Source organism: Salmo salar, chromosome ssa03, assembly GCF_905237065.1.
Source record: "Salmo salar chromosome ssa03, Ssal_v3.1, whole genome shotgun sequence".
NCBI classification, from domain to species: Eukaryota; Metazoa; Chordata; class Actinopteri; order Salmoniformes; family Salmonidae; genus Salmo; species Salmo salar.
The window spans coordinates 98,530,475-98,653,037 of record NC_059444.1 but is presented as its reverse complement, the minus strand read 5'-3'; the positions used below and the strand labels follow the sequence as shown (position 1 = coordinate 98,653,037).

At 42.8% G+C, this 122,563-nt stretch overlaps 1 protein-coding gene and 2 long non-coding RNA genes across 4 annotated transcripts; all 3 read right to left on the bottom strand.

Moving 5' to 3' along the window:
• Positions 1-41,129: 41,129 nt before the first annotated feature.
• Positions 41,130-79,210, bottom strand: LOC123741768 (neoverrucotoxin subunit alpha-like). Its single transcript, XM_045715952.1, has 5 exons — positions 78,478-79,210; positions 76,642-76,815; positions 46,013-46,186; positions 43,780-43,826; positions 41,130-41,799 (listed from the first exon to the last, which is right to left on the bottom strand). The coding sequence occupies exons 1-5, from the start codon at positions 78,984-78,986 to the stop codon at positions 41,270-41,272; spliced, it is 1,434 nt and encodes a 477-aa protein (XP_045571908.1). The 5' UTR covers positions 78,987-79,210; the 3' UTR covers positions 41,130-41,269.
• A 683-nt stretch (positions 79,211-79,893) lies between these two features.
• LOC123741769 (uncharacterized) lies at positions 79,894-80,885 on the bottom strand. 2 transcript variants are annotated; one of them, XR_006769356.1, is made up of 2 exons: positions 80,848-80,885; positions 79,894-80,260 (listed from the first exon to the last, which is right to left on the bottom strand). It is a non-coding gene; the product is annotated as an uncharacterized lncRNA (long non-coding RNA). The 2 variants fall into 2 exon arrangements; XR_006769357.1 differs by having other exon boundaries at positions 79,894-80,266; positions 80,848-80,882.
• A 350-nt stretch (positions 80,886-81,235) lies between these two features.
• On the bottom strand, positions 81,236-88,448 carry LOC106595088 (uncharacterized). The gene is made up of 3 exons (XR_006769435.1): positions 87,900-88,448; positions 81,561-81,677; positions 81,236-81,289 (listed from the first exon to the last, which is right to left on the bottom strand). It is a non-coding gene; the product is annotated as an uncharacterized lncRNA (long non-coding RNA).
• Positions 88,449-122,563: the final 34,115 nt, after the last annotated feature.

The following is a 122,563-nucleotide window of genomic DNA, read 5'->3' as shown; positions in this document are numbered from 1 at the left end:
TGATCTAGGATCAGGTCCCCCCTCTCCATGTAATCTGATTCATTACGATCTAGGATCAGGTCCCCCCTCTCCATGTAATCTGATTCATTATGATCTAGGATCAGGTCCCCCCCTCTCCATGTAATCTGATTCATTATGATCTAGGATCAGGTTCCCCCTCTCCATGTAATCTGATTCATTATGATCTAGGATCAGGTCCGTCCTCTCCATGTAATCTGATTCATTATGATCTAGGATCAGGTCCCCCCTCTCCATGTAATCTAATTCATGATGATCTAGGATAAGGTCCCTCCTCTCCATGTAATCTGATTCATTATGATCTAGGATCAGGTTCCCCCTCTCCATGTAATCTGATTCATTATGATCTAGGATCAGGTCCCCCACTCCATGTAATCTAATACATTATGATCTAAAATACTTAACTGATCCTAGATCAGCTGTCCTACTCTTTATGAATACTGTCACAGAATCAATTAGTATCATTCATTGAACTGCTTTGCCATGAACAGATCTGTGAGGTCTTAACTTAAAGGTTCTATATTGACCTTATGGTCATTTTAATGGGGTTGAACATCCATCCCATCAGATTGTGTAAAGGATTTTATGAGTTCAGAAAAACAGTGACTTGGAAGCATCTCTCTGACCTCACCCTGCTGAAACACACTCAAGTAAAGACCACATAGCTACAGTTATATGCTTTTCTGTTTTTATACACTTTTACAGCCAATGTATGGACTGGTATCCATATGAATCAGTACAATATACAAACTAGTAAGCCACCTCCCAATAAGGGGTCAGCAATATCAAGCATGCAGCACTAAACAGACAGACATCTCAGGCAACAAAATCTCACACTCAATACCTGCAAATATTTACAAAAAGTATTGTAGCAGATTTTATTTTGACTTCATGAGAAAAGACCCACATTTTTGGGTGAAATTAACAGAAGCCTTTGCAACAACAATCTAAAATAAGTTTTGCTAGCGTTATGAATATACAGTGTCTTTATTAATATATATGTTTTAATTGTAGTTGTATGCCTATATGTACAGTTTTTTTTAACACTTGTTAACAACCACACACTTTTAATGGGGGTGGCAGGTAGCCTAGTTGTTAGAGTATTGGGCTAGTAACTGAAATGTTGCTGCATCGAATCTCCAAGCTGACAAGGTAAAATTCGGTTGTTCTGCCCCTGAACAAGGCAGGTTACCCACTGTTCCCCGGTAGGCCATCACAGGGGCGGAAATGCCGGGGGGGACGGGGGGACACAACCCCCCCCATCCTGGGAAAAATATGATTTGTCCCCCCCAATATATCACTGAAACATAACTATGTAATTTAAATAATATTAATAATATGCAATGAAAGCAATTGTGCTGATTATAGACACTTAATAGCTTGTTTTTAAGTTTCAAAAGATTGCGACCCCCCCCCACCCTTTGCCTCACAATGGTTTGATCCACTGCCAGTTCCTTAGCTTGCGAGGTAACGTAGAGGTCGTATCTACTGTCTGAAAGGCACTCAATACACGTAACTGACGTGAGGTTAATCCAGTCAATCGCGCACACACACTAGCTGAATATGCAGAGCTAGCACGCAAATATTAACTATTAAGCTAGCTAGTACCTATTCCATGTATGTGGCGTCGTCAAAGATGGAATCTTTGCTATCGTCAATTTATTCCAAGATCAGCATGCATGTAAGTTAGTGCTTCAAAGTCCCTGTGATAAGGTTAGCGATAAACTGAACAGAACTTCACTCTCTTCTACCATTGTTTTAAATATATTTAATGGTCTCGTTGCAAAAGCTAAATTGTCGCAAGGGAACTTTTATTTATATATTTTATTTCACCTTTATTTAACCTGGGTAGCAAAGATTATAGCAAACACCACTGAATTGGTGCTCGCTAGCTTTGCAAATTCAGCTATTGTTAGAAGCCAGCCAATATGAAACAAACGATTAAAATTACAAAAGGTTGCAGCATATGTTGTGTAAATGGTGAACTCATACAGCTGTCAACTCTTGTCACTGCAATCCGTTTCACATTTGCTAGCTACCTTTTAGATCGAAGCCCATATAGAATGATAGAAGATAAGATGATAGAAGCCCATCTCCTACTGTAAATAACCTACATACTGTGTGTGTGTAGCCAACCAGGTAGAAAAATGGCAGAAAAATGGCAGAAAAAGACGGACATCAGAGTATTTTTCAGTACACCAAAACGCAAAGTAAGAACCCTCGTAGCCTAATATCTCAAAGACTAGTTGATAAAATGTTCATAAGAAAGAAATGAAATTCTAATGGAAATGTTTCACAATGATGTCATTAGGCAGAGCAGGCAACAGATGGCACACAGACAGCAGAGTTGGGGACAGATATGCAGGGACAGACTGGCAGAGACAGGGAGTCTCAGGTAAGTTTGTTGAGTCTTTGTTTGGCAACATTATGAAAGGTTCTCAATTTTTTAACTTGTAAAATAGGAACATAATTGGAAAATGCCATGGATATCCCCACTCTCAACTTAAACTGGTGACTGAACTAAGATTTGTTAAAGGCAATGGTATTGCTGTTGTGATTAGTTGTGTAGTTTTGGGTACCGGTAGTTAGGAGTACGGCAAACACCTTATTTCTTTGGTTCCTCAATATACATTTACCATATTAAACGTAGGCTATGTGTTACAGCACTACTTTTGGTGTCCCCCTCAGGAATTGCTCTTGAGAAAATGTAATGTAATTGTCCCCTCCAAAGTTGATATCAGATTTTCGCCCCTGGGCCATCATTGTAAATAAGAATTTGTTCTTAACTGACTTGCCTAGTTAAATAAAGGTTAAATAAAATAAAATAAAAATGTATTCTCATATAGTTCTATGCTCACTCTACCTAGCTGTGTATAATGTTATAACTCTTCTGTCTGTATTCTGCCTCTAAATGTTGTCTATCAAATATATTCACATTTTATTTATTTACATTTTATTTGCCACATGCACCGAATACCACAGTTGTAGACCTTACAGTGAAATGCTTACTTACAAGCTCTTAACCAAGAAGTTTTAAGAAAAATAGGTGTTAAATAAAAAACACATAAGAAAAAAATAGACATAAAAAGTAACAAAAATTAAACAGCAGCAGTAAAATAACAATAGTTGAGGCTATATACACATACATACAAATATACATAAACCGCCACCCCTTGTCTTACCAGAGATCGGTGTACTATCGAAAAAGCGTAAAACCTGCCAGCTGTATGTTATTCACCATGTAAAATTATGTGTACAGATGTAGGATCTTATTTTGATCACTCCTACTGCAGAAGAACGTTCCTGCAATGCAGGAAATGTAAAACTTGTAGTGTATTTGAGGATTAAAAAGGCTTCTGAAGTTTGTAATTTCCACTTAGAGATATCAGACTTAAGTATCAACCCCTACAAAAATGTCCATTAATTATAATCCCCATGATAATTCACATTTCTTGTTGCTGCAGGAATATTTTCCTGCTGTAGTAAACTGACTCAAATTAAGATCCTACATCTGTACGTGCAAATGTACTTGGTGAATAAAGGTGATTGTGATTCTACAAAGGTTGAGTCTCTAGATTCCCTTGCTGCTCTGGAAAAATAATGAAATGGTTGTCATGGTGATTTAAACAGGGACCTGGTTATCTCCCAACTCTGATGTCATTTGTTACATTTCACCCTGTTGATAAAGGCAGCTACAAGGATGAACCCAGAAGAAAACTCTAAATCAACACTTACTGATATTATCCTGGAAATCCTTTCACTCATATTATTGTGTCTCTTCGTTTAACAGGTAGTCTATGATATTAATATTGTAGCAAACAGCAGGGCAGAGCAGTGAACCCAGGTCGCTGGTGAACAAGGAAAACACCCTATGCATCACAGCGATAGGGTTAACCCAGTATCAGCATCAATAGGGTTAACCCAGTATCAGTATAAACAGGGTTAACCCAGTATCAGCATCAATAGGGTTAACCCAGTATCAGTATCAATAGTGTTAACCCAGTATCAGCATCAATAGGGTTAACCCAGTATCAGTATCAATAGGGTTAACCCAGTATCAGTATCAATAGGGTTAACCCAGTATCAGTATCAATAGGGTTAACCCAGTATCAGTATAAATAGTGTTAACCCAGTATCAGTATCAATAGTGTTAACCCAGTATCAGTATAAATAGGTTAACCCAGTATCAGTATAGATAGTGTTAACCCAGTATCAGTATAAACAGGGTTAACCCAGTATCAGTATAAACAGGGTTAACCCAGTATCAGTATAAATAGTGTTAACCCAGTATCAGTATCAATAGGGTTAACCCAGTATCAGTATTAATAGGGTTAACCCAGTATCAGTATAAACAGGGTTAACCCAGTATCAGTATAAATAGTGTTAACCCAGTATCAGTATAAATAGTGTTAACCCAGTATCAGTATAAATACTGTTTACCCAGTATCAGTATAAACAGGGTTAACCCAGTATCAGTATAAACAGGGTTAACCCAGTATCAGTATAAATAGTGTTAACCCAGTATCAGTATAAACAGGGTTAACCCAGTATCAGCATCAATAGTGTTAACCCAGTATCAGTATAAACAGGGTTAACCCAGTATCAGTATAAACAGGGTTAACCCAGTATCAGTATAAACAGGGTTAAACCAGTATCAGTATAAACAGGGTTAACCCAGTATCAGTATTAATAGTGTTAACCCAGTATCAGTATAAACAGGGTTAACCCAGTATCAGTATAAACAGGGTTAACCCAGTATCAGTATAAACAGGGTTAAACCAGTATCAGTATAAACAGGGTTAACCCAGTATCAGTATTAATAGTGTTAACCCAGTATCAGTATAAACAGGGTTAACCCAGTATCAGTATAAACAGGGTTAACCCAGTATCAGTATAAACAGGGTTAACCCAGTATCAGTATAAACAGGGTTAACCCAGTATCAGTATAAACAGGGTTAACCCAGTATCCGTATGAATAGGGTTAACCCAGTATCAGTATAAATAGGGTTAACCCAGTATCAGTATTAACAGGGTTAACCCAGTATCAGTATAAACAGGGTTAACCCAGTATCAGTATAAACAGGGTTAAACCAGTATCAGTATTAACAGGGTTAACCCAGTATCAGTATTAACAGGGTTAACCCAGTATCAGTATAAACAGGGTTAACCCAGTATCAGTATAAACAGGGTTAACCCAGTATCAGTATAAACAGGGTTAACCCAGTATCAGTATAAACAGGGTTAACCCAGTATCAGTATAAACAGGGTTAACCCAGTATCAGTATAAACAGGGTTAACCCAGTATCAGTATTAACAGGGTTAACCCAGTATCAGTATTAATAGGGTTAACCCAGTATCAGTATAAACAGGGTTAACCCAGTATCAGTATAAACAGGGTTAACCCAGTATCAGTATAAACAGGGTTAACCCAGTATCAGTATAAACAGGGTTAACCCGGTATCAGCATTAATAGTGTTAACCCAGTATCAGTATAAACAGGGTTAACCCAGTATCAGTATAAACAGGGTTAACCCAGTATCAGTATAAACAGGGTTAACCCAGTATCAGTATAAACAGGGTTAACCCAGTATCAGTATAAACAGGGTTAACCCAGTATCAGTATAAACAGGGTTAACCCAGTATCAGTATAAACAGGGTTAACCCAGTATCAGTATAAACAGGGTTAACCCAGTATCAGTATAAACAGGGTTAACCCAGTATCAGTATAAATAGGGTTAACCCAGTATCAGTATTAATAGGGTTAACCCAGTATCAGTATAAATAGGGTTAACCCAGTATCAGTATAAACAGGGTTAACCCAGTATCAGTATAAACAGGGTTAACCCAGTATCAGTATAAACAGGGTTAACCCAGTATTAGTATAAACAGGGTTAACCCAGTATCAGTATAAACAGGGTTATCCCTATAGCTGCAATGGGAATTGTAACCTGGCTCACACTGCCCTCTATAAAAGCAAGTCCCTCCCTAGTGCTTCAACTACTCAGAACCCTCACACATCTGAGCCATGCATTCTGATGGCCTCACAGACACCATACCACTTCTGACACCAATGTAGCAAACAGCTGGGCAGGGAAGCGAACCCAGGTTGCACGTGTAAAAGGCCAACAACCTACGCATCACTCCATTGGCACCAATTGTGTAACTTGGTTGGAATTGTGACGTGGCTCATATAGCGAGGATCACTACGCTATAGAGGAACTATGATACAATTACATTATCATATGAAATGTAGAGAATCACTACACTATAGAGGAACTATGATACAATTACATTATCATATGAAATGTAGAGGATCACTACACTATAGAGGAACTATGATACAATTACATTATCATATGAAATGTAGAGAATCACTACACTATAGAGGAACTATGATACAATTACATTATCATATGAAATGTAGAGGATCACTACACTATAGAGGAACTATGATACAATTACATTATCATATGAAATGTAGAGGATCACTACACTATAGAGGAACTATGATACAATTACATTATCATATGAAATGTAGAGAATCACTACACTATAGAGGAACTATGATACAATTACATTATCATATGAAATGTAGAGAATCACTACACTATAGAGGAACTATGATACAATTACATTATCATATGAAATGTAGAGAATCACTACACTATAGTGGAACTATGATACAATTACATTATCATATGAAATGTAGAGGATCACTACACTATAGTGGAACTATGATACAATTACATTATCATATGAAATGTAGAGGATAACTACACTATAGTGGAACTATGATACAACTACATTATCATATGACATGTTAAATGTAGAACTATAATATCTGAATATTGATATATTGAATTTGACGTGACCATGTCCAGTCAGCTCCATTTTGTCTGATTAAACTGACACCAACCTGTCTCAGTAGTAGTAGACTGTTAGGAGTGTTTTACTGTCATTCACTATACTAACATTACACCAACCTGTCTCAGTAGTAGTAGACTGTTAGGAGTGTTTTACTGTCATTCACTATACTAACATCACACCAACCTGTCTCAGTAGTAGTAGACTGTTAGGAGTGTTTTACTGTCATTCACTATACTAACATCACACCAACCTGTCTCAGTAGTAGTAGACTGTTAGGAGTGTTTTACTGTCATTCACTATACTAACATTACACCAACCTGTCTCAGTAGTAGTAGACTGTTAGGAGTGTTTTACTGTCATTCTCTATACTAACATTACACCATACATTTAATTTATCTACACACTTTACAATAATCCCTGACAGGATTGTCACCTTGTAGCCTGAATTCACAACCAGAACATGTCAAGTCATTGAGATATTTTCTGTTCTGCTGAGAGAGCAGCTTTCTGATGACTAGCACTCTGTATATTCTGATGGATGAGGCCTGAGATGGAATGTGAAGATAACTGAAGCTGGCTAGCTTTAGAAAACCAGAATATCTAGCTTGCATATTAGTGTACCACCAGGCTATGTTCAGGTTTCAGCATCAGGTATAAACAGCCGAGTTGTTGGCTACAAACTGGGTTGTATTCATTAGTTTACTCCACAGCCAACAGTTCTAAAATGATGCATAAACAGTTTACTCCAAACACTGTACAATGTGACCTAAACGGTTTCTGTTGCCAAACGTTTTGCTACGGTCGGCACTAATGAATACACACAACCTGTTTTGAGGAAGTGTAAGTTATTGTTTGGCTTTCCACAAAATGTTTTAAAAATGTTTTGAGAAGACTTGTCTATAGACCTATGATCCAGTACACTCTTAGAATAAAGGGTTCCAAACAGGTCCTCCGTCTGTCCCCATAGGAGATTATTTGGGGTTCCAGGTAGAACCCTTCTGGCTTCAGTGTAAAACCCTCTGTGGAAAGGGTTCTTCATGGAACCCAAAAGGGTTCTACCTAGTACCAAAATATGTTCTACAAAGGGTTATCCTATGGGGACAGCCAAACAACCCTTTTAGATTCTAGATAGTGTAGGAGCGATCACCCTGGGGCACACAGATGGGCACAGAACAAATTCACCCCACACATCTAATTTATATCAAAAACATTTTAAGGAGAGTAGGACTATTATAACACTGTCCACCAAAAATATCATCAACTATATGAATACACATAACAATATCATCAACTATATTAATACACATAACAATATCATCAACTATATTAATACACATAACAATATCATCAACTATATTAATACACATTACAATATCATCAACTATATGAATACACATAACAATATCATCAACTATATGAATACACATAATATCATCAAATATATTAATACACATAACAATATCATCAACTATATGAATACACAATAATCATCTTACCTTTTATCTCTCTCTCAATAGAAACAGAGTCTGGAATGATCATTCGTCTTAAATTCTTTCTTGCTCTCTCTTACCTCCTTACAGCTCTTACAATGTGCAGCTCCTCTCTCTCCCCAGGGGTAGCAGCTCCTCTCTCCCCAGGGGTAGCAGCTCTTCTCTCCCCAGGGGTAGTAGCTCCTCTCTCCCCAGGGGTAGCAGCTCCTCTCTCCCCAGGGGTAGCAGCTCCTCTCTCCCCAGGGGTAGAAGCTCCTCTCTCCCCAGGGGTAGCAGCTCCTCTCTTCCCAGGGGTAGCAGCTCCTCTCTCCCCAGGGGTAGCAGCTCCTCTCTCCCTAGGGGTAGCAGCTCCTCTCTCCCCAGGGGTAGCAGCTCCCCAGGGGTAGCAGCTCCTCTCTCCCTAGGGGTAGCAGCTCCTCTCTCTCCAGGGGTAGAAGCTCCTCTCTCCCCAGGGGTAGCAGCTCCTCTCTCCCCAGGGGTAGCAGCTCCTCTCTCTCCAGGGGTAGCAGCTCCTCTCTCCCCAGGGGTAGCAGCTCCTCTCTCCCCAGGGATTTGAAGACATTGGGAGCTACTTTTGAACACATACATCTACAGTGTATTGCCAACAACTTCAAACATTGACTCTGACCTGTCCAAAAAGCCAATCTGATTAAATTACCCCTCAATCCCTTCTTTCTTTTTTTCTCTCTCTCTAAAGTCACACTTTTTTGATAGTACTTTTAAAAGTGGCAATATTTTGTGAATAAAGTGGCAATATTTTGATAATATACTCAACATTATATTTTTAGAATGAAGTCTGTTATGAATGTAGGGGATGTGTTTAATAAGTGCATGTCTTCCTGACTACCTGTTGCTGTACCACTGTTGAAATGCCTCAGTTAGATGTCCTGGTGAAACTATAATAAAGTCTGTTATATTTCTAGATGAATGTAGGGGATGTGTTTAATAAGTGCATGTCTCCCTGACTACCTGTTACTGTACCACTGTTGAAATGACTCAGTTAGATGTCCTGGTGAAACTACCCTTTAGAATTGGCTTTAATAAGGTTTGTATCAATCACAACTAAAGTTGCCAAATAACTGTTTCAAATGACCACTTTTATACTCAACATAGACACTTCATATGAACACTCACTCTGGAATGAGAAAAGTATCCTTTCAATTTTATTCAGCTAAATTCAATTATATTTTTCTTACTAATAATCATGTAATATAAAATAATGGCACAGGACTTATAAGCATAGGCCCATCTAGTCTACTAAATGAACAAGCCTACAGTCTATATCATAGCCAGATAACACACAGTATCTAGTCTACTAAATGAACAAGCCTACAGTCTACGACATGGATCATAGCCAGATAACATACAGTATCTAGTCTACTAAATGAACAAGCCTACAGTCTATATCATAGCCAGATAACATACAGTATCTAGTCTACTAAATGAACAAGCCTACAGTCTATAACATGGAGCATAGCCAGATAACATACAGTATCTAGTCTACTAAATGAACAAGCCTACAGTCTATATCACAGCCAGATAACATACAGTATCTAGTCTACTAAATGAACAAGCCTACATGGCATTTTTTTTTGCATTTACCTCCCTTATCTCACATCATTTGCTCACATTGTATATAGTCTTATTTTTTTTCTTCTACTGCATCATTGATTGTATGTTGTTTTACTCCATGTGTAACTCTGTGTTTTTGTATGTTGTCGAACTGCTTTGCTTTATCTTGGCCAGGTCGCAATTGTAAATGAGAACTTGTTCTCAACTTGCCTACCTGGTTAAATAAAGGTGAAATAAATAAAATAAAAATAAATAAATAAACATCCTATGACATGGACCATAGCCAGATAACATACAGTAGGTCAACTCATATTCTGTTCTTCTGAAATACATGTTTCTTTAGATCTGCCTAAAATAAATTATTGATTCATTGTGTTGGTGAATAATACATTTAGACTTGTTAAATGTACATGTTCCAAAGGTGCTCATCAGTGGTTTGTATATGGCATGTATACAGCTGAAGCCTGAAGTTGATAAACGTGTTTATGTTAATTAACAGTAATTTACCTTGAGACCAGCAGTCTTTTGCATGACAATAAACGTCTGACAATAAATCATGACCTCCACAGCTCTAGGACTGTGTCTGGGTCTCCTACATCATGACTCCACAGCTCTAGGTCTGTGTCTGGGTCTCCTACATCATGACTCCACAGCTCTAGGACTGTGTTTGGGTCTCCTACATCATGACTCCACAGCTCTAGGACTGTATCTGGGTCTCCTACATCATGACTCCACAGCTCTAGGTCTGTGTCTGGGTCTCCTACATCATGACAGCTCTAGGCCTGTATCTGGGTCTCCTACATCATGACTCCACAGCTCTAGGTCTGTGTCTGGGTCTCCTACATCATGACAGCTCTAGGTCTGTGTCTGGGTCTCCTACATCGTGACTCCACAGCTCTAGGACTGTATCTGGGTCTCCTACATCATGACTCCACAGCTCTAGGTCTGTGTCTGGGTCTCCTACATCGTGACTCCACAGCTCTAGGTCTGTGTCTGGGTCTCCTACATCATGACTCCACAGCTCTAGGCCTGTGTTTGGGTCTCCTACATCATGACTCCACAGCTCTAGGTCTGTGTCCAGGTCTCCTACATCATGACTCCACAGCTCTAGGTCTGTGTCTGGGTCTACTACATCATGACTCCACAGCTCTAGGACTGTATCTGGGTCTCCTACATCATGACTCCACAGCTCTAGGACTGTATCTGGGTCTCCTACATCATGACTCCACAGCTCTAGGTCTGTGTCTGGGTCTCCTACATCATGACTCCACAGCTCTAGGTCTGTATCTGGGTCTCCTACATCATGACTCCACAGCTCTAGGTCTGTGTCTGGGTCTCCTACATCATGACTCCACAGCTCTAGGCCTGTATCTGGGTCTCCTACATCATGACTCCACAGCTCTAGGACTGTATCTGGGTCTCCTACATCATGACTCCACAGCTCTAGGTCTGTGTCTGGGTCTCCTACATCATGACAGCTCTAGGTCTGTGTCTGGGTCTCCTACATCATGACTCCACAGCTCTAGGTCTGTGTCTGGGTCTCCTACATCATGACTCCACAGCTCTAGGTCTGTGTCTGTGTCTCCTACATCATGACTCCACAGCTCTAGGTCTGTATCCAGGTCTCCTACATCATGACTCCACAGCTCTAGGTCTGTGTCTGGGTCTACTACATCATGACTCCACAGCTCTAGGTCTGTGTCTGGGTCTCCTACATCATGACTCCACAGCTCTAGGACTGTATCTGGGTCTCCTACATCATGACTCCACAGCTCTAGGACTGTATCTGGGTCTCCTACATCATGACTCCACAGCTCTAGGTCTGTGTCTGGGTCTCCTACATCATGACTCCACAGCTCTAGGACTGTATCTGGGTCTCCTACATCATGACTCCACAGCTCTAGGTCTGTGTCTGGGTCTCCTACATCATGACTCCACAGCTCTAGGTCTGTGTCTGGGTCTCCTACATCATGACTCCACAGCTCTAGGTCTGTGTCTGGGTCTCCTACATCATGACTCCACAGCTCTAGGTCTGTGTCTGGGTCTCCTACATCATGACTCCACAGCTCTAGGACTGTATCTGGGTCTCCTACATCATGACAGCTCTAGGTCTGTATCTGGGTCTCCTACATCATGACTCCACAGCTCTAGGTCTGTGTCTGGGTCTCCTACATCATGACTCCACAGCTCTAGGTCTGTGTCTGGGTCTCCTACATCATGACTCCACAGCTCTAGGCCTGTATCTGGGTCTCCTACATCATGACTCCACAGCTCTAAGTCTGTGTCTGGGTCTCCTACATCATGACTCCACAGCTCTAGGTCTGTGTCTGGGTCTCCTACATCATGACTCCACAGCTCTAGGCCTGTATCTGGGTCTCCTACATCATGACTCCACAGCTCTAGGTCTGTGTCTGGGTCTCCTACATCATGACTCCACAGCTCTAGGTCTGTGTCTGGGTCTCCTACATCATGACTCCACAGCTCTAGGTCTGTGTCTGGGTCTCCTACATCATGACTCCACAGCTCTAGGTCTGTATCTGGGTCTCCTACATCATGACTCCACAGCTCTAGGTCTGTGTCTGGGTCTCCTACATCATGACTCCACAGCTCTAGGACTGTATCTGGGTCTCCTACATCATGACTCCACAGCTCTAGGACTGTATCTGGGTCTCCTACATCATGACTCCACAGCTCTAGGACTGTATCTGGGTCTCCTACATCATGACTCCACAGCTCTAGGTCTGTGTCTGGGTCTCCTACATCATGACTCCACAGCTCTAGGACTGTATCTGGGTCTCCTACATCATGACTCCACAGCTCTAGGTCTGTGTCTGGGTCTCCTACATCATGACTCCACAGCTCTAGGTCTGTGTCTGGGTCTCCTACATCATGACTCCACAGCTCTAGGTCTGTGTCTGGGTCTCCTACATCATGACTCCACAGCTCTAGGTCTGTGTCTGGGTCTCCTACATCATGACTCCACAGCTCTAGGACTGTATCTGGGTCTCCTACATCATGACAGCTCTAGGTCTGTATCTGGGTCTCCTACATCATGACTCCACAGCTCTAGGTCTGTGTCTGGGTCTCCTACATCATGACTCCACAGCTCTAGGTCTGTGTCTGGGTCTCCTACATCATGACTCCACAGCTCTAGGCCTGTATCTGGGTCTCCTACATCATGACTCCACAGCTCTAAGTCTGTGTCTGGGTCTCCTACATCATGACTCCACAGCTCTAGGTCTGTGTCTGGGTCTCCTACATCATGACTCCACAGCTCTAGGCCTGTATCTGGGTCTCCTACATCATGACTCCACAGCTCTAGGTCTGTGTCTGGGTCTCCTACATCATGACTCCACAGCTCTAGGTCTGTGTCTGGGTCTCCTACATCATGACTCCACAGCTCTAGGTCTGTGTCTGGGTCTCCTACATCATGACTCCACAGCTCTAGGTCTGTATCTGGGTCTCCTACATCATGACTCCACAGCTCTAGGTCTGTGTCTGGGTCTCCTACATCATGACTCCACAGCTCTAGGACTGTATCTGGGTCTCCTACATCATGACTCCACAGCTCTAAGTCTGTGTCTGGGTCTCCTACATCATGACTCCACAGCTCTAGGTCTGTGTCTGGGTTTCCTAAATCATCCTCTTCCCTCCATGTCCTCCTGGCTGCTGCTGTTCTAAGTGCTCCACTGACCTGCTGTTGTCATCTGTCCTCCTTGGCTCATCTGAGATGTTTAGATTACATCATATTTGAGGACACATACTTTAAGGGCCTATGTATTTTTCATGTTTTATTCACCTACAATCTTTTCCCCTCCCTTTCTGGCTGCCCTGCCCCCTTCCCTACTCAGATCAAGTTTGTTTATTATATACACATGATAGACACTGTGTGTACAAAACATTAGGAATACCTGTTTATTCCATGACATAGACTAACCAAGTGAATCCAGGTGAAAGCTATGATCCCTTATTGATGTCACCTAGGGCTGTGTCGGTCATGACATTTTGTTACCCTGATAACTGTCAGTCTCATGGTAATTTACCCTTAATTAACATCAAAACATTAACCATCTCCTGGATTCCACACACAGCCTACAAGCCACTGATGCAGACCTTTAGAACATCTACATTTTAAAAAGTCTAATAAATCCATGTAATATAGCCTACACCTTCACAATAAATCCATTATTTATTTTAGACATGTCTAATTAGCCTCTTCAGCGTCTGATCCCGTTAGCGGGATCAAAATCCAGCGAAAAATCATATCGCCAATTAGCATTAAAAAAAATCATAATTTAAAAAAAAATATATATATATATATATATTTTTTTATAGATACACCTCTCCTGAATCGACCCACGTCGTCCGATTTCAAAAAGGTTTTACAGGAAAAGCAAATCATTAGATTATATTAGATGAGTCCATCGTAAAAAGCAGCTTCATAGCCATTTTCCGACCAACCACTTGCATCACATATAATCAAAAAACAGCTAAATGCAGCACTAACCTTTTACAAACTTCATCAGATGGCACCCCTAGGACATCATGTTATACAATGCATGCATTCTTTTGTTCAATAAAGGTCATATTTATATATAAAAACAGCATTTTACATCTCTGTCTGAGGTTGACTACATAATTTCCCCTCAAAAGCGTCCCGGTAAACAATGCTACATTTCCCTAAATTACTATCCTATAACGATTTTTTAAATGTATATTGTCAATCTAACATTTATAGATGAATATCTCTTGAGAACACCCGTCATACCAGATTTTAAATTAACTTTACTGGGTAATCACACTTTGCGATAAAAGGAGATGCGATACTCAGAAAATTAGCTAATATACAGAGCTCGGCGCCATCTTGGAAAGAATCGCATGTCACATCTTATCTTGTATAATATTGTCAATAATCGCCTACCTTTAGTTGTCTTCATCAGAAAGCATCCCAGGTCCACAACAGATGTATTTTCGGTCAAAAAGTCCATACTTCACGTTCCATTAGCCTGATGTTGGTAGCGGGTCCTATGGCTCTCTCCAAGCTCAGGGCTGAAGTTCAGAATAAATGCAATGCTCGCGCATGTAGGTTCGTTCAAACATGTCAAACGTTGTATAAAATAAATCTTCAGGGCCTCTAACACCAAGAGAGCCAATAAGATTCGAGGGGGATGATGTCATGGCCTTTAAAACCGTATCCAAAGGTGGGGGCAGACATGGCCGCCGGGCGTCATAATGGTGATGGCCCATCCCCTGTGACCAATTTCAAACTCGTGTCATTCACTGAGTTTTGACTCTATAAGGCTCAAACCACTGTGAAAGGACTGGCGACATCTAGTGGAAGCAATAGGAAGTGCTCACTGAACCATGGTTAACGGTGTGATTAATAAGGAAAGATGAGAAGTCGAGTCCACAATTCAGAATTCCACTTCCTGTTTCAATCGGTCTCGGGGTTTTGACTGCCATTTGAGTTCTGTTATACTCACAGACACCATTCAAACAGTTTTAGAAACTTTAGAGTGTTTTCTATCCATATATAATAAGTATATGCATGCCCTATCTTCTGAGTTTGATTAGTAGGCCGTTGAAAATGGGAACGAATTTTTTTCAAAATGCGCTGTGGCGCCCCCTATCCTACGGTATCCTCAAGAGGCTAAAGAAACTGATGATATGATATGAAGAAAATCTATTTCAGAAGAACACACTAATAATCCAGGCTGTATCCCAAGCGGCTGTAATTGGGAGTCCCATAGGCCGGCGCACAATTGGCCCAGTGTCATCCAGGTTTGGCTGGGGTAGTGTAACGGTCGTCGTGTGGAGTGGACCAAAATGCAGCAGGGACGTGAATGCTCATTTTAAACTTTATTGAACACTACACAAAAACAAGAAAACGAACGAACGACAAACAGTCTTGCAGGCTAACCCTAGCAGTGCAAAAACAACTTCCCACAAAACACAAGTGAAAAACAGGCTACCTAAGTATGACTCTCAATCAGCAACAACGATGTACAGCTGTTCCTGATTGAGAGCCATACCAGGCCAACAAAGAAATACACAACACAGAAAACCCATAGAAATACAAAACATAGAACATTACCCAAAACCCCGGAACACATAAATCAAACACCCCTCTTACATAATACATAGACTAACAAAAACCCGAACCACATAAAACAAACACCCCCTGCCACGTCCTGACCAAACTACAATAACAAATAACCCCTTTACTGGTCAGGACGTGACAGTACCCCCCAAAGGATGCAGACCCCGAAGGCACCTCGCACAAAAAACACAAAAAATAACCCCAAAACAAAAAAAGAATCCCAAACTAAAGAGAGGGAAGGGAGGGTGGCCACCGTCACCGACGGTTCCTGTGCTACACCCCCCCTCCCAACCCACCTACAATGGAGGTGGCTCAAGCTCCGGCCTTACTCCCCCACCTAACCTGTTCACCCCCGCTAAATAATTCATTATTACCCTTCCCGAAGTATCTGGGCTATGGCGCATCGCTGAAGGCCTCAGGCTGATGCGCGTTGCTGGAGACCTCGGGCTGATGCACGTCGCTGGAGACCTTGGGCTGAAGGGCGACTTTGGCTGCGCCGGTTCCGGACTGTAGGCCGTCTCACTCGGTTCGGACTGCACACTGTTGCCGGATACTCTGGACGGGTACTGTTGCCGGGTACTCTGGACGGAGCACTGTTGCTGGACACTCTGGACTGGGCACTGTCGTCGGACACTCTGGACTGGGCACTGTCGTCGGACACTCTGGACTGGGCACTGTCGTCGGACACTCTGGACTGGGCTGACGCACTGGAAGCCTGGTGCGTGGTGCTGGTACTGGATGTGCCAGACTGGAAACACGCACCTCAGGGCTAGTGCGAGGAGCAGGAACAGGACGAGTTGGACTGGGCTGACGCACTGGAAGCCTAGTGTGTGGGGCTGGTACTGGAGGTACCAGACTGGAGACATGCACCCCAAGGCTAGAGCAAGGAATGGAAACAGGACGTACTGGACTGGGATGACGCAATGGAAGCCTGGTGCGTGGTGCTGGCTTTGGAGGCACCAGACTGGAGACACGCACCTCAGGGCTAGTGCAAGGAGAGGGAACAGGGTGCACTGGGCCATGGGTAAGCACTGGAGGTCTGGAGCGCACCTCCTGCACAACCCATCCTGGCTGGATGGTAATAGCAGCCCTGTACAAGGAGAGTGCTGGCACAGGGCGAACTGGGCTGTGCAGAGGCCTGATGGTTGCCGTGCGTAGAGCAGGCGTAGGGTAGCCTGGACCTCTGGAGGCGCACCGGTGGCCAGATGTGCTGCGCAGGCATCCTCCTTCCAGGCTGGATGCCCACTCTAGCACGGCACTTGCGAGGTGCTGGGATCGCTCGCACCGGACTGTGCGTGCGCATGGGCGAGATCGTGCACACTTCCGCATATACCGACGCTCTCCACTCCATACGCTCCCCATAATAAGCAAGGGGAGTTGGCTTAGGTCTACCGCCTGACCTAGCCAAACTACCTGTGTGCCCCCCCAAAACATTTCTTGGGGCTGCCTCTCGACCTCCACCTGCTTCCCATATAGGCTATTACAATGGTCCAGTAGTTGCTCTCACGTCCAGTCTATCCTCGCCTCTAATACCTCCAGCGACCAGGATGACATCACCTCCCGAGCTCACTGCTTGCTCCACTCCAGCTCCTTATAGTCCACCTGCTGCTCCTTCCTTCGCTGCTTGGTCCTTTGGTGGTGGGAAGTTCTGTAACGGTCGTCGTGTGGAGTGGACCAAAATGCAGCAGGGACGTGAATGCTCATTTTAAACTTTATTGAACACTACACAAAAACAAGAAAACGAACGAACGACAAACAGTCTTGCAGGCTAACCCTAGCAGTGCAAAAACAACTTCACACAAAACACAGGTGAAAAACAGGCTACCTAAGTATGACTCTCAATCAGCAACAACGATGTACAGCTGTTCCTGATTGAGAGCCATACCAGGCCAACAAAGAAATACACAACACAGAAAACCCATAGAAATACAAAACATAGAACATTACCCCAAACCCCGGAACACAAAAATCAAACACCCCTCTTACATAATACATAGACTATCAAAAACCCGAATCACATAAAACAAACACCCCCTGCCACGTCCTGACCAAACTACAATAACAAATAACCCCTTTACTGGTCAGGACGTGATAGGTAGGCCATCATTGTTAATAAGAATGTGTTCTTAACTGGTTTGCCTAGTTAAATAAAGGTTAAATTTAAAAAAGTTGAAACGTATAAAAGATTCTTACAAGAACCTTTTCATCTTTAGAGTTCCTCTGGGAACCTTTCCTAATCAATGGGTTCATAATTTAACCTTTCCTAATCATTGGGTTCATAATTTAACCTTTCCTAATCATTGGGTTCATAATTTAACCTTTCCTAATCAATGGATTCATATTAGGTTCCAGGAGGAACCTTTCAATATGCTGATGCCCTCTTATTATCAATAGCTTCCGCATGACTACTACCACCCACATCGACATTCCCTTCTAGGACAGACTGGTAGCTACACAACAACACTTCATCTGCTGGCCCCTCTTATTATCAATAGCTTCTGTTTAAAAATAAAGAAGTGGAGTGTCCAAGCTTTTGACTGGTATTGTATGTGTGGAATTATTTTTTATTTAGAATGGTCCACAACAAAACCATGTCATCCATAGCCTGCACTGGAATAGTGAATGGAGGTTAGGGGCCCTACGTTTTATTAAGCAAGCATAGGCAGCATGTCCATAAGGTTTGGGAAGCTAAGCTTTCCCTACAGTAAATTTGATAAAATTGCCAAAATTATATAGCCTAATAATTAGCCTACTCCTGTGTATGTCTGTCGTCGGAAGAAGACCAAGGTGCAGCGGAGTTAGTGTTCATAATTTAATTCAGAAAGAACACTATATAACTACAAAACAAGAAACAACCAACAGCTAAACAGTACTGACAGCTAACACACTGAACAGAAACAATTACCCACAAACCCCAACGGAAAAACATGCACTTATGTGTGACTCCCAATCAAAAGCAACGAACTTCAGCTGTGCCTGATTTGGGAGCCACACACGGCCCAAAACAAAGAAATACAAACACATAGAAACAAAACATAGAATTCCCACCCAATGTAACACCCTGGCCTAACCAAAATAAAGAACAAAACACCCCTCTCTATAGCCAGGGCATTACATCCTGTCTGTTCAGAAAGAAAGAAAATAATTTAAAATATGTTACACATTTTTTGGGGGGGAGCCACAGAGGGTCATTTGCTTCTTTAAAAGAAAATACGTTGTGGATTGTTGTTTCAAATGTCATTGCCTCTTTAAGAAGAAAAGGTTATTCAAGGAACATTTTTGAGTTGACACTGTGGGGAACCTTCCTGAAATGTATTGTTCCTTGAGCATCCTTTTTGAGTTGCCACTGTCGGGAACCTTCCTGAAATGTAGGAATTCCCTGAGGAACCTTTTTTGGAGGTATGGGTTCATTTTTTAACCCTTTTATTACTAATAATATGAAGCAATAATAATAATAATATTAATAATGTTAGTAATAATCCATATAATAACACAAAACATTCATTTAAGAAGATTTATTTGGGCTAAAGTGAACAAAAATATAAACTCCATGTTTCTTGAGAGGAAATAAAAGGCTCAGAAATTGTTTATACGCACAAAAAACGTATTTCTCTTAAATTTGTTATGCAAATTTGTTTACATTTCTTTTAGTGACCATTTATCATTTGCGAAGATAATCTAGCCACCTGACAAGTGTTGCATATCAAGAAGCTGATTAAACAGCATGATCATTACACAGGTGTACCTTGTGCTGGGGACAATTAAAGGCCAACCTAAAAAGTGCAGTTTCATCATGCAACACAATGCCACAGATGTCTAATGTTTTGAGGGAGCATGCAATTGGCTTGCTGATTGTAGGAATGTCCACCAGAGACCACGTGTAACCATACCAGCCCAGGACCTCCAGATCCGGCTTCTTCACCTGCGGGATGATCTGAGACCAGTCATCCAGACAGCTGATGAAGCTGTGGGTTTGAACAGCCTAACAATGTCTGCTTCTGAATAGAGTTCCCCATGGTGGCAGTGGGGTTATGGTATGGGCAGACATAAGCTACGGACAATGATCACAATTGCATTTTATCGATGGCAATTTCAATGTACAGAAATACCGTGATGAGATCCCATTGTCGTGCCATTTATCCGCTGCCATCACCTCATGTTTCTGCATGATAATGAACGGCTCGATGTCGCAAGGATCTGAACACAATTCCTGGAAGCTGAAAATGTCCAAGTTCTTTCATTGCCTGCATACTTGTCACCCATTGGGCATGTTGGAATGCTCGGGATTGACGTGTACGACAGCGGGTTCCAGTTCCCGCCAATATCCAGCAAGTTCACACTGGCATTGAAGAGGAGTGGGACAACATTCCACAGGCCACAATCAACAGCCTGACAAACTCTGGTGATCACACCAGATACTGACTGGTTCTCTGATCCATGTCCCTACTTTTTTTTAAAGGTATCTGTGACCAACAGATGCATATCTGTATTCCCAGTCATTTGAAATCTGTAGATTACGGCCTAATGAATTTATTTAAATTATATATAATATATTACATATAATATATATATTGCATATAGCATATTTTAGTAGGCTATATGTAAAGACCTAATTAATCAAGAATAGTCTGGCAGGTGAGAATTTTATCAAGTGATTGTCAAATTGTGAATGAGAGACTGATGATGTGTGTGTAGCCTTTGCAAGTAAAATATCAGAGCTCATGCATTTAATGCCACAATAAATTGAGTTGGGATAAATTGCAAACAAATAAAATGAAATAAATGTTTTTTGGGTGGTCAAAATCTGTGAAAAAAATCCTTTATTATTCCTGTATGAGTGGAGAAAAGTACCACTTGGCACTAATGTTGAGGGCCTTTTGACTGCAGCAACCTCCCAGTCGATGGATTATTGGGCAGCATTCTGCACTCTAAGAAGAAAAGGTTCCTTGAGGAACCTTTTTGAAAATGTTGGGGTTCCTCGAGAAACCTTATTGAAAAACATTATTTGAAAAAGCTTTTTCAGTTATAGGTATTGTTTTAACCTCTAGGGGACCCCTTCCCGTTCTTATCCACAGCCAGTGGAAAATCAGAGCGCCAAATTCAAAACAGCTAAAATCTCATAATTCCATTTTCTCAAACAATCAACTATTTTACAACTAATACACCATTTTAAAGATAAGCTTCTCGTAAATCCAACCACATTGTCCGATTTCAAAAAGGCTTTAAGGCGAAAGCAAAACATTAGATTATGTTAGGAGAGTACATAGACACAAATAATCACACAGCCATTTTCCAAGCAAATAGATGCATCACAAAAACCCAAAACACAGCTAAATGAAGCACTAACCTTTGATGATCTTCATCAGATGACACTCATAGGACTTCATGTTACACAATAAATGTATGTTTTGCTCAATAAAGTTCATATTTATATCCAAAAACAGCATTTTATATTGGCGCGTAATGTTGAGAAATGTTTTCCCTCCAAACCTTCCAGTGAATCAGCACAATGAGCACACATATTACAGAAATACTCATCAAAATGTTTGATCAATATAGAAGTGTTATGCACAGAATTATAGATACACTTCTCCTAAATGTAATCGCATTGTCAGATTTCAAAAAAGGTTCACGGTGAAAGCACAATTTGCAATAATCTGAGTACAGCCCAGATGACACTAACAACTAGCAAACAGAAACCCGCCATTTTGGAGTCAATAAAACTAAGAAATGACATTATAAATATTCACTTACCTTTGATTATCTTCATCAGAAGGCACTCCCAGGTACCCCAGCTCCACAATAAATGTTCGATAAAGTTCATATTTATGTCCAAATAATCCATTTTGTTCGCGCGTTAGGTTCACTATCCAAATCCACAACGCGCATGCTTACTTAGTCCAGACGAAAAGTCAAAAAAGTTATACTAAAGTTTGTAGAAACATGTCAAACGATGTATAGAATCAATCTTTAGGTTGCTTTTATCATATATCTTGAATAAAATTCCAACCGGACCTATACGTTCTCTTTAGCAGTGAATATGAACTCAGCTCGCTCCCAAGTCATTGCGCGTGACTGAGCCCATGCCTTATAATGGGACACCTGCTTCCTAGGGCTGTTATTTCCATCAAATTCACCACAGAATCCTCAAACATCGTTCTAAAGACTGCTGACATCTAGTGGAAGATTTAGGAAGTGCAAAATGAACCCTAACTCACTGTATATGGTCAAGGCAATCACTTGAAAAAAACTACAACCACAGACTTTCCACTTCCTGCTTGGAATTGTCTCAGGTTTTTCGCCTGCCATATGAGTTCTGTTATACTCACAGACACCATTCAAACAGTTTTAGAAACGTCAGAGTGTTTTCTATCCAAACTAATAATATGCATATTCTAGTTTCTGGGCCAGAGTAGTAACCTGTTCAAATTGGGTACATTTTTCATCCGGCCGTGAAAATACTGCCCACAAAACCAACATTTGTTATTGAAGTAGCAGTCCTGGGAGTGCATTCTGACGAAGACAACAAAAGGTAATCAAACTTTTATAATAGTAAACCTGATATTGGTGAGTGCTAAACTTGCCGGGTGTCTAAATAGCTAGCCCGTGATGCCTGGGCTATGTACTTAGAATATTGCAAAATGTGCTTTCACCAAAAGCTATTTTAAAATCGGATATATCGAGTGCATAGAGGAGGTCTGTATCTATAATTCTTAAAATAATTGTTGTGCTTTTTGTGAACGTTTATCGTGAGTAATTTAGTAAAATGTTAGCGAATTCCCCGGAAGCTCTGTTTACATATGAATCTTAATGTTAATATATTATAACATGAATGAAAATGACATATATGGATGTTGCCAAAAAAAATATTGGTAAATGTTGAATTAATATGGAAATGACTAAAAGTAACTCCACTACATGTAACTGTTATGCTAGTTCTGAACGTCACATGCTAATGTAAAAAGCTGGTTTTTGATATAAATATGAACTTGATTGAACAAAACATGCATGTATTGTATAACATAATGTCCTAGGGTTGTCATCTGATGAAGATCATCAAAGGTGAGTGCTGCATTTAGCTGTCTTCTGGGTTTTGGTGACATTATATGCTAGCTTGAAAAATGGGTGTCTGATTATTTCTGGCTTGGTATACGATGACGCAGCAGATGGTGAGATATGGACCAATTCCGAGCTCCGATCAGTGGGATGGCGAATGCGGGCCTCCAGGCCAGGAAGATGGCGCCGTCTCTTTCAATAACGAGGAGCCAATGTTTGATGAAACAATTTTCAACATTTAGATTCACTGTTCCTTTAATGAAAATGATGATGAAAATCCTAAACAGAAGTGTCATAATTGGAAATAGGCCTAGGACAGTAATGGAGGAGTAGGAGGAATATTCATGTATTGGTCTTGTTTAAATCCTTGTATCACAATTAATTTCCATATAGCGTGTGATCATCATGGTGAATTAGTGAATCATTTAAGGGTGGAATTGATAAGAGAATTATCCAATAAAGGTAAATTAATCAATAAACCATGATGAATTATTAGTCATACAGCAGGTTTAATGAATAATCAATGTAATGATCAATGTAGGGATCGATAAGTCTGATTAGTTCCGGAAGGTCCAGGAACCACTGGAGAGGGAAAGAAATGTGTGTATGCAATTAGTATAGAGAGATAGAGAAGCAGATGGTCAAGGGAGTAAAACTTCAGCCTGTTCCTAACCTTGAAGGAAAGGAACAGGCTGAGCCAGAAGGTGATAAACAGTGTGAGAAGTTTATGGGGGTTGCAGGTCATCAACAGATTGTGTGTAAATGCATGTGCGTAAGCAAGAACTATATAATGACTGTTTTGTTATCCTGACGGCAGAACGTTCTCATGAATAAAGCTACAGAAACCTTTTGCAGAAAGCTGAGTCCTTGCCTAATTATTTTAACCCATTGTCTTACAAACCTTGGGCATTAGTCAAGGCGAATTGATTATTGATTATTATCATCAAGATATAAAATTCCTTTAACAACCATCAATCTGTTACTCTGCAGTCTGTGGAGTGCAGTCTGGAAGAGACTGCTGGTGGGGGACCATCAATCTGTTACTCTGCAGTCTGTGGAGTGCAGTCTGGAAGAGACTGCTGGTGGGGGACCATCGATGGAGGATGCTGTTCTTCCTCTCCATCGTCTTCAGTTTTCTGTCATCAGAAAGGTTCTAAATACTTTGACCAGGGAGATCAATTATATTAATTGATCTAACAATTACACTGTTAAAAACTGAGGAAGTACCTCTCGATTTGCACAAGCTGAAAAACAGCTGTTCCATCTCCACTTTCCTGTTGTGCCTTGAAAATAAAACATGGATTAGAGAAGGCATACAATAATGATGCCGACAAATAACTTTGTTTAGTCATTTGAAATGAATTACATACATTGCAATTGTATGTTGCTGGAGCATTGCAACATATTGCTTCTCCCAGCACAGAGCAGGTTTTTGCCTCTCAAGGGTGACACTGACATTCCTGCCCCAATCCCTAATGGTGTCCAGTGTTGTTCCTACAACATAACAACAATGACAGATGTGACAACATTTCTAATCATTACTGAAATTCTATGCTTAGATTATTGATACAATGGTTTACCTGGAAGAGACTGCAATTTCTGCCATTTCCCTTTCTGCCTCTGTTGCAACTTCTGTTGCTGGTGAAAACCTCTGTGGCAGAGAGTCTACTACAACAAAACAACAGGAAATGTTAGGAACATGACTAGAGTCAACCAGCATCAAGTAAATTAAGAACAATTCGAAGTGTACTAACGTTGCCTCTGGCGTATATTTTTCCCATGGTGGAGAAGTGCATCAGTCAGGAGGTCAATAAGATGGGACGGTGACCTTCCCAAAGCGCCTCAGATACTACCACAGCCTCTCCATCTGCTGACCCCATCTACCAGTCCAGCACCTTCCACATATCGGGTGTTGAATTTCATCTAGAAGTATAAAATCATGTCATACCATGGTAAAAGGGTTATTTGGTTAAACCTTATAAAATATGAATAAACACCTACTGACAATATTAATGATCCTGTTCAAGTACCTGACATGGCAAGTCATGTCCATCAGCATGAAAAACTGGAACAACCAATCTGGTCCCATGATTCAATTCAGGAAAGTTTCTCTAAAAAGTTATGGACAAAATGTTCATGTTAAAACTGTTTTTGGAGAAAACTGCTTTTCAAATGTTCAAGTCAATGAGATCTTGAATAAAAAAGGTTAATTACTTCACATGTGGCTGAATCTGGCATCAATGTCCTCCATGAAGATGAGATCGATGTTCTGGCTTCATCTGGCTTAATCTAGTACAGTACGGGTATAATGTACTGAGCTGTTGATAACTAATAATATCTAGTACAGTACAGGTATAACGTACTGAGCTGTTGATAACTAATAATATCTAGTACAGTACAGGTATAACATACTGAGCTGTTGATAACTAATAATATCTAGTACAGTACAGGTATAACGTACTGAGCTGTTGATAACTAATAATATCTAGTACAGTACAGGTATAACATACTGAGCTGTTGATAACTAATAATATCTAGTACAGTACAGGTATAATGTACTGAGCTGTTGATAACTAATAATATCTAGTACAGTACAGGTATAACATACTGAGCTGTTGATAACTAATAATATCTAGTACAGTACAGGTATAACGTACTGAGCTGTTGATAACTAATAATATCTACTACAGTACAGGTATAACATACTGAGCTGTTGTTAACTAATAATATCTAGTACAGTACAGGTATAATGTACTGAGCTGTTGATAACTAATAATATCTAGTACAGTACAGGTATAACATACTGAGCTGTTGATAACTAATAATATCTAGTACAGTACAGGTATAACATACTGAGCTGTTGATAACTAATAATATCTAGTACAGTACAGGTATAATGTACTGAGCTGTTGATAACTAATAATATCTAGTACAGTACAGGTATAACATGCTGAGCTGTTGATAACTAATAATATCTAGTACAGTACAGGTATAACATACTGAGCTGTTGATAACTAATAATATCTAGTACAGTACAGGTATAACGTACTGAGCTGTTGATAACTAATAATATCTAGTACAGTACAGGTATAATGTACTGAGCTGTTAACTAATAATATCTAGTACAGTACAGGTATAATGTACTGAGCTGTTGATAACTAATAATATCTAGTACAGTACAGGTATAACATACTGAGCTGTTGATAACTAATAATATCTAGTACAGTACAGGTATAATGTACTGAGCTGTTGATAACTAATAATATCTAGTACAGTACAGGTATAACATACTGAGCTGTTGATAACTAATAATATCTAGTACAGTACAGGTATAATGTACTGAGCTGTTGATAACTAATAATATCTAGTACAGTACAGGTATAACATGCTGAGCTGTTGATAACTAATAATATCTAGTACAGTACAGGTATAACATACTGAGCTGTTGATAACTAATAATATCTAGTACAGTACAGGTATAACATACTGAGCTGTTGATAACTAATAATATCTAGTACAGTACAGGTATAACATACTGAGCTGTTGATAACTAATAATATCTAGTACAGTACAGGTATAACATACTGAGCTGTTGATAACTAATAATATCTAGTACAGTACAGGTATAACATACTGAGCTGTTGATAACTAATAATATCTAGTACAGTACAGGTATAACATACTGAGCTGTTGATAACTAATAATATCTAGTACAGTACAGGTATAACATACTGAGCTGTTGATAACTAATAATATCTAGTACAGTACAGGTATAACATACTGAGCTGTTGATAACTAATAATATCTAGTACAGTACAGGTATAACATACTGAGCTGTTGATAACTAATAATATCTAGTACAGTACAGGTATAACATACTGAGCTGTTGATAACTAATAATATCTAGTACAGTACAGGTATAACATACTGAGCTGTTGATAACTAATAATATCTAGTACAGTACAGGTATAATGTACTGAGCTGTTGATAACTAATAATATCTAGTACAGTACAGGTATAATGTACTGAGCTGTTGATAACTAATAATATCTAGTACAGTACAGGTATAATGTACTGAGCTGTTAACTAATAATATCTAGTACAGTACAGGTATAATGTACTGAGCTGTTGATAACTAATAATATCTAGTACAGTACAGGTATAACATACTGAGCTGTTGATAACTAATAATATCTAGTACAGTACAGGTATAATGTACTGAGCTGTTGATAACTAATAATATCTAGTACAGTACAGGTATAACATACTGAGCTGTTGATAACTAATAATATCTAGTACAGTACAGGTATAATGTACTGAGCTGTTGATAACTAATAATATCTAGTACAGTACAGGTATAACATGCTGAGCTGTTGATAACTAATAATATCTAGTACAGTACAGGTATAACATACTGAGCTGTTGATAACTAATAATATCTAGTACAGTACAGGTATAACATACTGAGCTGTTGATAACTAATAATATCTAGTACAGTACAGGTATAACATACTGAGCTGTTGATAACTAATAATATCTAGTACAGTACAGGTATAACATACTGAGCTGTTGATAACTAATAATATCTAGTACAGTACAGGTATAACATACTGAGCTGTTGATAACTAATAATATCTAGTACAGTACAGGTATAACATACTGAGCTGTTGATAACTAATAATATCTAGTACAGTACAGGTATAACATACTGAGCTGTTGATAACTAATAATATCTAGTACAGTACAGGTATAACATACTGAGCTGTTGATAACTAATAATATCTAGTACAGTACAGGTATAACATACTGAGCTGTTGATAACTAATAATATCTAGTACAGTACAGGTATAACATACTGAGCTGTTGATAACTAATAATATCTAGTACAGTACAGGTATAACATACTGAGCTGTTGATAACTAATAATATCTAGTACAGTACAGGTATAACGTACTGAGCTGTTGATAACTAATAATATCTAGTACAGTACAGGTATAATGTACTGAGCTGTTGATAACTAATAATATCTAGTACAGTACAGGTATAATGTACTGAGCTGTTGATAACTAATAATATCTAGTACAGTACAGGTATAATGTACTGAGCTGTTAACTAATAATATCTAGTACAGTACAGGTATAATGTACTGAGCTGTTGATAACTAATAATATCTAGTACAGTACAGGTATAACATACTGAGCTGTTGATAACTAATAATATCTAGTACAGTACAGGTATAATGTACTGAGCTGTTGATAACTAATAATATCTAGTACAGTACAGGTATAACATACTGAGCTGTTGATAACTAATAATATCTAGTACAGTACAGGTATAATGTACTGAGCTGTTGATAACTAATAATATCTAGTACAGTACAGGTATAACATGCTGAGCTGTTGATAACTAATAATATCTAGTACAGTACAGGTATAACATACTGAGCTGTTGATAACTAATAATATCTAGTACAGTACAGGTATAACATACTGAGCTGTTGATAACTAATAATATCTAGTACAGTACAGGTATAACATACTGAGCTGTTGATAACTAATAATATCTAGTACAGTACAGGTATAACATACTGAGCTGTTGATAACTAATAATATCTAGTACAGTACAGGTATAACATACTGAGCTGTTGATAACTAATAATATCTAGTACAGTACAGGTATAACATACTGAGCTGTTGATAACTAATAATATCTAGTACAGTACAGGTATAACATACTGAGCTGTTGATAACTAATAATATCTAGTACAGTACAGGTATAACATACTGAGCTGTTGATAACTAATAATATCTAGTACAGTACAGGTATAACATACTGAGCTGTTGATAACTAATAATATCTAGTACAGTACAGGTATAACATACTGAGCTGTTGATAACTAATAATATCTAGTACAGTACAGGTATAATGTACTGAGCTGTTGATAACTAATAATATCTAGTACAGTACAGGTATAATGTACTGAGCTGTTGATAACTAATAATATCTAGTACAGTACAGGTATTATGTACTGAGCTGTTGATAACTAATAATATCTAGTACAGTACAGGTATAATGTACTGAGCTGTTGATAACTAATAATATCTAGTACAGTACAGGTATAACATACTGAGCTGTTGATAACTAATAATATCTAGTACAGTACAGGTATAATGTACTGAGCTGTTGATAACTAATAATATCTAGTACAGTACAGGTATAACATACTGAGCTGTTGATAACTAATAATATCTAGTACAGTACAGGTATTATGTACTGAGCTGTTGATAACTAATAATATCTAGTACAGTACAGGTATAACATACTGAGCTGTTGATAACTAATAATATCTAGTACAGTACAGGTATAACATACTGAGCTGTTGATAACTAATAATATCTAGTACAGTACAGGTATAATGTACTGAGCTGTTGCCTGAAGCAGATCACACAGTGGTACCAGGTTCAGTGTCTAAATGGATGTTGTATGAGACAACCAACAATATTACATTCAACATACACAATACCAACATACCGTCTCCAACCATCAGACCACTGAGTCAACCAATAATATTACATTCAACATACACAATACCAACATACCGTCTCCAACCATCAGACCACTGAGTCAAACAATAATATTACATTCAACATACACAATACCAACATACCGTCTCCAACCATCAGACCACTGAGTCAACCAATAATATTACATTCAACATACACAATACCAACATACCGTCTCCATCCATCAGACCACTGAGTCAAACAATAATATTACATTCAACATACACAATACCAACATACCGTCTCCAACCATCAGACCACTGAGTCAACCAATAATATTACATTCAACATACACAATACCAACATACCGTCTCCAACCATCAGACCACTGAGTCAACCAATAATATTACATTCAACATACACAATACCAACATACCGTCTCCAACCATCAGACCACTGAGTCAAACAATAATATTACATTCAACATACACAATACCAACATACCGTCTCCAACCATCAGACCACTGAGTCAACCAATAATATAACATTCAACATACACAATACCAACATACCGTCTCCAACCATCAGACCACTGAGTCAACCAATAATATTACATTCAACATACACAATACCAACATACCGTCTCCAACCATCAGACCACTGAGTCAAACAATATTACATTCAAAATACACAATACCAACATACCGTCTCCATCCATCAGACCACTGAGTCAACCAATAATATTACATTCAACATACACAATACCAACATACCGTCTCCAACCATCAGACCACTGAGTCAACCAATAATATTACATTCAACATACACAATACCAACATACCGTCTCCAACCATCAGACCACTGAGTCAACCAATAATATTACATTCAACATACACAATACCAACATACCGTCTCCAACCATCAGACCACTGAGTCAAACAATAATATTACATTCAACATACACAATACCAACATACTGTCTCCAACCATCAGACCACTGAGTCAAACAATATTACATTCAAAATACACAATACCAACATACCGTCTCCATCCATCAGACCACTGAGTCAAACAATATTACATTCAACATACACAATACCAACATACCGTCTCCAACCATCAGACCACTGAGTCAACCAATAATATAACATTCAACATACACAATACCAATATACCGTCTCCATCCATCAGACCACTGAGTCAACCAATAATATTACATTCAACATACACAATACCAACATACCGTCTCCAACCATCAGACCACTGAGTCAAACAATAATATTACATTCAACATACACAATACCAACATACCGTCTCCAACCATCAGACCACTGAGTCAAACAATAATATAACATTCAACATACACAATACCAATATACCGTCTCCATCCATCAGACCACTGAGTCAACCAATAATATTACATTCAACATACACAATACCAACATACCGTCTCCAACCATCAGACCACTGAGTCAACCAGATGAAGTGGAGGGACAACTGCATCATTTAAATATGAATTAGTGGCCAGGTTTGATATCATGAGTTCAAATCATTCTAGATGTTGTTCACATTCCCTTCCAGTTGTGCTTAAGGTAACAATGGAAGGTATCCTTAAAATGCAGCGCATATTACATTCAGGCATTACCCCTGTCAGTGATATGGGCTTACAAACGAATCCATCCACATCAGCTTGGTTTGTAAAGTACTTTTCCCCATGTTTTGGTGGCTCATAACCTGGTCCAGATCACTTTTTCCAGGAAAACCAAAATGTCCATCCACTGCTACCACCACTGTTCCATTGTCCTGTAAAGAGATGTCTAATATACCTGGATACAACTTTATAGTTGTTAGACTCCAGGAAGAGTAGCTGCTGCTACCACCACTGTTCCATTGTCCTGTAAAGAGGTGTCTAATATACCTGTGTCGTGTCTTTGGTCTACCATTAAACTGAAGACATGTTTATCAATTAACTCCCTGTAATTATTATCACGCGATTAAACTGATTAATCGTTTAATTGTAATTAACTAGGAGATCGGGGCACCAAGGAGAATATTCAGATTACAAAGCTATAATTTTCCTAATATAACTTTCCTGTATTATAATATTATATTGTATTATAGTATAGGCCTATTATCTTCTGGTTTAAATGGTGTATTTTACCTCGTGTTCAGTCTCATTCCAAACGTCGTAAATTGTTGTATCTGCACGAACCCAGTCTTTACTAAAATCATCCATACATCAATTGTCTTAAAATCATTTATTTACTACACTAAGTAATTAACAGAAAACATACAAACAGTAATTATCGTCACAAAGGATTGGTAGAGGAATGTGCCCTTGTGGGCTAAACAGGCAGGTCGGCCTGTTGAACAATGGATCATAAAAGGTCAGCTGTGGCACACAGAGTTCATTAATATTAACAATTGTCAATTGAAGGCTCGCTCATTCGGGAACAATTGCAATCAATATGTTTTACGCTCATGTGTCGTCGAGATCCTTGTTCGAGCATCGTTCTGATGGAGAGTCTCTCTCTCGGTTAGAATGGATCTTTCAAAGCGACATTCATTAACATGTTATGGCTAGGGGGCAGTATTTTCACGGCTGGATAAAAAACGTACCCGATTTAATCTGGTTACTACTCCTGCCCAGTAACTAGAATATGCATATAATTATTGGCTTTGGATAGAAACACTCCAAAGTTTCTAAAACTTTCCTTTACAGGAAGTGGCCTGTCTGACCATTTCTTGAACTTCTTTGCCATCTCATTCAATTACAAAGGATCTCTGCTCTAACGTGACACTTCCTACGTCTTCCATAGGCTCTCAGAGACCGGGAAAAAACAGAATGTCGTCATCCCAGCCCCAGGCTGAAACACATTATTGCCTTTCTCAAGTGGGGATCCCAATAAACAAATAAAATGAAATACTAATGACAGGCAGAAATATGGCCTCAGATAAATAAGAGACGGACATCTTCACCTTTCCTGACAAGCTCTGGGATAGGTTTTGTTTTAGCCTCAACACTAATACATTTCACTTCTGCTTTTAGTGTCAACTTGAATTAGAGTGTGGCTGTGGAAGACTGGTCCCTTGATGATGTCTGCAAGTGTCTGAGTACCAATGATTCCATCAAATCATTCGAAGGTTCACAATCTTTCTGAAGAATGCCAACTCTATTCAACTGTCCACTTTGCAACGAGCATCCTTTCTCTGTGTCCAGACTACTCACACATATTGTCCTCTATCACCAGCATGAACCACATGTTGTAATTACCTGTGGAGTTAATGGGTGTGGGAAAACAAATAGATGTTTCAGCGTCTATCAGTCACACATCTACCAAAACCACACAGAGCTTTTCACCTCTATTGGGCTAGGTGGGACGCTTGCGTCCCACCTACTACGTAACAGCCACTGGCAGCCTGTGGCGCGATTTTCAAAACGTTAAAAATCCTATTACTTCAATTTCTCAAACATATGACTATTTTACAGCTATTTAAAGACAAGACTCTCGTTAACCTGTTAGGGCTAGGGGGCAGTATTGACACGGCTGGATAAAAAACATACCCGATTTAATCTGGTTACCACTCCTACCCAGTAAGTAGAATATGCATATACTTATTACATATGGATAGAAAACACCCTAAATTTTCTAAAACTGTTTGAATGGTGTCTGTGAGTATAACAGAACTCAAATGGCAGGTCAAAACCTGAGAGATTCCTTTACAGGAAGTGGCCTGTCTGACCATTTCTTGAACTTCTTTTCCATCTCTATCATTTACTAAGGATCTCTGCTCTAACGTGACACTTCCCACGTCGTCCATAGGCGCTCAGAGCCCGGGAAAAAACAGAATGTCGTCATTCCAGCCCCAGGCTGAAACACATTATCGCCTTTCTCAAGTGGCCGATCAAGGGACACTGGGCTTATGCGCGTGACCCCGACCGCCCCGCCTTTGGGATTTTTTCCTCTGTTTGCCGAAAAGGAGATTCCCTGTCGGAATATTATCGCTTTTCTACGAGAAAAATGTCGTAAAAATTGATTTTAAACAGCGGTTGACATGCTTCGAAGTACGGTAATGGAATATTTAGAATTTTATTGTCACGAATTGCGCCATGCGCGCGACACTTCTTTACTATTTCGGATAGTGTCTGGAACGCACGAACAAAACGCCGCTATTCGGATATAACGATGGATTATTTTGGACCAAACCAACATTTGTTATTGAAGTAGCAGTCCTGGGTGTGCATTCTGACGAAGACAACAAAAGGTAATCAAACTTTTATAATAGTAAATATGATTATGGTGAGTGCTAAACTTGCCGGGTGTCTAAATAGCGAGCCCGTGATGCCTGGGCTATGTACTTAGAATATTGCAAAATGTGCTTTCACCAAAAGCTATTTTAAAATCGGACAGTGTGGTTAGATTAACGAGAGTCTTGTCTTTAAATGGCTGTAAAATAGTCATATGTTTGAGAAATTGAAGTAATAGGATTTTTAAGGTTTTGAAAATCGCGCCACAGGCTGGCAGTGGCTGTTACGTAGGTGGGATGCAAGCGTCCCACCTAGCCCATAGAGGTTAATCTAACCACACTGTCCGATTTCAAAAGGCTTTACAACGAAAGCAAAACATTAGATTATGTCAGCAGAGTACCAAGCCAGAAATAATCAGACACCCATTTTTCAAGCCAGCATATAATGTCACCAAAACCCAGAAGACAGCTAAATGCAGCACTCACCTTTGATGATCTTCATCAGATGACAACCCTAGGACATTATGTTATACAATACATGCATGTTTTGTTCAATCAAGTTCATATTTATATCAAAAACCAGCTTTTTACATTAGCATGTGACGTTCAGAACTAGCATACCCCCGCAAACTTCCGGGGAATTCGCTAACATTTTACTAAATTACTCACGATAAACGTTCACAAAAAGCATAACAATTATTTTAAGAATTATAGATACAGACCTCCTCTATGCACTCGATATGTCCGATTTTAAAATAGCTTTTTGGTGAAAGCACATTTTGCAATATTCTAAGTACATAGCCCAGGCATCACGGGCTCGCTATTTAGACACCCGGCAAGTTTAGCACTCACCATAATCATATTTACTATTATAAAAGTTTGATTACCTTTTGTTGTCTTCGTCAGAATGCACACCCAGGACTGCTACTTCAATAACAAATGTTGGTTTGGTCCAAAATAATCCATCGTTATATCCGAATAGCGGCGTTTTGTTCGATGCGTTCCAGACACTATCCGAAATAGTAAAGAAGTGTCGCGCGCATGGCGCAATTCGTGACAATAAAATTCTAAATATTCCATTACCGTACTTCGAAGCATGTCAACCGCTGTTTAAAATCAATTTTTACGACATTTTTCTCGTAGAAAAGCGATAATATTCCGACAGGGAATCTCCTTTTCGGCAAACAGAGGAAAAAATCCCAAAGGCGGGGGCGGTCGGGTCACGCGCCTAAGCCCAGTGTCCCTTGATCGGCCACTTGAGAAAGGCGATAATGTGTTTCAGCCTGGGGCTGGAATGACGACATTCTGTTTTTTCCCGGGCTCTGAGCGCCTATGGACGACGTGGGAAGTGTCACGTTAGAGCAGAGATCCTTAGTAAATGATAGAGATGGAAAAGAAGTTCAAGAAATGGTCAGACAGGCCACTTCCTGTAAAGGAATCTCTCAGGTTTTGACCTGCCATTTGAGTTCTGTTATACTCACAGACACCATTCAAACAGTTTTAGAAAATTTAGGGTGTTTTCTATCCATATGTAATAAGTATATGCATATTCTAGTTACTGGGTAGGAGTGGTAACCAGATTAAATCGGGTATGTTTTTTATCCAGCTGTGTCAATACTGCCCCCTAGCCCTAACAGGTTAAGAGACAACTTAGATGAGAATTGTCCTCATGATGAATTTGAGACTGGGACTGATCCCATTGAAGATGACATGAGTGATGTAGAGAGTCTGCCAGAGGCTGAATATGTTCAAGCCACAGAGATCAACACTGAGCAGCTAATTGAAGGTCTCAAAAACAGTATCTGTCTTTTTATTTAGAAAATCAGGAAAGAACACTGCATCCCAGCTACGGTACAGAATAACATTGTTGAGGACCTCAGAACCATTTTGGATGCATTTATCCACAGGCCCCTCAGGTTTCATCTGACAAATAAATATGGTTGAACATGACAATCTCAGGGACTTCTTAACAACTCTGCAGTACTTGAGGAATGCATTAGATGCATAAGCTGTGAGTGGATGCTGGAGCATTACTGTGTGAAAGAATTGGACATGGTCAGGACAACTGAAGTACCACTGAGCAACAAAGAAGGTTATAAAACAAGGTCATTTCAATACAGCTACATAGCCCCGGGCTATATGAATATAAAGACATGAGACAAAACAATCATAATGAATCAGATTACGTGGAGAGGGGGACCTGATCTTAGATCATAATGAATCAGATTATATGGAGAGAGGGGGACCTGATCTTAGATCATAATGAATCAGATTATATGGAGAGGGGGGACCTGATTCTAGATCATAATGAATCAGATTACATGGAGAGGAGGACCTGATCCTAGATCATAATGAATCAGATTACATGGAGAGGAGGGACTTGATCCTAGATCATAATGAAGAGGGGATATATATAATATAGCCTACTATATTTAATATTCCATAAACTATTGTTATTTTTAACAGTTTTATTAATTCATTCTAATTAATTTAATAATTATGACACACCCCTCACTATTGTGATTGGTTGCACTAATTGCACTGTTTGTCTACATAACCTGGTTCAAGTATTCATGACATCACCCTGAAGAAGACACAGTGATGCTGAAACGTTGGTAAATACCCAATAAATTAGTGGGAGTTTATATATGGAGTGTGGGACTCTCTTTATTTATTTAGATAGTTTATAACTCTTATGTATGTGCCATCTTTCTGTGCTTTTCAGGCAGCCTGGCAACTAACTGAAAAAACAGAGTCAAGACAAAAACACCAGAAAGAGACCCAAGAAGACTTGGACGCAGCATCAGAGGACAGAGAAGGATGTTCAGAACTCACTCAGTCTGGTAAGTTGGTGAGGGTAGACTTTGAGGCTGCTTACCTGACAGCTTCAAAGGACAGAGAGGGATGTTCAGAACTCACTCAGTCTGGTAAGTTGGTGAGGGTAGACTATGAGACTGCTTACCTGACAGGATCAGAGGACAGAGAGGGATGTTCAGAACTCACTCAGTCCAGGAAGTTGATGAGGGTAGACTATGATGCTGCTTACCTGACAGGATCAGAGGACAGAGAGGGATGTTCAGAACTCACTCAGTCTGGTTAGTTGGTGAGGGTAGACTATGAGACTGCTTACCTGACACGGAGGAAGTCTTTCCTTTTCATCTCCTCTCCCTTACAATCCCTATGCCCCCCCTCTCCTCTCCCCTACCTTCCCTATGCCGCCCCCTCCCCTAATGTGTTGGACCATGATGTTTATTTGTTTGAATCCTTTCTTTGTTTGTGGTTAGGTTAGAAGAGAATGACTCCTCAACCCAAGAGGTCCTGGAGCAGCTGTGATTAGGTTAGAAGAGAATGACTCCTCAACCCAAGAGGTCCTGGAGCAGCTGTGATTAGGTTAGAAGAGAATGACTCCTCAACCCAAGAGGTCCTGGAGCAGCTGTGATTAGGTTAGAAGAGAATGACTCCTCAACCCAAGAGGTCCTGGAGCAGCTGTGATTAGGTTAGAAGAGAATGACTCCTCAACCCAAGAGGCCCTGGAGCAGCTGTGATTAGGTTAGAAGAGAATGACTCCTCAACCCAAGAGGTCCTGGAGCAGCTGTGATTAGGTTAGAAGAGAATGACTCCTCAACCCAAGAGGTCCTGGAGCAGCTGTGATTAGATTAGAAGAGAATGACTCCTCAACCCAAGAGGCTCTGGAGCAGCTGTGATTAGGTTAGAAGAGAATGACTCCTCAACCCAAGAGGTCCTGGAGCAGCTGTGATTAGGTTAGAAGAGAATGACTCCTCAACCCAAGAGGCCCTGGAGCAGCTGTGATTAGATTAGAAGAGAATGACTCCTCAACCCAAGAGGCCCTGGAGCAGCTGTGATTAGATTAGAAGAGAATGACTCCTCAACCCAAGAGGTCCTGGAGCAGCTGTGATTATGTTAGAAGAGAATGACTCCTCAACCCAAGAGGCCCTGGAGCAGCTGTGATTAGGTTAGAAGAGAATGACTCCTCAACCTAAGAGGCCCTGGAGCAGCTGTGAGAGAGTATCAGTGTGGAACATTTGGGAACATTTAAAGAAGGTTCCCGGAATAGAGGATTGTCTGTTACGTAAAGGGTCATTAATGATACCCTCCTAATATTGAGTTACGCCTGGTCAGTTTGTCATGGACAGAAAGGTGTCCTTAATGTTTTGTACACTTAGTGTAAACTGCACAATAATTATACATTTATGGATTTTTTTTATGTAACCTATTGTTTTCTCTATATTCAACCTGCCATCTACCCACCTGGGGACTGAGGGTTATGAGAGAACCCCCACAACACTAGCTTCTCTTATACAACCTGCCACCTACCCACCTGGGGACTGAGGGGTATGAGAGAACCCCCACATCACTAGCTTCTCTTTATACAACCTGCCATCTACCCACCTGGGGACTGAGGGGTATGAGAGAACCCCCGCATCACTAGCTTCTCTTTATTCAACCTGCCATCTACCCACCTGGGGACTGAGGGTTATGGGAGAACCCCCACAACACTAGCTTCTCTTTATACAACCTGCCATCTACCCACCTGGGGTCTGAGGGTTATGAGAGAACCCCCACATCACTAGCTTCTCTTATACAACCTGCCACCTACCCACCTGGGGACTGAGGGGTATGAGAGAACCCCCGCATCACTAGCTTCTCTTATACAACCTGCCACCTACCCACCTGGGGACTGAGGGGTATGAGAGAACCCCCACATCACTAGCTTCTCTTTATACAACCTGCCATCTACCCACCTGGGGACTGAGGGGTATGAGAGAACCCCCGCATCACTAGCTTCTCTTTATACAACCTGCCATCTACCCACCTGGGGACTGAGGGTTATGAGAGAAACCCCACATCACTAGCTTCTCTTTATTCAACCTGCCATCTACCCACCTGGGGACTGAGGGTTATGGGAGAACCCCCACAACACTAGCTTCTCTTTATACAACCTGCCATCTACCCACCTGGGGTCTGAGGGTTATGAGAGAACCCCCACATCACTAGCTTCTCTTTATACAACCTGCCATCTACCCACCTGGGGACTGAGGGTTATGAGAGAACCCCCACATCACTAGCTTCTCTTTAAACAACCTGCCATCTACCCACCTGGGGTCTGAGGGTTATGAGAGAACCCCCACATCACTAGCTTCTCTTTATACAACCTGCCATCTACCCACCTGGGGACTGAGGGTTATGAGAGAACCCCCACATCACTAGCTTCTCTTTATTCAACCTGCCATCTACCCACCTGGGGACTGGGGGTTATGAGTGAACCCCCACATCACTAACTTGCATGTTCTGCAGCCTTGTAAAGATAAGGAGGGGATGACTGGGAGGCAGGTTGGCATATATTTATATTTTCTTATTCCAGTCCTTTACTGAGATTTGTGTGTAGGTATTTTTTTCTGGAATTGTTAGATATTACCTGTTAGATATTGTTGCACTGTCGAAACTAGAAGCACAAGCATTTCGCTACACTCGCATTAACATTTGTTAACCATGTGTATGTGACCAATAAAATTTGATTTGATTAGTCAAATCTAGAGGAAATCACACAGTTCTGCCTCCAGGTCAAGATTCATGACAAACGTCAACCTGCAACTGGGAGAGGCAATGTAAAATCAATAACGAAATTGTTTTCACAAATAACATAGTTTTCTTGTTTCAAGTCTGTTTTATTATGAAAAGTAAAATATATCCTTTTATACTTGTACAACTATGGAGCGTATGTCCATATATAATTATACAATTAGTTATTCAACATAAAAGACAACAAATGATCACATTGGTATTTTAACAGTGTTATTGTAAGAGTTTAAATGTTTAAACAGAGGATACAACTAAAACAGGTTAAAACAAGTGCAGTATGTTCTGAGAATGTTACTTTAATGTCAACTCATAACATCACACTATAACTTCATGGGAGTCTTGTGGAAAGACTGCATGTTGTTTTGGGTGGATTGAGTGACGTTTAAAATTTGCAGAATATTCCTGCAATATTTTCACCTCTTGTCAGACGCCAACAGCCTAGTCGGCTGCAGACATTCATAAGGAGTTCAAGTAGTTTATTTCCCATTTGCAGGTATAAAAAGTAATACATAAATTGAAATTCCTTGTTGGAGCTCTCTCACATATAGGACAGTACATACCAGAGGAGGCTGCTGAGGGGAGGACAGCTCATAATAATGTCTGGAACAGAGTGAATGAAATGGAACACATGGAAACCACATGTTGGATACCATTAAACTAATTCGCCTCCAGCCATTACAAACCTGTCCTCCCAAATTAAGGTCCCACCAACCTCCTGTGGTACATACACAAATAAAATCTCATAAAATCACACAGTGTGTGTGTGTGTGTCAGAGTGTGTGTCCTGTGTGTGTCCGCTGTGTGTGAGTGTGTGTGTGTCCAGTGTATGTGTGTCCAGTGTGTGTGTGTCAGTGTGTGTCCCCGCTGTGTGTGTGTGTGAGTGTGTGTGTTTGTGTGTCCAGTGTGTGTCCTGTGTGTGTCCCCGCTGTGTGTGTGTGTGTTTGTGTGTGTGTGTCAGTGTGTGATTGTCCAGTGTGTGTGTGTGTCCAGTGTGTGTGTGTCAGTGTGTAAGTGTCAGTGTGTGTGTGTCGTGTGTGTGCGTGTCAGTGTGTGTGTGTGTCAGTGTTTGAGTGTGTCAGTGTTTGTGTGTGTCCAGTGTGTCCAGTGTGTCAGTGTGTGTGTGCCCAGTGTGTGTGTGTGTGTGTCGTGTGTGTGTCCGCTGTGTGTGTGTGTGTCCAGTGTGTGTGTCCAGTGTGTATGTGTGTGTCCAGTGTGTGTGTCAGTGGGGGTGTGTCAGTATGTGTGTGTGTGTGTGTGTGGCCAGTGTGTGTGTGAGAGTGCCAGTGTGTGTGTGTCCAGCGTGTGTCCGTCCAGTTTTTGTGTGTGTCCTGTGTGTGTGTGTGCCCTGTGTGTGTGTGTCCTGTGTGTGTGTCCAGAGTGTGTGTGTGTATGTGTGTGTGTGTGTCCAGAGTGTGTGTGTGTCCAGTGTGTGTGTGTGTGTGTGTGTGTGTGTGTGTGTGTGTGTGTGTGTGTGTGTGTGTGTGTGTGTGTGTGTTGTGTTCCTGTGTTTGTGTGTCGGTGTGTTCAGTGTGTGTGTGTGTGTGTGTATGTGTGTGTCCTGTGTTTGTGTGTCCAGTGTTTGTATGTGTCTATTCTGTGTGTCCAGTGTGTGTGTGTGTGTGTGTGTGTGTGTGTGTGTGTGTGTGTGTGTGTGTGTGTGTGTGTGTGTGTGTGTGTGTGTGTGTGTGTGTGTGTGTGTGTGTGTGTGTATGTGTGTGTCCTGTGTTTGTGTGTCCAGTGTTTGTATGTGTCTATTCTGTGTGTCCAGTGTGTGTGTGTGTGTGTGTGTGTGTGTGTGTCTGTCAGGTTATTATTTACAGTGACACTGAGGAGTCTTCATCATAATGAACCCTAAACCCTGGATAGAGGGGCTCAGTGAATGTGGTGTAGAATGTGTACAGGTGGGTCAGTGTGTCAGAGGATGCTCTATAGAAGGACAGAGTGCCGGCTGGCCAGTCCAGATACACTCCTACTCTGTGGGAGCTGGAGGAGGGGACGTCTACTATAGTGAGATTATTATTGTACCAGGCAGTGTAACTGTTGTCATAGCAGAACAGACTCCAGGACTTGTCATTGTATCCAAGACAACAGTCATCACCCCTTCCTCTCCTGTTGATTCCTTTGTATGTCACTCCAATATCAGCCCCTCTCCCACTCCACTCTACCTCCCAGTAACAGCGCCCAGTCAGACCCTCTCTACACAGCACCTGCTCACAGTCCTCAAATCTCTCTGGGTGATCAGGAAACGGCTGCTTCTCTCTCCTACATGTCACCTTTCTGTTCTCCTCAGACAGAGAGATGAGTCTGTTTACTGTGTTTAGGTCGAGTGTGAGATCACAGATATCTGATGGATGAAACCAGACACAATATTAGAAATCATCATCATTCACATTAGAATGTTAAACCTGTTGGGGCTAGGGGGCAGTATTTTCACGGCCGGATATAAAAATGTACCCGATTTAAACTGGTTACTACTCTTGCCCAGAAACGAGAATATGCATATTATTAGTAGATTTGGATAGAAAACACTCTAAATTTTCTAAAACTGTTTGAATGGTGTCTGTGAGTATAACAAAACCCATATGGCAGCCAAAAATCTGAGAAGATTCCATACAGGAAGTGCCCTGTCTGACAATTTCTGGTCCTTCTAGGTTATCTCTATCAAAAATACAGTATCTCTGCTGTTACGTGACAATTTCTAAGGCTTCCATTGGCTGTCTGAAGGCGCCAGAAAGTGGATTGGGGCGTCTGCTGTCTCTGGGCAGATAACTGCAGCAGATTTTGTGAGTGGTCAGGCTGGGGACAGTGACACTGGATAGGCACGTTCATGAGAATTCTCAATTTTTTCTTTCAGCCTTTGAATGAAAACAACGTCGCCCGGTTGGAATATTATCGCTATTTTAAGAGAAAAATCGCGTAAAAATTGATTTTAAACTGCGTTTGACATGCTTCGAAGTACGGTAATGGAATATTTTGATTTTTTTTGTCACGATATGCGCCGGCGCATCACCCTTCGGATAGTGTCTTGAACGCAAGAACAAACGCAGCTATTTGGATATAACTATGGATTCTTTGGAACCAAACCAACATTTGTTGTTGAAGTAGAAGTCCTGGGAGTGCATTCTGACGAAGAACAGCAAAGGTAATCCAATTTTTCTTATAGTAAATCTGAGTTTGGTGAGTGCCAAACTTGGTGGGTGTCAAAATAGCTAGCCATGATGGCCGGGCTAACTACTCAAAATATTGCAAAATGTGTTTTCACCGAAAAGCTATTTTAAAATCTGACACCGCGATTGCATAAAGGAGTTCTGTATCTATAATTCTTAAAATAATTGTTATGTTTTTTGTGAACGTTTATCGTGAGTAATTTAGTAAATTCACCGGAAATTTCGGTGGGTATGCTAGTTCTGAACGTCACATGCTAATGTAAAAAGCTGGTTTTTGATATAAATATGAACTTGATTGAACAAAACATGCATGTATTGTACAACATAATGTCCTAGGAGTGTCATCTGATGAAGATCATCAAAGGTTAGTGCTGCATTTAGCTGTGGTTTTGTTTTTTGTGACATTATATTTTAGCTTGAAAAATGGGTGTGTGATTATTTCTGGCTGGGTACTCTCCTGTCATAATCTAATGTTTTGCTTTCGTTGTAAAGCCTTTTTGAAATCGGACAATGTGGTTAGATAAAGGAGAGTCTTGTCTTTAAAATGGTGTAAAATAGTCATATGTTTGAAAAATGGAAGTTTTGGGATTTTTGAGGAGCTTGTAATTCGCGCCACGCCCTATCATTGGATATTGGAGCGGTGTTCCGCTAGCGGAACATCTAGATGTGAGGTTAACGAGAGTTTTGTCTTTCAAATGGTGTAAAATAGTCATATGTTTGAGAAATCAAAGTTAGAGATTTCTTTGGTATTTGTATTTCGCTCCACTCGATTCCACTGGCTGTTGACTAGGTGGGACGCTCACGTCCCACATAGCCCAGGGAAGTTAAGGGGGTTATAAGTTTTTGCATTTATTTTCATATGTTCCAAATTTGACCCCTGTGTCTTGACTTGATGTGCATTTGCAATATGACAATTTACTGTGGAGCGCGCTCGCCATCTTTTGGATTTTTGCTGTGTGACACTTGGCATTTGCCATAAGACATTTGCAATAAGCTTTGAATGATCTGCCTTCCATTTGAGTGGTATTGGATATCGTGTATATGTTTCGTACGGTGCCAATATGTTCCCATTAATTTTTGTCCATTTCAGGGGGGTCTTCCCTTACTTGAATTAAGACTTATTCTTAGTCATATTCCTCACAGCAGTAAACACTCACATTTTCTAAGCCCAGGTTTCATTGTGTTCTCTCCACCATGTTCCACACTGTAGCGGGAAGCAGAAGAACAGACAGTCATTGAGGGATACACCTGAACACACACACACACACACACACTGGTCACACACACACTGGACAAATACACAAACATACTTGTGTGTGTGTGTGTGTGTGTGTGTGTGTGTGTGTGTCTGTCCAGTTTGTTTGTGTGTGTGTCATTTGTGTTTTTGTATTTGTGTTTTTGTATGTTTGTGTATTTGTCCAGTGTGTGTGACCAGTGTGTTTGTGTCCAGTGTGTGTGTTTGTGTGTGTGTGTTTGTTTGAGTAGGTTTCCACACACAGACACACACACACACACACACACACACACACACACACACACACACACACACTGGACAAACACACACACACACACACACACACTGGACACAGACACCGGACACACACACACAGGTCACACACACACACACACACACACACACACACACACACACACACACACACACACACACACACACACACACACACACACACACACACAACAGGACACACACACACACACATGACACACACTCACACAAAGGACACACACATACACACAGACTGGAAACACCTGCACACACACACTGGACAAACACACTGGACACACACACACACACACACACACACACACACACACTGGACAAACACATACACTAGACACACACACACAAACACACACAGGACACACACGCACTGGACACACACAGACTGGACACACACTCACACACAGGACACACAGACACACAGACTGGAAACACCCGCACACACACACACACACACACACACTGGACAAACACACTGGTCACACACACACAGGACAAATACACAAACATACTTGTGTGTGTGTGTGTGTGTGTGTGTGTGTGTGTGTGTGTGTGTGTGTCTGTCCAGTTTGTTTGTGTGTGTGTCATTTGTGTTTTTGTATTAGTGTTTTTGTATGTTTGTGTATTTGTCCAGTGTGTGTGACCAGTGTGTTTGTGTCAGTGTGTGGTTTTGTGTGTGTGTTTGTTTGAGTAGGTTTCACACACACACACACACACACACACACACACACACACACACACACACACACACACACTGGACAAACACACAAACACACACACACACACTGGACACAGACACCGGACACACACACACAGGACTCACACACACACACACACACACACACACACACACACACACACACACACACACACACACACAGGACACACACACACACACAGGACACACACACACACAAAGGACACACACATACACACAGACTGGAAACACCTGCACACACACACTGGACACACACACTGGACACACACACACACACACACACACACACACACACTGGACAAACACATACACTAGACACACACACACAAACACACACAGGACACACACACACTGGACACACACAGACTGGACACACACTCACACACAGGACACACAGACACACAGACTGGAAACACCCGCACACACACACACACACACACTGGACAAACACACTGGACACACACACACAGGACACACACAGGACACACACACAGAGGGCACACATACACACAGGACACACACACACAGGACATACACACAAAGGACACACACAAAGTGGACACACACACAGGACACACACACACACACACACACAGGACACACACACACAGGACACACACAAACAGGAGACACACAAAGGACACACACACACTGGACACACACAGATACACGACACACACTCAGGACACACACACACACACACACAGGACACACAAAAACAGGAGACACACACACACAGGACACACACACACAGGACACACACACACCGGACACACACACAGCACACACACACACTGGACACACACACATAAATAACACACACACACAGGACAGACACACACACACAGGACACACACACACTGGACACACACACATAAATAACACACACACAGGACACACACACACACACAGGACAGACACACACACACACACTGGACAGACACACACACACACTGGACAGACACACACACACTGGACAGACTCACAGAACTCAAACACACACTGGAAAAACACATACAGGACACTCACACACAGGACACTCTCTCACACACAGTAACATTTGTCCAAGTGATGGTCAGAATATTTGTCTTAACTCGCCTGATAAGTCAAACATGTCTGATATGACCATTGACATAAACCCTCTACATACTTGAGTTTTTCCAGTCTGCAGTGTGGATCCTCCAGTTCAGCAGAGAGCAGTCTGACTCCTGAGTCTCCTGGGTGATTGTAGCTCAGGTCCAGGTCTCTCAGGTGTGAGGGGTTTGACCTCAGAGCTGAGACCAGAGAAGCACAGCCTTCCTCTGTGACTAGACAGCCTGACAGCCTGCAAAGAGTCAAATCATATTAAAACCACACTGCTATTCTTTGGTGGTGAAAATAGTGGCAGTATATTTTTTCAACATTTTCTGAAATATCAGTGTCCTGAAACCTGCCATATCTATTCATAAATTAATATATCATTATTAGAAATGACAAACTATTGAAGTATTGCTTGTAGAGAGAAAAATATATAGTACAAATATTTGAGTAGACTGACCAGACCAGTTTAAAAAGCAGTATCAGTCAAAAGACAGACATTGAGGTATCAGATTTAGATTGTATGGAGTATACAGTCCATACCATATCTATTTTGACAGTGAAGCTAACATTTTAAATGTGGCTCTATACTCCAACATTTTGGATTTTAAATAAAATGTTTCATATGAGGTGACAGTATATAATGTCACCTTTTTTATTTGAAGGTATTTTCATACATAACTGTTTTACGTTTTGAAATAAAAGCACTTTTCGTGTCTAGTCCCTCTATTTGAAGAAGTCATACGTATTCTGACCAATTTACTCATACTGTATTTAAATAGTCAAAAGTTGAGTATTTGGATGTAAACTTGTTGATTGCAATTGCAGTTTGTTTTGGTTGTGTTTTGGGTTATGTTTTACCCAATAGTAACTGAATGGTGGATGATGACTGGAGTAACTTTCTTTCTTTGTGAGTAGATAACATGTTTCTAAACCCTACTAAATTTATCCTGATGATGGCATGATAAAGAAAAATCATGAATGAGCCATGAATTATGATGAGTGAGAAAGTTACAAAGGCTACAACAAAACATGCTAACCTCTCACCATTACCAATAACAGAGGCTAATCAAATCAAATCATATTTATTTATATAGCCCTTCGTACATCCGCTGATATCTCAAAGTGCTGTACAGAAACCCACCCTAAAACCCCAAACAGCAAGCAATGCATGTGAAAGAAGCACGGTAGCTAGGAAAAACTCCCTAGGAAAAACTCCCTAGAAAGGCCAAAAACCTAGAAAGAAACCTAGAGAGGAACCAGGCTATGAGGGGTGGCCAGTCCTCTTCTGGCTGTGCAGGGTGGATATTATAACAGAACATGGTCAAGATGTTAAAATGTTCATAAATGACCAGCATGGTCAAATAATAATAATCATAGTAGTTGTCGAGGGTGCAACAAGCACGTCCGGTGAACAGGTCAGGGTTCCATAGCCGCAGGCAGAACAGTTGAAACTGGAGCAGCAGCACGGCCAGGTGGACTGGGGACTGCAAGGAGTCATCATACCAGGTAGTCCTGAGGCATGGTCCTAGGGCTCAGGTCCTCCGAGAGAAAGACAGAAAGAGAGAATTAGAGAGAGCATATTTAAATTCACACAGGACACCGGATAAGACAAGAGAAATACTCCAGATGTAACAGACTGACCCTAGCCCCCGACACATAAACTACTGCAGCATAAATACTGGAGGCTGAGACAGGAGGGATCAGAAGACGCTGTGGCCCCATCCGATGATACGCCCGGACAGGGCCAAACAGGCAGGATATAACCCCACCCACTTTGCCAAAGCACAGCCCCCACACCACTAGAGGGATGTCTCCAACCACCAACTTACCGTCCTAAGACAAGGCCGAGTATAGCCCACAACGATCTCCGCCATGGCACAACCCAAGGGGGGGCGCCAACCCAGACAGGAAGACCACGTCAGTGACTCAACCCACTCAAGTGACGCACCCCTCCCATGGACGGCATGGAAGAACACCAGTAAGCCAGTGACTCAGCCCCTGTAAAAGGGTTAGAGGCAGAGAATCCCAGTGGAAAGAGGGGAACCGGCAAGGCAGAGACAGCAAGGGCGGTTCGTTGCTCCAGCCTTTCCGTTCATCTTCACACTCCTGGGCCAGACTATACGTAATCATAGGACCTACTGAAGAGATAAGTCTTCAGTAAAGACTTAAAGGTTGAGACTGAGTCTGCGTCTCTCACATTGGTAGGCAGACCATTCCATAAAAATGGAGCTCTATAGGAGAAAGCCCTACCTCCAGCCGTTTGCTTAGAAATTCTAGGGACAATTAGGAGGCCTGCGTCTTGTGACCGTAGCGTACGTGTAGGTATGTACGGCAGGACCAAATCGGAAAGATAGGTAGGAGCAAGCCCATGTAATGCTTTGTAGGTTAGCAGTAAAACCTTCAAATCAGCCCTTGCCTTAACAGGAAGCCAGTGTAGGGAGGCTAGCACTGGAGTAATATGATCAATTTTTTGGGTTCTAGTCAGGATTCTAGCAGCCGTATTTAGCACTAACTGAAGTTTGTTTAGTGCTTTATCCGGGTAGCCGGAAAGTATAGCATTGCAGTAGTCCAGCCTAGAAGTAACAAAAGCATGGATACATTTTTCTGCGTCATTTTTGGACAGAAAGTTTCTGATTTTTGCAAAGTTACATAGATGGAAAAAAGCTGTCCTTGAAACAGTCTTGATATGTTCTTCAAAAGAGAGATCAGGGTCCAGAGTAACGCCGAGGTCCTTCACAGTTTTATTTGAGACGACTGTACAACCATCCAGATTAATTGTCAGATTCAACAGAAGATCTCTTTGTTTCTTGGGACCTAGAACAAGCATCTCTGTTTTGTCCGAGTTTAAAAGTAGAACGTTTGCAGCCATCCACTTCTTTATGTCTGAAACACAGGCTTCTAGCGAGGGCAATTTTGGGGCTTCACCATGTTTCATTGAAATGTACAGCTGTGTGTCGTCCGCATAGCAGTGAAATTCAACATTATGTTTTCGAATGACATCCCCAAGAGGTAAAATATATAGTGAAAACAATAGTGGTCCTAAAACGGAACCTTGAGGAACACCAAAATTTACAATTGATTTGTCAGAGGACAAACCATTCACAGAGACAAACTGATATCTTTCCGACAGATAAGATCTAAACCAGGCCAGAACTTGTCCATGTAGACCAATTTGGGTTTCCATTCTCTCCAAAAGAATGTGGTGATCGATGGTATCAAAAGCGGCACTAAGATCTAGGAGTACGAGGACAGATGCAGAGCCTCGGTCTGACGTCATTAAAAGGTCATTTACCACCTTCACAAGTGCAGTCTCAGTGCTATGATGGGGTCTAAAACCAGACTGAAGCGTTCCGTATACATTGTTTGTCTTCAGGAAGGCAGTGAGTTGCTGTGCAACAGCTTTTTCAAAAAATTTTGAGAGGAATGGAAGATTCGATATAGGCCGATAGTTTTTTATAATTTCTGGGTCAAGATTCGGCTTTTTCAAGAGAGGCTTTATTACTGCCACTTTTAGTGAGCTTGGTACACATCCGGTGGATAGAGAGCCGTTTATTATGTTCAACATAGGAGGGCCAAGCACAGGAAGCAGCTCTTTCAGTAGTTTAGTTGGAATATGGTCCAGTATGCAGCTTGAGGTTTTGGAGGCCATGATTATTTTCATCATTGTGTCAAGAGATATAGTACTAAAACACTTTAGTATCTCCCTTGATCCTAGGTCCTGGCAGAGTTGTGTAGACTCAGGACAATGGAGCTTTGGAGGAATACCCAGATTTAAAGAGGAGTCCGTAATTTGCTTTCTAATGATCATGATCTTTTCCTCAAAGAAGTTCATAAATGTATTACTGCTGAAGTGAAAGCCATCCTCCATTTGCGAAGGCTGCTTTTCAGTTAGCTTTGCGACAGTATCAAAAAGACATTTCGGATTGTTCTTATTTTCCTCAAATAAGTTGGAAAAATAGGATGATCGAGCAGCAGTGAGGGCTCTTCGATACTGCACGGTACTGTCTTTCCAAGCTAGTCGGAAGACTTCCAGTTTGGTGTGGCGCCATTTCCGTTCCAATTTTCTGGAAGCTTGCTTCAAAGCTCGTGTATTTTCTGTATACCAGTGTCATGACTGTCCTGATCAGGTCAGGGTACAGGAGACCACCACCCTACAGATTATCTCCCAAAACCCCAACAGAGGAGGAGAGATCTAGGGGTCTGAAGATGTGGGGGTTTTATGACCCCTCACGCCATAATAAACCTTAGGCCACTGAGAAATTCCTTTGTCCTCTCACTATGGAGAACTGGCCTCAGAACATTAAAACATGCAATAAAGGGACTTTGGAACAATGGTTTCCGTCAGCCACAATGGTGGTCATGACGAGAGGTGGAATATGAAAATGTATGTAACTTTTGAATTGTTATTAAAGGTTAAGAGATGACGTTATTATGAAAACATTGTACCTTTAAGAGTTTTCCCAGTATATGCCTGATGTTTATACATTGTACGTTGTGTGGAAAATATCCAAATCAAAGAGAATGTTTTGGTAAAGATGAGATGTGAAGGTAGTGTCTAAAATAGGATTTTAGTCAAATCTAGGCCTTGCCCCTTTACTTGGTCCGCCCAGAGAATTGCCCTAAAGGCGGTTACGCCCACTTCTGACCCTAGGGTATAAGACAGGAGAGTGAAGAATTAACAAGGAGACTAAGTGACCCCAAGCTGCAGCTAAGGTCTAACAAAGTCAACGAACCCCAAAACGAAACACAAGGTTGAAGACAAAGAAATCTTTTTCTACACGAGCTACGGACGAGTAGCTGTGTCTAAGCGGGTGAATTCAAGCCGAACCACACTCTCCATTGAATCGTGGTATAGACACCGTTCGAGTCCGAAGCTGTGAGCTCTGAGCTACAGAGCTGTCTGTCCTCAGAAGACCCCTTTCAGATCAAGGGCGAGGGATCAGACCACTAAGCCAAGAAGGACACTGACATCGTGAGGACAACCAGAGAGTTGCGCCGGAGAAGTGCGTCATTGAGAAGCCTAAACGACACACGCGGAGCTTCCCACCTGAGACCTCCAACACGTAATTACATCATTATATTCTGACCCATAAGAGCGGCAGTTCGGGGCAAGGCTAGGTTTAAATAAGCATGGCTGACAAATGAATCCAAATGTATATTTCTCTCATGTACTTTCTTGATTTCTCTCTCTTTTAAATCCCCATTTTGGGTAACACGCGCCATAGTGTGTTGGCCCGTTATACTAAGTCCTAATCAATATCTAGACTGTGTTTTGTGTATGTGTAATTTTATCATCATTTTAGCTTGCTAGTAAATAAATAATCAACTAAGATTGGTGTGGTAAACTCATTGGTGAAGCCCGGGTCCGTGCAGATTCCCCGGATTATGCGACGTTCAGAATGAGACTGTAGAGGAAATTGATTAATTTAGCGACTGTTGTAAAATCGATATTCTGATATCCTTTGAGTTAATTTGGGAAATAGAAACACAATCAAAATACTGTTCCCATGGTGCCCCAGGTTGATGAGTTAATAATTGCTTGATTCATCGCTTAATTAATTTAATCATGAACGTCCCCAATCTAACAGGTCCCGTAGAGATCAACCTAGCCGACATGCCCCTCCGCCTAACTCTCACAAAGGGTCAGGACACAAGGGTAACAAGCGTAACAAGGGCAACAAAGTGTTCAACAATGATTTAAACGCTAACCGAAATGATATAGAAGCTCTGATAAAAGCTCTGACTAGGCGTAAAATCGTTCTAGACACAAGCCCGCAGGTTTTGTCTACAGATTTGGACACGGAGGTGGAGATGCACGAGATAAGCAGCTTTGCAACAGATGATTCCTCTCCCATTCCGATAGAGGACCCACTGGGTCACGTAGGTGACTTATCTGTCTTGGAAATCGACGCAGATTACAAACCGCTCCGTTCTCCCAACCCACTCCATTTTGTTGGGGATATGACGAGAAAAACCAACTCGAACAGGCCATACCTTAGAACAGTCCTGGAGGACTGTGTGACCTGTCACGCTCTGATAGATTCGGGTTTGACAATTTCCCTCATATCCGAAACCTTGCTGGATGAACTAAAAGGGCAGTGGACCCAACAAAACGTTGGTTGAAAACGGAACATTGCGATACGAATCTTCGAGGTTTCACTCAAGCTACCTCGCCCCTAACCAAACGTCTCCTACTTAAACTCAACTTCGAAAGCGTGTCACTGATACACCCCGGGTATGTGACTAGCATCGAAATCGAATGGATGCTGATTGGGAGTGATTTAATTGACCGTCTGGTACCACTAATGGATTGGAAAACCAATCAAATCTGGTCACAAATACCTATGCCAACTCCGTTGACTTCGCCGCATTCTTCCAAGGCTACCTGCCATACATTGTGCAACGACGTGTGTCCGACGTCAGCATCTGACGCAAACCCGGTGAACTTGGCCATGAGCCCGCCATTTGTGGCAAATGACAATGTGAGTTGGACTCGGAACTTAACCAAACATGAGGTTTTCTTGTGCGGCTTGGGTGATTCACCAGCCGACACTTACTGCCCTCCTCTGATAGGGGGCGTGTGCCTGAACGGCACTATGGCTGAGGATAGCAGCCTGGCCACCTGGTCAGAAAAATCCGCAATCAGTTTGGAAATGTTCAACGAAATTTCGAAAACAGCTAACTGCCATCCCCTTGTGCCGAAAACTTTTAGATTTCCACTGGGAACGACTCCCCAGACAACACTCACCGCAATAGGGGTGTGTGCGCTATCGATCCGCATTGGAACCAAGGAATTATCCCACTACCTACTGGTTGTCGCGGACCTCCCACATACAGTCTATGTGGGAGCGGATATCTTGGTAAGATTGGGTGTTAACCTGTTGGGTCTAGGGGGCAGCATTTGCACGTCTGGATAAAAAAAATGTACCCGATTTAATCTGGTTACTAATCCTACCCAGTAACTAGAATATGCATATACTTATTATATATGGATAGAAAACACTCTAAAGTTTCCAAAACTGTTTGAATGGTGTCTGTGAGTATAACAGAACTCATTTGGCAGGCAAAACCCTGAGACATTTTCTGACAGGAAGTGGATACCTGATGTGTTGTATTGACTTTAAACCTATCCCATTGAAAAACACAGGGGTTTAGGAATATTTTGGCACTTCCTATTGCTTCCACTAGATGTCACCAGCCTTTACAAAGTGTTTTGAGTCTTCTGGAGGGAGATCTGACCGAACAAGAGCCATGGAACGGTGATGTCCCATTAGACACCTGGCGCGCTACTTCATGTTGGGTACCCTCGTTCCAATACGTTATAAAAGGCTATGCATTCGTCCACCTTGAATATTATTCATGTTCTGGTTAAAAAGGCCCTAATGATTTATGCTATACAACGTTTGACATGTTTGAACGAACGGAAATATATTTTTTCCCCTCGTTCATGACGAGAAGTCCGGCTGGCTTACATCATGTGCTAACGAGACGGAGATTTTTGGACATAAATGATGAGCTTTTTTGAACAAAACTACATTCGTTATGGACCTGTGATACCTGGAAGTGACATCTGATGAAGAGAATCAAAGGTAATGGATTATTTACATAGTATTTTCGATTTTAGATCTCCCCAACATGACGTCTAGTCTGTATCGCAACGCCGTATTTTTCTGGGCACAGTGCTCAGATTATTGCAAAGTGTGATTTCCCAGTAAGGTTATTTTTAAATCTGGCAAGTTGATTGCGTTCAAAAGATGTAAATCTATAATTCTTTAAATGACAATATAATATTTTACCAATGTTTTCTAATTTTAATTATTTAATTTGTGACGCTGACTTGACTGCCGGTTATTGGAGGGAAACGATTTCCTCAACATCAATGCCATAGTAAAACGCTGTTTTTGTATATAAATATGAACTTGATAGAACTAAAAATGCATGCATTGTCTAACATAATGTCCTAGGAGTGTCATCTGATGGAGATTGTAAAAGGTTAGTGTATCATTTTAGCTGGTTTTATGGTTTTGGTGACCCTGTCTTTGACTTGACAAAACATTACACACAACTCTTGTAAATGTACTGTCCTAACATACTCTAAATTTATGCTTTCGCCGTAAAACCTTTTTGAAATCGTAAAACGTGGTTAGATTAAGGAGATGTTTATCTTTCAAATGGTGTAACATAGTTGTATTTTTGAAAAATTTGAATTTTGACATTTATTTGGATTCAAATTTGCCGCTCTTGAAATGCACCTGCTGTTGATGGAGTGCACCACGGGTGGCACGCTAGCGTCCCACCTAGCCCCAAGAGGTTAAACTTGATACCATACACCAAGTTCTTTGGTCTTTGGCGCAGCCAAACCAACATGCCTTGTCTTTCGACCCGGTGCGAATGGCTTCCGGGCAGACTATTCCTGAAGCTTGCAAGGCGATAACTGAGTCCGCCATGGTGATACCGGCAAGAACCACAGAGGTTTCTGTAAGACTGAACCTGGCGCCCGGATACCGGATGGAAGGCACCACGGCGTTCTTCCAACCCTCTCCAAAACTATTCGACTTGGGGCTAACTATCAATGGCAACCCACTGTTGGAACTAACCGCTAGATCCACTTACCTCCTGGTACAAAATCTGACTCAAGCGGATATTTCCATTCCTCGGCACACTCAGCTAGGAACATTGATCGATTACGCCTTCCATGATTTTGAACTAGTTGTTCCCGTGATTGGGCCTCTTCCGTCCTCCCTAGACCTAGATGGCGAGGGAGGTACACTGTTTACTTGTCAGTCAAAAGCAATAGCACTAACTCCCGTATTGCCACTGGACGACACATCGGCGTTCCGGCTGGATGTCGATCCTGACAGCAACCTGTTAATATACTCCATCGTCACGGAGGATGATATTGCGTCTCCTCTGGCATGCGAAGTACACTCTTGTGAGGTAACAACCGATGACTCTTCCAAAAGTGACATGCCGTCACCACCCGATGAAGACCTGTACAATGTCGCCGAACCATATCCTGGTTTCCATGCACAGGTAATACAACTACTGTCGGAGGCTGATGCTCTTGTCAATGACACTGAACGCCATCAGTTGAGAGAATTGTTTAATAAACACAGTGAGATCTGGTCGACAGACTCGCTGGATTGCGGGGTTATGGGTATCCATGTGGTGCGTATTCCTACGCCACCCGGAGCAACTCCTACGTTTGTTAGACAATACAAAATCCCGCTCGCAGCATACGCAGCAGTACAAGAGATTATCGATTCCTTATTAGCTAAACGGATAATCAGGGAATGTAACAGTACGTACAGCGCTCCCGTGTGGCCCGTTCTGAAACCAACGGGTAAATGGCGTCTTACCATTGACTATAGACAACTCAACAAACTGGTTCCGTTGTCTCGTTGGCCAATGACACAGCTCGACCAAGAGTTGCCAAAGGTGGCAAACGCCAAGTACTTCTCCACCGTCGACGTGGCAAATGGTTTCTGGACCATGACAGTCGACCCGCGTGACCAACACAAGTTGGCTTTCTCTTTCTCGAACAAGCTCTTCACGTTCAATCGTTACCCATTCGGGTATGCGAACTCCCCTCAGAGTTCAACATCTTCCTGCACAAGGCGATGCCAGACGCAGCCTCTAGGGGGGACGATAATTTACGTGGACGACGTTCTCATGAGAAGTGAGACTTGGTCACATCACCTCAATGAAATGGACCACGTTCTCACCCAACTCGGGACTGCAGGGGCTAAGTTGGCCATCATGAAAGGACAATGGTGCAGGACCAAGGTAAACTACGTTGGGCTTCTGGTGGGTGCCGAGGGCATCCTGCCACAGTCTAACCAAATCCAAGCAGTCCACAACATCAAAACACCTACAAACCTTCACGAGGTGCGCAGCTTCTTGGGAGTATGTAATTACTCCCATCAATTCATCGAAAACTACGCCGACTTGTCAAAACCGTTGACTCACCTTCTTCAGAAAGACACCCCATTCGTTTGGGATGCCACTCACAATGAAGCGGTGGCTTCCTTGAAAAACCTGCTTTGCGAGGCACCCTGCCTGGTATACCCCAACAAAGACAAGACATTCTTTTTGGAAGTCGGTTTCTCAGAGCACTGCCTTAGCGCTGGGTTGTACCAAAAATACGACCAAGACAAACATGTGGTTGCTTACGCGAGCAAAACACTCAACCCCGCCGAACACAAATACTCAGACTCCGAAAAAGCGCTGCTGTCGACAGTCTGGGCAATCAAACACTTCACCAGTTATGTCGGCGGACAGAAGGTGATCATAGAAACATGTCACCAGCCTGTGACTTTTCTGAAAAGCCAACGAATCCGTGAGGGTGCTGTACACAACAGCAGGATAGCGGCTTGGCTCATGACGCTGCAGAGCCATGATGTAGTAATCAACTACGCAAAAGAAAAAAACCTGCCTTTGGGCAGTGCTTTGGCGGTGTGTCAACACTGTGGTGACGATGAAACCGACTCCGGACCACTCCCGCGTGACATCGCTCCGCCATTGCCTTCGAACCATCATTATTTCGAAGAGAACGTGTGTCTCGACATGCCGATGGCATTTGTAGATGGCTGTTCTTACCGCCATCTAGACCACTTGCAAGCTAGGGTGGGATTGGTATGGCACAACGACATTCCGTGCAAACCACTTCAATTTCAGCTTGGCAACAAGACCAGCCAGTTTGCAGAAGTGGCTGGCGTGCTGATCACCCTGCAAACAGCGGTAAAACACGAATTGGCAGAACTGGCGATCTGCACCGACTCAAACTACGCGAGACTCACCTTCTTATGCCACTTGCCGTTTTGGAAACAAAAGCACATGACTACTTCAAGTGGTAAAGAGGTGAAAAACAAAGAGCTCATTCTAGCTTGTGATGACCTCATCACCAAACACGACATACAGGTGTATTGGAAGAAAGTCAAGGGACACTCCAAATCACCTGGTCGTGACAAACTTGGCAACGACCATGCTGACAGCATGGCGAAATCTGGTGCAATTCATGGCACCCCTTGGGTGTTTGATGCTCGAGACGAGAAACCCACTGAGGAAGCTATGGTGTCTGCGGTAACGCGTAGCCATGTAGCACCACGGAAAACGTCTTCGCACGAACATAATGTGCTGCTAACGCATTCATTCATGAATGGCGACCTGGTAGCAATGCAACACCAAGATGAGTCCCTCGCCACTTTGATGGCATTCCTGTCGGATCCTGTCAACAACCCATTGTCCGAACTGGCTTTGGCAGGTTCACACGACTTGCGTTCGCTGTAAGCAACTAAACAGCACCTCACACTTGTAGATGACCTATTGGTGTATGTTTCAGAAACCGACATCGCTCGAAGGTGGGTGGTTCCTAAAACACAGAGGGGGATAATGATAGCTCATGCCCACGACGAGCCATGGGGAGGCCATAGGGGGGTCAAGGCTACATGTGAAACATTGCGAAAAGTGGCCCACTGGCCTCACATGGAACAAGACGTGGCACGATACGTGAGGGGGTGTCTAGTTTGCTGCCAGTTTCAACCCACCAAGCCACTTCACAGAGCACCCCTGCAACGCAAGGGTGTGTCTTACCCCTGGAGCTCGATCCAGATCGACTGGGTCGGCCCAGTTGCCAGGTCGGCCAGAGGCAACAAGTACCTCCTCACAGTGACTTGCGCATTCACAAAGTGGGTGGAGTGCCTGCCGGCGACCAATGACACAGCGGAAACCACTGCCGTTCTTTTGCTAAACCACGTTTTCAGTCGTTTCGGCCTGCCAGGAGAAACCGTGGACAGCGACAGAGGAACCCACTTTTCGGCAGCTGTAATGACCGAACTGTGGAAACTCCTGGGAGTCAAAGCTAAACTCCACATCGCGTACCACCCTAGGAGCTCGGGGCGGGGGGGGGGGGTAGAAAGGAGCAACCAATCAATTGTCAGAATCTTGAGGAAATATGTGGCAGCCAACCACAAAGATTGGGACCTCAAACTCCCATTGGTACTGATGGCAATCAGAGCCTCACGCAACAGGTCTACGGGAATGACACCCTTTGAGATGATGACGGGCCGGCAAATGACCCTTCCACTGCATCTCCTGTACCAACCGGGAGATGTCGCCGCAGCCACCGCCTACACGGCTCATCAATACGTGACCGACTTGCGGAACCATCTCCAGACTACCTTTGCGTACGCTCAAGGACAATTGGAAAGAAGTACAGAAGGTGACAAGACCTATTACGACAAAAAGCCTCACACCAGGTGTTCGAGGTCGGAGATAAGGTGTGGTACTACATATACACCAAACCCGCGGGCGTCGCAACAAAGTTCCTGCCCCACTGGACGGGGCCACACGAGATTGTGGTGAAGCTATCACCTGTAGCTTACCAGATCAAAATCAGCAAAGGTCGACAAAACGCCACATTAAAGTGGGTCCACCGGAACCAAATCAAGTTGTACACTCCCCCCATGGGAATAGAAGGGGTGCTAGCCAGCACCGAATAGATAAAAACCCTAGCAAAACCAGAGGTACTAAGGAAATTCTTAAGTAGCCTCAGCTGATCCCTTCCAGGAGACCAGTACGTTGCACCTAATATATTTTATTCTCTTCCCAGCTACCAGATATACATCTGTTGTCACTAGTGATATCGTCCTATACCGTGGCCACGCGATACCGCGTGGCCGCTGCCACTCTAACCTGGTGGTCCCAGCGCGCACAACCCACGTGGAGTTCCAGGTCTCCGGCAGCCTCTGGAACTGCCGGTCTGCAGCCAACAAGGCTGAGTTCATCTCAGCCTATGCTACCCTCCAGTCCCTAGACTTCCTGGCGCTGACGGAAACATGGATTACCACAGATAACACTGCTACTCCTACTGCTCTCTCTTCGTCTGCCCACGTGTTCTCGCATACCCCTAGAGCATCGAGCCAGCGGGGTGGTGGCACTGGAATCCTCATCTCTCCCAAGTGGACATTCTCTCTTTCTCCCCTGACCCATCTGTCTATCTCCTCATTTGAATTCCATGCTGTCACAGTTACCAGCCCTTTCAAGCTTAACATCCTTATCATTTATCGCCCTCCAGGTTCCCTTGGAGAGTTCATCAATGAGCTTGACGCCTTGATAAGTTCCTTTCCTGAGGATGGCTCACCTCTCACAGTTCTGGGTGACTTTAACCTCACGTCTACCTTTGACTCATTCCTCTCTGCCTCCTTCTTTCCACTCCTCTCCTCTTTTGACCTCACCCTCTCACCTTCCCCCCCTACTCACAAGGCAGGCAATACGCTTGACCTCATCTTTACTAGATGCTGTTCTTCCACTAATCTCATTGCAACTCCCCTCCAAATCTCCGACCACTACCTTGTATCCTTTTCCCTCTTGCTCTCATCCAACACTTCTCACTCTGCCCCTACTCGGATGGTATTGCGCCGTCCCAACCTTCGCTCTCTCTCTCCCGCTACTCTCTCCTCTTCCATCCTATCATCTCTTCCCTCTGCTCAAACCTTCTCCAACCTATCTCCTGATTCTGCCTCCTCAACCCTCCTCTCCTCCCTTTCTGCATCCTTTGATTTTCTCTGTCCCCTATCCTCCAGGCCGGCTCGGTCCTCCCCTCCAGCTCCATGGCTCGACGACTCACTACGAGCTCACAGAACAGGGCTCCGGGCAGCCGAGCGGAAATGGAGGAAAACTCGCCTCCCTGCGGACCTGGCATCCTTTCACTCCCACCTCTCTACATTCTCCTCTTCTGTCTCTGCTGCTAAAGCCACTTTCTACCACTCTAAATTCCAAGCATCTGCCTCTAACCCTAGGAAGCTCTTTGCTACCTTCTCCTCCCTCCTGAATCCTCCTCCCCCTCCCCCCCCCCTCCCTCTCTGCGGATGACTTCGTCAACCATTTTGAAAAGAAGTTTGACGATATCCGATCCTCGTTTGCTAAGTCAAACGACACCGCTGGTCCTGCTCACACTGCCCTACCCTGTGCTTTGACCTCTTTCTCCCCTCTCTCTCCAGATGAAATCTCGCGTCTTGTGACGGCCGGCCGCCCAACAACCTGCCCACTTGACCCTATCCCCTCCTCTCTTCTCCAGACCATTTCCGGGGGGCCTTCTCCCCTTCCTCACCTCGCTCATCAACTCATCCTTGACCGCTGGCTACGTCCCTTCCGTCTTCAAGAGAGCGAGAGTTGCACCCCTTCTGAAAAAACCTACACTCGATCCCTCCGATGTCAACAACTACAGACCAGTATCCCTTCTTTCTTTTCTCTCCAAAACTCTTGAACGTGCCGTCCTTGGCCAGCTCTCCTGCTATCTCTCTCAGAATGACCTTCTTGATCCTAATCAGTCAGGTTTCAAGACTGGGCATTCAACTGAGACTGCTCTTCTCTGTGTCACGGAGGCTCTCCGCACTGCTAAAGCTAACTCTCTCTCCTCTGCTCTCATCCTTCTAGACCTATCTGCTGCCTTTGATACTGTGAACCATCAGATCCTCCTCTCCACCCTCTCCGAGTTGGGCATCTCCCGGCGCGGCCCACGCTTGGATTGCGTCCTACCTGACAGGTCGCTCCTACCAGGTGGCGTGGCGAGAATCTGTCTCCGCACCATGCGCTCTCACCACTGGTGTCCCCCAGGGCTCTGTTCTAGGCCCTCTCCTATTCTCGCTATACACCAAGTCACTTGGCTCTGTCATATCCTCACATGGTCTCTCCTATCATTGCTATGCAGACGACACACAATTAATCTTCTCCTTTCCCCCTTCTGATAACCAGGCGGCGAATCGCATCTCTGCATGTCTGTCAGACATATCAGTGTGGATGACGGATCACCAGCTCAAGCTGAACCTCGGCAAGACGGAGCTGCTCTTCCTCCCGGGGAAGGACTGCCCGTTCCATGATCTCGCCATCACGGTTGACAACTCCCTTGTGTCCTCCTCCCAGAGTGCTAAGAACCTTGGCGTGATCCTGGACAACACCCTGTCGTTCTCCACTAACATCAAGGCGGTGACCCGATCCTGTAGGTTCATGCTCTACAACATTCGCAGAGTACGACCCTGCCTCACACAGGAAGCGGCGCAGGTCCTAATCCAGGCACTTGTCATCTCCCGTCTGGATTACTGCAACTCGCTGTTGGCTGGGCTCCCTGCCTGTGCCATTAAACCCCTACAACTCATCCAGAACGCCGCAGCCCGTCTGGTGTTCAACCTTCCCAAGTTGTCTCACGTCACCCCGCTCCTCCGCTCTCTCCACTGGCTTCCACCGGCACCTCCATACCTTCAGGCTCTGATCAGGCCCTACACCCAAACAAGGGCACTGCGTTCATCCACCTCTGGCCTGCTGGCCCCCCTACCTCTGAGGAAGCACAGTTCCCGCTCAGCCCAGTCAAAACTGTTCGCTGCTCTGGCACCCCAATGGTGGAACAAGCTCCCTCACAACGCCAGGACAGCGGAGTCAATCACCACCTTCCGGAGACACCTGAAACCCCACCTCTTTAAGGAATACCTAGGATAGGATAAAGTAATCCTTCTAACCCCCCCTTAAAAGATTTAGATGCACTATTGTAAAGTGGTTGTTCCACTGGATATCATAAGGTGAATGCACCAATTTGTAAGTCGCTCTGGATAAGAGCGTCTGCTAAATGACTTAAATGTAAATGTAATGTAAATGTCCTGCGCTGTACTGATTAAAAATAAGAAAAACAGAAAAATAGTTGTCGAAACAATTTTTGTTTACGAATACAAATAACTGAAATAATCCAACAATCTCTGATTATGCGTTTCTGTAGGATGGAGTTCCTTTGGATGATCCTGACACTCTGCGCCCTGGTCAAAACCAACCCAGCAGACGTAATCACGAACGGACCCCCTACGGGAATCGTTCTCCGCGACGATCCAGGACTCCTCATAACTAACTGCCGAGTACACACGCAGAGGGTATATGTCTGCCTAGATGCAGAGAATGTGTACCGCCAACACATTCCACCTGCGGCGCATTTGAGTTGGGCCGGGGCTGACTGGACCAGCCAGGCAATTAAGCACGCCCAGCAAGACACTGCCCATATGTTGGCCCAACTCCAAAAGTTCACAATAACACAGTCAGAACTAGCTGAGCCCAGGCGAGAAAAACGATTTGTCGGGGCGCTACTATCTATAGGGGCAGCCGTAGGGTCACTATTTGCCTAGGTACCACTGCCGTCAACGCAGTCAGTCTAGCCACAGTCAAGAGGAATGTTAGGGAGATTACTGAAGAGATGCCACTTATCCAGCAAAAGATGAAGGCACAGGCCCTTAGGTTGCAACATGTGGGAAAGTCTCTCCAGGACACTATTCTGGTGGTCAACACACACGCTACTCTCCTGAACAAAACTATCCTGTCTGTAGGAAAGCGAGCAGAGGTCATGAACCATGACTATGCCCATGTCCAATTGGTTCGATTGTTACTGGAGGATTTTCTCCGTGAAGTTAGCTCTTCTATGGACGACTTGGCCATGAATAGAATCCCCTCATATCTAGTGCCCCTCAATGGTGCACGACATATTGACCTCAGCTACTTCAACCACGATAAGGCCGTTACAGTCACATTTGGCCTATATTCTGGGGTCGGCCATGCCAATACACGTTGATGTTGATCGTAATGAAGTGGGTTTTCTACTTACGCTGCCGGTTGTTGAACTGGAGAATATCTATAGATTGAAAACGGTTCTCAATGTAGGATTTTGGCGCGACAGTACCCACGTAAAGATTGCCACGCCCCCAGTTGTAGCTTACCAGGAAAACAACCCAGATTTCTATCTCACCCCTAACCTGCTAATGTGTACTCTAACCAAAGATGTCCACTACCTTTGTCCTAGCAAACCATTTGTCAGGGATAACACCGAGCGTCTTTGTGGTATTAAAGCTATCACCAGCGAAGAACGCTGTAGAGCCAAACTAACAGCCAGGGATGGGGCCACCACCACACAAGTGGAGGTGGTAGGGAACCGATGGTTGGTCAACACACCGTTCGCGTCCGCCACTATGACTTACGAACGCCATGACTCCATCACCCAATTGAACCTCCCCAACCAGACTGTTTTTGTTACGGTACCAGAGGGGGCGATTATTCACGTAGACGACCTCGCTCTATACCACCTTCCCGACGACCGGATAGACACAGAGATTGAAATGCCGGACGCTTTTGCTAAACGTTCCCTTGAGTTACCACAAGCCATTCAATACCAAATCCAGTACGAGGGACCCATGACTGTTGATCTTAGCGGACTGGATGAGGCACTGTTAGTCGACCTGACTGACTACAGACCAAAAGATTGGTCTGTCGCCCGCTCTTGGACGGTGCCGGACAGTATCCTGACTGTGATCCTTGGTCTCATTTCCCTTGGCGTGTGCACCTACTACGTACACAGGCGCACACGTGTAATGGAAGACCTAATGAGGTCTTATACTAGGATCACCCGTGGGACGGAAGCGATCCCGATTTTTGGAAAGTTGGCAATGGATCCGGAAACCCTCTTACAGGGCCCAGTCCCAGCCTCCTCTCCCGAACTCGCTAGGTCAGCCCAGTAATGTCCCTAATGTAAGCTTTGCCCTTCAGGGGCCAAGTTTTTCCAAGTGCCTTAACTACCCACCTGCAAGTAGGATCACCCTAGACATGACATTAGAGACAATGCCATGATAGAGCTATTTAGCCTAGATCTTGGACATATATAGAACATAGTCCATATTAGATGATTAAGGTGTGGTAGACATATTTTGTATACTTTTATGTTTTTATTCAAATTTTTTGTTTCATTACCTTTGACACTTAGGAAGCCTTAGAGCCAAGACGCCGCTCGTTTGGGGAGGAAATGTAATGATGTATTGCCTGAGTGTTGTGCATTATTAACGTCTGCCAAGTTACTGCCTAGGTCCACTGGCCGGGATAACCGGACGACGGGCCGGAACACAGAGCCACTGCCAGACCTCCTAGGTCCATTCTGGTGGTGATCCACAGCTTGCGGAAAGCCTACCAGGGTGAACCACCAAAGGGGGGGGGCTGCTCTGATGATCCACAGACCAGGACATCCGATGGTCATTCTTATGGTGGGTTGCAACATGCAGAATCATTCCAAGTTGAACCTACCAGAGGGGGGACTGTCATGACTGTCCTGATCAGGTCAGGGTACAGGAGACCACCACCCTACAGATTATCTCCCAAAACCCCAACAGAGGAGGAGAGAACTAGGGGTCTGAAGATGTGGGGGTTTTATGACCCCTCACGCCATAATAAACCTTAGGCCACTGAGAAATTCCTTTGTCCTCTCACTATGGAGAACTGGCCTCAGAACATTAAAACATGCAATAAAGGGACTTTGGAACAATGGTTTCCGTCAGCCACAATGGTGGTCATGACGAGAGGTGGAATATGAAAATGTATGTAACTTTTGAATTGTTATTAAAGGTTAAGAGATGACGTTATTATGAAAACATTGTACCTTTAAGAGTTTTCCCAGTATATGCCTGATGTTTATACATTGTACGTTGTGTGGAAAATATCCAAATCAAAGAGAATGTTTTGGTAAAGATGAGATGTGAAGGTAGTGTCTAAAATAGGATTTTAGTCAAATCTAGGCCTTGCCCCTTTACTTGGTCCGCCCAGAGAATTGCCCTAAAGGCGGTAACGCCCACTTCTGACCCTAGGGTATAAGACAGGAGAGTGAAGAATTAACAAGGAGACTAAGTGACCCCAAGCTGCAGCTAAGGTCTAACAAAGTCAACGAACCCCAAAACGAAACACAAGGTTGAAGACAAAGAAATCTTTTTCTACACGAGCTACGGACGAGTAGCTGTGTCTAAGCGGGTGAATTCAAGCCGAACCACACTCTCCATTGAATCGTGGTATAGACACCGTTCGAGTCCGAAGCTGTGAGCTCTGAGCTACAGAGCTGTCTGTCCTCAGAAGACCCCTTTCAGATCAAGGGCGAGGGATCAGACCACTTAGCCAAGAAGGACACTGACATCGTGAGGACAACCAGAGAGTTGCGCCGGAGAAGTGCGTCACAGAGAAGCCTAAACGACACACGCGGAGCTTCCCACCTGAGACCTCCAACACGTAATTACATCATTATATTCTGACCCATAAGAGCGGCAGTTCGGGGCAAGGCCAGGTTTAAATAAGCATGGCTGACAAATGAATCCAAATGTATATTTCTCTCATGTACTTTCTTGATTTCTCTCTCTTTTAAATCCCCATTTTGGGTAACACGCGCCATAGTGTGTTGGCCCGTTATACTAAGTCCTAATCAATATCTAGACTGTGTTTTGTGTATGTGTAATTTTATCATCATTTTAGCTTGCTAGTAAATAAATAATCAACTAAGATTGGTGTGGTATACTCATTGGTGAAGCCCGGGTCCGTGCAGATTCCCGGATTATGCGACGTTCAGAATGAGACTGTAGAGGAAATTGATTAATTTAGCGACTGTTGTAAAATCAATATTCTGATATCCTTTGAGTTAATTTGGGAAATAGAAACTCAATCAAAATACTGTTCCCATGGTGCCCCAGGTTGATGAGTTAATAATTGCTTGATTCATTGCTTAATTAATTTAATAACGCAATTATAAACCGTTAATCATTCAATGAGCAACAGTCGTCACATTAACTAATACAACGTCACGACACCAGGGAACTAGTTTCTTATGACAGATGTTTTTAATTTTTAGGGGTGCAACTGCATCTAGGGTATTGCGCAAGGTTAAATTGAGTTCCTCGGTTAGGTGGTTAACTGATTTTTGTCCTCTGACATCCTTGGGTAGGCAGAGGGAGTCTGGAAGGCCATCAAGGAATCTTTGGGTTGTCTGAGATTTATAGCATGACTTTTAATGCTCCTTGGTTGGGGTCTGAGCAGATTATTTGTTGCGATTGCAAACGCAATAAAATGGTGGTCCGATAATCCAGGATTATGAGGAAAAACATTAAGATCCACAACATTTATTCCATGGGACAAAACTAGGTCCAGAGTATGACTGTGGCAGTGAGTAGGTCCAGAGACATGTTGGACAAAACCCATTGAGTCGATGATGGCTCCGAAAGCCTTTTGGAGTGGGTCTGTGGACTTTTCCATGTGAACGTTAAAGTCACCAAAAATTTGAATATTATCTGCTATGACTACAAGATCCGATATGAATTCAGGGAACTCAGTGAGGAACACTGCATATGGCCCAGAAGGCCTGTAAACAGTAGCTATAAAAAGTGAGTGAGTAGGCTGCATAGATTTCATGACTAGAAGCTCAAAAGACGAAAACGTCATTGTTTTTTTTTGTAAATTTAAATTTGCTATCGTAAATGTTAGCAACACCTCCGCCTTTGCCGGATGCACGGGGGGTATGGTCACTAGTGTAACCAGGGGGTGAGGCCTCATTTAACACAGTAAATTCATCAGGCTTAAGCCATGTTTCAGTCAGGCCAATCACATCAAGATTATTATCAGTGATTAGTTAATTGACTATAACTGCCTTGGAAGTGAGGGATCTAACATTAAGTAACCCAATTTTGAGATGTGAGGTATCACAATCTCTTTCAATAATGGCAGGAATGGAGGAGGTCTTTATACTAGTGAGATTGCTAAAGCGAACACCGCCATTTTTAATTTTGCCCAACCTAGATCGAGGCACAGACACGGTCTCAATGGGGAAAGCTGAGCTGACTACGCTGACTGTGCTAGTGGCAGACTCCACTAAGCTGGCAGGCTGGCTAACAGCCTGCTGCCTGGCATGCACCCTATTTCATTGTGGAGCCAGAGGAGTTAGAGCCCTGTCTATGTTCGTAGATAAGATGAGAGCACCCCTCCAGCTAGGATGGAGTCCGTCACTCCTCAACAGGCCAGGCTTGGTCCTGTTTGTGGGTGAGTCCCAGAAAGAGGGCCAATTATCTACAAATTCTATCTTTTGGGAGGGGCAGAAAACAGTTTTCAACCAGCGATTGAGTTGTGAGACTCTGCTGTAGAGCTCATCACTCCCCCTAACTGGGAGGGGGCCAGAGACAATTAATCGATGCCGACACATCTTTCTAGCTGATTTACACGCTGAAGCTATGTTGCGCTTGGTGACCTCTGACTGTTTCATCCTAACATCGTTGGTGCCGACGTGGATAACAATATCTCTATACTCTCTACACTGGCCAGTTTTAGCTTTAGCCAGCACCGTCTTTAGATTAGCCTTAACGTCGGTAGCCCTGCCCCCTGGTAAACAGTGTATGATCGCTGGATGATTAGTTTTAAGTCTAATACTGCGGGTAATGGAGTCGCCAATGACTAGGGTTTTCAATTTGTCAGAGCTAATGGTGGGAGCCGTCGGCGTCTCAGACCCCACAACGGGAGGAGTAGAGACCAGAGAAATCTCGGCCTCCGACTCCGACTCGCTTAATGGGGAGAACCGGTTGAAAGTTTCTGTCGGCTGAATAAGCGACACCGGTTGAGCATTCCTACAGCGTTTCCCTCCAGAAGCCATGAGAAAGATGTCCGGCTGCGGGGACCGTGCGAGGGGGTTTATACTAACGTTACTATCTGTACTTACTGGTGGCACAGACGCTGTTTCATCCTTTCCTACACTGAAATTACCCTTGCCTAACGATCGCGTCTGAAGCTGGGCTTGCAGCACAGCTATCCTTGCCGTAAGGCGATCGTTCTCCTGTATATTATAAGTACAACGACTGCAATTAGAAGGCATCATGTTAATGTTACTTAGCTTCGGCTGTTTGAAGTCCTGACGAACCATGTCCAGATAAAACCTCCGGGGTGAAAAAGTTGAATGAAAAAAGTTGAGTGAGGGAAAAAGTAAAAATATACGGTAATGAAAAAGTAAAAATCCATCAGGTAGCAAAGTAAGATCGGCAACAAAACGCACAACAGCGTAAACAAGTCTGCAAGTTGTATCCACTATATAAGCCTTTGACGAAAAGATAACCGTGTTGTTCCAGTACGGGAGGTCTGCAGCCTCTACGTTAGAAGGACACACATGTCAAGGACAGAACTAAGCCAACCTCGGCGTGAGCTAAGGTATGAACTGTTATGAACTTTGAGCTTATTCACTACAGAAGTGCTACTTCCTAGCCGTTGAGTTAGCAGCGGCCGCTGTCGACGTGGGCTAGGAAAGGACGGACGATGGATCCAGTCTAACAACCAGACGAAGATACCACCACGTATCCAATTTACCACCAGAGACATTCTTAAGAGTTTACAGGAAGATCTGTTGGCCAACCCGGCCAGCATCTACGACCAATCTACCGAAGCGCAGCTCAGAGTAAATATGTATTGCATTTTCCTTTTCCAAATGGGCGGTAATTTAGAATGCATAAGATAATGTATTTACGATAGCCTAGCTGCTGTTTCTCTGTTCCTAAATCTTCCCGCTCTTTCATTCAAGCCCAACCCATTTCCTTTGTGTAACCAGCCATGATACAGGTTCCGTCCACCAGGACATTTTCTGTAGGACATCATTTGTATTCTGTGTATATGTAATTCTGTGTGATTAATTAGGTATTTAGTAAATAAATACTGTTTCAAGGACAGTTTTTTTCCATCTACATAACATTGCAAAAATCAGAAATTTTCTCTCCAAAAATGACGCAGAAAAATTAATCCATGCTTTTGTTACTTCTAGGCTGGACCACTGCAATGCTCTACTTTCCGGCTACCCGGATAAAGCACTAAATAAACTTCAGTTAGTGCTAAATACGGCTGCTAGAATCCTGACTAGAACCAAAAAATTTGATCATATTACTCCAGTGCTAGCCTCCCTACACTGGCTTCCTGTTAAGGCAAGGGCTGATTTCAAGGTTTTACTGCTAACCTACAAATCATTACATGGGCTTGCTCCTACCTATCTTTCCGATTTGGTCCTGCCGTACATACCTACACGTACGCTACGGTCACAAGACGCAGGCCTCCTAATTGTCCCTAGAATTTCTAAGCAAACGGCTGGAGGTAGGGCTTTCTCCTATAGAGCTCCATTTTTATGGAATGGTCTGCCTACCAATGTGAGAGACGCAGACTCAGTCTCAACCTTTAAGTCTTTACTGAAGACTTATCTCTTCAGTAGGTCCTATGATTAAGTATAGTCTGGCCCAGGAGTGTGAAGGTGAATGGAAAGGCTGGAGCAACGAACCGCCCTTGCTGTCTCTGCCTTGCCGGTTCCCCTCTTTCCACTGGGATTCTCTGCCTCTAACCCTTTTACAGGGGCTGAGTCACTGGCCTACTGGTGTTCTTCCATGCCGTCCATGGGAGGGGTGCGTCACTTGAGTGGGTTGAGTCACTGACGTGGTCTTCCTGTCTGGGTTGGCGCCCCCCCTTGGGTTGTGCCATGGCGGAGATCGTTGTGGGCTATACTCGGCCTTGTCTTAGGACGGTAAGTTGGTGGTTGGAGACATCCCTCTAGTGGTGTGGGGCTGTGCTTTGGCAAAGTGGGTGGGGTTATATCCTGCCTATTTGGCCCTGTCCGGGGTATCATCGGATGGGGCCACAGTGTCTTCTGATCCCTCCTGTCTCAGCCTCCAGTATTTATGCTGCAGTAGTTTATGTGTCGGGGGCTAGGGTCAGTCTGTTACATCTGGAGTATTTCTCTTGTCTTATCCGGTGTCCTGTGTGTATTTAAACATGCTCTCTCTAATTCTCTCTTTCCCTCTTTCTGTCTTTCTCTCGGAGGACCTGAGCCCTAGGACCATGCCTCAGGACTACCTGGTATGATGACTCCTTGCTGTCCCCAGTCCACCTGGCCGTGCTGCTGCTCCAGTTTCAACTGTTCTGCCTGCGGCTATGGAACCCTGACCTGTTCACCGGACGTGCTTGTTGCACCTCGACAACTACTATGATTATTATTATTTGACCATGCTGGTCATTTATGAACATTTTAACATTTTAACATCTTGACCATGTTCTGTTATAATATCCACCCTGCACAGCCAGAAGTGGACTGGCCACCCCTCATAGCCTGGTTCCTCTCTAGGTTTCTTCGTAGGTTTTTGGCCTTTCTAGGGAGTTTTTCCTAGGGAGTTTTTCCTAGCCACCGTGCTTCTTTCACATGCTTTGCTTGCTGTTTGGGGTTTTAGGCTGGGTTTCTGTACAGCACTTTGAGAATATCAGCTGATGTACGAAGGGCTATATAAAAATAAATTTGATTTGATTTTGATTTGAAATTTGATTTGATTTGGAGAGGGGGGAAGGATGTGTTTCATCGTTTATAACCCCTCCTCTTCACAGGGGTGGGCCACTGATCAAGCAGGGCACTTTCCTTATGAAAACCCAAATCTCTCATTTGGAAGCTGAAATTACATTTCATCTCCTAACAAACAATTTCAATATCAAACATTTCAATTGCATAACAATTCCATGTGACTCTGATAACTAGAGGGCGTATACTTTCTCAGGTATAGTTTATGTCGTCCTGTCATCAGTCATAATGTCTCAGATGACAAGCGAACTGACATACATACTCATTACGTTATCAAGCATATTTCCAACTGGTTTTATTACCAAAATATGGTTCCTTTCCCCATTTGTTTGATGTTCCCAGACTCTCTATATTTAACAGGACAGCAGTCCTTCAGTAGGGTCAGTAAGAGAGGGGAAGGGAGAAAGGTATTTATGGGGGGGGGGGGTCATAAACCTTACCCACAGGCCAACGTCATGACACTATGTTCGTAGATAAGATGAGAGCACCCCTCCAGCTAGGATGGAGTCCGTCACTCCTCAACAGGCCAGGCTTGGTCCTGTTTGTGGGTGAGTCCCAGAAAGAGGGCCAATTATCTACAAATTCTATCTTTTGGGAGGTGCAGAGAACAGTTTTCAACCAGCGATTGAGTTGTGAGACTCTGCTGTAGAGCTCATCACTCCCCCTTACTGGGAGGGGGCCAGAGACAATTAATCGATGCCGACACATCTTTCTAGCTGATTTACACGCTGAAGCTATGTTGCGCTTGGTGACCTCTGACTGTTTCATCCTAACATCGTTGGTGCCGACGTGGATAACAATATCTCTATACTCTCTACACTCGCCAGTTTTAGCTTTAGCCAGCACCGTCTTTAGATTAGCCTTAACGTCGGTAGCCCTGCCCCCTGGTAAACAGTGTATGATCGCTGGATGATTAGTTTTAAGTCTAATACTGCGGGTAATGGAGTCGCCAATGACTAGGGTTTTCAATTTGTCAGAGCTAATGGTGGGAGCCGTCGGCGTCTCAGACCCCACAACGGGAGGAGTAGAGACCAGAGAAATCTCGGCCTCCGACTCCGACTCGCTTAATGGGGAGAACCGGTTGAAAGTTTCTGTCGGCTGAATAAGCGACACCGGTTGAGCATTCCTACAGCGTTTCCCTCCAGAAGCCATGAGAAAGATGTCCGGCCGCGGGGACCGTGCGAGGGGGTTTATACTAACGTTACTATCTGTACTTACTGGTGGCACAGACGCTGTTTCATCCTTTCCTACACTGAAATTACCCTTGCCTAACGATCGCGTCTGAAGCTGGGCTTGCAGCACAGCTATCCTTGCCGTAAGGCGATCGTTCTCCTGTATATTATAAGTACAACGACTGCAATTAGAAGGCATCATGTTAATGTTACTTAGCTTCGGCTGTTTGAAGTCCTGACGAACCATGTCCAGATAAAACCTCCGGGGTGAAAAAGTTGAATGAAAAAAGTTGAGTGAGGGAAAAAGTAAAAATATACGGTAATGAAAAAGTAAAAATCCATCAGGTAGCAAAGTAAGATCGGCAACAAAACGCACAGCAGCGTAAACAAGTCTGCAAGTTGTGACCGGAAACAGGAACAGTTTAGATCCAGTAGAAGGCCTCCAACAAAACATGCTAACCTCTCACCATTACCAATAACAGAGACTACAACAAAACATGCTAACCTCTCACCATTACCAATAACAGAGGCTACAACAAAACATGCTAACCTCTCACCATTACCAATAACAGAGACTACAACAAAACATGCTAACCTCTCATCATTACCAATAACAGAGGGGGTATGATCTTTGTGCCTCTGTAACTTTCTCATTCATCATTCATTCATTATTATTCATAATCATGGTAGCATACAAATGAACGTAGATCCCGCTAGCGGGACACCAGTCGACAACTTCCGGGAAATTGGAGAGCGCGCAATTCAAATAAATAATTGTAATATTAAACATTCATGAAAATACAAGTGCCTTATATAATTTAAAAGCTTAAAATCTTGTTAATCGAACTGCGTTGTCCAATTTACAATAGACTTCACAGCGAAAGCATACATTGCGATTGTCTGAAGACAGCACCATACAACAACATATTTTTCAACCAGCACAGGCGTCACAAAATCACAAACAGCGATAAAATAAATCACTTACTTTTGCAGTTCTTCCTCTGTTTGCAATCCCAAGGGTCCCAGCTACAAGATGAATGGTCATTTTGTTAGATTAAATCCTTCTTTATAATCCAAAAAGTCAGTTTAGTTGGTGCCATCGATTTCAGTAATCCACTCGTTCAACATGCAGACAAAGGAATCCAAAAAGGCTACTGGTAAACTTCGCCGAAAAGCTATTTTAAAATCTGACACCGCAATTGCATAAAGGAGTTCTGTATCTATAATTCTTAAAATAAGTGTTATGTATTTTGTAAATGTTTATCATGAGTAATTTAGTAAATTCACCGGAAGTTTTGGGTGGGTATGCTAGTTCTGAACATCACATGCTAATGTAAAAAGCTGTTTTTTGACATAAATATGAACTTGATTGAACAAAACATGCATGTATTGTATAACATAATGTCCTAGGAGTGCATTTAGCTGTGGTTTGGGTTTTTGTGACATATATGCTTGCTTTGAAAATGGCTGTGTGATTATTTTTGGCTGGGTACTCTCCTGACATAATCTAATGTTTTGCTTTCGCTGTAAAGCCTTTTTGAAATCGGACAATGTGGTTGGATTAACGAGAGTCTTATCTTTCAAATGGTGTAAAATAGTCATATGTTTGAGAAATTGAAGTTATAGCATTTAAGGTTTTTGTATTTCGCGCCACGGTATACCACTGGTTGTTGAATAGAGTGGGACGCTGACATCCCACCTAGCCCAGACAGGTTAATCCTCAGGTACTCTTGTAACGTCATCGTCGTCCTCGGATGAAGGGGAAGAGAAATCATTCCAAAATGCAGCTTGGCAAGTTTTCATCATTTTAATGTTAAAACTGAACACTAATGCGACAAGCAAACAAAAGAACAACCAAACAGTTCCGTCAGGTGCAAAACACTAAACAGAAATTAACCACCCACCAAAACCCAAAGGAAAACAGGCTGCCTAAGTATGGCTCCCAATCAGCAACAACGATATACAGCTGTCCCTGATTGAGAGCCATACCCGGGCCAAAACAAAGAAATACCAAACATAGAAAATAGGACATAGAATGCCCACCCCAACTCACTCCCTGACCAACCAAAATAGAGACATAAAAGGATCTCCAAGGTCAGGGCGTGACAGTACCACCCCAAAGGTGCAGACTCCGGCCGCAAAACCTAAACCTATAGGGCAGGTTCCGGGTGGGCATCTACCCGTGGTGGCGGCTCAGGAGCAGGACGCAGACCCCGCTCCACCGCTGGCTCACCCCACTTTAATGGCTCCCCTAGAGCGTGGTCTCTTGCCGCCGACCACGGACTAGGGACCCTCGCAGCGGGCCCCGGACTGGAGGGCGACTCTGGGAGCTCTGGACTGGAGGGGGTCTCTGTCGGTTCCGGACTGGAGGGCGTCTCTGTCGGTTCCGGACTGTGGGCCGTCTCTGTCGGTCCCGGACTGTGGGCTGTCTCTGCTGGCTCCGGACTTTGGGCCATCGCTGCTGGCTTCGGACTCTGGGCCATCTCTAGATGGGGCACTATCGCCGGAAGCTCTGGACGGGGGCACTGTTGCCGGACACTCTGGTCGGGGCACTGTTGCCGGACACTCTGGACGGGGCACTGTTGCTGGACACTATGGACGGGGCACTGTTGCCGGACACTCTGGACGGGGCACTGTTGCCGGAAGCTCTGGACGGGAACTGCGCACTGAAGGCCTGATGTGTGGGGCTTGCTTAGGAGGCGCCAGACTAGGGACACGCACCACAGGGCTAGTGCGAGGAGCAGGAGCAGGACGAGCTGGACTGGGCTGACGCACTGGAGTCCTGGTGCATGGGGCTGGTACTGGAGGTACCAGAATGGAGACCCGCACCTCAAGGCTAGTGCGAGGAGCAGGAACAGGGCGTACTGGACTGTGGGGTCGCACTGGAGATCTGGTGCGTAGGCTTGTTACCCATCTTCCAGGCTGAATACCCAACCTAGCCCGGCGCGGGCGGCGCACAGGCAGAGGACGGACTGATTCATCCCAGCGCTCCGGAGACACAGTACGCAGCGCCGGCGCAGGATAACCTGGACCGAGACAGCGCAACGGAGACCAGATGCACTGAGCTGGAACACTCCGCCCCGGCTCAATGCCCACTCTCGCCTGGCAGATGTTAGGAGCTGGGATGTAGCGCACCGGGCTCTCAACGCGTACTGGGGACACTGTGCTCTCTACCGCATAACACGGTGCCTGACCAGTACTACGATGCCTCCTATAAGCACGGGAAATTGGCTCAGTATTCCATCCTGACTCAGGCCAACTTCTTGTGGGCCCCCCCAAAATAAATGTTTGAGGCTGCCTCTCGGGCTCCCGTAGCTCCCATAACTTGTCCTCCCAGAATCTTCGCTCCTTCTGCCAAGTCCATCCATCAACCCGATGCTCCAATCCACGCTGCTTGGTCTTCTTATGGTGGGTGATTCTGTAACGGTCTTCGTCGTCCTCGGATGAAGGGGAAGAGAAATCAGACCAAAATGCAGCGTGGTAAGTGTTCGTCATTTTAATGTTAAAACTGAACACTAATGCGACAAGCAAACAAAAGAACAACCAAACAGTTCCGTCAGGTGCAAAACACTAAACAGAAATTAACCACCCACCAAAACCCAAAGGAAAACAGGCTGCCTAAGTATGGCTCCCAATCAGCAACAATGATATACAGCTGTCCCTGATTGAGAGCCATACCCGGCCGAAACAAAGAAATACCAAACTTAGAAAAAGGACATAGAATGCCCACCCGAACTCACGCCCTGACCAACCAAAATAGAGACATCAAAGGATATCCAAGGTCAGGGCGTGACAAGTCTTAAATGAAAATAAACTATAATATTTCATACGGAAAGTAGTAGGGGTTTGAAACAAGCCTGAAACCTTGAATAAAGGCTGTTGACATCTAGTGGAAGTCATAGGAATTGCAATCTGGGAACCGGATTTACATATAGCCAATAGGTTTGCATTGGAAGAGCCTGCGGCCTAAAAAACAAAACAAATTCAGTTGGATATTCTTCAGATTTTTTTGTTCCATATCAATTATGTTATAGTCACAGACATTATTTCAACAGTTGTAGAAACTTCTAAGTGTTTTCTACCCAATGCTACCAATTAAATGCATATCCTAGCTTTTGGGCTTGAGTATTTGGGTATGTCAGTCAGGCGGAAATTCAGGAAACTAGACGCTATCCCTAAGAAGTTTTTACATTATAACTGCCTTGTTCAGGGGATTAAATAAAAGGCGACATTCTGTACTGTCGCCTAATATGAAACAATCTATCTTAAATCCAAAATGCTGGAGCATACCCAAATACTCAAGCCCATGCCGTCCTTGGGAGGGGTGCGTCACTTGAGTGGGTTGAGTCACTGACGTGGTCTTCCTGTCTGGGTTGGCGCCCCCCCCTTGGGTTGTGCCATGGCGGAGATCGTTGTGGGCTATATTTGGCCTTGTCTTAGGACGGTAAGTTGGTGGTTGGAGACATCCCTCTAGTGATGTGGGGGCTGTGCTTTGGCAAAGTGGGTGGGGTTATATCCTGCCTGTTTGGCCCTGTCCGGGGGTATCATCGGATGGGGCCACAGTGTCTTCTGATCCCTCCTGTCTCAGCCTCCAGTATTTATGCTGCAGTAGTTTATGTGTCGGGGGGCTAGGGTCAGTCTGTTACATCTGGAGTATTTCTCTTGTCTTTATCCGGTGTCCTGTGTGAATTTAAATATGCTTTCTCTAATTCTCTCTTTCTCTCTTTCTGTCTTTCTCTCGGAGGACCTGAGCCCTAGGACCATGCCTCAGGACTACCTGGTATGATGATGCCTTGCTGTCCCCAGTCCACCTGGCCGTGCTGCTGCTCCAGTTTCAACTGTTCTGCCTGCGGCTATGGAACCCTGACCTGTTCACCGGACGTGCTTGTTGCACCCTCGACAACTACTATGATTATTATTATTTGACCATGCTGGTCATTTATGAACATTTTAACATCTTGACCATGTTCTGTTATAATATCCACCCTGCACAGCCAGAAGAGCCACCCCTCATAGCCTGGTTCCTCTCTAGGTTTCTTCCTAGGTTTTTGGCCTTTCTAGTTTTTCCTAGGGAGTTTTTCCTAGCCACCGTGCTTCTTTCACATGCATTGCTTGCTGTTTGGAGTTTTAGGCTGGGTTTCTGTACAGCACTTTGAGATATCAGCTGATGTACGAAGGGCTATATAAATACATTTGATTTGATTTGATTTGATTCATAGCACCACATTTAAAACTGTAAGCTTCACTGTCCAAACACATATGGTGTGGACTATGTGTGCCTGTTAAACACATGTGGATCTGGTGAACAGTTATCACTTGTTGACCAAATACAGGAGTACTGACCTCAGAGTCTCCAGTTTACAGTGGGGATTCCCCAGCCCAGCAGAGAGCAGCTTCACTCCTGAATCCTTCAGGTCATTGTTACTCAGATCCAGCTCTCTCAGGTGTGAGGGGTTTGACCTCAGAGCTGAGACCAGAGAAGCACAGCCTTCCTCTGTGACTCCACAGCCTGACAGCCTGACAAAGAAATCATCATGACTTCACAAACACACTGTTAATTTAACTAGTGTCAGATGCATTTGGTTTATTCTCTCAAACAACATATAGATTAATCTTCCGTCTCCTAGAATTGTATGGTCATAATGTTATACCAATGCACTGATTCAGTAAGTTTTTCAATAATAAATATTTTAACCTGTTGGGGATAGGGGGCAGTATTGACACGGCTGGATAAAAAACGTAACCCGATATAATCTGGTTACTACTCCTGCCCAGTAACTAGAATATGCATATAATTATTGGCTTTGGATAGAAAACACCCTAAAGTTTCTAAAACTGTTTGAATGGTGTCTGTGAGTATAACAGAACTCCTATGGCAGGCCAAAACCTGAGAAGATTTCAAGCAGGAAGTGGCCTGTCTGAGAAGTAGTGTTTCATCTTGGCTCTTTTTATTGAAGACTCAGGATCTGTGCAATAACGTGACACTTCCTACGTCTTCCATAGGGTCTCAGAGCCCGGGAAAACGTTGAACGATATCGAGGCAGGCTCTGGCTGAAACACTTTATCGCTTTTGGCAAGTGGCCACTCAGAGTACTATGGGCTTAGGCGCGTGCCCGCTTCGACCAAATGCTTTGTTTTCCTTTGTCTGTTTATCTAAACGCAGATTCCCGGTCGGAATATTATCGCTTTTTTATGAGAAAAATGGCATAAAAATTGATTTTAAACAGCGGTTGACATGCTTCGAAGTACGGTAATGGAATATTTAGAATTCTTTTGTCACGAATTGCACCATGCTCGTAACCCTGATTTAGCCTTTAGGATAGTGTCTAGAACGCACGAACAAAACGCCGCTGTTTGGATATAACGATGGATTATTTTGGACCTAACCAACATTTGTTATTGAAGTAGAAGTCCTGGGAGTGCATTCTGACGAAGAACAACAAAGGTAAGAACATTTTTCTTATAGTAAATCTGACTTTGATGAGTGCTAAACCTGCTGGGTGTCTAAATAGCTAGCCCTGTGATCCCGGGCTATCTACTGAGAATATTGCAAAATGTGCTTTCACCGAAAAGCTATTTTAAAATCGGACATATCGAGTGCATAGAGGAGTTCTGTATCTATAATTCTTAAAATAATTGTTATGCTTTTAGTGAACGTTTATCGTGAGTAATTTAGTAAATTCACCGGCAGTGTTCGGTGGGAATGCTAGTCACATGCTAGTCACTTGCAAATGTAAAAAGCTGGTTTTTGATATAAATATGAACTTGATTGAACAAAACATGCATGTATTGTATAACATAATGTCCTAGGGTTGTCATCTGATGAAGATCATCAAAGGTTAGTGCTACATTTAGCTGTGGTTTGGGTTTATGTGACATTATATGCTAGCTTGAAAAATGGGTGTCTGATTATTTCTGGCTCGGTACTCTGCTGACATAATCTAATGTTTTGCTTTCGTTGTAAAGACTTTTTGAAATCGGACAGTGTGGTTAGATTAAAGAGAGTCTTATCATTAAAATGGTGTAAAATAGTCATATTTTTGAAAAATTGAAGTAATAGCATTTCTAAGGATTTGAATAACGCGCCACAGGATTCAACTGGCCTAGCACATAGAGGTTAATCTAAACTGAATATTTCTTCCTGATGATTTGTTCTTATATGTCATTTGATGTACTCACAGAACAGCTCTGGAGGCTTTGACCACTGGCAGCAGCCTCAGAAGACCTTCCTCTGATCTGGAGTATTTCTTCAGGTCAAACACATCCAGCTCCTTTTCTGAAGTCAACAACACAAATACCAGAGCAGACCACTGTGCACGTGACAGGTTGTCTTCTGAGAGACTTCCTGATCTCAGGTAGCTTTGGACCTCCTCCACTAGAGAATGGTCATTCAGTTCATTCAGACAGTGGAACAGATTGATGCTCCTCTCTGGAGAGGGATTCTCCTTGATTTTCTTCTTGATGTACTTGACTGTATCTTCATGGCTCTGTGAGCTGCTTCTTGTCTTTGTCAGTAGACCTCGTAAGTGCTTCTGATTGGACTCCAGTGAGAGGCCCAGAAGGAAGCGAAGGAAAAGGTCCAGGTTTCCCGTCTCATTTTGTAAGGCTTTATCCACAGCACTCTTGTAGACAGTAGCTTCAGGCTTCAGCGCAAAATAGTTAATGGACGTTGATTGCGGTTCGGCCATTAGATTCTCATTGTTGTTGATGAATGAGAGGAACACATATACAGCAGCCAGAAACTCCTGAATGCTCAGATGCACGAAGCAGTACACCTTGTCTTGGTACAGAACACATTCTTCTTTAAAGAGCTGTGTGCACAATCCTGAGTACACTGAGGCTTCATTGACATCAATGCCAGCCTCTTTCAGGTCTTCTTCATAGAAAATCAGATTGCCCTTCACAAGCTGTTGAAAAGCCAGTTTTCCCAGTGACAGAATGCTCTCCTGATTCCAGTGTGGACCTGTCTCTTCTTTCCCAAGATACTTTTCATTCTTCTGTTTGGTATGAAACTCCACAAGGTGTGTGTACATCTCAGTCAGAGTCTTGGGCATCTCTTCTCTCTTATGTTTCAGCATGTGTTCAAGGACTGTTGCAGAAATCCAACAGAAGACTGGAATGTGGCACATGATGTGGAGGCTCCTTGATGTCTTTATGTGTGAGATGATTCTGTTGGCCAGGTCCTCATCACTGAATCTCTTCCTGAAGTACTCCTCCTTCTGTAGGTCATTGAACCCTCGCACCTCTGTCACCTGGTCAACACACCATGAAGGGATCATATTGGCTGCTGCAGGTCGGGTAGTTATCCAGATGAGAGCAGAAGGAAGCAGATTTCCCTTGATGAGATTTGTCAGCAGAACATCCACTGAGGTTGACTCTGTGACGTCACAACAGATCTTGTTATTCTGGAAGTCTAGGGGCAGTCGGCACTCATCCAGACCATCAAATATGAACAGAACTTTGTACTTGTCATAGTTGTAGATTCTTGATTGTTTGGTTTCCATTGAGAAGTGATTGAGAAGTTCAATGAAAGTGTGTTTGTCACCTTTCATCAAATTCAGCTCCCGAAAAGGAAATGAAAATACAAATTGTACATCCTGATTTGCTTTTCCTTCAGCCCAGTCCAGAATGAACTTCTGCACAGAGACTGTTTTTCCAATGCCAGCGACTCCCTTTGTCAGCACAGCTCTGAAACGTTGGTCTTGTCCAGTTAAGTGTTTGAAGATGTCGTTACATTTGATTGGAGTCTCTGGTCTTGCTTGTTTCCTGGTTGTTGTCTCTATCTGTCTCAGCTCATGTTCATTATTGACCTCTCCTGTTCCACCCTCTGTGATGTAGAGCTCTGTGTAGATCTTATTGAGAAGTGTTGGGTTTCCTTGTTTAGCGATCCCCTCAAATACACATTGAAACTTCTTCTTTAGATTAGATTTGAGTTCACGTTGGCAAATCACAGCAAGCTCATCTGAATCTAGGAATAACATAGAGGATATTAATATTACGTCTGTTTTAATGCCTACAGTATTGTAGGACTGTTACAAAGTTTTAAATTATAATAATTTAGTATCTTAACTGACTGTGTAAATGTGTAAATGTTTTCATAATGCATTACAGACTGGTGTGACTGATTATATTATTATTGATGGTATTATTAATGTTCTCTCTCTCTCTCTCTCTCTCTCTCTCTCTCTCTCTCTCTCTCTCTCTCTCTCTCTCTCGTAGTGCTGCTGATCCAGTTTCTACTGGTCTGCCTGTGGATAAGGAACTCTGACCTGTTCACCAGACGTGATACCTTGTCCCGATCTCTCTCTCTCTCTCTCTCTCTCTCTCTCTCTCTCTCTCTCTCTCTCTCTCTCTCTCTCTCTCTCTCTCTCTCTCTCTCTCTCTAAATTAATCAACACAACACATCCCTGCTGCTACTTGATGAGGTCACTAGGTGTTTTGTTAAGGCTGCTACAATATCATTGAGTTACATAGCTACCTTAGCTGTACTTTAGCTACAGCTTTTAAATGTTATAAAACTGCATTCAACATTCGGCAGACAGCTCTTACATTTCTCCAGTGTGTCAGCAAGCTCCTTCTGGTTCATTTTCCTCAGGACGTGCAGTGTGATCTTCAGAGCCCCCTCTCTGGCACTTCTCTCCTGCTTCTCATCTTCAGCACCCACCACTTCCTTATCCTGCTTCTGACTCTCAAAGCCTTCTGGGAGTTCTGGACTAAGAATCCTCTTGAACATCTTCAGCTCGTTCTTTACAAATGTAATAATATTCTCTTCAAGCAACTGAAAAAAATTAAGTGAATAAGTTAAGCAAGAGAAGAAATGCTTTCTCATTAACACACTGATGAATGATTGACAGATCAACTTTACTTGAGGAAACAAAAACAAATGTTCATAACAGGACCACATACACTGAATATGGAGTCCAGGTCTGTTTGATGACTCTGGGAAGACTGACCACTGAGAATCTCTGACTCTGATCTCTCCTGTTGGTTTCTGTGGACAAACCATGACATTACGTCTCCTCATCCAGGGAGTACACACACACACACACACACACACACACACACACACACACACACACACACACACACACACGAACACATGGAGGGAATTAGGAAAATATTGTTTTAGGACTATGAAATTGACAAAATGATTAGTCTATGGATTATGAAAACAACAAATGGAAATGGTAAAATGGGAGAGGAGAAATGACTAGAGACAGTGTTGTTTATCTCACTGACCATGACCCATGAGTTTTTCTTACCTTTGTTCAGTAGAAAAGTCTCCCTCTCTAAAGTCTATCGGACGTTCCATAGACATGTCACTCTTCATGGACATACAGCTGGGTACAGGGGAGGCTAGATTCTCCTCCTTGATTGGACTTCCACACAACAGAGACAAACATTACATCTCTCATCTACTCTGAGCTCAGATGGGGAAACATTAGAAGAGTTTCATTCCAAAAATCCTATATATCAATTTTCAGAAATGTTCGTAAATTATATTATATATTATACTTTTATTGTTTAAAGAAATGATCAAATAAATTATTGTGTTTTCTCACTATCTAATCATGGCATGGGGTTGTTCAATAACGGACGTGTATTTGATTGTAATCTATCACCTGATGGTTTCATTTCAGAGAGACAAATAATCATGTTTTTTTGTTGCTAAATGCTACTTATCTGTCTCACTCTCAGAGAAATCAGTAGTACTGCTAGGTTTTACACTGTATCAATATATATCTGCCTCACTCTCAGAGAAATCAGTAGTACTGCTAGGTTTTACACAGTAATAATATATATCTGCCTCACTCTCAGAGTAATCAGTAGTAATACTAGCTTTTATACAGTCAAATGTAACAAGTAACTATAAGAACTGTACAAATTGTTATTAACGTTTCACTTGAAAACGCTCGTACTCTAACATCTCCCTCAGACTACTAGAACAGCTGAGTGATCTACCTCCTGTCTCAGAGCACCAGAACAGCTGAGTGATCTACCTCCTGTCTCAGACCACTAGAACAGCTGAGTAATCTACCTCCTGTCTCAGACCACTAGAACAGCTGAGTAATCTACAACCTGTCTCAGACCACTAGAACAGCTGAGTGATATACCTCTTCCCTCAGACCACTGTAGAACAGCTGAGTGATCTACCTCCTGTCTCAGACCACTGTAGAACAGCTGAGTGATCTACCTCCTCCCTCAGACCACTGTAGAACAGCTGAGTGATCTACCTCCTCCCTCAGACCACTAGAACAGCTGAGTGATCTACCTCCTGTCTCAGACCACTAGAACAGCTGAGTAATCTACCTCCTGTCTCAGACCACTAGAACAGCTGAGTAATCTACCTCCTGTCTCAGACCACTAGAACAGCTGAGTGATCTACCTCCTGTCTCAGAGCACCAGAACAGCTGAGTGATCTACCTCCTGTCTCAGACCACTAGAACAGCTGAGTAATCTACCTCCTGTCTCAGACCACTAGAACAGCTGAGTAATCTACCTCCTCCCTCAGACCACTAGAACAGCTGAGTAATCTACAACCTGTCTCAGACCACTAGAACAGCTGAGTAATCTACCTCCTCCCTCAGACCACTAGAACAGCTGAGTAATCTACGTCCACCCTCAGACCACTAGAACAGCTGAGTAATCTACCTCCTGTCTCAGACCACTGTAGAACAGCTGAGTGATCTACATCCTGTCTCAGACCACTGTAGAACAGCTGAGTGATCTACCTCCTCCCTCAGACCACTGTAGAACAGCTGAGTGATCTACCTCCTCCCTCAGACCACTGTAGAACAGCTGAGTGATCTACCTCCTCCCTCAGACCACTGTAGAACAGCTGAGTGATCTACCTCCTCCCTCAGACAACTAGAACAGCTGAGTGATCTACCTCCTCCCTCAGACCACTAGAACAGCTGAGTGATCTACCTCCTGTCTCAGACCACTAGAACAGCTGAGTAATCTACCTCCTGTCTCAGACCACTAGAACAGCTGAGTAATCTACCTCCTGTCTCAGACCACTAGAACAGCTGAGTGATCTACCTCCTGTCTCAGAGCACCAGAACAGCTGAGTGATCTACCTCCTGTCTCAGACCACTAGAACAGCTGAGTAATCTACCTCCTGTCTCAGACAACTAGAACAGCTGAGTAATCTACCTCCTCCCTCAGACCACTAGAACAGCTGAGTAATCTACAACCTGTCTCAGACCACTAGAACAGCTGAGTAATCTACCTCCTCCCTCAGACCACTAGAACAGCTGAGTAATCTACGTCCACCCTCAGACCACTAGAACAGCTGAGTAATCTACCTCCTGTCTCAGACCACTGTAGAACAGCTGAGTGATCTACATCCTGTCTCAGACCACTGTAGAACAGCTGAGTGATCTACCTCCTCCCTCAGACCACTGTAGAACAGCTGAGTGATCTACCTCCTCCCTCAGACCACTGTAGAACAGCTGAGTGATCTACCTCCTCCCTCAGACCACTGTAGAACAGCTGAGTGATCTACCTCCTCCCTCAGACAACTAGAACAGCTGAGTGATCTACCTCCTCCCTCAGACCACTGTAGAACAGCTGAGTGATCTACCTCCTCCCTCAGACCACTGTAGAACAGCTGAGTGATCTACCTCCTGTCTCAGACCACTAGAACAGTTGAGTGATCTACCTCCTGTCTCAGACCACTAGAACAGCTGAGTGATCTACCTCCTGTCTCAGACCACTTGAACAGCTGAGTAATCTACATCCACCCTCAGACCACTAGAACATCTGAGTAATCTACCTCCTCCCTCAGACCACTTGAACAGCTGAGTAATCTACCTCCTCCCTCAGACCACTAGAACAGCTGAGTAATCTACCTCCTCCCTCAGACCACTGTCGAACAGCTTAATGATCTACCTCCTCCCTCAGACCACTGTAGAACAGCTGAGTGATCTACCTCCTGTCTCAGACCACTGTATAACAGCTGAGTAATCTACCTCCTCCCTCAGACCACTGTAGAAAAGCTGAGTAATCTACCTCCTCCCTCAGACCACTAGAACAGCTGAGTGATCTACCTCCTCCCTCAGACCACTGTAGAACAGCTGAGTGATCTACCTCCTCCCTCAGACCACTGTAGAACAGCTGAGTAATCTACCTCCTCCCTCAGACCACTAGAACAGCTGAGTGATCTACCTCCTCCCTCAGACCACTAGAACAGCTGAGTGATCTACCTCCTCCCTCAGACCACTAGAACAGCTGAGTGATCTACCTCCTCCCTCAGACCACTGTAGAACAGCTGAGTGATCTACCTCCTGTCTCAGACCACTAGAACAGCTGAGTGATCTACCTCCTGTCTCAGACCACTAGAACAGCTGAGTGATCTACCTCCTGTCTCAGACCACTGTAGAACAGCTGAGTAATCTACCTCCTCCCTCAGACCACTGTTGAACAGCTGAGTGATCTACCTCCTCCCTCAGACCACTAGAACAGCTGAGTAATCTACCTCCTCCCTCAGACCACTAGAACAGCTGAGTAATCTACCTCCTGTCTCAGACCACTAGAAAAGCTGAGTAATCTACCTCCTCCCTCAGACCACTAGAACAGCTGAGTAATCTACCTCCTCCCTCAGACCACTAGAACAGCTGAGTAATCTACCTCCTGTCTCAGACCACTAGAACAGCTGAGTAATCTACCTCCTCCCTCAGACCACTAGAACAGCTGAGTAATCTACCTCCTGTCTCAGAGCACTAGAACAGCTGAGTCATCTACCTCCTGTCTCAGACCACTAGAACAGCTGAGTGATCTACCTCCTGTCTCAGACCACTAGAACAGCTGAGTGATCTACCTCCTCCCTCAGACCACTGTAGAACAGCTGAGTAATCTACCTCCTCCCTCAGACCACTGTAGAACAGCTGAGTGATCTACCTCCTCCCTCAGACCACTAGAACAGCTGAGTGATCTACCTCCTGTCTCAGTCCACTGTAGAACAGCTGAGTGATCTACCTCCTCCCTCACACCACTAGAACAGCTGAGTAATCTACCTCCTGTCTCAGACCACTTTAGAACAGCTGAGTGATCTACGTCCTGCCTCAGACCACTTTAGAACAGCTGAGTAATATACTTCCTCCCTCAGACCACTAGAACAGCTGAGTGATCTACCTCCTCCCTCAGACCACTATAACTGCTGAGTGATCTACCTCCTCCCTCAGACCACTGTAGAACAGCTGAGTGATCTACCTCCTCCCTCAGACCACTGTAGAACAGCTGAGTGATCTACCTCCTCCCTCAGACCACTAGAACAGCTGAGTGATCTACCTCCTGTCTCAGACCACTAGAACAGCTGAGTAATCTACCTCCTCCCTCAGACCACTGTAGAACAGCTGAGTGATCTACCTACTGTCTCAGACCACTGTAGAACAGCTGAGTGATCTACCTCCTCCCTCAGACCACTCTAGAACAGCTGAGTGATCTACCTCCTCCCTCAGACCACTGTAGAACAGCTGAGTGATCTACCTCGTCCCTCAGACCACTGTCGAACAGCTGAGTGATCTACCTCCTCCCTCAGACCACTGTAGAACAGCTGAGTGAGTCGTTAAATGTTTTTTTGCACTTCCACGTGACTTTATTCACAGAAGATCTCTGCTAAACATAGAATCACATGGTTTATCAGTCTCTCTGTGACCCCCGATAACTACAAAGTTGCCAATATCTTTACAATTGATTCAAACAAGGGACGTTTGAAATTATGCTTCAAATGAAAACCGAGATGACTGCATTAAAATATCAGCAGTAGGCTTTAGGTCAATTTCAATCATATTGAAATATATTCCATGTTCAATATATTGACTTCTATTTTGCTACTTGTAGGCTACTGTCTGTCATTTGTCTCAATATATTTCATGATGTGTAACCTAACATGAACACAATGATGTGTCAAATCTGTGATTTAGCGCACTTTTATTGGGTAAGCATTAGAATAAGCCTCCTCAATATTTGCTGCCATAGGTGATACAATTTCTCGAGGTGCTGATCCGTCATCAGTTTTGTGAAATAGTTATAATGTTAAGGAAAGATTTGAATGGAGAAAACTGATCTGAGAGCAGTGCTCCCTTTTTTCCCATCCTATCAGTATTGATACATGATCCACCGGATGTGACACCTTGTAGTGCTGCTGATCCAGTTTCTACTGGTCTGACTGAGGATATGAACTCTGACCTGTTCACCAGACGTGATACCTTGTAGCGCTGCTGATCCAGTTTCTACTGGTCTGACTGAGGATATGAATTCTGACCTGTTCACCAGACGTGATACCTTGTAGTGCTGCTGATCCAGTTTCTACTGGTCTGACTGAGGATATGAATTCTGACCTGTTCACCAGACGTGATACCTTGTAGTGCTGCTGATCCAGTTTCTACTGGTCTGACTGAGGATATGAACTCTGACCTGTTCACCAGACGTGATACCTTGTCCCTCTCTCTCTCTCTCTCTCTCTCTCTCTCTCTCTCTCTCTCTCTCTCTCTCTCTCTCTCTCTCTCTCTCTCTACCTCTACTTCTCTACCTCTCTACCTCTACCTCTACCTCTGAATGCTAGGCTATGAAGAGCCAACTGACATTTACTCCTGAGGTGCTGGCCACCCCTCAGAGCCTGGTTCCTCTCTAAGTTTCTTCCTAGGTTCCTGCTATTCCAGGGAGTTTTTCCTAGCCACCGCGCTTCTACATCTGCATTGCTTGCTGTTTGGGGTTTTAGACTGGGTTTCTATTTAAGCCCTTTGTGACAACTGCTGATGTAAAAAATGTCTACTGTAAACGCATATGAAGCAGACCAGGCCAGGGTTTGGGTTTGACAAGTCAATTTAAGAGGTAAAAATAACTTCCTTATTTGTTAATTTTGAAAATGTTCTGTCTTAAGTAATTTAACTTGTTATTACTCCAACCTCATGAAAGGGACAAACTGACACATTTCCATGTTGGTCAAAAACAACTTTATAATGAAGGAGTGGCTTTGATTTGACGGCCTGAACATGTGCAGTTCGGCGCGAGATGACCGTTCGACCCGATGACATGTTTTTACGCACACGCTTCAAATAAACCAAATTGAATTTGTCACATGCGCAGAATACAAAAGGTTTACACTTTACCATGAAATGCTTACTTTTTTTTTTTTTTTTTTTTAATGAAATGCTTACTGACGAGCCCTTTCCAAAAAATGCAGAAAACACTCGTAGTAAGAAAAATGTGCTAAATAAAAAAAGGAAATAGTAACACAATAGAGTAACAATAATGAGGCTATAAGGAGTACCAGTACTGAGTCAATGTGCAGGGGTAGCAGGTAGTTGAGGTAATTGAGGTAATATGTACATGTAGGTAGGGTTAAAAGTGACTAGGCAATCAAGATAGAGATTACATCTCCTCATCCAGGGACAGCACACACACACTCTCTCTCACACACACAAAGGGAGGGAACGTTGTGTTTGTTTAATATTGTTTTAGGACTATGAAAATGGACAAAGGGATTAGCCTATGGATTATGAAAACAACAAAAAGAAATGGGAAAATGGGAGAGGAGAAATGACTAGAGACAGTGTTGTTTAACTCACTGACCATGACTCATGAGTTCTTCTTACCTTTGTTCAGTAGAAAAGTCTCCCTCTCTAAAGTATATAGGTTCAAACATAGACCAGTCACTCTTCATGGACACACAGCTGGGTACAGGGGAGGCTGGTCTCTCCTGCTTGATTGGGCTTCAACAAAACAGAGACAAACATAACATCTCTCATCTACTCTGAGCTCAGATGGGGAAACATAAGAGATTCATTCTTAAATGCTATATATCCATTTTCTGAAACGTTTGTAAATTAATTGTTTAAAGAAATTATGAAAGAAAATATTTTTTTTTTCACTAGATAATCAAGGGATAGGGTTGTTCAATGACCGACATGCATTTGTTCAAAATCTATCACTTGATGGTGTCATTTCAGAGGGACAAATAATAATATTTTTTTCCGCAAATTGTTATATATCTGCCTCACCCTCAAATGTGACCAAACGGCTGAATTTTGTCTTATGTAGCAAAATTTGAAAAAGTGTTTTTTACATTGGATAAAAGTAGAGAGTCAGGGCTATAAAATGGTATATCATACACTACAGTTGAGGAACAATGGGAAAGTCATTCTGCTTTGAATGTTGATAAACTTGTAACCTCATTTTTGAGAAAATGGCCTTTGAACATTTTGGTATCTACTGGAGAGCTCTTCTTTGTCTACAGGGCTGTTACTTTGGCAGATAACGTCACCCATCTAAATAAATAGTTATATATATATATATATATATAACTCTATATAAAAAGACAAGTCACACTCTTGTCTTTTTATATATATATATATATATATATATATATATATATATATATATATATATATATATATATATATATATATTTATAATTAAATAAATGTATGTTGTTTTTGGTTTATGTCAGTTTCATTGTTTGTTATGATATAAGTGGTTTTGGTTGTAAGTGGTAAGATGAACTAAAAGATTTTATATTTGACAATTCTTAGTAATTACTACTTTAGTAAGGAATTACACATTATTCAGTACTACTGCAGTTGCTACATAATTCCAATAGATGGCAGCATAAGACCACAAATGACATTTCAGAAGATAAGTTTAGTTTTCTCCCTGGATGCACCACCACTCCCCCTCACAGGAAAACTCCTGTGTGAGCTTCTTTCTGTCCCTTTCCACACTGCTAACGCAAGAGGAAGGACTGAAAAAGCATTTAACAGATTACTGTGACGTAATATAATGATGATTATCAATAAGCCTGAACATTAATTTAGTCACCTCTTCCATGTACATTCATTGTCAAATTCATCAACCTGCTCTGCCTTCTCCCGCTAGTAGTCAACTCAGCCTCGCTAAAAAGCTTGTGTCGTCACTCTGCCTTCTCGAGGGGCATGTTGAGGTAAATTTGCTAACTGGGAGGGTTGAATGATGTAATTTATTGGAGGTCTGGAAGACTTGTCTTTTCTATTCCGAGGTTGTTTACTCGCAATATCAGATATTAACATGATTTTTTATAACGCATGTATACTAAGGTTGAGGTTCTGACTAGTGATATTTTACCCGGGGTTCAACACCTGCTATAGTCACATTTGTTTTGCTCTCCCAAAAGTAACACAGGCCTAATACGAGATATATAGCTAACTAAAGTAATGTAACCATTTTAGAAAATCATGGGACATATAGTCTGTTATTGCATACTATTTTATGTCAATCATAATGCTGCTTGTAGCCTATAACTGATGCTTCGTGATCTTATGCTTCCATCTATTGGAAATATTTAGCAATTAAAACCTGTTAGGGCTAGGGGGCAGTATTTGCACGGCTGGATAAAAAAATTTACCCGATTTAATCTGGTTACCAATCCTACCCAGTAACTAGAATATGCATATACTTATTATATATGGATAGAAAACACCCTAAAGTTTCTAAAACTGTTTGAATGGTGTCTGTGAGTATAACAGAACTCATTTGGCAGGCAAAACCCTGAGACATTTTCTGACAGGAAGTGGATACCTGATGTGTTGTATTACCTTTAAACCTATGCCATTGAAAAACACAGGGGCTGAGGAATATTTTGGCACTTCCTATTGCTTCCACTAGATGTCACCAGCCTTTACAAAGTGTTTTGAGTCTTCTGGAGGGAGATCTGACCGAACAAGAGCCATGGAACGATGATGGCCCATTAGACACCTGGCGCGTGAGTTCATGTTGGGTACCCCTCGTTCCAATACGTTATAAAAGAGAATGCGTTCGTCCACCTTGAATATTATTCATGTTCTGGTTAAAAAAGGCACTAATGATTTATGCTATACAACGTTTGACATGTTTGAACGAACGTAAATATATTTTTTTCCTCGTTCATGAAGTGAAGTCCGGCGGGCTTAGATCATGTGCTAACAAGACGGAGATTTTTGGACATAAATGATGAGCTTTTTTGAACAAAACTACATTCGTTATGGACCTGTGATACCTGGAAGTGACATCTGATGAAGAGAATCAAAGGTAATGGATTATTTACATAGTATTTTCGATTTTAGATCTCCCCAACATGACGGCTAGTCTGTATCGCAACGCCGTATTTTTCTGGGCGCAGTGCTCAGATTATTGCAAAGTGTGATTTCCCAGTAAGGTTATTTTTAAATCTGGCAAGTTGATTGCGTTCAAGAGATGTAAATCTATAATTCTTTAAATGACAATATAATATTTTACCAATGTTTTCTAATTTTAATTATTTAATTTGTGGTGCTGACTTGACTGCCGGTTATTGGAGGGAAACGATTTCCTCAACATCAATGCCATAGTAAAACGCTGTTTTTGGATATAAATATGAACTTGATAGAACTAAAAATGCATGCATTGTCTAACATAATGTCCTAGGAGTGTCATCTGATGGAGATTGTAAAAGGTTAGTGCATCATTTTAGCTGGTTTTATGGTTTTGGTGACCCTGTCTTTGAATTGACAAAACATTACACACAACTCTTGTAAATGTACTGTCCTAACATACTCTAAATTTATGCTTTCGCCGTAAAACCTTTTTGAAATCGTAAAACGTGGTTAGATGAAGGAGATGTTTATCTTTCAAAGGGTGTAAAATAGTTGTATGTTTGAAAAATTTGAATTTTGACATTTATTTGGATTCAAATTTGCCGCTCTTGAAATGCACCTGCTGTTGATGGAGTGCACCACGGGTGGGACGCTTGCGTCCCACCTAGCCCATAGAGGTTAAAAGTTATTAATTCAGGAACAGACATTGGTGAGGCAGCTGAGAAATAAAGTGTATTTTTCTGGTTAATTCCTTAGATCAGTCTCAAACCTGCCCCACACCAATTGCTGGACCTTCTCATAGAGGTTACTCACATAGAGGTCACAGTTCAAACCACATTTGAAAAATAAAAATAATGTGGCTTGTTTATCAAGTGTTCTGCCTTGCAATAATATATGAAATTAACAAAACAAAAAAATGCTTAGACAGGTTTTGATTAACAAAATAATCAAAATGCTATTTAGTACAATAATTGTATTTACTAACATAATGTTATTACTAAACTAGTTTCTAAAAGTGTTCTCGGCTACCCTACCCTAGAATTAGGGTTAAGGCTAAAATAGGTTATACCTAGGGTTAGGGGTTAGGGTTGAAGTAGGTTATACGTAGAGTTAGGGATAAAAAAGTTTGTATGTAGGTTAGGGGTTAGGGTTAAGGCAAAAATAGGTTATACCTAGGGTTAGAGTTTCTGTATAGCACTTTGTGACATCTGCTGATGTAAAAAGGGCTTTATGAATACATTTGATAGATTTTTAGGTTTCGGGTATATAAGGTAAAAAATAGTGGCCTTCTGCAGGTATGACATAACTCATTCATGACACTTGCTAGGCTCATAATCTGAGGTAGCAACTGTGTCAGATCTACAAATCAATGAGCTAGACCTATCCACTTGGTTTGCAACTCAGTGAACCTGCACAACATTTGCTCAATTCAATGCCTACGAATGAAAATGTTGATGGATATCAAATTACCCAGCAGCCATTTAGAAACAATAAGTTGTCAAAAAAAGTGTTGCTCGATAGAACTAATAGGGTGAAAAATGACCTAAAATAAGGCCTGTTTTTTTAGCCATTACTAAATCACAAGGGACATAACGTAATATTATGAAGCTGGGCTCACTGGTGGTTTCAATGAACTAGTTATCATCAGAAAAAACATCATGTGTCCAGTCTGTTTGTGGCGCCCCGAAAATAATATTAAAAAGTTTGGTCTTCGGATACAGAGGTTAAACACTTAAGATACCGTCCATCTAGTGAAAAGAGGAGAACCGGACAGAGATAGCCAGCATCCTTCAACGAGAGAGGGAGAAGCCCGCCACGGGATTTAACAGGTAGAAGAAACAACTCAGTCAAGTAGGCCTACTCCGCGACCCACAGAAATGCAGTCTTCTATGGACCAGTTTATGCCAAAGTCTATGTCTGAGGCAAAACAAGGCAAATTGATATTGCATTAGCTAAAATGATTGCCACCGATTTCCATACATTTTTGATCGTGGAGGACAGACGTTTTAGAAATTATTGCAATAGTCTAAATCCAATGTAACCAATTCCAAGTAGGAAAACCCTTTCAAAATCACTTATTCCACAGCTGTACGAGAGCACACAGGCTTCATTGAGGGAAAGAGTCCAAAAGCTACTGCAGTTTGCCTTACCACTGACTGCTGGACATCAAGGGTAACCACTTCTTACATGTCGGTTACATATCACTTCAGTGAAGATTTTTCAATGTCTAGCTGTCTTCTGGACTGCTTTGAGTTCAGCGACAGACACACCTCAGAGAACTTGACAGAGGAACTGTTGAGAGTGGCCAGAGAATGGCAAGTAGATGGAAAAGCTGTCTGTTGTGTTAGCGACAATGCAGCTAACATAACCAAAGCCATGAACATTTTTAAATGGACCCATCATCCATGTCTTGCCCACACAATTAACCTGATTGTAAGAGATGCTCTGAAGGTGATGAAGCCCACTGTGGACAAAGTGAAAGCAGCTGCTGAATACTTCCACAGGATCACAGTAGATGCTGAAAAACTAAAGTCTACACAACGTCAGATGGGGATGCCTGAGCTGAGGCCTAAACAAGACTGCACAACAAAGAGGAATTTAACATTTTATATGTTGAAGCGGTTTCTTGAGTCAAACGATGCCATCATCTCTACCCTGGCCATTGTCAATACCCCTGTTGATGCTCTGACCCAAGAGGAATGGGAGGTGGTGGAGGAGTTGTGCAGAGTCCTGGAGCAGGTCACTGTGGAGATCAGTGAGGTACAGTAAGCAGTTATTACTACATCATTATTTAATCCAGTATTATATATGTATATGAGCAGTAGATGAGAATGTAGAATCAGTAGACAAAACATGAAACAGAACTATTAAGTTACTGTTCTCTCTTTTCAGCTATGTGACAGCTTCAAAAATGATACTCCTGTGTAAGGGTCTGCGCGAATCACATTCAGCCGCCAGAGAGAAGCAAATGTATCCACAGGACATGTGACAGAGTTGATGGAAACCCTATGTTCATCAATGGACAGAAAGTTCCACAGAATGGAATATAATCACGTGCTATCAGAAACGCTGCACTTGACCCCAGGTTTAAGATGTTAGCCTTCAGTGATGCCAGAGCAATTGATGAGGCTCTTCAAAGAATAACTGTAACGGTTGTCGTAGGGTTTAGACAAAGACGCAGCGGGAAAATGTATACTCATCTTCTTTTATTAAAGGATAAAGAAGGAAAAACCAAAACAAACACGTATACAAAAACACGACGACAAAGAACAGGCCGGTAAGGCACAAAGCTATACACAGCAACAATCTCCCACAAAATCCCATGACAAAACACATACCTATTTATAGGACCTTCAATCAGAGGCAACGATAGACAGCTGCCTCCAACTGAAGGCCCCAACACCAATTAACTAAACATAGAAATACAAACGACTAGACTGAACATAGAACTAAACTGACATAGAACAATAACCAAAACCCTGGATTAATAAATCAAATACCCCTCTACATAAACAACCACCCTGAACCATATAAACCAAATACCCCCTGCCACGTCCTGACCAAACTACAATAACAAAATAACCCCTATTACTGGTCAGGATGTGACAATAATCTCATTAGCAGGGAGGGACAGCCCCAGCAGTCAGCTGAATCAGGTACCAGGGAAACAGGAAGAAGAGGGATCAGATGGAGCAGAAGCACCAGCAGTAGTGCCACAAACGTCTGCTGTTTGGATGCTGTTTGACGAGAGAGCAACTGGGTATGCAGCACGAAGGAATCCCTCAGCAGATGCCATAATGGAGGTCCGATCCTATTTGGTGGAGACCCTCCTCCAAAGATCTGCAGATCCTCTGAGCTGGTGGAAGAACAAGGCCTCTGTCTACCCACGGCTTACTAAAGTCATGACAGGGAGACTCTGCATAGTGGCCTCATCCGTTCCCTCTGAGAGGGTCTTCTCAAAAATGGGACAAATAATTATTGAGAGAAGAAACCGCATCAGCCCCTCGAAAGTGAGGCAGCTTGCATGAGCTTGCTCTCATAAAAGCAAAATATGGTCAGCATTGCTATGTGCTGCTGTTTATAACATGGCAATAAAGAAGAGTGCTGTGGACGAATCAGAATTAGTTGGGTAACATAGATAATTAAGATGTTTTATAAGTATAATATGCTTATTTGAGGTACTTGTCATTAGAAAGTGTCCATTGGACACTGGTGTCTTTTCAGTTGCACGTCTCCCTTAGCTGGGGCTCAGACACTTGGGGCCCAGAGAGGGGAGAGGTGTAACGCCCTGGCCATAGAGAGTTTTTTTTTTGTTCTTTATTTTGGTTAGGCCAGGGTGTTACATTGGGTGGGCGTTCTATGTTCCTTTTTTAATTTTTTTGTATTTCTTTGTTTTGGGCCGTGTGTGGCTCCAAATCAGGCACAGCTGAAGTTCGTTGTTGCTGATTGGGAGTCACACATAAGGAGCATGTTTTTCCTTTGGGTTTTGTGGGTAATTGTTTCTGTTCAGTGTGTTACCTGTCAGTACTGTTTGGCTGTTGTTTTTCCTGTTTTTTTGTATAGTGTTCTTTCGTCAATTAACCTGTTTAGGATAGGGGGCAGTATTGACACGGCTGGATAAAAAACATACCCGATTTAATCTGGTTACCACTCCTACCCAGTAACTAGAATATGCATATACTTATTACATATGGATAGAAAACACCCTAAATTTTCTAAAACTGTTTGAATGGTGTCTGTGAGTATAACAGAACTCAAATGGCAGGTCAAAACCTGAGAGATTCCTTTACAGGAAGTGGCCTGTCTGACCATTTCTTGAACTTTTTTTCCATCTCTATCATTTACTAAGGATCTCTGCTCTAACGTGACACTTCCCACGTCGTCCATAGGCGCTCAGAGCCCGGGAAAAACATAATGTCGTCATTCCAGCCCCAGGCTGAAACACATTATCGCCTTTCTCAAGTGGCCAATCAAGGGACACTGGGCTTATGCGCGTGACCCCGACCGCCCCCGCCTTTGGGATTTTTTTCCTCTGTTTGCCGAAAAGGAGATTCCCTGTCGGAATATTATCGCTTTTCTACGAGAAAAATGTCGTAAAAATTGATTTTAAACAGCGGTTGACATGCTTCGAAGTACGGTAATGGAATACTTAGAATTTTATTGTCACGAATTGCGCCATGCGCGCCGACACTTCTTTACTATTTCGGATAGTGTCTGGAACGCATCGAACAAAACGCCGCTATTCGGATATAACGATGGATTATTTTGGACCAAACCAACATTTGTTATTGAAGTAGCAGTCCTGGGTGTGCATTCTGACGAAGACAACAAAAGGTAATCAAACTTTTATAATAGTAAATATGATTATGGTGAGTGCTAAACTTGCCGGGTGTCTAAATAGCGAGCCCGTGATGCCTGGGCTATGTACTTAGAATATTGCAAAATGTGCTTTCACCAAAAGCTATTTTAAAATCGGACATTTCGAGTGCATAGAGGAGGTCTGTATCTATAATTCTTAAAATAATTGTTATGCTTTTTGTGAACGTTTATCGTGAGTAATTTAGTAAAATGTTAGCGAATTCCCCGGAAGTTTGCGGGGGTATGCTAGTTCTGAACGTCACATGCTAATGTAAAAAGCTGGTTTTTGATATAAATATGAACTTGATTGAACAAAACATGCATGTATTGTATAACATAATGTCCTAGGGTTGTCATCTGATGAAGATCATCAAAGGTGAGTGCAGCATTTAGCTGTCTTCTGGGTTTTGGTGACATTATATGCTGGCTTGAAAAATGGGTGTCTGATTATTTCTGGCTTGGTACTCTGCTGACATAATCTAATGTTTTGTTTTCGTTGTAAAGCCTTTTTGAAATCGGACAGTGTGGTTAGATTAACGAGAGTCTTGTCTTTAAATGGCTGTAAAATAGTCATATGTTTGAGAAATTGAAGTAATAGGATTTTTAAGGTTTTGAAAATCGCGCCACAGGCTGGCAGTGGCTGTTACGTAGGTGGGACGAATTCGTCCCGCCTAGCCTAGAGAGGTTAAACGTCTATGATGAACACTAACTCCGCTGCACCTTGGTCTTCTTCCGACGACAGCCGTTACAGAATTACCCACCAACAACATACCAAGCAGCGGAGGAAGGAGAAGCGCCAGGAGATGAGCGTTCAGGATTCGTGGACTTGGGAGGAAATCCTGGACGGGAAAGGACCATGGGCTCAAGCTGGGGATTATCGCCGCCCGCAATGGGAGATCGAGGCGGCGAGAGCTGAGAGGCGCTGGTATGAGGAAAGGGAGCGCAGCAGACACGAGAGGCAGCCCCCAATTTTTTTTGGGGGGGGGGGCACACGGGGAGATTGGCGGAGTCAGGCGGTAGACCTGAGCCAACTCCCCGTGCTTACCGGAAGCAGCGTGGTACTGGTAAGACACCGTGTTAAGCTATGGAGCGCACGGTGTCCCCAGTGCGCGTTCAAAGCTCGGTGCGCTACATACCACCCCCCCGCAAGTGCCATGCGAGGGCAGGCATCGAGCCAGGACGGGTTGTGCCAGCTCAGCGCGTCTGGTCTCCAGTGCGCCTTGTCGGGCCAGGGTATCCTGCACCGGCTCTGCGCACTGTGTCTCCAGGGAGCTGGGAGGGTCCAGTTTGCCCAATGCCTGCTCTCCGCCCATGCCGGGCCAAAGTGGGCATTCAGCCTGGAGTGTGGGTAAAGAGCGTCCGTACCAGAACTCCAGTGCTCCCCCACAGCCGGGATTATCCTGTGCCTCCTCCTCGGACCAGGCCTCCAGTGGGTCTCCCCATCCTGGTTAAGCCTGTGCCTCCTCCACGGACCAGGCCTCCAGTGGGTCTCCCCATCCTGGTCTCTCCTGTGCCGGATCCACGGACCAGGCCTCCAGTGGGTCTCCCCATCCTGGTCAGTCCTGTGCCTGCTCCACGGACCAGGCCTCCAGTGGGTCTCCCCATCCTGGTCTCTCCTGTGCTGCCTCCTATGACTAGGCCTCCAGTGGGTCTCGCCAGTCCAGAGCCGCCAGAGCTGCCGCCAGTCCGGAGCTGCCAGAGCTGCCCACCAGTCCGGAGCCACCAGAGCCGCCCGCCTGTCTGGAGCCGCCAGAGCCGCCTGCCTATCCGGGGCCGCCAGAGCCGCCCGCCTGTCCGGAGCCGCCAGAGCCGCCCGCCTGTCCGGAGCCGCAAGAGCCGCCCGCCTGTCCGGAGCTGCCAGAGCCGCCCGCCGGTCCAAAGCCGCCAGAGCCGCCCGCCGGTCCAAAGCCGCCAGAGCCGCCCGCCGGTCCAAAGCCGCCCGCCAGCCTGTGCCTGCGCCTAGGGCCAGGTCTCTTAAATGTGTCCTCAGCCTGGTGAATCCTGGGTCAGTGTCGCCGGAGCCGCCAGGGGACGCCCCGCCAGCCGGGCGCAGCTATCGCCGCCCGCCAGCCGGGCGCAGCCCTCCCGCCCGCCAGCCGGGCGCAGCCAATCACCGCCCGCCAGCCGGGTGCAACCAGGGTCGCCCGCCAGCCGGGCGCAACCATCACCGCCCACCAGCCGGGCGCAACCAGGGTCGCCCGCCAGCCGGGCGCAGTCAGGGTCGCCCACCAGACCTTCGGCGCGGCCAGGTGCGCCACCTAAGAGGGCGACGCCGAGGGTGGAGCAGAGGCCACGTCCCGCACCTGAGACGCCGCCGTAAGAAGGCCCACCCGGACCCTCCCCTTCAGTGTCAGGTTTTGCGGCCGGAGTCCGCACCTTGGGGGGGTACTGTAACGCCCTGGCCATAGAGAGGGGTTTTTTGTTCTTTATTTTGGTTAGGCCAGGGTGTTACATTGGGTGGGCGTTCTGTGTTCGTTTTCTAAGTTTTTTGTATTTCTTTGTTTTGGGCCGTGTGTGTTTCCCAATCAGACACCGCTGAAGTTCGTTGTTGCTGATTGGGAGTCACACATAAGGAGCATGTTTTTCCTTTGGGTTTTGTGGGTAATTGTATTCTGTTAGTGTGTTTTCCTGACAGGACTGTTTCTGGTCGTTTTTGTTTCATTTTTGTAAAATGTTCTCTTTTTTAATTAAAATTCTAATGATGAACACATCCTCCGCTGCACCTTGGTCTAATTCTGACGACGGCCGTTACAAGAGATCAGATTTGTCATCATGGGAATGTGTCTTTACTTATTCTTAAACCATGTGAAGGGATGGCGTGATTAATGGGGAACCAATGACTTGTCTCCACAATGTCTGTGAGCAAGTCACTCCCTCCTTTTCTTTATTGTGGGGAGGTTTATGGCAGTAACTGGACCTTTGTATGTCCTCTCTTAGATCTCACACTTATCCTGTGATAATATATGGCCTAGAGGCTCACTCCCCAGTGAGCCTGTCCAGGAAGTAGGGTCAAGAGGGGGTTTGCTTGAGATGGGAGTATCTAGAGTTGACAATTGATATATGCCATTGGATGAAATGGTGTTTTCGTTCTATACCGTACCAGGGAGGGACGGTTCTAAGGTTGACATAGCAGTTACTGTCTGCTGTGTTTTATGGATATCTGTCATACAAAACGTAACCTTTGTGAACTGTTACTAAGTATCTGTGGTTTGTCAATGTACGTTGAAGGGGGTGTATCTTTGCTATAAAATATCTATGTAGCCATTGTGTAATTACCTCATTCAATGGTTCATTCGAGAGAGTGCATTATTGGGGGTCAAGTACTTTTGCAAAAGTATCTTAACTATTAAAGACGTAGTTTAACTCGGACTGGTGTGTTTGTAACTCTCCTCGTTTGATAATGCAGAAATTAGCCACCACAAGAGAGAGAAAAGAGGGACCAGTTTAATGTTTTAAGTGGGATGCTGCAGTTTTGCACATTGTTATTTATTTTTCTTTGATATGGTTAAATATTCTATTATTATGCTGTTCAGATTGTATTCCTTTTGAATTGTTAGATTTATATGCACTTTGTTTATATACATTAAAAAGTTATACTTTAAATGCAAATGTTTAATAGCATTACAAATCAATGCATTTTTAAAATCATTGTGGTTAAGGTAGAGTATGATTTAATTTAATAATTTATTTTGAATTGTTTTAACATCAATCATAGTCAAACTGTCGCAAACTGTTTGACCTGAAAAAAATCAAAACATTTTTTTTTTTAAAGAGCCGTTTGGGAGCCAAAAGAACCGGATTGCCCATCATTATTGGCGCCACACCGTACGTGGACACGGACAGTTCCAGAATGCGGAAATGGGCAGTGCAACACAATCAACTAAACCCAGTCTTTACAGTGGGTTACATTAGTAATATTCATTTTTTTATGATTATGTTAAACAAATATTATCCGTTTTTTATAAACAATATTTTGAGATCTGGGCCCATATCCACAAAGCGTCTCAGAGTAGAAAATTGGTCATATAAGTGCTGAGAATAAAGACATTTTACACTTATGGGTATAAATTAAAGCTATGCATGAAGTCTCTAGTCTCTAGTCCCACCTAGTCGGCAGATATTTAGGACACCTCGTGAGCTGTCCTAAGTAGTTAAGAGTTAACAGCAGGTGTCTTGATAATACTATAGAATAATGCAGCGAGTCAGTAGTTCCTGCTCCACATGTAAATGCTTTGTAGTAGTTAAAAATAATGTTTTGATATTTGATATGATAAATCCATAAATAATATATGTCTTGTGCTTTTGGCAATGATTTTTGTATAATATTTATGTATAACAAGTGATACCATGTATGTCTGCATAGCATTTTGTCTTCATTTTGGTAGATTAACTCATGCTTATTTCTGAAGATTAACTCAGGTTTTCGCAGAGCGGCTATGATAGTTTTTGGTAGCATATGGTGAAATAAAATGTAATGAAATGGAATTATTAAAAACTTTAAAGGAACCTATAATAATACCTGTATAGCATGAGACAAGCACATATATAAAAGAAGTAGACACCTGGATAGGAAGTGTTATAATTAATAGAATGAATGCAAATATGAATATAACCTGGTGAATGCTGATACACTTAAAGTACTTAGGACTTTTGCCAAGCAGGGGACCCTATTATTATTTAAACATACTGTCAAGGTTGCGCTAAATTGGTTTAGTGATTTGTAGAGTTTTCTAAACTGTTAAGATTTGGTGATTTGTAGATTTTTCCAAACTTTTAAGATTGCACCACCAATATAATTAGCCCAGTGATTTGTAGAGTGTTTTTTTTATCAGGAGGGGCATGAGAAAGCCACCCAGAGTGTTTAATGATACGTACGGGTGTAAGGAAGTGCGTCCTGGAGAAAGAACTTAGTGTGTAAGATAATAGTGGTGTAAAGCCAACAAGAGTAATGATTCATTTAAAGGAAAAATCTATGAGAGGTGTGTGTGTGCTTGAAACTGTATAAAGGGAGGGTGCTCAGACTTTGAAAAACAGTTATTTCATTAACAACTTCTTTGGCCTAGGGGGCAGTATTTTGACGTCCGGATGACAAGCGTGCCCATAGTAAACTGCCTGCTACTCAGTCCCAGAATCTAAGATATGCATATTATTAGTCGATTTGGATAGAAAACACTCTGAAGTTTCTAAAACTGTTTGAGTAACGTCTGTGAGTATAACAGAACTTATTTGGCAAGCAAAACCCCAAGGACAAACCATTCAGAATTTATTTTTTGAGGTCACTCTCTTTTCAATGTGATTTCATTGGGATTCCAGATTTCTAAGCGACTTGATTGCAGTTCCTATCACTTCCACTGGATGTCAACAGTCTTTAGAAATTGGTTGAGGTTTTTCCTTTGAGAAATGAAGAAGTAACCCTGTTCAGAATGAGAGAAGTGTACTCTTTGATAGAGGCGCGCAACCAGAACACTCGCTCCACTTTGTTTTCCTCCGGTATTGAACGTCAAGGCGGTGACCCTTGCTAACATCAAGGCGGTGACCCGATCCTGTAGGTTCATGCTCTACAACATTCGCAGAGTACGACCCTGCCTTACACAGGAAGCGGCGCAGGTCCTAATCCAGACACTTGTCATCTCCCGTCTGGATTACTGTAACTTGCTGTTGGCGTGGCTCCCTGCCTGTGCCATTAAACCCCTACAACTCATTTAGAATGCCGCAGCCCGTCTGGTGTTCAACCTTCCCAAGTTCTCTCACGTCACCCCGCTCCTCCGCACACTCCACTGGCTTCCAGTTGAAGCTCGCATCTGCTACAAGACCATGGTGCTTGCCTACGGAGCTGTGAGGGGAACGGCACCTCCGTACCTTCAGGCTCTGATCAGGCCCTACACCCAAACAAGGGCACTGCGTTCATCCACCTCTGGCCTGCTGGCCCCCCTATCTCTGCGGAAGCACAGTTCCCGCTCAGCCCAGTCAAAACTGTTCGCTGCTCTGGCACCCCAATGGTGGAACAAGCTCCCTCACGACGCCAGGACAGCAGAGTCAATCACCACCTTCCGTAGACACCTGAAACCCCACCTCTTTAAGGAATACCTGGGATAGGATAAAGTAATCCTTCTTACCCCCCCCCCAAAAAACGAAAAAGATAGAGATGTACTATTGTAAAGTGGTTGTTCCACTGGATATCATAAGGTGAATGCACCAATGTGTAAGTCGCTCTGGATAAGAATGTAAAAATGTTATAGTAATTTATTTGAATTTGGTGCTCTGCATTTTCACTGGACGTTGGCCAGGTGAGACGTTACCGTCCCACATATCCCAGAGAGGGTTTAACAAACTCGGCCCTTGTTACATTGTAGTAAAGGTCTATTGAATTTACAAGCTCCAGTATTTGCAAAATATTATTGACAGAATATTTCCACGACACGGCTAAAAAGGTTGAAGCTGTGGCAGGAGTTGGACCTGTGGCTGAAAGGTGGCTGGTTCGAATCCCAGGCCGGGCGTTAGAAAAAAAAGGGTGGACTTGTTCTGACCACTGGAGGGCTGCTGGATTCACATCTTCAAAACATTAACCTTTTGTTGATCAGAACTCTAGAGGTTCTTCTTCACTGAACCCCAAAATATATATAACTTTTAGGGATTCCATATATTAACGAAGTGATAGAAGCCTTTTTGGTTCGATAAGAACCTTCTTTTTTAAGAGTGTATAATAAACACGTTTTCCTTTTGATTATTTAATTATCTACATCATGTTATTTCAAGTTCTCCCTTTGGAGCGCAACATCACTTTGTTAAAAAACAATCTTAAATTGGGCATTGCTATAAATTAGGCAAATTCAAGGCATCTAGGGCGTAATATGTGTTTGATGAAAATGAACATTGTATGCAACGTTGTAGGCAACATTATTTGCAAGGGACTTGATGCCTACTATGCCAAAGCTATTTAGAGTTGTTAAACGGGTGTGAAGAGTGTGTTGATATAACGGTAATATTGTCAACATTCTGCTTGTAACAACGATCAGAATTGGTAAAGAAAATATGCATTCCATTATATTAGGCAATAATTAAGAGTAGGCAAAGTGGTTGTGTCATGTGAAAATTCTATCAAATGTCTTACATTGTAACGAGTACAGTCAGGGTGACGCGGAACCCCTGCAGTACCTCCATAGAACCCGGATTGAGAACCCCTGATTTAGCAGATGCTCTTATCAAGAGAGATTTACAAGAAGTGCATTCATCTTAAGATAGCTAGCTGAGACAACCACATATCACAGTCAAATAAACAATATAAGAACATTGACTATTGTCATCTCACCTCTTAGCTTTGGTGTCATGTTCCCCAATGAGACTCATTTTAGAGGCAGGGCCCCCCTCCTCTCTCTCCCCAGAGAGACTCATTTTAGAGCACTGACCCCTAAACAGAGATCCAACATGTGGTTAACACAGTAATTCTTGAATGTGAATTGTTATCATTTATTCATTATCTCTTATGAAACATTTACGAACAGACATATCAAAACAATTAATGCATCACATGAAAATGTAGTTGTGAAATTTAATCTCCATGGCAATTGTCACACACTGACCATAGAGAGCGATTGTTTCTCTATGGTGAAGTGGGTCAGGGCGTGACTGGGGGTGATCTAGTTTATTTAGTTCTATGTGGTGTTCTTGTTTATTTTCTATGTTGGTGATTTGTATGATTCCCAATTAGAGGCAGCTGGTAACCGTTGTCTCTAATTGGGGATCATATTTAAGTAGCTGTTTTTCCCACCTGTGTTTATGGGATATTGTGTTTTTGAGTTAGTGCACGTAGCATCTCTGTAGTCACAGTTCGTTGTTAGTTTATTGTTTATTTGTATTTGTCTTTGCTAAGTTTCACTTTATTTTATTAAATTATGTGGAACTCAACATCCGCTGCACCTTGGTCCGACATTTATTCCAGCGAACGTGACAGAATATCCCATCAAACCAGGACCAAGCAGCGTGTTCACCAGGTGAAGGATTTCTGGACATCGGAAAGAGATAATGGAGGACAGCGACAACGACAGGGTTCGCGGCTACAGAAAGCCCAAGAACAACCCCAAGTTTATTTTTTTGGGGGGGGCACATGGAGCTGGCGACTGAGCAGAGGGAAGAGCCAGAGACTGTAAGGGAGGCAATGGTGAAGTTGGGAGAGAGTGAGATGAGAGAGATTTTGGGCAAGTGTGTTCTGCTCAACATCCGACCAAAGGGATCCGGTTAGCAGTCTGGTGCAACCTGTGCTGGTTCCACACTTCTGGCCTCAAGTGCACCTCTCCCGTCCGGTACGTTATGTGTCTCCTCCTCGCACTCTCCCTGAAGTGCGTGTCCCCAGTCCGGTACGTCCTGTGCCTGCTCCTCGCACTCTCCCTCAAGTCGCCTTCCCAGTCCAGTACGTCTGTCCTGCTCCTCGCACCTTGAGTCGTGTCCCCAGTCCGTACGTCCTGTGCCTGCTCCCCGCACTCGCCCTGAAGTGCGTATCACCAGTCTGGCACCACCTGTCCCGGCTCCACGCACTAGGCCTCCAGTGCGCCTTCCCAGTCCGGTGTGTCCTGTGCCTGCTCCTCCCGCTTGCCCTGAGGTGCGTGTCACCAGTCCGGTACCACCAGTGCCGGCCCCACGCACCAGGCTTCCTGCGATGATCCCCAGTCCAGAGCTTCCGGTGATGGTTCCCAGTCCAGAGCTTCCTGCGACGGTTCCCAGTCCAGAGCTTCCGCGACGGTCCACAGTCCAGAGCTTCCGGCGACGGTTCCCAGTCCAGAGCTTCCGGCGACGGTTCCCAGTCCAGAGCTTCCGGCGACGGTTCCCAGTCCAGAACCTCCAACAACGTTTCACGGTCCGGAACCTCCTGAGACGGCCCACGGTCCGGAACCTCCTGAGACGGCCCACGGTCCGGAACCTCCTGAGACGGTCCACGGTCCGGAACCTCCTGAGACGGTCCACGGTCCGGAACCTCCTGAGACGGTCCACGGTCCAGAACCTCCAACAACGGCCCACGGCCCGGAACCTCCTGAGACGGTCCACGGTCCGGAACCTCCTGAGACGGTCCACGGTCCGAAACCTCCTGAGACGGTCCACGGTCTGGAACCTCCTGAGAGGTCCACATATTTAAGTAGCTGTTTTTCCCACCTGTGTTTATGTGATATTGTGTTTTAAGTTAGTGCACGTAGCATCTCTGTAGTCACAGTTCGTTGTTAGTTTATTGTTTATTTGTTTTTGTCTTTGCTAAGTTTCACTTAATTTTATTAAAATATGTGGAACTCAACATCCGCTGCGCCTTGGTCCGACATTTTTTCCAGAAAACGTGACAGCAATTGTCAGTAATAATAATAAGTTACTGTTTGTTAGTTCTAGACTGTACAACAACACAAGGCCATGTCTCACAATTATTTTTAGTAATTAAAAGTAGGCACAATTTATTGTTTTATATTTATTTTCTAAATTTCCTGAGCAATGTAGACAGAAGTGCTAAAACGGACATGATTGATCTGATTATTTTATATTAAAGTGGGCTAGGTTATAATGTATAGTAGTGGTTTGTTAGTGATATGCAGATCAAGATCTATACCTCAGCTATGGCCTACATGCAGGGAGGGAAAATGATTTAATCCCCTGCTGATTTTGTACGTTTGCCCACTGCGACACAAAGAAATTATCAGTCTATAATTTTAATGGTAAGTTTATTTGAACAGTGAACAGGAGACAGAATAACAACAAAAAATCCAGAAAAATGCATGTTGAAAATGTTATAAAATGATTTGCATTTTAATGAGGGAAATAAGTATTTAACAATAATCCCTGGCAGGATTCTCACCTTGTAGCCTGAATTCACAACCAGAACATGTCAGATTTTTTCGATCTGCTGATTCGAGAGAGCAGCTTCCTGATGACCACTCCTCACTCTGTATATTTGATGAGGCTGACCATGTGAAGCTGACTGAAACTGGCTAGCTTAGAAAACCAGTATAACAACTTGATCATAGTATACCCTCCGGGCTACGTTCAGGGTTCACAGCATCAGGCAGGTATCAACAGCCGAGTCGTCAGTCTACAAACTGGGTTGTATTCATTAGTTTACACCACAGCCAACAGTTTTGCAACGTTGCATAAAAGTTTACTCCAAATGCTGTACAACGTGAACCTAAACGTTTTCTGTTACCAAACGTTTTGTTGTGGTCGGCACTAATGAATACACACAATCTGTTTTGAGCAAGTGTAAGTTGTTTTTAGGCTTTCCACAATATTTAGTTGTCTCTCTTTCACACAACATACCTTCCTGAGGGAAAAGCAATAACAGTAGATTAGAAAGAAAAAAACATTGTTTGTTGCTTGTTGTGTTTTAAGCCTATTTTAAGAAGACAAGTCTATAGACCTATGATCCAGTATAATTTTTTTTTTTAAAAGGGTTCCAAACGGGTCCTCTGGCTGTCCCCATAGGAGAACGCTTTTGGGTTCCAGGTAGAACCCTTCTGGCTTCCATGTAGGACCCTCTGTGGAAAGGGTTCTGCATGGAACCCAAAAGGGTTCTACCTAGTACCAAAAAGGGTTCTACAAAGGGCTATCCTATGGGGACCGCCAAAGAAACCTTTTAGATTCTAGATAGTGTAGGAGCGATCACCCTGGAGCACACAGATGGGCACAGAACAAATTCACCCCACGCATCTAATTTATATAAAAAACATTTTAAGGAGAGTAGGACTATTATAACTCTGTCCACCAAAAATATCATCAAATATATGAATACACATAATATCATCAACTATATGAATACACATAACAATACCATCAACTATATGAATACACATAACAATCGCCGTCTTACCTTTAATCTCTCTCCCATAGAAACAGAGTCTGAATGATCATTCGGTCGTCGAAGTTACTTTCCTTTGCTCTGCTCATTTACATATCAGGTTCTGCCTGTTCTCGCTAAGACTCCCTTCTCTTCATAGCTCTTACAATGTGCCTTGGAATACATTCTACAACTGTCTGGAACTCTATTGGAGGGATGTGACACCATTCTTCCACAATAAATTCGATAATTTGGTGTTTTATTGATGGTGGTGTACAATTGTGTTGAGACCTGGTGACTGAGACGGCCATGGCATATTGTGAAACATCAGCAAGTTCAGCAGTCTTCATCACTGAAGCTCCTGACAAAACGAGCCCCAACAATCACCAATCGTTAAGCTCTTATAGAGCAGGGTCGCAGTCTCTCCTGATAGCAACTCCTCTCTCTCCCCAGGGGTAGCAGCTCCTCTCTCCCCAGGGGTAGCAGCTCCTCTCTCCCCAGGGGTAGCACCTCCACTCTCTCCCTAGGGGTAGCAGCTCCTCTCTCACCAGGGGTAGCATCTCCTCTCTCCCCAGGGGTAGCAGCTCCTCTCTCCCTAGGGGTAGCAGCTCCTCTCTCCCCAGGGGTAGCACCTCCTCTCTCCCCTAGTATTTGAAGACATTGGTGGCTTAGCCCATAGCCAGTAGGGGTGTCCAGGACAGAATTTCAACAGCTAAATCCTTGAATACATCTAAAGTGTATTGCCAAAAAACACTCCACAACTTCAAACATAGACTCCGACCTGTCCAATGAGCCACACTGATTAAAGAATCCTACAACACCTAAACTCTCTCTCTCACACACACACACAATGCAGTAATTAGAATCCCTATAGCAGCTTACTGATACAGTCTGCTGTGTGCTCTCCCCTCTGCCTCTCTCCATCACTTTCTCTGTGTCGTCTGTTGCTGTCTCCGTGTCTTGTCTGGTGTCTCTCTCCCTCACTTTCTCTGTGTCATCTGTTAATGTCTCTGTGTCTTGTCTGGTGTCTCTCCCCATCATATCCTATTTTTCTGTTGCTGTCTCTGTGTCTTGTCTGGTGTCTCTCGCAATCATAATCTATTCTTCTGTTGCTGTCTCTGTGTCTTGTTTGGTGTCTCTCTCCGTCACTGGAAAAATTGGTGAGGGTTAGGCCTACTGCAATACAACATTCACAACATGACAACACAACTACATAACACCATTAAATACAGTTGGTTACTACAATACAACATTCACAACATGACAACACAACTACATAACACCATTAAATACAGTTGGTTACTACAATACAACATTCACAACATGACAACACAACTACATAACACCATTAAATACAGTTGAGAGTTACTACAATACAACATTCACAACATGACAACACAACTACATAACACCATTAAATACAGTTGGCTACTACAATACAACATTCACAACATGACAACACAACTACATAACACCATTAAATACAGTTGGTTACTACAATACAACATTCACAACATGACAACACAACTACATAACACCATTAAATACAGTTGGTTACTACAATACAACATTCACAACATGACAACACAACTACATAACACCATTATACACAGTTGAGGGTTACTACAATACAACATTCACAACATGACAACACAACTACATAACACCATTAAATACAGTTGGAATGTAGTTAGAACTCTCAAACTGTTTCCATCAAACAGAAAAACAACAAGAAAGCTGGATCAACACATTTAGATTTCTACATGCTGCACTTTGCTGTTTCATTACCCAGACAGCTGTTTAAGGTCATACCAAGGCAGAGTGTAGTATCAGTATTTTAGGGTCATAGGTCAGAGCATTGGACATAGCTGATATGCATGGATAGAAAACAACCTTTAAGGCCATTTTTTTCAGATTCACTGTTTGTGTTGACTGCTGTTTATCTTTGTAGGGCAGTAGTTCAGGTGGCTACCCTTGCCCTTGGTCTGCCTCCTCTCTCCTATCGCCATAGGTACACCTTCCTGAAAACAATGACTCCATACTTTGCTGAAACCTGTTCTGCCAGTTTATGTCCTTAAAGATGTTCCATTGTGGTTACCCAAAAGATGACAAGATAATTCACACATTCATCATCCAGCTCAGGTATTTGAACCAGTGTCCTTTTGGTTACTGGCACAACACTCTAATCGCAAGCAATCTGAACAGTTTAATCACTGAAATGTGATACAAAATGATGTAACGGTGTGCTTTAGGACCATGTGGACACTTCCTAGTGGTGGGGTTGTTAGGAGTGTTTATCAGACCATGTGGACACCTCCTAGTGGTGGGGTTGTTAGGACTGTTTATCAGACCATGTGGACACCTCCTAGTGGTGGGGTTGTTAGGAGTGTTTATCAGACCATGTGGACACCTCCTAGTGGTCTGGTTGTTAGGAGTGTTTATCAGACCATGTGGACACCTCCTAGTGGTCTGGTTGTTAGAAGTGTTTATCAGACCATGTGGACACCTCCTAGTGGTGGGGTTGTTAGGAGTGTTTATCAGACCATGTGGACACCTCCTAGTGGTGGGGTTGTTAGGAGTGTTTATCAGACCATGTGGACACCTCCTATTGGTGGGGTTGTTAGAAGTGTTTATCAGACCATGTGGACACCTCCTAGTGGTGGGGTTGTTAGGAGTGTTTATCAGACCATGTGGACACATCCTAATGGTGGGGTTGTTAGGAAGTGTTTATCAGACCATGTGGACACCTCCTAGTGGTGGGGTTGTTAGGAGTGTTTATCAGACCATGTGGATACCTCCTAGTGGTGGGGTTGTTAGGAGTGTTTATCAGACCATGTGGACACTGCTGCATGTTGATACAGGTGATAATGTAGATAGACAAACCCCATGCTTCAGCCTATGTATTTATAGCCACTATGCTGCATCAGTTGATACAGGAGATAATGTAGATAGACAAACCCCATGCTTCAGCCTATGTATTTATAGCCACTATGCTGCATCCGTTGGGTTGCAGGTGATACTGCGTATTGCTAATAGCTGATAATATACCATCCATACAGGTTTTTTGGTCCAATGTGTTAAAATCATTTAACATTTTTACCAATATCTTATTAGGCTCATTTCTAGAGGTGGAAATTATATTTTAGATGGTGTCAGCATCATTTTATTTTGATACATTCTGGAGTAGAATGTACTTTTATTTGGTCACCAGAACTGAGTATCTCAGAACAGAGCTTCTCAAAAAGTATCCCCAGGAAGAAGGGGACTGGAATTGGTCAAATGCACAGTTTAATACATTTACAAAGTGATCCTGTCACGTCCTGACCATAGTAAGTTGTCATTTTCTATGGTAGAGTAGGTCAGGGCGTGACAGGGGGTATTTTTGGTTTTGTTCTATGTTTCTATTTCTATGTTTATTCTAGTTTTCTATTTGGGTTGACCTCCTATTAGAGGAAGCTGGTTGTTGTTGTCTCTAATTGGAGGCCATATTTAGTTGATGTTTGTTTCACTTGTGTTTTGTGGGTGATTATCTTTTGAGTAGTGTGTTTACCTCTCTGCGTCACGGTTTGTTGTTTTTTGAATATTTAGTTTATTTATGTATTGCCTTCAGTTTCACAGTTATAATAAATATGTGGAAAACAAACGCTGCATCTTGGTCCTCTTCTTCAGACAGCCGTGACAGATCCTTTATCCCTATCACAGTTTAATACATTTACAAAGTCGTCCTCTATCCCTATCACAGTTTAATACATTTTTCAGAGTGAACCTCTATCCCAGTTTAATACATTTACAGAGTGATCCTCTATCACAGATTAATACATTTACAGAGTGAACCTCTATCCCAGTTTAATACATTTACAGAGTGATCCTTTATCACAGTTTAATACATTTACATAGTGACCCACTATCACAGTTTAATACATATACAGAGTGAACCTCTATCACAGTTTAATGCATTTACAGAGTGATCCTCTATCACTATCACAGTTTAATACATTTACAGAGTGAACCTTTATAACAGATTAATACATTTACAGAGTGATCCTCTATCACAGTTTAATACATTTACAAAGTGATCCTCTATCACAGTTTAATACATTTACAGAGTGAACCTCTATCACAGTTTAATACATTTACAGAGTGATCCTCTATCACAGCTTAATACATGTAAAGAGTGATCCTCTATCACAGTTTAATACATTTACAAAGTGATCCTCTATCACAGTTTAATACATTTACAGAGTGATCCTCTATCACAGTTTAATACATTTACAGAGTGATCCTCAATCCCAGTTTAATACATGTACAGAGTGATCCTTGTCGTGTCTTTGGCTATGCCGGATTAAGTGATAAGACATGCTAACCTATAAAATTCTCTCTGTAATTAATATTACCTGATTAAGCTAATCATGTAAATGTAATTAACTAGAAAGTCGGGGCACCACGGAAGAACGTTTATAGAGCCGTTATCTTCCGAATAAACTCTTAAAATACTTGGTAATATTTTACTTCGATAGCAGTCAATATTAACCTGTTGGGGCTAGGGGGCAGTATTTTCACGGCTGGATAAAAAAACGTACCCGATTTAATCTGGTTACTAATCCTACCCAGTAACTAGAATATGCATATACTTATTATATATGGATAGAAAACACCCTAAAGTTTCTAAAACTGTTTGAATGGTGTCTGTGAGTATAACAGAACTCATTTGGCAGGCAAAACCCTGTGACATTTTCTGACAGGAAGTGGATACCTGATGTGTTGAATTACCTTTAAGCCTATGCCATTGAAACACACAGGGGTTGATTAATGTTTTGGCACTTCCTATTGCTTCCACTAGATGTCACCAGCCTTTACAAAGTGTTTTGAGTCTTTTACTGTGAGATCTGACCGAACAAGAGCCATGGAACGGTGATGGCCGATTAGACTCTGGCGCGAGTTCATGTTGGGTACCCTCGTTCCAATACGTTATAAAAGAGAATGCATTCGTCCACCTTGAATATTATTCATGTTCTGGTTAAAAAGGCCCTAATGATTTATGCTATACAACGTTTGACATGTTTGAACGAACGTAAATATATTTTTTCCCCTCGTTCATGAAGTGAAGTCCGGCGGGCTTAGATCATGTGCTAACAAGACGGAGATTTTTGGACATAAATGATGAGCTTTTTTGAACAAAACTACATTCGTTATGGACCTGTGATACCTGGAAGTGACATCTGATGAAGAGAATCAAAGGTAATGGATTATTTACATAGTATTTTCGATTTTAGATCTCCCCAACATGGCGGCTAGTCTGTATCGCAACGCGTATTTTTCTGGGCGCAGTGCTCAGATTATTGCAAAGTGTGATTTCCCAGTAAGGTTATTTTTAAATCTGGCAAGTTGATTGCGTTCAAGAGATGTAAATCTATAATTCTTTAAAGGACAATATAATATTTTACCAATGTATTCTAATTTTAATTATTTAATTTGTGGTTCTGACTTGACTGCCGGTTATTGGAGGGAAACGATTTCCTCAACATCAATGCCATAGTAAAACGCTGTTTTTGGATATAAATATGAACTTGATAGAACTAAAAATGCATGCATTGTCTAACATAATGTCCTAGGAGTGTCATCTGATGGAGATTGTAAAAGGTTAGTGCATCATTTTAGCTGGTTTTATGGTTTTGGTGACCCTGTCTTTGAATTGACAAAACATTACACACAGCTATTGTCAATGTACTCTCCTAACATAATCTAACTTTATGCTTTCGCCGTAAAACCTTTTTGAAATCGGACAACGTGGTTAGATTAAGGAGATGTTTATCTTTCAAAGGGTGTAAGATAGTTGTATGTTTGAAAAATTTGAATTTTGACATTTATTTGGTTTCAAATTTGCCGCTCTTGAAATGCACCTGCTGTTGATGGAGTGCACCACGGGGGGGACGCTAGCGTCCCACCTAAACCCTTATCTTATTTTCAGTCTCATAATGAAAGTTGTAAATTCTTGGCTATCTTCACGAACCCTGGCTAACAAGTTGAATCAGCAATACAAAATTGGGTTGAATTATTTATTTACTAAATACCTAAACTTATCACACAGAATTACAAATACACCGAATACATATGATGTCATACAGAAAACGTCCTGGTGGACGGAACCTGTATCATGGCTGGTTACACAAAGGAAAGGGGGTTGGGCTTGAATGAAAGAGCGGGAAGACTTAGGAACGAAGAAACAGCAGCTATGCTATCGTAAATACATTATCTTATCCATTCTAAATTACCGCCCATTTTGAAAAGGAAAATGCAATAAATATTTACTCTGAGCTGCGCTTCAGTAGATTGGTCGTAGATGCTGGCCGGGTTGGCCAACAGATCTTCCTGTCCTCGGAAGAATGTCAATGGTGGTAAATTGTATACGTGGTGGTATCTTCGTCTGTTCGTTGTTAGACTGGATCCGTCGTCCGTCCTTTCCTAGCCCACGTCTACAGCGGCCGCTGCTAACTCAACGGCTAGGAAGTATCATTTCTGTAGTGAATAAGCTCAAAGTTCATACCATTCGCCACCAAAGCTCACGCCGAGGTTGGCTTAGTTCTGTACTTGACATGTGTGTCCTTCTAACGTAGAGGCTGCAGACCTCACGTACTGGAACAACGTGGTTATCTTTTCGTCAAAGGCTTATATAGTGGAGAGGGGGGAAGGATGTGTTTCATCGTTTATAACCCCTGTCTCTTCACAGGGGTGGGCCACTGATCAAGCAGGGCACTTTCCTTATGAAAACCCAATTCTCTCATTTGGAAGCTAAAATTACATTTAATCTCCTAACAAACAATTTCAATATCGAACATTTCAATTGCATAACAATTCCATGTTACTCTGATAACTAGAGGGTGTATACTTTCTCAGGTACAGTTTATGTCGTCCTGTCATCAGTCATAATGTCTCAGATGACAACCGAACTGACATCCATACTCATTACGTTCCAAAGCATATTTCCAACTGGTTTTATTACCAAAATATGGTTCCTTTCCCCATTTGTTTGATGTTCCCAGACTCTCTATATTGAACAGGACAGCAGTCCTTCAGGACAGCAGTCCTTCAGTAGGGTCAGAAAGGGGAAGGGAGAAAGGTATTTATGGGGGGGGTCATAAACCTTACCCACAGGCCAACGTTATGACATCCTCTATCCCAGTTTAATACATTTACAGAGTGATCCTCTATCACAGTTTAATACATTTGCAGGTCTTTCTTGGCTTCAGGTATTAACCTCTCTAGGCTAGGCGGGACGAATTCGTCCCACCTACGTAACAGCCACTGCTATCCTGTGGCGCGATTTTCAAAACCTTAAAAATCCTATTACTTCAATTTCTCAAACATATGACTATTTTACAGCCATTTAAAGACAAGACTCTCGTTAATCTAACCACACTGTCCGATTTCAAAAAGGCTTTACAACGAAAGCAAAACATTAGATTATGTCAGCAGAGTACCAAGCCAGAAATAATCAGACACCCATTTTTCAAGCCAGCATATAATGTCACCAAAACCCAGAAGACAGCTAAATGCAGCACTCACCTTTGATGATCTTCATCAGATGACAACCCTAGGACATTATGTTATACAATACATGCATGTTTTGTTCAATCAAGTTCATATTTATATCAATAACCAGCTTTTTACATTAGCATGTGACGTTCAGAACTAGCAAACTTCCGGGAATTCGCTAACATTTTACTAAATTACTCACGATAAACGTTCACAAAAAGCATAACAATTATTTTAAGAATTATAGATACAGACCTCCTCTATGCACTCGATATGTCCGATTTTAAAATAGCTTTTTGGTGAAAGCACATTTTGCAATATTCTAAGTACATAGCCCAGGCATCACGGGCTCGCTATTTAGACACCCGGCAAGTTTAGCACTCACCATAATCATATTTACTATTATAAAAGTTTGATTACCTTTTGTTGTCTTCGTCAGAATACACACCCAGGACTGCTACTTCAATAACAAATGTTGATTTGGTCCAAAATAATCCATCGTTATATCCGAATAGCGGCGTTTTGTTCGTGCGTTCCAGACACTATCCGAAATAGTAAAGAAGTGTCGCGCGCATGGCGCAATTCGTGACAATAAAATTCTAAGTATTCCATTACCGTACTTCGAAGCATGTCAACCTCTGTTTAAAATCAATTTTTACGACATTTTTCTCGTAGAAAAGCGATAATATTCCGACAGGGAATCTCCTTTTCGGCAAACAGAGGAAAAAATCCCAAAGGCGGGGGCGGTCGGGGTCACGCGCATAAGCCAGTGTCCCTTGATCGGCCACTTGAGAAAGGCGATAATGTGTTTCAGCCTGGGGCTGGAATGACGACATTCTGTTTTTTCCCGGGCTCTGAGCGCCTATGGACGACGTGGGAAGTGTCACGTTAGAGCAGAGATCCTTAGTAAATGATAGAGATGGAAAACAAGTTCAAGAAATGGTCAGACAGGCCACTTCCTGTAAAGGAATCTCTCAGGTTTTGACCTGCCATTTGAGTTCTGTTATACTCACAGACACCATTCAAACAGTTTTAGAAAATGTAGGGTGTTTTCTATCCATATGTAATAAGTATATGCATATTCTAGTTACTGGGTAGGAGTGGTAACCAGATTAAATCGGGTATGTTTTTTATCCAGCCGTGTCAATACTGCCCCCTATCCTAAACAGGTTAATGTAGTCAGAGCTTCAGTCAAACTGGGAGGGTATTATTTACAATGCTTTCAGAAAAGACCTCCAACAGAAAAGATACCAACTGGTGAGAAACAGTTCTGTTAAACTCAGCAGATACACCATCAGTCCCAGGAGACCTCCAACAGAAAAGATACCAACTGTTGAGAAACAGTTCTGTTAAACTCAGCAGATACACCATCAGTCGCAGGAGACCTCCAACAGAAAATATATCAACTGTTGAGAAACAGTTCTGTTAAACTCAGCAGATACACCATCAGTCCCAGGAGACCTCCAACAGAAACAGTTCTGTTAAACTCAGCAGATACACCATCAGTCCCAGGAGACCTCCAAAAGAAACAGTTCTGTTAAGCTCAGCAGATACACCATCAGTCCCAGGAGTCCTCCAACAGAAAAGATACCAACTGTTGAGAAACAGTTCTGTTAAACTCAGCAGATACACCATCAGTCCCAGGAGACCTCCAACAGAAAAGGGACCAACTGGTGAGAAACAGTTCTGTTAAACTCAGCAGATACACCATCTGTCCCAGGAGTCCTCCAACAGAAACAGTTCTGTTAAACTCAGCAGATACACCATCAGTCCCAGGAGACCTCCAACAGAAACAGTTCTGTTAAACTCAGCAGATACACCATCAGTCCCAGGAGACTTATTATGTTTAAGTTGTTCAATAGAATAAATGATGTGTTCAACTATAATAGGGTCGTCACACTGTTCCCTGTCAGCCTCATCAACTGATTTCACATCCCCCAGACAATCAAAACAAAGAGTTGAGGACACCTCACAATACTGTAGAAGTTGAACTAAAGATGGAGATTAATGTGGGATCATCTGTGATGAGACCAGTCATATTTAATTACTGAATTGTTTTATTTTTAGAGTGGTATTTTCTAACCTGAAAAAAAATTCAAATTCATTTTGTCCACCTCCTCTAGCCATTTCTACCTACATGTGACAAAGGTTCCCTCTGCTTTCAGTCTATAAATATCATCCAACTTGTGTTGTAGATCAAACAGAACAGATTTATCCTCCTCTGAAAGACTTTCAACAGGCTTTTGAACAAGACAGGTGATCTTTGTAATAACACTTTCTTCTTCAGCTCTCCTGGTCTTGGCAACAATACTCCCATGTTTGCTTGCATATTTTCCAACCTCATATTTAAACATCTCCCAGTTATTACTGTATGAATTGTTATTTATAGCGTTGTTCCAGAAGTGTGTAATTACATTGTTTATCTCCATCTGGACCAACTCATATTTTAATAGAGCTATTAATCTTCCAATAGGATGCTCTGCCAGGGCCATTATCAGAGATAAACAGTGTAATGTCAATATAAATAGCTCTATGGTCAGTAAGGGCCATTATCAGAGATAAACAGTGTAATGTCAGTATAAACAGCTCTATGATCAGTACGGGCCATTATCAGAGATGAACAGTGTAATGTCAATATAAATAGCTCTATGGTCAGTAAGGGCCATTATCAGAGATAAACAGGTGTAATGTCAATATAAACAGCTCTATGATCAGTAAGGGCCATTATCAGAGATAAACAGGTGTAATGTCAATATAAATAGCTCTATGGTCAGTAAGGGCCATTATCAGAGATAAACAGTGTAATATCAATATAAACAGCTCTATGATCAGTAAGGGCCATTATCAGAGATAAACAGTGTAATGTCTCAGCTCTATGATCAGTAAGGGCCATTATCAGAGATAAACAGTGTAATGTCAATATAAACAGCTCTATGATCAGTAAGGGCCATTATCAGAGATAAACAGTGTAATGTCAATATAAACAGCTCTATGGTCAGTAAGGGGAGTGACCAGGATGTTAACAGAAATAACCTGTTTATCAAAACATTTAGACACCAACCAAAGATCTGTGGTGATTGTCTGGACCGGGTCTTATTACTCCAAGTGAAAGACTAGTCATTAGGAAACTTTACTATCCAAATATCTATAATATCAAACCTTTCCATAAACTGCCTCAAACGTATATTCATAGAAGTGGACTGTCCCAGAGACCATCTATTCATTACATTATTCACAGAAATATTAAAACCCCCACCTACTATAAGTAAAGCATTAGGGAACTTGGTTAGCCAATGGAGAATAGGCTTTTCCAAAGAGTCCAAAGTCACTGATCATTTTCAAGTTTGGAATTGAACCAATAAATGTTGGTAATAATGATGATGATGTTACAGTTGATGACAAGACACAGAAAGTGACCAATGGGGTCCCAGTCTGAGTGCAAAATACTTCCATTGAAATGATTCATTAGAGTGGTAACAACAGCAGAGAGTTCAGAACCATGAGAGAGACAGAAACCATTGAAATGATTCATTAGAGTGGTAACAACAGCAGAGAGTTCAGAACCATGAGAGAGACAGAAACCATTGAAATGATTCATTAGAGTGGTGACTCCAGCAGAGAGTTCAGAACCATGAGAGAGACAGAAATCATTTCCCCACTGAGATCTGCAGAAGTTGACGTAAATCTGTTTTAAGCTGTTTGGCAATATAAAAATAAGGCATTGGCTTTACATGATTTCTTAACCCCCCGGCATTGAGTGAAACTATAGACAACGACAAAGTGGAATATAGAACAAGTGTCACGTCCTGACCAGTAGAGGGAGTATTTGTTATTGTAGTTTGGTCAGGAAGTGACAGAGGGTATTTATTGAAGTGGTTCGGGGTGTGTGTTTATTGTGATGGGGTGTTTGATTTTTGTGTCCAGGTTGTTGGGTATATTCTATGTTTATGTATTTCTATGTTTAGTCTAGTTAGTTGTACTTCTATGTTTAGTTAATTGTGGGTTGGACTCTCAATTGGAGGCAGGTGTTTTCTAGTTGCCTCTGATTGAGAGTCCTATATATAGGTATGTGTTTGGTTTGGTATTTTGTGGGTAGTTGTTTTAGCACTGCTTTATGTTAGCCTGCTAAACTGTTCCTGTCGTTCTTTGTTTTCTTGTGTTTTTCGTGTTCACTAATTATTATTAAATACTATTATTAGCACTCAACCCGCTGCGCCTTGGTCCCCTTCTATCTTCCACGACAGCCGTGACAACAGGAAGTACTATGAGATAAACAAGAATTACAACCTCCAGTAAAACTGAGAAGAAACCAGAGCTGGACACCATATAGATTTAAAATATTATTATGCTGACACTACTCTCACTCAAAGATAACTGCCAGCCCAAGAAACACTTTACTGCAGGTAAAAATAGCAAAAAGTTAGATAATTTTTTCCACATCTGGCCACAGTTTCTCTCTCCTTTCTCTATTCTGCTTTCGAGAGATCTTCAGCAAACCGAGGTTGTTGTCACGTAGGAAGGTAGAGCTCTTTGCTTCTTTCAAAGTGGCATCCCTGTTGATCCGTGATGTGAACTGGAGAATAACTCCTCTGGGCTTGGAGTCACCCTGCCTTCTCATGCCGAGGTGATGTACAGTGTCAACAACATCTGCTAGCTTAGCCTTCTCTAGGAAGGTAGATCTCTTTACTGTTAAAATACATATCAGAACAAATAGCTGCAGGAATGGTTATACAGCTAGAGACACAATACTGTTAAAATATATATCAGAACAAATAGCAGCAGGAATGGTTATACAGCTAGAGACACAATACTGTTAAATTATATATCAGAACAAATAACAGCAGGAATGGTTATACAGCTAGAGACACAATACTGGTAAAATATATATTTATATATGTATATTATGTAAACCAGTTATTGAAGGGAAATACAATTTTAATTAACCACATATACAATCACTCACCTGAGCAGCATCAACCCCTCCTGGGACCACCCCAACCCACCCTCCAACCCCTCCTGGAACCACCCCAACCCACCCTCCAACCCCTCCTGGAACCACCCCAACCCACCCTCCAACCTTTCCTGGGACCACCCCAACCCACCCTCCAACCCCTCCTGGTACCACCCCAACCCACCCACCTACCCCTCCAACCCCTTTTGGGACCACCCCAACCCACCCTCCTACCCCTCCAACCCCTCCTGGGACCACCCCAACCCACCCTCCAACCCCTCCTGAGACCACCCCAACCCACCCTCGATCCCCTTCTGGGACCACCCCAACCCACCCTCCAACCCATCCTGGGACCACCCCAACCCACCCTCCAACCCCTCCTGGGACCACCCCAACCCCCCCTCCAACCCCTCCTGGGACCACCCCAACCCACTCTCCAACCCCTCCTGGGATCACCCCAACCCACCCTCCAACCCCTCCTGGGACCACCCCAACCCACCCTCCAACCCCTCCTGTGACCACCCCAACCTACCCTCCAACCCCTCCTGGGACCACCCCAACCCATCCTCCTTCCCCTCCTGGGACCACCCCAACCCACCCTCCATCCCCTCCTGGGACCACCCCACCCCACCCTGATCTCCATGAAATTAAATACTAAATCAAGTTAATCAAATCAGGCCACATTTGGATCTGTTAGGTAAAAAACACACTTTTATGCTTTCAGCTGGAGATAACCTGAATGTCAATTGTTGTTTGGCCCCATGGATCCTAACAGTGGATAGTTAATGATAAATGATATGTATAAAGTGCTGATCCAATGAGGTGTGGTGGTAGCCATCTTAGTTCCAACATCTGTTTAGCTGCTGTCAAACCTGACAACATTAAAGGTATTTTCTGTAATGATAGTGGTGAATGATCATTAAGTGATAACAGTTTGGGGGAACAAGGTATGATGATATCCACTACAGCAGATAAGACAGAGGGACCCTCTTTCCAAAACATGTCCCCTGGTCACTCCCAGTACATATGATTAAAGGAGCCCAAGGCACCTTGATTACATACATCACACAGAGGAGAGGTTCTGATTTTCATTACATGATGTGTTCTAGGTGGAAGGTCTTCATTACATAGACCACACAGAGGAGAGGTTCTGATTTTCATTACATGATGTTTTCTAGGTGTGAAGGTCTTCATTACATAGATCACACAGAGGAGAGGTTCTGATTTTCATTACATGATGTTTTCTAGGTGGAAGGTGAACCCTGTGTATGAGATTACAATGTATCAGCTGGTGATTAGGATTGTTAGATGAATCCACTAAGTTCCTGATGAACTCAACTGGTGAGCCTCTTTAGCAGCTAGTTCCATGGACACACTGATTTCAATGTCCTTCACCAAGGTCAGATGACTTTCAGTCACCAGTCTCTTTAGTGTAGCTTCACTCCGTAGCCCACATACTAGTCTGTCTCTAATGATGTCATTTACAACACCATTCAACTCACAGTGTTCTGATAGTTTCTTTAATGCAGCAGCAAACATTGGTACTGATTCTCCCTCGTCCTGATATCTCCTGTGGAACCTGAACCTTTCAGCATTAACTAGTGGTTCTGGTGAAAAATGTCCTTTAAGTATCTCCACAATATCCCCATACGTCTTATTACCTGTTCTGTCTGGCTGTAGCAGGCTGACTAGTAAATTACATGTCTTTGGCCCCATTACACTAAAAACTGTAAGCACAGTGTTGTCATCATCAATGTAATTTACAAGAACAAAATATTGAAACCGTTCTGTGTATGAAGTCCACTGCTCAATACTTTCATCAAACTGTCCAATGTTTCCAACAATTCCAGTCATTTTTCATTTCTCAATAGGATCCTGATTGTCAGTCACTTCAGTATTGTCCTCAACCACAGCAATATTTTCCTCAGTCACATGATCTTCATTTAGCAGTTTTAAATTCCAAAGTTCATCTTCACAGCTGAATAAATGTCCTTTCCTTTAATCACTGTATATTCCTAACTTTTAAATCACGTTGTTTTCCCGCTCCGACATCCGTCTCAAGGCTTTTTCTGCCATCCAACTCTCTCTCTTAGCTAATAATTCAATAATGATGAGACAGGAGACAGGAATCAGTTCAATCATTTATCTGGAACGTGATCATCTCAACACATACAAACGCCCATGATGCTCTGAGGCACAATTCCAATACACAGCAAATACAAAATACATAAGTAAATGGACAGTAAGCAAAACTCAGAGTACTTTAAATGTTCAGTTCTAGGGCCATGGGATAGTGTCAGAAAGGTCAGTATGGTTGATAGCTGGTTACAGAGGTGACATAACAACCATAAGGTCCATTATAACACAGTGAAGTAGAGGTGGGGGCTAAAAGCAGACATGGACAGTGAGACGGTGTGAGGAGGTCAGGGGTCAAACACTAGATCAGGACAGGTAGAAATGGCAGGGCTGGAAATAGACAGAGACACATTCTGATCATGGCTCAGACCTGACCTGAGACTCCCAAACAGAAGATGCCATAACAAAGTCCTGTCCAGTAGGCTATATGGGATTTCCTTTCATCAACATCCACAACATTTAAATGAGGCATCTGTCAATAAAAAGTTACTTTAGAGCTTTAGTGAAAGGATGGAATGACTTAGTGTTACTACCATTTAGTGAAAGGATGGAATGACTTAGTGTTACTACCATTTAGTGAAAGGATGGAATGACTTAGTGTTACTACCATTTAGTGAAAGGATGGAATGACTTAGTGTTACTACCATTTAGTGAAAGGATGGAATGACTTAGTGTTACTACCATTTAGTGAAAGGATGGAATGACTTAGTGTTACTACCATTTAGTGAAAGGATGGAATGACTTTTATTTTTTGTTTTTTTATTTTACCTTTATTTTACCAGGTAAGTTGACTGAGAACACATTCTCATTTACAGCAACGACCTGGGGAATAGTTTCAGGGGAGAGGAGGGGGATGAATGAGCCAATTGTAAGCTGGGGATGATTAGGTGGCCATGATGGTATGAGGGCCAGATTGGGAATTTAGCCAGGACACCGGGGTTAACACCCCTACTCTTACGATAAGTGCAATGGGATCTTCAATGACCTCAGAGTCAGGACACCCGTTTAACGTCCCATCCGAAAGACGGCACCCTACACAAGGCAGTGTCCCCAATCACTGCCCTGGGGCATTGGGATCTTTTTTAGACCAGAGGAAAGAGTGCCTCCTACTGGCCCTCCAACACCACTTCCAGCAGCATCTGGTCTCCTCTCCAGGGACTGACCAGGACCAACCCTGCTTAGCTTCAGAAGCAAGCCAGTAGTGGGACTTAGTGTTACTAACATCATATCAAACATAAAACATTTACAACTGATATTTTTATTATACTGAACAAAACAATAAACCCAACATGCAACAATTTCAAAGATTTTACTGAGTTACAGTTCATATAAGGACATCAGTCATTTGAAATACTTTCATTAGGCCCTAATCTATGGATTTCACATGACTGG

Bases quoted from the DNA above. Each gene is read 5' to 3' on its own strand.
- LOC123741768 (XM_045715952.1), bottom strand. From the start codon at position 78,986: ATGGCCGAACCGCAATCAACGTCCATTAACTATTTTGCGCTGAAGCCT. The intron at 46,187-76,641 runs GTCAGTACTCCT...GACTCTTTGCAG, and splicing joins TGTAAACTGGAGACTCTGAG to GCTGTCAGGCTGTCTAGTCA. The intron at 43,827-46,012 runs GTATGTAGAGGG...TTCCCGCTACAG, and splicing joins TGCAGACTGGAAAAACTCAA to TGTGGAACATGGTGGAGAGA.